The 133,748-nt window shown below is 44.9% G+C and overlaps 8 protein-coding genes across 24 annotated transcripts in view; 6 read left to right on the forward strand and 2 right to left on the reverse strand.

The window, feature by feature from the left end:
* LOC107513519 (granzyme H) overlaps positions 1 to 1,508 on the forward strand; it is a 3,173-nt gene extending 1,665 nt beyond the window's left edge. The window contains exons 3-6 of one of the 2 annotated variants that reach the window (XM_016150293.2): positions 223 to 358; positions 559 to 624; positions 700 to 816; positions 1,239 to 1,508. In XM_016150293.2, coding sequence (XP_016005779.2) covers positions 223 to 358; positions 559 to 624; positions 700 to 816; positions 1,239 to 1,382 — 463 coding nt within the window. In that variant the 3' untranslated portion in view covers positions 1,383 to 1,508. Of the gene's footprint in view, positions 1 to 222; positions 359 to 558; positions 817 to 1,238 lie in introns of both variants that reach the window. The other variant, XM_016150292.2, reaches the window with a different exon arrangement.
* Positions 1,509 to 12,227: 10,719 nt separating this feature from the next.
* On the forward strand, positions 12,228 to 15,422 carry LOC107513515 (cathepsin G). 3 transcript variants are annotated; one of them, XM_016150288.2, is made up of 6 exons: positions 12,228 to 12,360; positions 12,700 to 12,815; positions 13,571 to 13,712; positions 14,142 to 14,277; positions 14,454 to 14,708; positions 15,174 to 15,422. In XM_016150288.2, exons 2-6 carry the CDS (start codon positions 12,761 to 12,763, stop codon positions 15,321 to 15,323), a joined length of 738 nt encoding a protein of 245 aa, XP_016005774.2. In that variant the 5' UTR covers positions 12,228 to 12,360; positions 12,700 to 12,760; the 3' UTR covers positions 15,324 to 15,422. The 3 variants fall into 3 exon arrangements, with proteins under 3 accessions (XP_016005774.2, XP_016005775.2, XP_016005773.2); XM_016150289.2 differs by having other exon boundaries at positions 12,245 to 12,356; XM_016150287.2 differs by lacking the exon at positions 12,228 to 12,360 and having other exon boundaries at positions 12,601 to 12,815.
* Positions 15,423 to 25,954: 10,532 nt separating this feature from the next.
* On the forward strand, positions 25,955 to 36,634 carry LOC107513514 (cathepsin G). The gene is made up of 7 exons (XM_016150285.2): positions 25,955 to 26,078; positions 33,472 to 33,586; positions 33,926 to 34,041; positions 34,803 to 34,950; positions 35,386 to 35,521; positions 35,698 to 35,952; positions 36,386 to 36,634. The coding sequence occupies exons 1-7, from the start codon at positions 25,976 to 25,978 to the stop codon at positions 36,545 to 36,547; spliced, it is 1,035 nt and encodes a 344-aa protein (XP_016005771.2). The 5' UTR covers positions 25,955 to 25,975; the 3' UTR covers positions 36,548 to 36,634.
* A 23,663-nt stretch (positions 36,635 to 60,297) lies between these two features.
* Positions 60,298 to 63,310, forward strand: CMA1 (chymase 1). The gene is given in 6 exon segments (XM_036239530.1): positions 60,298 to 60,554; positions 61,227 to 61,377; positions 62,101 to 62,120; positions 62,123 to 62,235; positions 62,469 to 62,725; positions 63,175 to 63,310. Coding segments are annotated over 6 exon segments (735 nt in total). The 5' UTR covers positions 60,298 to 60,496.
* Positions 63,311 to 77,031: 13,721 nt separating this feature from the next.
* Positions 77,032 to 80,132, forward strand: SDR39U1 (short chain dehydrogenase/reductase family 39U member 1). 9 transcript variants are annotated; one of them, XM_036238918.1, is made up of 6 exons: positions 77,032 to 77,158; positions 77,458 to 77,560; positions 77,648 to 77,730; positions 78,090 to 78,211; positions 78,958 to 79,101; positions 79,382 to 80,132. In XM_036238918.1, the coding sequence occupies exons 4-6, from the start codon at positions 78,145 to 78,147 to the stop codon at positions 79,792 to 79,794; spliced, it is 624 nt and encodes a 207-aa protein (XP_036094811.1). In that variant the 5' UTR covers positions 77,032 to 77,158; positions 77,458 to 77,560; positions 77,648 to 77,730; positions 78,090 to 78,144; the 3' UTR covers positions 79,795 to 80,132. The 9 variants fall into 9 exon arrangements, with proteins under 9 accessions (XP_036094811.1, XP_036094806.1, XP_016005765.1 ...); XM_016150279.2 differs by having other exon boundaries at positions 77,074 to 77,158; positions 77,458 to 77,564; XM_016150283.2 differs by lacking the exon at positions 77,032 to 77,158 and adding an exon at positions 77,327 to 77,367.
* A 1,290-nt stretch (positions 80,133 to 81,422) lies between these two features.
* Positions 81,423 to 98,507, reverse strand: KHNYN (KH and NYN domain containing). Of its 4 annotated transcripts, none has more exons than XM_016150277.2 (8): positions 90,417 to 90,502; positions 89,423 to 89,643; positions 86,842 to 87,953; positions 86,560 to 86,690; positions 86,377 to 86,473; positions 83,698 to 83,805; positions 83,390 to 83,491; positions 81,423 to 82,844 (listed from the first exon to the last, which is right to left on the reverse strand). In XM_016150277.2, exons 2-8 carry the CDS (start codon positions 89,621 to 89,623, stop codon positions 82,592 to 82,594), a joined length of 2,004 nt encoding a protein of 667 aa, XP_016005763.1. In that variant the 5' UTR covers positions 89,624 to 89,643; positions 90,417 to 90,502; the 3' UTR covers positions 81,423 to 82,591. The 4 variants fall into 4 exon arrangements, with proteins under 4 accessions (XP_016005763.1, XP_016005762.1, XP_016005764.1 ...); XM_016150276.2 differs by having other exon boundaries at positions 90,282 to 90,486; XM_016150278.2 differs by lacking the exon at positions 90,417 to 90,502 and adding an exon at positions 90,002 to 90,101.
* Positions 90,594 to 93,720, forward strand: CBLN3 (cerebellin 3 precursor). Of its 2 annotated transcripts, XM_016150284.2 has the most exons (3): positions 90,594 to 91,623; positions 91,921 to 92,040; positions 92,390 to 93,720. In XM_016150284.2, the coding sequence occupies exons 1-3, from the start codon at positions 91,324 to 91,326 to the stop codon at positions 92,585 to 92,587; spliced, it is 618 nt and encodes a 205-aa protein (XP_016005770.1). In that variant the 5' UTR covers positions 90,594 to 91,323; the 3' UTR covers positions 92,588 to 93,720. The 2 variants fall into 2 exon arrangements, with proteins under 2 accessions (XP_016005770.1, XP_036094812.1); XM_036238919.1 differs by lacking the exon at positions 91,921 to 92,040.
* A 2,573-nt stretch (positions 98,508 to 101,080) lies between the features above and the next one.
* Positions 101,081 to 121,644, reverse strand: NYNRIN (NYN domain and retroviral integrase containing). Of its 2 annotated transcripts, XM_036217786.1 has the most exons (9): positions 121,084 to 121,644; positions 120,725 to 120,939; positions 112,730 to 113,376; positions 111,049 to 112,611; positions 110,007 to 110,137; positions 109,775 to 109,871; positions 108,081 to 108,182; positions 107,757 to 107,858; positions 101,081 to 106,559 (listed from the first exon to the last, which is right to left on the reverse strand). In XM_036217786.1, the coding sequence occupies exons 1-9, from the start codon at positions 121,502 to 121,504 to the stop codon at positions 103,685 to 103,687; spliced, it is 6,153 nt and encodes a 2,050-aa protein (XP_036073679.1). In that variant the 5' UTR covers positions 121,505 to 121,644; the 3' UTR covers positions 101,081 to 103,684. The 2 variants fall into 2 exon arrangements, with proteins under 2 accessions (XP_036073679.1, XP_016005760.2); XM_016150274.2 differs by lacking the exon at positions 121,084 to 121,644 and having other exon boundaries at positions 120,725 to 121,050.
* Between the last annotated feature and the right edge of the window lie 12,104 nt (positions 121,645 to 133,748).

A 133,748-nucleotide genomic window follows, 5' to 3' on the forward strand; every position in this document is an offset into this window, starting at 1 on the left:
TGATATTGCCTGAGGGTAAGAGAGCTCCCAGAAGCCATCTACACAGTATCGTTGAGAAGTAGAGAGCACAGTGTCACTTAGCTCCCTGGTCCTCCTGTGGCCTCGATTTCCCCTAGCTGCAGCCCTGCCCTGCCCCGCTGCCATCTGCCCTTCACAGCTCCTGCGTTGTATTTCCTGTGATTCCACCCCCCTACACACACACACACCCTGTTCTCTGTACAGCTCAATCAGAGTCACCCTGGGGGCCCATAACATCAAGAAGCAGGAGAAGACCCAGCAAGTCTTCCGTGTGATGAAAGCCATCCCCCACCCAGACTATAATCCTAAGAACTTCTCCAATGACATCATGTTACTGCAGGTAAGGAGAGAATCTCCTGCTATTCTTACTACTGAGTTCTCAGTGTTTCCTCCCACTGTGACCTGTCCCTTTCCTCTTTCCCAACCCGGCCTCCTGACCAGTCCCACTGACTCGGTGGGGAGGGCAGGCACTGCAGCCTCCTGGTGTCCAGGCCCAGAGGTCGCTGGCTGATCTGGGCTCTCTTGCCTCTTCCTCATCAGCTGAAGAGAAATATCAAGCTGACGAAAGCTGTGAAGCCCCTCAGCCTGCCTAGGGCTGAGGACCAGGTGAGGCCGGGACAGAGATGCAGTGTGGCCGGCTGGGGGCGAGTCGCCATGGGCACCTTAGCAACCACTCTACAGGAGGTGGAGCTCACCACTCAGAAGGATCGAGAATGCAAATCCTGCTTCCCCCACTACTACAGCAAGGACAGCCAGATCTGTGTAGGAGACCCAAAGAAGAAGAAGACCGGCTTCAAGGTCAGGTTTCTAGCATTTACCTAGACAGGTCCTGGGAAAGAGGAAACTGGGGAGTGCTGGGTTGTGGGAGTGATTATATCATAATACCTCAACCTGAGAGTTCAGATAGTCTGGGCCCACAAATCCAGACTTTAGTGTTTTCCCCTCAGTGGATCGAGGTATAGGGGCGGGGGCGGGGGGGGCGGGAAGGGTGAGGAAGGATCAATCATCCCACAGCAGCGTCATCATCGGAGTGAAAGGCTGGGTATGGGCCAAGCTGGAAAGAACAGTCACACACGGGCTGGAGCCCTGCACCCAAGGGAGAAGACAAGGCCTGTCTTGGCCCTCATCTCCCACCCTGTTCCCTAACAGAGATGACCAACCCCTGAGGCAGGCAGGACCACAAGAAAGCCCAGCTCAGTCTTTCCTCTTTCTGCCCACAGGGGGACTCTGGGGGACCCCTCGTGTGTAACAACACAGTCCAGGGTATTTTCTCCTATGCAAGAATGGACAAGGAACCTCCAGGAGTCTTCATGAATGTCTCATACTTCCTCGCCTGGATAAAGAGAACAATGAAGTGCCCCTAACATCAGGAGTGAGCCTGATCTTCTACTTGGTCTGACCATCTTCCCTGGGGCAAAGGCAAGAATTCCATGGGGGCGGGCAGTGAGGAGCACAGGGCCATAATAAACAAATCTCCAGAGCAAATACCACTGAAGTCTTGTTCCTTGAACCACTTTCAATAGGCAGCACCGCTGCTGCAGGCGGCCTCTGCTGGCAGTCCCGGGTTTTACTTCCTTCTTTCCCTCACAGCCCTCTGTCCTTCCTAAGCCTCATGCAGTTTAGTTCTTGATTCATTTTGCAAACACAACTCTTTGGTGCTTAGCCCTGAGTAAGGACTGAGTCTAAACTCCATTATTAAAGGATAATCCTCTCTCCCCAGAAATGGTCCTCAATGGGCCTGAGAAAGTCCTTTCCTTCTCTAAGCCAAACACCATCGCCAAACCCCCAGCAATGTGGCAGAGACAGAAGCAGGCCAATCGAATGGGAATAACTCCAGGGACCCAGAGGCCAGGGGACCATGCCGTGGGCACTCAGTTTTCTGTTTCTAGGGCCTCTCTCTCCAGCAGGGGGCAGGCTTCTCCCACAGTAACAACTCTGCAGCTTTGGAGGCCGAAATGCTCCTATAGTGGTCCTCACCTCACTTATGTCCCATTTCCCTGCCCTGGGCTCCGCACTGAGTCAGTCAATCTTCTTCCTCCCTGGCTGATCTTCTCTCACCAACCCCTGTTTTCCATTCAAGTTGCCTGGCCACCAGCTCCTTCCCTCCCAGCCCACACTGAGTTAGCTTCTCTCTCATCTCCCAAACAGACACCTCAGTGTCCCACGTTGATTCTCCTCTATTGCTTCCTCACCAGACCTGAACTGCCAGCCCACTTGATACATATCAGAGGGGCCAGAACCGACCTCCCACCTGGGCAGGGTCGGCTCAGGCCCTCCTTCCAGCCTATCATTCCCCAGGGGTTCAGCCACCCCTGCCTGTGGAGTCACTCAGCAGCCTCATCCCTTTTCAGCCTGGCTTGGCCTCAGGCCTGACTCCCCCTGCTGGCAACCTGGGTTATGGCAGCTTTGTGCACCATAGGCTCCATGCTGAAAGGCTGGAAAGTATCACTGTTATCCATCGGTACATCAAATGTTGATCTCTCTCTCTCTTTCTCTGTGCCAAGCACATAACATGCTCTGTCCCTGCCATTGGGAAACTTACAGTGGTGAGAAATTTTCTCTCAGTTTTCCTGGTTCCTCTCTTCAACCGGGCAGATCAGTTTCGCACAGATAGATCTATAGTTGGAATCCGCGAGAAAACTTGTCATGAACATAATTAAATTCTCATTATTTTATGAGTAGTGCACAATTGCAGTTTCACATGCATGATCTTGTTTGATTTCACAACAGCAGTGTGAAATTGAAGGAGACTTGGAGACCAGCAGGTCTTGAGGTTTGCAATCTATACTCAGCGAAGTTCATGCCCGGAGGTGAGAGAAGAGGGAGGAGGCAACCAGGGCAGCCTTATCTTTACTTACATTACACGTAGAAGGAATAAGCCTCGGTCCACAACCCACCAAGTGCCACATTCCAACTGCAAGACAGGTCATTGTCACCCAGATTCCATTATTTTAGAGTCCCTTACCCTTCAAACAGCACCAGCAGTGAGTTGGATGTGACATATACAACCAACAACTCACAAGAACTGAACAAGGACTCAGGTAGAACCTGCATTGAAAGGGAAGCAATTTCACATACACACACACACACACACACACACACAAATAAATAAATAAACAAATAATAATAATAATAGTAACAAATAAATCACATGGATGCGAGAAGCAAAATCCAGCACATTTAAACATAAGGTGAAGAGCTAATAAAAGTTTCACTCAAGACTGTCCCTACATCCGCCTGCCAAGTCTTTCCTGGGGTTCCCAGCCCTGCCAGAGCACAGGTGACAGAAGAGCTGAATGCGTGTGCGGAGAGGAGCAGGCGAACGGTAGAACGCGAACGAGCCAAAGGACAACTTCAGGTTACAGCAGTAAAACTACACGATGCTCTTAGGAGAAGCCATCACACAGAAGAAATGGAGACCCCGGAGTTGTGTCAGCCACGAGGAGCTCATGGAACATCAGGATGGAAGCCAGAGCCAACAGCAGAATGGCCAAGGACATCTGCCACCAGGGACAAAGGTGTAGCCTCGAAGGACAGCACCCGAGGGACCAGTCTTCCCCCTTGCACCTGACAGGAGCACTTGACACAACATGGCTTGTGTTAGGAAGAAAAACCATGACTTATAGTGACCGCAGCATCACGAAGATCGGGCTGCTCTTGACGGTATTTGTTTCCTTAAAATTATTTCTAAGTACATTCACAATGATTTCTCTCTCTTGATTAGTGATTCTTATTTCTAGGACCTTTATCCTATGTCAGACTGAAAGTGTGTGTGTGCATGTGTACATGTGTGTGTGTATACGTGCGTGCTTACGTGTGTGCCCGCAGGGGTTTATTCATAAAGATGTTCATCAGACTGAAGCCATATCAATGTTAAAAATAGGGAAACAGTCAAGTATGACACATCACATTATGTATTACACAAGCCATTCACACCTACATATCCACTGCTCTACAAATCTAGGGTAAGGAAACGAAAGAAAGAAAACTAAGCTAAAAACATTAATACACAATTTTCAGGAAACTCTAATAAACATTTGGAAAAGGTAAAAGCACACTAACTAATCAATGCAAATTAAAAGTCATAATTTTTTTTCTTATCTGAATAGAAAGGATTTACAAAAATAGTAACACTCAGAGATTCAGTACGGACATTGAGAAAATGGCATTTCATACCTTGTACAGAAAGGTCCTTTAAAAATAGTGGGAAAAAGTAGTTTTTTACCTAGCCATCAACCACACCGAGAAATTTGAACAGGTTATTTCTTAAATATTTGTGACACAACTGATCTTAGAAACAATCACTATGTCTAGCACAAATTTGGGGTTAGCTTTTAAAATGCTACGTACCATTGAAAACTAAGGAACCATTAAAATTAGGACATGAGATACATTTTGCCACGTGAAAGAATGTTCACCAGATATGCCGAAGTCAAAAGCAGGTTAGAGAGCAGAATACAGTCACGCATCGTTTAACTACGGGGATATGTTCTGACAAATGGATCATTAGGTGAATTTGTCATTTTGAGAACACCATAGAGAGTGTATTTATACAAACCTAAATAGTATAGCCCACACCTAACAAAACAACACAAGATTAAATCAAGCCCAAAAGAAAATGTGGTAAACATGTATAAGGCTGCTGTAGGCCTGACATGCATGCAGTTTTATAGAAAAAAAAATTTGTTCAATGGGTAGGAGGAGCACACTCTCAAATAATGATAAAAAAAAGCATACTATAGTAAATACATAAACAAATAACATAGCCGTTTATAATTATTATCAAGCATTCTGTACTATGCGTAACTGCATGTGGTATACTTTTATATGACAGGCAGTAGGTTTGTTTGCACAAGCATCACCACAAACACCCAAGTAATGAATTCCTCTATGACATCATGAGGCAATAAGAACTTTTCAGCTCCACTATAATTTTATATGGGACCACCTTTGTATATGCAGACTGTCTTTGGTCGAAACATGGTTATGGCATGCATGAATGTGTACACCAATCATATTTTCTCTTATATATATTTCCCCTTAAGGCTATTTTTTCTTCCAACATCTCTTGTTTCCTAATTTTTCTACAAATGTCATATATTGTTTGGATAATAAAACCCTGTTTATTAAATATGATGAGACTCTAAAATGATACTTACTATTAGATTTTAAAAATTAAGGAAATGTTTACACAGAGTAATTTAAACTATAGGATTCACAACTAAATATCTTATAATCATGCCTACATAAAAATACACCTAGAAAAATGTAACATGGAACTGTCTGTTAACAGTAGTTATTTGGACTGTGGGATTTAGACTGACATTATCTTCTATGCTTTAATTTTTTCAATATTTTTTATAATTATTAAAATAATTTAATTTCTTAAAATGTGCCATGTCAGAAAAAGTTAGGCTTGATAGATGTGTTAGTTAGGATAACTCTAACAATTCTAACACATAAAATTTAGCAGTCTTTTTCTTACTCACACACAGTTCAAAAAAGAGTTTTCATGGCAAGTAAGTGCCCCTTTTTGCTCTCAAGTGTCCCGTTTGGGCAATAAATTACATGCTCATATTAAGAGACCAAGGCTCAGTGCCATAAACTGGCTTTCAAGTTCTCTGGGTTCACCTGCATCAAACCCTGGAAGGCGAAGAACCCAGATGGTCAGGCAGGAGAGTGTTATGGGCCAGGTCTGGAAGACACCCAGGTCATATCCACTTACATTCCATTCGCTACGACATACCTGACTTTAAGGGATGCTGGATAACGTAGTTCATCTATGTCTCCTGGAAGAAAAGGAAATTGTTTTGCCAAACTGCTACCTCTGCATGACCGTGATATTTAATATTGTTTGCTGTTTATAAGACTCACGAGACCTAAATATTTTTCTGCCCATTAAACTCTTACATTTCCATTATTTAAAAATTTGGATAATATAAAGGTGAAAATGAGAGTCACATGAAATAGTTGTTCTGGTCGTTGCCCTTTTTTAACAGGATTAGTATCAACGTGTATACACCATTTTACATTCTACTTTTTCCACTTAATATTAGATGGTACAAACTGCTCCGGGCCACTCGAGCAGTCCTCTAAACATGAGGCTTTTTCGTAGCTGGAAGCATTGCATCCCATGAATATATCATGATTTATATTACCTCTCCTATGGTTGACTATTTGGATTTTGTCAAAGTATTTTTGGGAAGAGGCTCTCGGGGAATACGTTCACCTCCACCTCTTTCTCACATTGACCCAGGGCCTGAGACTCGGTCTCAGAAGCAAACTCCTCGACCTGGAACACTGAGGGCCTTGAACATTTTATCAAATCTTTCTCTGCCACATCCAGGGGGTCCGGGTCCTTCTTTCCCCATAACAACTCTGATGGGGAGATTTTATGCAAATCCCATTGAATTTCCTTTAATAACCATGCTTCCTCACCAGGAGGACAGCACAGGCCAGTTCTTGGCCAGAAAGCATGTCCACGGGGCTGGCACAGCCTTCTCCCAGCACCAACACTCCATGCGACAATCACAAGCTCAGCAGTGGAGACTTCCCAAGAAGCCGCCAAAATGTCCCTCTGAGAGTCCTATGAAGGCAGCCCTGAGAATGTCCGGGATGCCTAAGCAGTACACAATCTCCAACACAGCCATCGGCACCTGGAGTGCTGACTGACACAAAGGGAGGGAGGGGAAGTGAGCAGCAGCAGCAGCTGGAAACTGCCTGCCCAGAAGAAGTGCATTGCTGGCGGCATGTGGGGCCCAGGGAGGAGCTGGAAAACGCACTACTTTAATGTCCCAACATCCCAGAGGAGAAAAACACTGTAACTGACGGAAATGTAATCAAACAGTCCAAGTAGATGTAACCAGTTCAGAGATTGTGAAACATCTCACGGTCTTATTAGTAAATACCACAATTTTTATTAAAACACATTAAAAACATACATGTTTGTATCTACTCTCACATATTCCCCTCTCCGGCCAAATATTCTCTCTAACCCACACCACCTGACAGACTTTTTTTAAATTACAATACCAAATATACAGACACGAAACATGCACAAAACATAAATGTACGGTTAAAGAATTAGAATTTGTGCACTACAATCTATGTCAAGAAATAGAGCATGCGCCACATTCCAGAAATCCCCCGTATGTCACTACCTGGTCAAAGTGCCCTCTCTGCTCTCCAACCCCAGAATTCATTTCTGTTGTGACTTTTGTGGTAACCAGTTCCTTGCCTTTCATCACATTTTTACCAACTATGGATGCATTTCTAGCCAATATAGTTTCATTTTTCCTAGCTTCCAACCGATGTAAACAGAATCATACTGCATGTATTCTTTTGCGGTTCTTCCCTCAGCATCATTTCTGTGAGACTCATCTGTATAGCCACATGTGGCAATAGTCATTCATTTTTATTGCTGTGTAAGAGTCCATTATACGAATTTGCCACACTTGATTGTCCGTGCTGCTGCTCATGGACCTTCGGAGTGTTTCCATTTGCGGGTTATCACCAATAATGCCGCTGTGACCTCCTTCAACATGTCTCTGGTGGAAATTTGCACATGTTTCTCTAGCATATCTACCTAGGAGAGGGGAAATGACCCACCCGGTGACTATAGCTGTGAAATAAATGGGTGGTTCTAGCAACTGATAAGAACACCTTTGCATATGTCCGTTGGCCACTTGGAGTTCCTCTTTTGAAGTGAGGCTGGTTCCAGTCTTTTGCCCATTGTTCTTTTGAGTTCTCTTTCTCATAGTGATTTATAGACGTCCTTTCTATAATTTGAATCTAAGTCCTTGGTTACTTATGTGTGTTACAAGCATCTTGGCCTCCTCTTCAAGTCATCTTTTCTTTCTCTCAGTGTTAATGTATCAAATTCATCATTTTGCTCTTTATGAGCAATGCTTTTATGTATAGGATTTAACATCTTTACCTCTTATGAAGATATTCTCACATTGTATTTTCAAATCTTTATTAACACTTGGATCCATAATCCACCAAAAAATTGGATCATTGGATATGGTGTGAGATAAAGGTCAAGTTTTCTTTTTCCACATAGAATATATATGTCCCCACAGGACATCAAAAGACACCTATTGTCCTAGCACCATTAATTGGGGAGAAAAAAGGAAACTAGTCTTTTCCCATCTCTCTGCCATGAAACCTCCATCATAAATCAAGGGTTTACGTACATGTGTGTCAGTGTCCGAATGGGCGTGGAATCTCTATTTCTGATCCATTAGTCTGTGTCTCCCTGCCCTCATCAACACCACACTGAAGCAAGACGTCTCATATTATTCTCAATCCTCAAGAGAATGGCTATTGCTGGACATTTGTTTTCCACATATATTTAGAATCAATTAAGTTCTGTAAAATACCTCATGGGTGCAATGACTCTATACAGCACTTTGGGGAGATGTGACATTTTTAAAAATTTTGTTCTCAAATTCGTGGACATGGAATATCTCTATATTTGTCTTCTGAATTGTCTCCAATACAATTTATCTCCTTAAATTTCTTTTTTGTTATTTGATAATGATCATGGTGACTTTTTTCAATTACATAATTAACTTTTTCAAATTTCTAACGATATTTCTACGTTGACTTTGTGCCTAGCAAATTTATTAAAATAGCTTATTAACTGTAATAATTTATCTGTGGATTCCTTAGCATTCTCTATATATATATATCATAGCTTCAATTCTTGTCCTTATAATCCTTCACTTCTATTCCCTGCCTAAATGACTCACAAAAATCTCTAGCATAGTGTTAAGAGAAATGATGATTATACCTATCCAGGTGTCTTTGTATTGTTTTCCTCTCAAACAAAAGGCATTCAGCGTTTCACCAGTAAGTATAATGATTGCTGTGGCATTTTTGTGGATACCTTTGAACTCATTAAGGACATTCTTTTCTATTCCCAGATTGCTAAGAATTTTGTTCATGAATAAGGATATATTTTAGCAAATGCTTTTCGGTTTGGTTTTGCTTTGCTTCAATCAAATAATCATACAGTATTTCTTCTTTCATCAGTCAATATGATATGTTACGGCAATTGAGTGTCAAATGAAAAGCCACCTCTTCCTGGGATGAACTTAAATTAGTCATGATATGATATCTTCCTGCTTATGGATTGTTTGGTTTGCATCAATATTTAAGTGCTACTGGCCGGTAAACTTCCTTTCCCATATTGTCTTCATTGGGTTTGTCACTGAGGTTTTGCTAGTCTCATAAAAACAGCGGGTAGCATCTACTCTCCAGAAGCAATTGTTCGGCATTCTTTAACTATTTTGTAGAGAGGCGTTAGGAGCCTGTGGCTGTCCTCGATGGATCACTTGATTTAATCTTTACAAGGAAATTCAAACTTCTTGAGTATGTTTCATTAAGTTAATTTTTCTAAAGATTTGTCAATTTCAGGTAGATTTTCAAAATTATTGGCTTTCCTATAACTTAATCAGATAGCATATATATTGATATCTTGAAATATATATACATGTATCTCCCAGAAACAAACCCTTTCTCGGTTGTTACAAATACCTTCTCCCACTCTACAGCTTTATTTTTCACTATCTTAAGTGTGTTTACTAATTAGAATTGCTAAATTTTTACATAGATTAATTTATCCGTTTTTCCTTGACAATTATTAAAGAGGTAGTGCTTTTCACGCCTGACTTTAAAGATTTTTCCTCCCTTATGTTTACAATAAAATTCTATCTGATGTTCTAAAAAGTTTGTCTTCTCCTTTAAATTAATTAATTGGAGGTATAGTGTTAAACAATCAAGTTTTACCTTTACCTATATACGCCCCACAACTTTTGCTATAAATTATATTCACTGTTATTAATCATTTTGAACTTACATTTTATTTCCATTATGGTTTTGATTTTGACTCATGATTTATTTCACAGTCTATTTCTTTAGTTTTAAAAACATAGAGAATTTCTACTCGTATTCCTGTTATGATCTCCAGCTTCAATTCACAGAGGCCTGCAACATTTTTTAATCATTTCAACATTATTTACGCCTAATCTATGGCTTAATCTTTGGTAAATTGTTTGTAAATATGCTATATATGCTTGTTAGTGAGTAATCTGCATTCGTTGAGCAAGGTACACTATATGTCATTTTTCATTCCTTATTCGACTTCTATATTACTACTAATAAATTTATATGATGTGTTTTCCTTCTGACATTGACTTTTAGGTATAAATTACATTTTATTTATCAACCTGGATTTTTTAAAATCTTTTTTAACCCTAAATTGGATGTTTTACAGCACTTTAAAAAAAATCTCAGCCATTATCTCATCATTTCTTTTCCTATTTTCTCTTTCTTCCAGCACTCCAGTTAAACATGTGGTCATCCCTCTAATTCTACTATTTTCTCTGTTTTTATATTTATGCCTCTCTGTGGTTCGTTCCTGAAAGCTTTTTTCTAAGCTACTTCATATTTAAAAATCTCTTTTCATCTTTCCCTAAACTGTTATTAATTTTATCCACTGTGACTTTAATTTTGGTTATTATTGTTCCCTTTTGGAGGTCGTATTTCATTCCTTTTCAAATGGCATGTCACTTTTTCTTGGTTTCATGTTCCCTGCAGCTCCTAGAAAGCTTGTTTTCATGTCAGCACAATTGTTTTATAATCGGTATTAGATTATTCTAATAATATTAACTCAATTATTTAAGTGTTCTTTCTCTGTTCTTAGTGTCTATTGTTTCTTAGTGTGAGTCTTATTTCTTTGGTTGCTTGTTGATCTAGTTTATATTTGACTATATGCTGGTCATTCTACTTCTAAAGTAAGTTTCAGGTATGATTCAGATCTTGAATAAAGTGAATTTCCATTAGATTTGCATTTCATTCTGTCAACTACTTTGGACACATCCATAACCACATTAGCGCAAATTCGAGGTTGGAGGTTCCTTGAAAAGTCCAAGGAATTCTGACCTTTCATGAATTACGTACAAAGACTAGCTCCTTACTGTTCTTTGTTGCATTGAGGGTATAGATTTTTCAAATCCCAGCTTCCCATGAAAAGGAGCTCTGACTGCACCTGCTTGGGTGGGTCTTTGATTTCTACTTCCCTAACTATATCTGGTCTTCAACCAGAGGTTAAAATTGGTAGGTTCAGACAATTTCCACAGAAAAATAGGAGCTACCTAATGAAGTCTTGTTACTCCTTTAGTTTTTGAGTCATAATCACTCCTGCATTGGCCGTTCTTCAAGGCTTTGTAGGTTTTTAGACATTCTAAACAGCTTTGTTTGGGTTACTTGAAGTGAGAAGGTTGGCATGAAATTCTAGGTTCCATTGGTGAAATCACCTCCTCTCATTGCTACTCAGGTCTTTAGGTGTGTACGTTATACCTCCCTTCTGTTTTTAAATTAGACAAAGATTTTAAAAACAAAATGAAGTGTTGAAAAACTTTAAGTAACAAACTGTTAAAAATACCCAAATGTTATGGCACTGCTAAAGCTATTATACTATTTTCTCTTTTTTGTTTTTTCCATTTTAGATATAAACTGCTTTTCAGATGTATGGAAAACAGTTCATGAGGTTGCAATCATAGAGCATGTATTAAAAGGGTACAAACTTCTTTACATTTCTGCACATAAGTGAAAACCTGTGTATATTTCCATATAAGGAGAGATTTTCATGTTCTTTAAAAGTTTAAAGGCCTATCACAGTCCTTAAAAGTTTAGGAATTGTATTACTTCAATTCCGATACAGTTTTTGCAAAAACTACACTGGGTTATAATGTTTTTCTGAGCATCCACAGAAGCTTCTAAGGAGGATTAAGTTGTCTCACAACCTGCTGTGCTAGTCTTCAGTACTCTGCCGGGCCTTACTCTCAACATTAAGTGTGTGGGTCCACTCCTTTGGACTCTATATTACAGGTAGCACAGCAAGGATGTACCTCCTTTTTAGTAGCTACCACCCCTGGGCAGAGAAAGGGGCTTTGGCTGATTGCTCTCATATCCTGGATGAAATAGGATCTTACGTTTTCCAGCCATGGCCTGACAGCTCTCAACAAAGTCAAGTCACTAGGCCTTTTCTGTGTGCATGGAACTTTCTGGGACACAAAGGCCTTCACCTTGAGTAGGAAGCAAGCAAATAGAAGTCTTCAACTGTGTCACAACTTTCACTGACGGTTTCTCCCGGCTCAAGTGACCTAAGAAAATTATCATCAGTGGCAGAGCCTTGTTCCCCCTTTTTCTCTCTCTGGCAGTTCCCACCACCCACTCAGGAGAAAGAGCTACTCGATCTGCCTTGACAATTTCTAGAAGGACTTGGGAGCAGCCAGAGTCTCAGCAAAGAAGCCAGGGGCCAAAATGTGAAGGCAGGTAGGCTTCCATCTCCGAGGGATAAGGAGATGGAGGAAGTAGGCAGTTAGCGGCTTGCTTGCCTTGTTGGAATCTTATTGAACCAGGGGATTTGGGGTTCTGAGACACCATGCCCAAAGCCCCTCTCCTTGTGGCCTGGTTCCCATTTCTGCTGCCAGCACTGACTCAGCGCCTATGGAATTGACCGTGTTGGCGTAGATTACGCTCGCTTCCCCCAGGTCACTGGCAGTTGGTGGGCAAACCTCCTGGGCAGCCGAGGGTGATGAAACCCATCAAACCAGCAGGAGAACGGGACTGCGAACCCCCAAGCCCCCACCTCAGCCTTCCTTCCTCTCTTAGGGCTAAAAGTCTGGCACGAGAAATCACCAGCAACAACAGACTGCAGAGCCTTCCCAGGAAGATGCAGCTGCTCCTGCTCCTGGCGGCCTTTCTCCTACCCCACAGGGCTGGGGCAGGTAAGTGACCATCCTCATCCTCAGAGGCTCATCCCCATCCCATATTCTCTGGAGCCACATTGCCTGGGCACTCCTCAACTCTGTGTCATTGGGCACATATTTGGAATCCTAGTTCCAGATTTCTCGGTTATAAAATAGGAATAACAGCAATAGCTACACCGCAAAGTTGCTATGAAAGTTTAATTACTTAGTGTACAGGAAACTCTTGGAATTGCTCCTTGTTGTCCATAGGGAGAGCTCTATAACTGTGCTCTCTGAAGTCATTCTGTAGCCCATTTGTCACAGCCTAGGAGACAAGGATCCAGCAATAACAGTCCCATCAGCTCATATCTAGATTTGTAAAATCCAGCCCCATGCTGGTCATGAGCTGGCCATGAGCAGGACTCAGAGAGATCAGGGACACTCCCTGAGGGAACTTCAGGGAGAAGCCACTCCAGAGGGCTCCAGACCAGAAAAGCAGAGATCTCTCCACATTGTGAGAGTCTTGAGCGGGTCTTGCCTGGAGCAAGGGTTGTCCTTTCTCTGACTCCCCACCCCAAGGTCTGGGGTGGGGAGTCAGAAGTATTTCCTGCAGAACCCTGGAGCCCTCGCTCATAATATGGTATCCTACAGATCGCAAGTGTCACCACCCAATCCTCTTTCCCCTGCATCACCTCTCCAGCCCCCCATCTTCTAGCCTTTCTGCAGACCCCAAGCTGGTGTCCGCATTGCTGGTTCAGTCAGCACAGAGATAAGTGCTAAATACTTTCTTCCAGGGGAAATCATCGGAGGCCAAGAGGCAAGGCCCCATTCCCACCCCTACATGGCATTTCTTCAAATCCAATCAGAGGGAGCCGTTTGTGGGGGGTTCCTGGTACGAGAAGACTTTGTGATGACAGCAGCTCACTGCTGGGGAAGGTAAGCAACTAAAGAGCTTCCAGGTGACAAGTAAGACTGGCCCATAAAATTCATGAGAACAAACACCTGAAAGCAGAGTTCTAGCAATGAAGGTATGAAAAGATCGGGTATGTCTTGGGGGGTAGGGAACAGGCCAGTGTAAATGAGGATAAAAGGAGGAGACAGAAAACATGCATTGGGGTTCAAAATACAAGCTGTTCTCAACTTATTCTAGAGGAGGCAAATCTTACGGTCACTGTGTCCCCCACCATGCGTGGCTCAGGGCTTTGGCGAGCAGACAACACAGAGAGCTCAGTGCCAGAGCCCTCCTGTCCCCTCATTTCCCTCAGCTACAGTCTTGATGTCCTGGGCTGTCTGCCCGCCCTGCAGAGCTGGTGGACCTTAGCCCCCAAGGATCACACCTACCACTAGGCCACCATTTTTTTGCAGCCGTATACGCGTCATTCTGGGGGCCCACAACATCAGGAGGGAGGAAAGGACTCAGCAGCGCATCTCTGTGCGCAGAGCCATCCGCCATCCTCGATATGATTCGCAGAACAATCTGAATGACATCATGTTACTGCAGGTATCACTTGCCTGACCCTCTGGTTCTCCAACTGCGCTGGCTCCCTCTCAGCTTGGGGATTTCACTTTGTCCCTGGGACCATGGAGGAGGAAGCCGGGGCAGAGTCCCAAGGGGTTGTGGGGGTGTGGTTGAGTGCTGCGCAGACAGTCCCTGAGTGCCAGCTCTCTTTATGCCAGCTGGAAAATAGAGCCCGACAGAATCAATTTGTGAGGCCAGTGGCCCTGCCTCGAACGCAGGCCAGGCTGAGTCCCGGGGCCTTGTGCACTGTGGCCGGCTGGGGCCTCATTAGCCGGAACAGAAGTACAGACACACTCCGTGACGTGCGCCTGAGAGTGCAGAGGGATCGGGAGTGCAGCAGACGCTTCAGGAACTACACTGGCCAAACACAGATCTGTGTGGGGGACCGGAGAGAGAGGAAATCTGCTTTCTCGGTAAGGCCACAGGCATCTGCCAACACTGCCCCAGACATAGGAGCCTGGGTAAAACTGGACAGTGGGAACAGCCTACATCCTACGTCCTCAGTCTGGGGGCCTGACCAGAGTATGGTGGGGGCTTCTTCCCATCAATCCAGTCTCTGGAAGGATGAGAAGAGCACCAGAAACACAATGCACACATATGCAGTGTTTTCCCCTGAAAGATTAAGGTGTCTGGATTGGGTGGGGCTAGAGACAGTAACCATAGCCAAGTTAAAAGCTGAATAATGGAAAGATCCAGAAGCTGACTTCTGCACCACAACCACCCTCTCATCTCATACCCAAAAGGCAATTGATGAATCGCACCCAGCCTGCAGTCTCTGAAGGCTGAACCTTTAGGCAGCACGAATGGGAGGCATGGAGCAGGGAGGCATGGAGCAGGGAGGCATGACTTAGTGTCTTTCCTTCTCTCATCACCCACAGGGGGACTCCGGAGGCCCCCTGGTATGTAGCAATGTGGCCCAAGGCATTGTCTCCTATGGAGATGCTATGGGGACTCCTCCGGCAGTCTTCACCAGAGTTGCACACTTCCTGCCTTGGATAAATAGAACAATGAGACGTTTCCAAATGTGAGGAATCAAACTGAGATCCCCTGTGAATGACTCTTGTTCTTTGGAATTGAAAAGGGATTGTAGGAAGCCTTAATAAAAGTACTTGTCTAGAGGGGAAACACCAGTTTCTCATTTGTTCATGAAACATCGTTCTGCACCCAACAAGTGTATCCAGGACCGAGTCTGACCTCCTCCAGGAAAATGAGGTTTTTTCCCCAGGACAACTGAAACCTCCCCACACGCCATCCCGAGGTACAGGATGAGCTATTTCTTTCCTCCAAGACATCCATTCCCCCTCCCCCACACACAACCCCCCACAGCCTCAGGGACTGATGGGAGGACAGATGTCTCCCCAGGGCAAGCTTCTTTACTCCCTGCCCTACCAGAGGCTCCCCTACCAGATACGAAAGTACACTCTGAAACTATGTGCCACTGGTGTGTATAGAACAGGCAGAGCAAGGGGACAGAATTGAAATGCCATACAAGGTTCAATTTCACATGTGGCAAAGGTTGTGTCTCAAGTCACTGGGAAACAAATGTTTCATGTATGGTGTTAAAACAACTGGATAGTTGGGCAGGGGGGGATTAAATGGATCTGCTCTTCACACCATAATCCACAATAACTCTCAAATAGATCAGAGAGCTAAATGTAAATAATTAAACCACACAAGTCCTAGAAGAAAGAAAAGCTCTGCTAACTAATGAACATCAATGTTCAGAGCAGCACTATTCACAACGGCCAAGACATGGAAGCAATACAAGTGTTCATTTATAACCTGAGTCCTTCTCCCAAACCCTCATACCACCCAAACCCCACTATACTGTAGACCAATGTCCACATTTTCAACGTGACAAGGGTCTGCTTCCTGTTTGCATACTCTAAAGTTATACAAAACACCACCCGAAATATTGACTAAATTAATAACACTCCTACCCTAAAGATTAGCCCGTGACTCTCTACATCAATGTTATATTCAAATAAAAGATTACTGAAGCCACATATTTTAAAGTCATGGTTTAAACAACTTCTTAACGTGGAGGTTCTTCTATGTCCATCGAATGTTAATTATTCCTTGCAGTGCGACATTTACCATCTGAACTTTTGCAATTTCCATACTCTAAATGGATTAATCACTGAACACATATCAAATCCAACTGGCCATATACAAAAATGCATTGGGAAGTTAGATCTTTATTTTATGGGTATTTCTTTCAGAAAGTCATTTGCCTAACAATCAGTCTAAGCCATTTTCAACAAAATTTTCATCAAAAATGCATCTTTGACAATATTCACTCATTCTCTCTATATTTGCTGCCACTTGCCCACAGGAATTATCTGCTACTTGCATGTCCTGGAAGATAACAGTCTCATTAGTAAACGTTACAGTCTCATTAGCAAACATTTGCATTCACAAATGGAAAGAATACTCGGTGGTGGGGTGGGGGAGGAGAGAAGGTGCATGAGTCCACATCCAGCCCTTCCTCCCTGTGACATGTACTTAGAGTCCCAGTGCACCGCCCGGTCTCAGGACTCAGTCCCCAGGAAACATCCAAAGCAGAGCCATCTCATGTCTATGTCTTTCCTTGCCAGTCCGCACCGCCAAGGCAGCTCTCTGCCTCAGCTGCCCAACTGGAAAGGTTTCTACAGACCTCACAGTGCTTACCACCAGAACATAATTCATTCCATGACCATCCCAGAGACAGTCTCACCACCACCTCTCACAAGACTCCTGAATTCATCCTCTGCTCTCCATCACCGGGATGAAGCCGAGGTTCCATCTACCTCTTCCTGAATGTGTTCATATGGGACACATTCTCTTCTGCACTTTCTATAAAATTCACGGTCCTGAGAAGAGTGGTGGATGCAGTGGAAACATAAGCAGCATTGGTGATGGTTGCAAAACAATGGATATGTGCTTAATGCCACCAAACTGTACACTTAAAATAGTTCATAAGGAAATTTTATGTTATGTATATTTAACCATAATTTCAAAAGTAATTTTTTAAACATCTCCTGTGATTTAAAAAAAAAAAAAAAAGAACAGATCTCTAAAGATAGTAGATGTTACCTAAAGGAAATGGGCAGCAGCCCCCTCTGCCCATCTCCCGCATCGTTGGAGCTACATTTCCCTTTTGCGCATTCAAGTTTCTGGTCGAAGAGAAGAGACACTACATCTGGCTAATGCCACAGACTCCAGAAGGAGTCCCATTCTAGCATGTCCTTCCCGTGAACATGACACTGAAAGAGATAACAAATTGTGACTTACAAATAACAAATCACAACCTCACAAGAGCAGCCAAGCTTCTGTCCCAGCACCACGGCCACGCCCAGGCAGACATGCCTTCTGCCCTTGGTCAGAGCAGCAAAGTCATGATCAGTGAGGTGTGGGTCAGGAGAGATGGGGCAGAGGTGGGACAGAAGGAGAGCTGAGACAGGCAACTGCCTTCGAACACTGTCTGCATCCATGGAGAACCCTGAGACAAGGGGGAGCTGAGCTATGTGCGGGGTGAAAGTGTAGCCCAAGGTAGCGTCCCAATAGCTCAGAAGAAAATGATCTGTCAGAAAAATGTGACAGCTCTGTCAAATGTACAAGAAATCAGCTACAGAAATTGTGAGCACTCTCTTGCATCTATGTGACAGTATGCACTAAAATGATAAACACTTGCTTTGGGTCAAAGTTATATTCTCTCATCTTTGATTCTCTATGCTTCCAACACTTATTGAATAGGTACTTAATAATCCAACTTGTTGACACATTTATTTAATAAGCCACCACAATATTGCTGAACATACTTGTGGATCCCAAACTGAGGGTGGGGAAGGAGCGTAAATCATTAAGGGAAAGAAGGCAATGACAACCCCTATAAGGAACAGTCGCACCTGGGGCAGAGAACAAAAATGAAAAAACACTTCACACGTTCCACCTTCTGGATGACTGGCCAACAGAGGCGGGAGCAGCGTAAACATGTCCAGTTGAAGATAAGATTTCAGAAGTCTTCTCATATCCATATTAAATCATAAAACAACGAAGAGAAGTCATCTAAACTGTCAGCCCGATTGCTTGTCTTCTAAGTAGAATTATGCCTTGAAACTTTGTCTTCCAAAATTGACAGCCCTCAAGTACCTGTGTGAGGACAACAGGGTTCTCTGGACACTGGACCAGCAAAATAAGTGTCACCCTCTGTGCTAACAATATCATAAAAAAAAAGAAAGAAAGAGAGAGAGAGAGAGAGAGAGAGAGAAGGAAAGAAAGAAAGAAAGAAAGAAAGAAAGAAAGAAAGAAAGAAAGAAAGAAAGAAAGAAAGAAAGAAAGAAAAGAAAAGAAAACACACAGCAGGTCATTTCTGTGCTCAAAGCCTCCCCTTACAAGGATTATAATTAAAGTCAAAGGGCAGTGACATCATGCTACTGAAGGTCCCATCTTGCTGACCTTCAGGTGCACTAGCACAGGACCAAAGAACTTCTCCAATGGCATCATCTTACTGCGAGTAAGGAAAAGTCCTGCTGCTCTTGCTCTCCTGGGTCCTTGTGTTTCCACTTTCACTGAGACCTGGCCACCTGACTAGTCCCAATGGCTCAGAAGAAAGGGAAGACAGAGCAACCCCACCACGGTGTCCAGGCCCAGATGTCACTGACTGACTTGGGTTCTTACCCCTTTTCCATCAGCAGTTGAAATATTCCACACAGACCAAAGCTGTGAAGCCTCACTGCCTGCCCAGGACAATAGTGTGACATGGCCTGCTGAGCTGGGTCACGATGAGCATGTCAGCAAAACCCTGCAGTAGACAGAGGTGACCGTGCGGGAGGACTCTGAGTTTGAATGCTGGTTTCCTGGCTACTATAGATTTGTGTAGGAGACACAAAGAAAATGAAGATCAGCTTCAAGGTCAGGTTTCCAGCTTTTTTCAGACAGGTCCCAAGAGAGAGGAACTTGGGGGCTCTAAGTTATGAGAGTGGCCATATCTTCATCCTCAGCCTAAAAGCTTGTACAGCTTAGGTTCACAAATCCAGTTTGCAGTGATTTCCCCTGGCTGGGAAAGAGGGATCAGTTATCCCATGGCAGAGGGAAATTGGAAGAGACTTAAAGACCAGCAAGTCCTGAGGTTTGCAATCTATGCTCAGAGACCTCTATGGCCAGAAGAGAGGGAGGTGGGGAGGAGGCGACCAGGGCAGCCTTATCTTTACTTATATCACACATAGAAGGAATACGCCTCGGTCCACAACCCACCAAGTGCCACATTCCAAATGCGAAACAGTTCATTGTCACCCAGACCCCATTATTTTAGAGTTTTTTATCCTTCAAACAGTCCCACCAGTAAGTTGGATGTGACATATACAACCAACAACTCACAAGAACTGAACAATGACTCAGGTAGAACCTGCATCAAAAGGGAAGCAATTTCACACACACACACACACACACACACACACACACGCACACAAATATATAAACAAGTAATAATAATAAAAATAATAACAACAACAAATAAATCACATGGATGTGAGAAGCAAAATCCAGCACATTTAAACATAAGGTGAAGAGCTAATAAAAGTTTCACTCAAGACTGTCCCTACATCCGCCTGCCAAGTCTTTCCTGGGGTTTCCAGCCCTGCCAGAGCACAGGTGACAGAAGAGCTGAATGCGAGTGCGGAGAGGAGCAGGCGAACAGTAGAACGCGAACGAGCCAAAGGACAACTTCAGGTTACAGCAGTAAAACTACACGATGCTCTTAGGAGAAGCCATCACACAGAAGAAATGGAGACCCCGGAGTTGTGTCAGCCACGAGGAGCTCATGGAACATCAGGATGGAAGCCAGAGCCAGCAGCAGAATGGCCAAGGACATCTGCCACCAGGGACAAAGGTGTAGCCTCGAAGGACAGCACCCGAGGGACCAGTCTTCCCCCTTGCACCTGACAGGAGCACTTGACACCACATGGCATATGTTAGGAAGAAAAACCATGACTTATAGTGACCGCAGCATCACGAAGATCAGGCTGCTCTGGACAGTACATGTTTCCTTAAAATTATTTCTAAGTACACTCACAATGATTTCTCTCTCTTAATTAGTGATTTTTATTTCTAGGACTTTTATCCTATGTAAGGCCGAAAGTGTGTGTGTGTGCATGTGTGTGTGCGTAGGTGCATGCGTACGTGTGTACACTCAGGGAGTTATTCATAAAGATGTTCATCAGACTGAAGCCATATCAATGTTCAAAATAGGGAAATAGTCAAGTATGACCCATCATGTTACATATTATGCAAGCCATTCACACCTACATATCCACCGCTTCAGAAATCTAAGGTAAGGAAATGAAAGAAAGAAAACTAAGCTAAAAACATTAATACACATGTTTTCAGGAAAATCTAATAAACATTTGGAAAAATGCTCACTAACTGATCAATGCAAATGAAAATAGTCATAATTTTTTCTTATCCGAATCGGAAGGATTTACAAAAATAGTAACACTCAGAGATTCAGTACAGACAGTGAGAAAATGGCATTTCATACCTTGTACACAAACGTCCTTTAAAAATAGAGGAAAAAAGTAGTTTTTTACCTAGCCATCAACCACACTGAGAAATTTGAACAAGGTTATTTCTTAAATATTTGTGACACAACTTATCTTAGAAACAATCACTATGTCTAGCACAAATTTGGGATTAGCTTTTAAAATGCTACGTACCATTGAACACTAAGGAACCATTAACGTTATGAAATGAATTACATTTTGCCACATGAAAGAATGTTTGCCAGGTATGCCGAAGTCAAAAGCAGGTTAGAGAGCAGAATACAGTCATGCACCGTTTAACTACGGGGAGATGTTCTGAGAAATGGGTCATCAGGTGATTAAGCATTAGTATCATTGTGCAAACATCACAGAGTGTACTTAAACAAACCTCGATGGTCACACCTAGACTACATGGGGTAGCCTATTGCTCCTAGGCCATAGCCTGCACAACATGGTACTGTGCAAAACAACACGAGACTGAATCAACCACAAGAGAAAACGATGCAATCAAAAGACGCAGTAAACGCAAGACGTGCGAGGCTGCTGCCTGCGTAACACGTGTACTGTTTTACAGCAATTTTTTTCATAAATAGAAGTAGTACACTCTAAAACAAGGACAAAAGTATAGTATAGTAAATACATTAACCAGGAACATTGTCGTTTTTTATCATTATCAAGTATTACATACTGTGAGTAATATGTGCTATACTTTCATACACTGGCAGTGTAGCAGGTTTATTTACACCAGCATCACCACAAACATGTGAGTAATGCACTAAGCAATGACGTCACTAGGTGACAGGAACTTTTCAACTCCATCATAATCTTATGTGACCATTACTGTTGCTGACCAAAATATTTTAAGGCTCATGACTGTATACATCAATCAAATTTCTACTTTTATACATATTTGTCTCCTTCCTATATACCCATTTTCTTCATTTTTCTACAACTTTTATGTACTATTTAGACAAAGGCCTGTCTTTTAAATATGAATGAGATGCTGAAATGGTATTCACTAGTAGATATCAATAAAATGAGGCAAAGGTTTATGTTCAGTGATTTAAATTATAGGATTCAAACTAAATATATTGTAATCACATCTATAGAAAAATATAGAGAGAAAAATCCTGAATGGAAATACATCTTTTAACAGAGGTCACTTGGGTGATGGGATTAAGGCTAATGTTTTCTATTTTAACTTATTTGATATTTAAAATTGTATCATTATAAAAATAATTTTATTTTAAAAAACATTTCCATGTAAGTAAAAGGTAAGCTTAAGTAATTTGGTACACATGCTGGTTAAGATAACCCTGACAATTCTTTTTGTTTGTTTGTTTGCATTTCTCAAACATTTAATGAGATATTCAGGTTTTAAATAGTCTTTGTTTTAATTTGTTTTTCATTATAGTTGACGTACAATATTGTATTTCTTTCAGTTGTACAACGTAGTGATTCAACATGTGCATACCTTGCAAAGTGATCACCACATTTAGTCTGGAAAACATCTGTCACCAGACATGGTTATTACCATATTGTTGACTATATTCCCTATGCTGTATGTTACATCCTCATGACCTATTTTATAAGTGGAAGTTTGTACTTCTTAATCCCCTTCCTGTTTTCCACCCATCCTTTCTCCTCCCTCTGAAAATTCTTGGAGTCTTATTTTCCAACAACTAGCATATGAATGCATAATCTACTGCACATGGAAAATAAACTGCTTATCACTTGATTGTTTTCATAGACATATCTCTTTCATTGCAGGCCTATTAGCAAAAGAGCTGTCACAGAACTAATATCTCAATGACCTGGATACAACATCATCTCCCTAGAGATCATAACCTTCCTAATAAGGCAACTTTATAAGGTTTGGGGAAATAAAGAGATTGTGATGCTTGGGCCATCCAGTAAAGTGGCTGTGGCCGTCTGCACTTTATTGAGCTTACTGGGGTCCCTCCCTGAAGGCAGTTATATTTTCTTTCGTGGTCACAGAAGATGCTTGATATGATTTCAATTTTCTTAAATATATGAGACTGGTTTTGTGGCCTCATGTGTAGTCTATCTTGGAAATTGTTCCACGTGCAGTTGAAAAAAAAAAACTGTATTCTGCTGCTTTGGGTGAAATCCTCTAAAAATATCAATTATCAATTAAATCCATCTTGTCTAATATGCCATTTAAGGCTGCTGTTTCCTCGTTGATTTTCTGTCTGGAAAAATCTATTCATTGATGTCAATGGGTGTTAAAGCCCACTACTCTTGACTCTATTTCTGTTGATCTCTCCCTTTATTCCCATCAATATTTGTTTCATATATTTAAGCACGCCTATGTTGGGTGCATAAATGTTTACTAGGGTTATATCCTCTTGTTGAATAGATTCCTTTATCATTATGAAATGTCCTTCTTGGTCTCTTATGCCTTTGTTTTAAAGTCCATTTGACTGGTATACTCTTGCTACCCCAGCCTTTTTTTCTATTTTCATTTACATGAATTATCTTTTTCCATCCCTTTACTTTCAGTCTGTGTGTGTCTTCTGATCTGAAGTGGATCTCTTGTAGGAAGCATACATATGGATTCTATTTTCTTATCCATTCAGCTACCCTATGTCTCTTGATTGGAACATTTAACCTTTTACATTTAAAGTGATTATTGATGGGTACGTAGTTCTTGACATTTTATTTGTCATTTTATGTTCATTTTTTCTCTCTTCTTCTTAAAGAGTCCCTTTAACACTTCTTGTAATACTAGTTTGGTGGTAATGAACTCCTTTTGTTTGTCTGGGAAGCTCTTTATCTCTCCTTCAGTTTTAAATAATAGCCTTACTGAATAGAGTAGTCTTCATTGTAGGTCCTTGCTTTTCATCACTGAATATTTCATACCAACTCCTTCTGACCTGCAAAGTTTCTGTTGAGAAATCAGCTGACAAACTTATGGGAGCTCTCTTGAAGGTAACTAACTGCCTTTCCCTTGCTACTTTTAAGATTCTTTGTCTTCAAACTTAGCTGTTTGAATTGTGATATGCCTTGGTGTAAGCGTCTTTGGGTTTATCTGGTTAGGGACTCTCTGTGCTTCCTGGACTTGTATGTCTATTTCTTTTGCCAGGTTGGGTGCCGGAAGCCAGCCGGCTAAAGTCGATCAGTACCTGAAAGAGGGGGGAGAAGCCTAAGAAAAAAGAAGATAGGAAAGCGCTTTGGGAGGGCATACAGTCACTGCTGCAGCCCCGTCTTTATTTAGCACAGCCTTTATATAAGTTTTTGGATACAATAGCAAAGCACAGGGTACAATACAGTAAAGCACAGGGAACAATAGTAAGGTACAGAGTACAATGGCAAAGCACAATGTACATTACCATAGGAATGCTGACACTTACATAAGATCATATAACATCCTTGTTATCTGGGTTGTAAAACATCCCCTTATCTTAAGAAGATTTATTTAGGAGGCAAACCTCCCCTCCAGGGTCAGTGATGTTTAACTTAACCATTTGCTTCCTTAACCATTGATAACACAGTCTCAGAAGTTGCTTTATGGCTCCCAAACTATGTGACACCTTCAGTGCCTAGTAATGGCTCCCGACAGTTGGGGAAGTTTTCAGTCGTTATTTCTTCAATAGATTCTCAATCTCTTGCTTTCTCTTTTCTCTTTCTGGTACCCTTGTAATGAGAATGTTGTCACACTTGATGTTGTCCCAGATATCCCTCATTTTTTAAACGATCCTCATTTTTTAAATTCCCTTTTTACTTTTCGCTGTTCTGATTTGGGTGTTTTCTGCTACCTTGCCTTCTAAATCACTCATTCGGTCCTCTGCTTCGTCTAATCTGTTGTCGATTATTTCTAGTGTATTTCTTATTTCAGTTACTGTATTCTTTTTTTCCGGTTTCTATGCTTCCTTATGCCTATTATCTCTTTGTTGTAGTTCCCTCTTAGTTTCTTGAGCATCCTTATAACCAGTGTTTTGAACTCTGTGTCTGGTAGTTTGCTTGCTTTCATTTCATTTAGTTCTTTTTCTGGAGTTTTCTACTGTTCTTTCATTTGGAACATAGTCTTCTCCTCATTTGGGTTTCCTCTCTGTGTTTGTTTCTATGTATTATGTTGATATGCTAGGTTTCCAGGTCTTGGCAGGGTGGCCTTATGTAGTAGGTGTCCTATACGGCCAAGGCTCACAGCCTTACTGATCACCTGCACTGTGTGCTCCAGGAGTGACCAGACATTAATTTGGACAATAAATTCAATGATCAGTCTATGTGTGGGCACTCTCCTGCTGTATGTAGTAGAGCCTTGATTGCTGTTGGCACATCAGTGAGTGGGAATGGCCCTCAGGCTGATTGACTGACTCTAAGGATTGGCCATGCCCATAGCATATGAGTAGCTGGGCAGGTGCTGACCCCACAGAGCAAGATTCCCCCCAGTGGGTCTGGTGCCTGTCTGTGCCACTTCTAGAGCTAACTGGGTGGTGCTCTATTGGGAGCCAAAGCTGGCCACTGGGTGTGTTGGTTCTGGGGCCCCTCAGAAGGAGCTCTGCGGTAGGCCAAGGGCACTTGCTGCCTGTTTCCATCACAGGGTTACCCAGCAGGAGCTACCAAACGATCCAAGGTTGGTGACTGCCTGTACTGGACCTGGAGGTGTGTGGGAGAGGCCACGCTGAGAACCAAGTCCAGCTGCTCCTGACCTGGAGCAGCCCAGCAAAGACACAGTGCTCCATGAGGCCTGCCGTCACCTGCCACAACCAGTAAGGCTCAGCCACTAAAAAAGCCTCCAGCACTACTCAAGTTGGGTGAGGCAGGGTCTCAGAGAGTCACCAGGGTGGGGAGATTGGTGTTCACCAAGTTAATACAGATTCAGATTTGGTGCCAGTGCTGAGCCTGGAGCCACTCAGCAAGGGGAACAAGACACATCAAGACCAGCTACTGCCGCCAGGGGCCTGCGGACCTTTGAGAGTTAGATCTAAGAAAGGCTGCAGCACAGACCAAGCTGACTGCCTGCCAGCTCAAGTGCCTCTCGCTTGGGTGGGGTGGGGTTTCAGAGAGTCATCAAGTTGGGGTGGGTGGTGTTCACCAGGCTAATGCAGGTTCAGATTTTTTCATGTGGTGGAGGGCTCAACAGAGGAAAGATGGTGCCTGCCTCCTGGCTGTGTGGGAGGAAAGATCAAGACAGGACAATGGCAGCTGCCATTCCAGCTCTCGCCCTGAAGCCACAGAACTCGGTTTCTCCTTGGATGTCTCTGGCACCTTCCGAACCCTGTCTCTTCACCACCGCACAAGGTGAGTGTGTGAGTGAGTCAGTGAGGCTGTGTCCTGCCCTTTAAGAGAACACAGGGTTTCTAGCAGCCTTTCCTTTCTCCTAGATGGTTGAAATCCCTGTTGATTTTCATAACCAGATGTTGTGGGGGATCCTCTTCCTGGCACTGGTGCTCTTGACCAGGGAGCCAATTTGGGTCTGGGGCCCCTCACTCCTTAAGAAGGACATCAGCCTCTGAGGTGAACCTCCAGATTACAACCCCCTCACATGGGTATGGGGCGGTCCTGTTTTGTGATTCCGCCCTTTATGCCCATCTCCACATGCCTCCTTATTTATATCCTTAGTTACAGGACATCTGTTCAGCTAGTCTTCACATGGTTCTCCTGATTAATTGTTGTATAATTTAGTAGTAATTTGGATGTAGTCATGGAAGGAGATGAGCACAGTGTTTACCTACTCTGCCATCTTGACCAGAACTCCAATCCTAACAATTCTAACACATCAACTTTAGCGATTCAGTGACTCATACAGTAGCAGTCTATTTCTTGCTCACGCAGAGTCCAAAAAGAGTTTTCATGGCAACTAAGTACCTGCATTTACTCTCAAGTGTCCAGTTTGGGCAATAAATTACATGGTCAGCCCATATTAAGAAACCAAGACTCAGTTCTCTAAACTGGCTTCCAAATTCTCCAGGTTCACTTGGATCAAACCCTGAAAGGCGAAGAACCCAGATGGTCAGGCACAAGAGTGTTACGGGCCAGGTCTAGAAGACACCCAGGTCATCTCCACTTACATTCCATTCATTACGACAGTCAAATAGCCATACCTGACCTTAAGTGATGCGGGATAACGTAGTTCATCTATGTCTCCTGGAAGAAAAGGAAATTGTTTTGCCAAACTGCTACCTCTGCTCGACCACGACACTTAATACTGTTTGCTGTTTGTAAGGATCGCGAGACATAAATATTTTTTTGCGCATTAAACTCATACATTTCCATTATTTAAAAATTTGGATAATATAAAGGTGAAAATGAGAGTCACATAAAATAGTTGTTCTGGTCGTTGCCCTTTTTTAACAGGATTAGTATCAACGTGTATACACCATTTTACATTCTACTTTTTCCACTTAATATTAGATGGTACAAACTGCTCCGGGCCACTCCGAGCAGTCCTCTAAACATGAGGCTTTTTCGTAGCTGGAAGCATCGCATCCCATGAATATATCATGATTTATATTACCTCTCCTATGGTTGACTATTTAGATTTTGTCAAAGTATTTTTGGGAAGAGGCTCCCGGGAATACGTCCACCTCTACCTCTTTCTCACGTTGACCCAGGGCCTGAGACTCAGTCTCAGAAGCAAACTCCTCGACCCGGAACACTGAGGGCCTTGAACATTTTGTCAAATCTTTCTCTGCCACATCCAGGGGGTCCGGGTCCTTCTTTCCCCATAACAACTCTGATGGGGAGATTTTATGCAAATCCCATTGAATTTCCTTTAATAACCATGCTTCCTCACCAGGAGGACAGCACAGGCCAGTTCTTGGCCAGAAAGCATGTCCACGGGGCTGGCACAGCCTTCTCCCAGCACCGACACGCCATGCGACAATCACAAGCTCAGCAGTGGAGACTTCCCAAGAAGCCACCAAAATGTCCCTCTGAGAGTCCTATGAAGGCAGCCCTGAGAATGTCCGGGATGCCTAAGCAGTACACAATCTCCAACACAGCCATCGGCACCTGGAGTGCTGACTGACACAAAGGGAGGGAGGGGAAGTGAGCGGCAGCAGCAGCTGGCAACTGTCTGCCCAGAAGAAGTGCATTGCTGGCGGCATGTGGGGCCCAGGCAGGAGCTGGGAAACGCACTACTTTAATGTCCCAACATCCCAGAGGAGAAAAACACTGTAACTGACGGAAATGTAATCAAACAGTCCAAGTAGATGTAACCAGTGCAGAGATTGTGAAACATCTCACGGTCTGATTAGTAAATATCTCAATTTTTATTAAAACAAAGACATTAAAAACATACATGCTTGTATCTACTCTCACATATTCCCCTCTCCAGCCAAATATTCTCTCTAACCCACACCACCTGACAGACTTTTTTTAAATTACAATACCAAATATACAGACACGAAACATGCACAGAACATAAATGTACGGTTAAAGAATTAGAATTTGTGCACTACAATCTATGTCAAGAAATAGAGCATGCGCCACATTCCAGAAATCTCCCTTATGTCACTACCTGGTCAAAGTACCCTCTCTGCTCTCCAACCCCAGAATTCATTTCCGTTGTGACTTTTGTGGTAACCAGTTCCTTGCCTTTCATCACATTTTTACCAACTATGGATGCATTTCTAACCAATATAGTTTCATTTTTCCTAGTTTCCAACTTGATGTAAACAGAATCATACTACATGTATTCTTTTGGAGTTCTTTTGTTGGCATCATGTTTGTGAGACTCATCTGTGTAGCTGTATGTGGCAATAGTCATTCATTTTTACTGAATGACTATTGTGCAATAGTCTATTATACAAATATGCCACAATTCGAGTGTCCGTGCTGCTGCTCATTGACCTTCCAAGTGTTTCCATTTGCGGGTTATCACCAATAATGCCACTGTGACCTTCATTGACATGTCTCTGGTTGCAATGTTTCTCTAGCATATCTACCTAGGAGAGGGGAAATGACCCACCCGGTGACTGTAGCTGGCATCTCACTGTGATTTAAATGGGTGGTTCTAGCAACTGATAAGAACACCTTTGCATATGTCCGTTGGCCACTTGGAGTTCCTCTTTCGAAGTGAGGCCGGTTCCAGTCTTCCGCCCATTGTTCTTTTGAGTTCTCTTTCTCATAGTGATTTATAGACGTCCTTTCTATAATTTGAATCTAAGTCCTTGGTTACTTATGTGTGTTACAAGCATCTCGGCCCCCTCTACAAGTCATCTTTTCTTTCTCTCAGTGTTAATGTATCAAATTCATCATTTTGCTCTTTATGAGTAGTGCTTTTATGTATAGGATTTAACATCTTTACCTCTTACGAAGATATTCTCACATCGTATTTTCAAATCTTTATTAACACTTGGATCCATAATCCACCGAAAAATTGGATTATTGGATACGGTGTGAGATAAAGATCAAGTTTTCTTTTTCCACATAGAATATATACGTCCCCACAGGACATCAAAAGACACCTATTGTCCTAGCACCATTAATTGGGGAGAAAAAAGGAAACTAGTCTTTTCCCATCTCTCTGCCATGAAACCTCCATCATAAATCAAGGGTTTATGTACATGTGTGTCAGTGTTCGAATGGGGGTGGAATCTCTATTTCTGATCCATTAGTCTGTGTCTCCCTGCCCTCATCAACACCACACTGAAGCAAGACGTCTCATATTATTCTCATTCCTCAAGAGAATGGCTATTGCTGGACATTCGTTTTCCACATATATTTAGAATCAATTAAGTTCTGTAAAATACCTCATGGGTGCAATGACTCTATACAGCACTTTGGGGAGATGTGACTTTTTTTTTAAAATTGTCCTTGAATCCGTGGACATGGAATATCTCATATTTATCTTCTGAATTGTCTCCAATACAATTTTATAATTTTCACCGAAGAGGTCTTCCACATCTCCTTAAATTTCTTTTTTGTTATTTGATAATGATCATGGTTACTTTTTAAATTACATAATTAACTCTTTCAAATTTCTGACAATATTCCTCTATATATAAACATGATAATTCTTTATATTGACTTTGTGTCTAGCAAATTTGTTAAACTAGCTTATTAATTGTAATAATTGATCTGTGGATTCCTTAGCATTCTCTATATATATATCATAGCTTCAATTCTTGTCCTTATAATCCTTCACTTCTATTCCCTGCCTAAATGCACTCACGAAAATCTCTGGCATAGTGTTAAGAGAAATGATGATTATACCTATTCAGGTGTCTTTGTATTGTTTTCCTCTCAAATAAAAGGCATTCAGCGTTTCACCAGTAAGTATAACGATTGTCGTGGCGTTTTTGTGGATACCTTTGAACTCATTAAGGACATTCTTTTCTATTCCCAGATTGCTAAGAATTTTGTTCATGAATAAGGATATATTTTAGCAAATGCTTTTCGGTTTGGTTTTGCTTTGCTTCAATCAAATAATCATACAGTATTTCTTCTTTCATCAGTCAATATGATATGTTACAGCAATTGAGTGTCGAATAAAAAGCCACCTCTTTCTGGGATGAACCTAAATTAGTCATGATATGATATCTTCCTGCTTATGGATTGTTTGGTTTGCATCAATATTTAAGTGCTACTGGCCGGTAAACTTCCTTTCCCATATTGTCTTCATTGGGTTTGTCACTGAGGTTTTGCTAGTCTCATAAAAACAGCGGGTAGCATCTACTCTCCAGGAGCAATTGTTCGGCATTCTTTAACTATTTTGTAGAGAGGCGTTAGGAGCCTGTGGCTGTCTCCGATGGATCACTTGATTTAATCTTTAACTTCTTGAGTATGTTTCATAAAGTTAATTTTTCTAAAGATTTGTCAATTTCAGGTAGATTTTCAAAATCATTTTCTTTCCTATAATTTAATCAGATAGCATATATATTGATATCTTGAAATATATATACATGTATCTCCCAGAAACAAACCCTTTCTCGGTTGTTGCAAATACCTTCTCCCACTCTACAGCTTTATTTTTCACTATATTAAGTGTGTTTACTAATTAAAATTGCTAAATTTTTACATAGATTAATTTATCCGTTTTTCCTTGACAATTATTAAAGAGGTAGTGCTTTTCACGCCTGACTTTAAAGATTTTTCCTTCCTTATGTTTACAATAAAATTCTATCTGATGTTCTAAAAAGTTTGTCTTCTCCTTTAAATTAATTAATTGGAGGTATAGTGTTAAACAATCAATTTCATCTTTCCATATATATATATATATGCCCTACAACTTTTGCTATAAATTATATTCACCGTTATTAATCATTTTGAACTTACATTTTATTTCCATTATTGATTTGATTTTGACTCATGATTTTGATTTTGATTTTGACTCATGATTTATTTCATAGTCTATTTCTTTAGTTTTAAAAATATAGAGAATTTCTGCTTGTATTCCTGTTATGATCTCCAGCTTCAATTCACAAAGGCCTGCAACATTTTTTAATCCTTTCAACATTATTTACACCTAATCTGTGGCTTAATCTTTGGTAAATTGTTTGTAAATATGCTATATATGCTTGTTAGTGAGTAATCTACATTCGTTGAGCAAGGTACACTATATGTCATTTTTCATTCCTTATTCGACTTCTATATCACTACTAATAAATTTATATGATGTGTTTTCCTTCTGACATTGACTTTTAGGTATAAATTACATTTTATTGATCTACTTGGATTTTATTTATCTTTTTAACCCTTAATTGGTTTTTTCCCAGCACTTTTGAAAAAAACTCAGCCATTATCTCATCATTTCTTTTCTATTTTCTCTTTCTTCCAGAACTCCAGTTAAACATGTGGTCATCCCTCTAATTCTACTATTTTCTCTGTTTTTATATTTATGCCTCTCTGTGGTTCGTTCCTGAAAGCTTTTTTCTAAGCTACTTCATATTAAAATTTCTCTTTTCTTCTTCCTCTAACCTGTTATTAATTTTATCCACTGTGACTTTAATTTTGGTTATTATTGTTCATTTTTGGAGGTCGTATTTCATTCCTTTTCAAATGGCATGTCACTTTTTCTTGGTTTCATGTTCCCTGCAGCTCCTAGAAAGCTTGTTTTCATGTCAGCACAATTGTTTTATAATCAGTATTAGATTATCCTAATAATATTAACTCAATTATTTAAGTATTCTTTCTCTGTTCTTAGTGTCTATTGTTTCTTAGTGTGAGTCTTATTTCTTTGGTTGCTTGTTGATCTAGTTTATATTTGACTATATGCTGGTCATTCTACTTCTAAAGTAAGTTTCAGGTGTGATTCAGATCTTGAATAAAGTGAATTTCCATTAGATTTGCATTTCATTCTGTCAGCTACTTTGGACACATCCATAACCACATCAGCGCAAATTCAAGGTTGGAGGTTCCTTGAAAAGTCCAAGGAATTCTGACTTTTCATGAATTACGTACAAAGGCTAGCTTCTTGCTGTTCTTTGTTGCATTGAGGGTATAGATTTTTCAAATCCCAGCTTCCCGTGAAAACGAGCTCTGACTGCACCTGCTTGAGTGGGTCTTTGATTTCCACTTCCCTACCTATATCTGGTCATTAAACCAGAGGTTAAAATTTGGTAGGTTCAGACAATTTCCGTAGAAAAATAGTAGCTACCTAACTGGAGTCCTGCTACCCCCTTAGTTTTTGAGTCATAATCACTCCTGCATTGGCCGTTCTCCAAAGCCTTGAAGGTTTTTAGACATTCTAAACAGCTTTGTTTGGGTTACTTGAAGTGAGAAGATTGGCATGAAATTCTAGGTTCCATTGGTGAAATCACCTCCCCTCATTGCCACTCAGCTCTTTAGGTGAGTACGTTATACTTCCCTTTTTTACAGGTGCAAGCTGTTATTTATCTTTCTGTTTTTAAATTAGACTGATGATTTTAAAAACAAAATTAAGTATTGAAAAACTTAAGTAACAATCTGTTAAAAATACCCGAATGTTATGGCACTGATAAATCTATTACACTATTTTCTCTTTTTTTTTTTCCATTTTCTATATATCGCTTTTCAGATGTTGAAAAAAGTTCACAAGGTTGCAATCATAGAGCATGTATTAAAAGGGCACAAACTTTTAATATCTCTGCACGTAAGTGAAAACCTGTGTATATTTCTATATAAGGAGAGATTTTCATGATCTTTAAAAGTTTAAAGGCCTATCGCAGTCCTTAAAAGTTTAGGAATTGTATTACTTCAATTCTGATACAATTCTTACAAAAACTACACTGGGTTATAATGTTTTTCTGAGCATCCACAGAAGCTTCTAAGGAGGATTAAGTTGTCTCACAACCTGCTGTACTAGTCTTCAGTACTCTGCCGGGCCTTACTCTCAACATTAAGTGTGTGGGTCCACTCCTTTGGACTCTGTATTACAGGTAGCACAGCAAGGATGTACCTCCTTTTTAGTAGCTACCACCCCTGGGCAGAGAAAGGGGCTTTGGCTGATTGCTCTCATATCCTGGATGAAATAGGATCTTATGTTTTCCAGCCATGGTCTGACAGCTCTCAACAAAGTCAAGTCACTAGGCCTTTTCTGTGTGCATGGAACCTTCTGGGACACAAAGGCCTTCACCTTGAGTAGGAAGCAAGCAAATAGAAATCTTCGACTGTGTCACAACTTTCACTGACAGTTTCTCCCAGCTCAAGTGACCTAAGAAAATTATCATCAGTGGCAGAGCCTTGTTCCCCCTTTTTCTCTCTCTGGCAGTTCCCACCACCCACTCAGGAGAAAGAGCTACTCGATCTGCCTTGACAATTTCTAGAAGGACTTGGGAGCAGCCAGAGTCTCAGCAGAGGAGCCAGGGGCCGAAATGTGAAGGCAGGTAGGCTTCCATCCCCGAGGGATAAGGAGATGGAGGAAGTAGGCAGTTAGCGGCTTGCTTGCCTTGTTGGAATCTTATTGAACCAGGGGATTTGGGGTTCTGAGACACCATGCCCAAAGCCCCTCTCCTTGTGGCCTGGTTCCCATTTCTGCTGCCAGCACTGACTCAGCGCCTATGGAATTGACCATGTTGGCGTAGATTACGCTCGCTTCCTCCAGGTCACTGGCAGTTGGTGGGCAAACCTCCTGGGCAGCCGAGGGTGATGAAACCCATCAAACCAGCAGGAGAACGGGACTGCGAACCCCCAAGCCCCCACCTCAGCCTTCCTTCCTCTCTTAGGGCTAAAAGTCTGGCACGAGAAATCACCAGCAACAACAGACTGCAGAGCCTTCCCAGGAAGATGCAGCTGCTCCTGCTCCTGGTGGCCTTTCTCCTACCCCACAGGGCTGGGGCAGGTAAGTGACCATCCTCACCCTCAGAGGCTCATCCCCATCCCATATTCTCTGGAGCCACATTGCCTGGGCACTCCCCAACTCTGTGTCATTGGGCACATATTTGAATTCCCAGTTCCAGATTTCTCGGTTATAAAATAGGAATAACAGCAATAGCTACACCACAAAGTTGCTATGAAAGTTTAATTACTTAGTGTACAGGAAACTCTTGGAATTGCTCCTTGTTGTCCATAGGGAGAGCTCTATAACTGTGCTCTCTGAAGTCATTCTGTAGCCCATTTGTCACAGCCTAGGAGATAAGGATCCAGCAATAACAGTCCCATCAGCTCATATCTAGATTTGTAAAATCCAGCCCCATGCTGGTCATGAGCTGGCCATGAGCAGGACTCAGAGAGATCAGGGACACTCCCTGAGGGAACTTCAGGGAGAAGCCACTCCAGAGGGCTCCAGACCAGGAAAGCAGAGATCTCTCCACATTGTGAGAGTCTTGAGCGGGTCTTGCCTGGAGCAAGGGTTGTCCTTTCTCTGAGGAGGTGGGAGGGACCCAAGGTCTGGGGTGGGGAGTCAGAAGTATTTCCTGCAGAACCCTGGAGCCCTCGCTCATAATATGGTATCCTACAGATCGCAAGTGTCACCACCCAATCCTCTTTCCCCTGCATCACCTCTCCAGCCCCCCATCTTCTAGCCTTTCTGCAGACCCCAAGCTGGTGCCCATATTGCTGGTTCAGTCAGCACAGAGATAAGTGCTAAATACTTTCTTCCAGGGGAAATCATCGGAGGTCAAGAGGCAAGGCCCCATTCCCACCCCTACATGGCATATATTCTGACTCAAACTCAAGCTGGTCGGAGCTATTGTGGGGGGTTCCTGGTGCGAGAAGACTTTGTGATGACAGCAGCTCACTGCAAGGGAAGGTGAGCAACTAAAGAGCTTCCAGGTGACCAGTAAGACTGGCCCATAAAATTCATGAGAACAAACACCTGAAAGCAGAGTTCTAGCAATGAAGGTATGAAAATATCGGGTGTGTCCTGGGGGGCAGGGAACAGGCCAGTGTAAATGAGGACAAAAAGAGGAGACGGAAAACATGCATTGGGGTTCAAAATACAAGCTGTTCTCAATTTATCATAGGGGAGGCAAATCTTAAGGTCACTGTGTCCCCCACCATGCATGGTTCAGGGCTTTGGCGAGCAGACAACACAGAGAGCTCAGTCCCAGAGCCCTCCTGTCCCCTCATTTCCCTCAGCTACAGTCTTGATGTCCTGGGCTGTCTACCTGCCCTGCAGAGCTGGTGGACCTTAGCTCCCAAGGATCACAGCTACCACTAGGCCACTATTTTTTTTTTTTTGCAGCCGTATGCGCGTCATTCTGGGGGCCCACAACATCAGGAGGGAGGAAAGGACCCAGCAGCGACTCTTTGTGCTCAGAGCCATTCAGCACCCTGGATTTAATGAGCAGAACAATCTGAATGACATCATGTTACTGCAGGTATCACCTTCCTGACCCTCTAGTTCTCCAACTGAGCTGACTCCCTCCCAGCTTGGGTACTTCCCTTTGTCCCTGGGACCATGGAAGAGGAAGCCAGGGCGGAGTCCCAAGGGGTTGTGGGGGTGTGATTGAGTGCTGCGCAGACAGTCCCTGAGTGCCAGCTCTCTTTATGCCAGCTGGAAAATAATGCCAGACAGAATCAATTCGTGAGGCCAGTGGCCCTGCCTCGGACACAGGCCAGGCTGAATCCTGGGGCCTTGTGCACTGTGGCTGGCTGGGGCCTGGTCGGCCTGCACAGGAGAACACACAGGCTCCAGGATGTGCGACTGAGAGTGGAGAGGGATGAGGAGTGCATCGAGCGCTTTGGTGCCTACAACGGCCAAAGAGAGATTTGTGTGGGGGACCGAAGTGAGAGGAAGATCACCTTCCTGGTAAGGCCACCAGCATCTGCCAACACTGCCCAGAACAGAGAGGCTGGGGCAGAATGGGGCAATGGGGAAAGCCTGCATCCTGTGGCCTCAGTCTGGGGGCCTGACCAGAGTATGGTGGGGGCTTTTTCACATCAATCCAGCCTCTAGTGGAATGAGAGGAGCACCAGACACACAATGCACACATATGCAGTGTTTTCATGGGAAAGGTAAAGGTACCTTTACTTGAGTTGAGCTGGAGACAGTAACTATAGCCAGGGCTGAAGCCCAAGCATTTAAGTTCTAGAAGCTTCCCTCCTGCACCCCACCACTTTCGCATCTCACACGCACCCAGCAATTGAAGGAGCCCACCTACGCTGCCTATCTGGGGGCCGGGCTTTAGGGAAGCAGGAGTGAGGAAGCCTGGCTTAGTGTCCCTTCCTCTGGTTGCCTACAGGGGGACGCTGGAGGCCCCTTGGTGTGTAATGATGTGGCCCAGGGTGTCGTCTCCCATGGAAGAAGTAATGGGACTCCTCCAGCAGTCTTCACCAGAGTCGCGCGCTTCCTGCCTTGGATAAATAATACAATGGCCCAATTTAAACAGCAGGAGGCAAACTGAGACCCCTTAGGACTGACTGTTCTGGGATGGAGGCCAGTCCAGCGGAGTTGCCAGAGCCTTAATAAATGTCCTTGTCTAGAATGGAAATACTAGTTTCTCATTTGTTCGTGAAACATCGTTCTGCACCCAACAAGTGTATCCAGGACTGAGTCTGACCTCCTCCAGGAAAATGAGGTTTTTTCCCCAGGACAACTGAAACCTCCCCACATGCCATCCCGTGGTACAGGATGAGCTATTTCTTTCCTCCAAGACATCCATTCCCCCTCCCCCACACACAACCCCCCACAGCCTCAGGGACTGATGGGAGGACAGATGTCTCCCCAGGGCAAGCTTCTTTACTCCCTGCCCTACCAGAGGCTCCCCTACCAGATACGAAAGTACACTCTGAAACTATGTGCCGCTGGTGTGTATAGAACAGGCAGAGCAAGGGGACAGAATTGAAATGCCATACAAGGTTCAATTTCACATGTGGCAAAGGTCGTGTCTCAAGTCACTGGGAAACAAACGTTTCATGCACGGTGTTAAAACAACTGGATAGTTGGGCAGAGGGGATTAAATGGATCTGCTCTTCACACCATAATCCACAATAACTCTCAAATAGATCAGAGAGCTAAATGTAAATAATTAAACCACACAAGACCTAGAAGAAAGAAAAGATCTGCTAACTAATGAACATCAATGTTCACAGCAGCACTGTTCACAACGGCCAAGACATGGAAGCAACACAAGTGTTCATTTATAACCTGAGTCCTTCTCCCAAACCCTCATACCACCCAAACCCCACTATACTGTAGACCAATGTCCACATTTTCAATGTGACAAGGGTCTGCTTCCTGTTTGCATACTCTAAAGTTATACAAAACTCCACCCGAAATATTGACTAAATTAATAACACTCCTACTCTAAAGATTAGCCCATGACTCTCTATATCAATGTTATATTCAAATAAAAGATTACTGAAGCCACATATTTTAAAATCTTGTTTTAAACAGCTTCTTAATGTGGAGGTTCTTCTATGTCCATCGAATGTTCATTATTCCTTGCAGTGCAACATTTACCATCTGAACTTTTGCAATTTCCATACTCTAAATGGATTAATCACTGAACACATATCAGATCCAACTGGCTATATACAAAAATGCATTGGGAAGTTAGATCTTTATTTTATGGGTATCTCTTTCAGAAAGTCATTTGCCTAACAATCAGTCTAAGCCATTTTCAACAAAATTTTCATCAAAAATGCATCTTTGACAATATTCACTCATTCTCTCTATATTTGCTGCCACTTGCCCACAGGAATTATCTGCTACTTGCATGTCCTGGAAGATAACAGTCTCATTAGTAAACGTTACAGTCTCATTAGTAAACGTTTGCATTCACAAATGGAAAGAATACTTGGTGGTGGGGCGGGGGAGGAGAGAGGGTGCATGAGTCCACAGCCAGCCCTTCCTCCCTGTGACATGTACTTAGAGTCCAAGAGCACCGCCCAGTCTCAGGACTCAGTCCCCAGGAAACATCCAAGGCAGAGCCATCTCATATCCATGTCTTTCCCTGCCAGTCCGCACCACCAAGGCAGCTCTCTGCCTCAGCTGCCCAACTGGAAAGGTTTCTACAGACTCAAGGTGCCTACCACCCAAAGAAAAATCCCATCATGACCAAACCAGAGTCAGCCCCCTACCACCCACAGCTCCGCACTCCTCCCTACTAAGTAAACTTCAGCAGCACAGCTTTGGCACGAAAGTGTTTTAAAGGCACACTGAAACTAGGGCAAAAGGACACAATTCTTCCCACTTTTTTCTCGAGGTGCACACTCTGTGCATTACAGGCCCTACTGACTTGGCTGGAAAGTCATAAAACCATAACAAGCTCATGTGCAGTAACCTCATGGATAACCTGTCTCTCAACCCAGTAGCTAAGGCAAATTCCAGTCTACAGAGGCTGATGTCTCTGCCCCGGCACAAAGCATCAAGGTCAGGAGAAACTAGACACTGGCCATTCATCATAACTATAGAAGAATTGCAGAGGTGATTTATGGTGACCTTGACTTTGTCTGGGAAAAAAAGTGGGTGCCCCAGGAAAAAGCCATCAGAACCTTAGGTAGAACAGCAGGAGGCAGCACCGGCCAGACTCAGTAGCTCACAGAAAACGTCTCTAATATAGAAATGTGGGGGAAAAAATTAGAAATGCATAAAATCTGCTAAATAAATTATAAATGATTTCAAGAATTTACACAGCATGCCCCCCAAAAGAATTAAGAACTTCATTAGCCTAAGACCCTATTACAATTGTTTTTTCAGGAATATAGTTTTCCAGAGCTACATTATGATCCATTGCATTGATGTACAGCAAATTATTTAATCCCTTCCACAATTTAGAAATCTTACAGAGTTTGTTTTGGGAGCTGCTGCTACAACTGCAACAATGAGAATGGGTTTCAGCGGTAACCAGCCTCAGAATGGCCCGAATGACTCCCACCTCCTAGTTTTCATTTACACTGAAAAGGGAAGGCTTTGTTGGCATGATAGTTGTCACTCGGACCCCAAATTTCCAGGCAAGGAGAGACCAGAATAACTGAGGATTGTCAGGATGAGCTGCATCTTCACCTTTTGTACCACAAAGACATTGCCCATAGTGCCCACAACATCACTGAGAGGGAAACCACCCAGCATCAAATCCCTGTGCAAAGAGCCATTCCACATCCTGATGAAGGCAAAAGACAAGGACCAAATACAACTTAAGTGCCTCATGCCTGCCTTTCTAGATCAGCACCTGATCAGGCCCCCGCTCTGCCTTCTCCTCTAACCAAACTCATCTTCTGGGTCCCAGGTCACTCAGAGGCTGATACAGTACAGGTTCTGCCTGGCTCTAGTCCCCAACAGAGAGCAAGAGATCATTTGCCATCTCTTGCCCCTTCCAGACATCTGAACATGAGTCTGAACAACTTCTGCTTTGAGGTTCTTTGTCTTGCACCAGGGTTAGGACTAGGTGGTATAGGGGATGATGTGCGGAGAGCTGGCTGGGTATAGTTGTATGATGGCAACTATCCAAACACACTCCAGGAAGTGGAAATACAGGTACAGCAGGAGGACAGACCATCATGACTACAACAACTCTGACCAGTAGTGTGTGGGAAGTTAGATGTGGGAAATCTAAAAGAAAATGTTTGGTAGCTAGTCAGACATTAGCGACAGGAAGGACAAAGGAATAGGGACCCAGCCCAGAGATCACTAAAAGAACACCTGTTCGGTAGTTAGGGAATTCCTCCTGCATCCCCAGAGACAAAGGACAGGAAGGTCACAGTCTTGGCTGGCCTAATCTGACTACAGACACCTGTGTAGAAGGTACTACCCTAATCTGCCTACAATCTAAGCTTCATTATAATACTATGTTTATGCCTGGAAATTCATGAATCTAATTATAACAGACTGAATTCTGGGTAAGCACATGCATACTAAGTACATGCAGCCAAGTGTCAATCAAAATAACTTCACTTGCCAATCACCTAAGAACGCCTTTGTAACCACCCATCATGGCCCCAAATATAATGCAGACCTCTCCCTCCTCTTCCTCTCTATCCCCAGCCCAGGGTTATAGCTCTACATCTTCCCTGGCTGTAACCCGTACCTCCCCCAGGGGTACATAACCTTGTTTCCATGTGGCTAGCCAGTTTTAGGCTTGACCTGCCTTCTACCTCATAATGTGTTTTTAATAAATGAATATTTCTCATATTCACTGAGTTGAAATTCATTTATTTGGCAGTGAAAAGGACCTAGAGGTAGGTGTGTTACTTGAACTCGGATCACTCCAATGGTAACAAGAAGAAGGCTATTGCAAGGGTACAGTGACAGATGTGACCCAGTGGCAGAAGTCACCTAGGGGCATCTGGGAAGATTATGCCCACAGTCCTGTTTACCAGAGTCCACAGTGTCCCCCATCTAGTCTGTGCAATGTAGGACAGGACAAATTTCCCCGAGTTGGTGGGGGGAGACAAAGCCCTGCACTGAGAAGAAGAGGATCCGTTAGCAGAGAGTGTGGAAAGAACTCAACATACACGCCAAAGTTAGAGTCCAAAGGAAAGTTTATTAGAAAAAGGGTAACACCCTGCAGACAGAGTGTGGTCTCCTCTCAAAGGCAGAGAGTGAGGTAGACAGTGAGAAAGACCCTGAATGTTCAAGGAATCCAGTTTATATATCATTCTATAGTTTCCATGAGTTATAGTTTAAAGAATTTGTTAACCCATTTCCTTTCATATGGTCATACAGTGAGGAAGGGGAAGAGTATGTAGTGTGAAAAGGTAAGAATATGTAGAGTGAAAGGCCTGCTGGCAGCTCCCAGCCTTTAGTCCATAGGTTCTCCATGGTTTTAGCCATAGGGAATGACTCATGGTTCCTGTTTCCCCTTCACAGGTGTGGGGAATGGGTTGTTAGCAATCCCCCAGAAATCTTCCTTTGTTCTACAGGTGTCCTCCTGGCCTGGTTGCAGGGATGATCAGCATAGTGCAGTCTCTGAATGTAGCTTTATTCACATTTTTAATTCTCTTGTCTCCTCCCTATATTATATGGGCCTGTTCCTGACACTCTAGGAGTGCCCCTCTCTCTCTTTCTCTGTCTCACACACTAAGAATTTCCTTTTCAGACAACAAAGAGCCAGAGCGGATGATATGAATTTCTGTATATAAAACCCTAAAGACTCCACAAGAAGACTCCATGAGAAAGAATAAGCAAATACAGTAAAGTTTCTGGATACAAAATCAACAATCAAAAATCCATAGTTTCCCTATACTCTAATAATGAAGTGTCATAAAAAGAAGTGGAAATAATAATTCCTTTTGCAATTGCAACAAAAAGAATAAAATACTTAGCAATAAATCTCACAAAACATGTAAAGGACCTATATAATGAAAACTATAAGACCCTATTTAAAAAAATCAAAGAAAATACAAAGAAATAGAAAGATATTCCATGTTCTTGGATTGGAAGAATTGACATAGTTAAAATGACCACATTACCTAAAGCATTAAACAAATTTAATGCAATCCCCATCAAAATCCCATCAGCATTTTTTTTAAGAAATAGAACAAAAAAGCATCAGATTTGTATGGAAACACAAAAGACCCAGAATTTCCAAAGCCATATTGAGAAAAAAGAATGAGGCTGGAGGAATCACTCTGCCAAACTTCAAATTATACTACAAAGTGACAATAGTCAAAACAGCATGGTATTGGCAGCGAAACAGACACACGAACCAGTGGGACAGAATCAAGAGTCTGGAAGTAAACCTATATCTATTTGGGTAAATAATTTTTGAAAAAAAAGCCAAAAACATACAGCAGAGGAAAAAAAAACTCTTCAATAAATGGTTCTGGGAAAACTGGAAAGCCACCTGCAAAAGAACGAACCTAGAGTGTTGTCTATCACTGCACACCAAAATCAACTTAAAATGGATTAAAGACATGAATATAAGACCTAAAACAATAAAATATATTTTAAAAAAACATAGAAACTAAACTCAAGGACCTTGGTCTTAAAGAGGATTTTATGAATTTGACCTTAAAAGAAGCAAGGGAACTAAAAGCTAAAATAAATGAATGGGAACTACATCAAACTAAAAAGCTTCTGCTCAGCAAAAGAAATCGTCAACAAAGTAAAGAGACAATCATCCAAAGGGGAAAATATATTTGCAAGCAATGCCTCCGATAAGGGCCTAAAATCAAAATATACGAAGAACTCATACAACTCAATAACAACAAAAGAACAAATGATCCAATCAAAAGATGGGCAGAGGACCTGAACAGGCACTTCTCCCTAAAGGACATACAACGGCCAACAAATATTTGAAAATATGCTCAACACATTGCTAACGATTAGTGAAATGCAAATCGAAACCACGATATCATCTCACACCTGTTAGAATAGCTATAATCAACAGGGCAAGTAATAACAAACGTTGGAGAGGATGCGGAGAAAAAGGAACCTTCATAACTGCTGGTGGGACTACAAATTGGTACAGCCATTATGGAAAACAGTATGGAGGTTCCTCAAAAAATTAAGAATTGATCTACCATATGATCCAGCAATCCCTCTGCTGTGTATTTACCCCAAAGACTTGAAAACTCATATCTGAAAAGATATTTGCACACCAATGTTCATAGCAGCATTATTCACAGTGGCCAGGACGTGGAAGCAACTGAAGTGTCCTACAATAAATGATTAGATAAAGAAGCTGTGGTACACATAAACAATGGAATATTACTCAGCCATAAGAATAGATGAAATGCTGCCATTTCCGACAACACGAACGGACCTCGAGATAATCATGCTAAGCGAAATAAGCCAGACAGAAAAAGTTAAAAATCACATGATAGTACTTATATGTGGAATACAAACCTAGAAGCAATAAATGAACAGGACAAACAAACAGAGACTTATAGACATGGACTATAGACTAGTGGTTACCAGAAGGTAGGGGGCGTGTGATGGGGGAGGTAGATGGGGTAAAGGGGGTCAAATATGTGGTGACAGAAAGAAATTTAACTATGGGAGGTGAAAACACAGTGTAAATATATATATATACCTTACTGTTAAAGTGTATAGCTGAAATTTATTGGATTTCATTAACCAATGTCACCATTAAAAAAAAAAATTTTTTTTAAAAAGATTATCTTTCCCCTAAATAAAAATACACTTGTTACCTCCCATCCATAAGCAGTCTCTGACTGCTCCTTTGTCTACCCTCTTTTTGGATCCTCAGGCAGCCCACTCCCTGCGCCCCCCACTCAAACATGTGCTCTGGGGTCATGCACTTTCCTCTCTCTATCACCCAGGGCCATGACCCTCTGATATGAGTGAGTTGGGAGTCCACAGAAAATCTCCCTCTGAACCGAAAGCAACTGAAAGGCCAGGCAAGTGGCATGAGGAAGCTCATCTGAACAGGGGCAGTGAGCTGGGCTAAAGAACACCTGAGGGCCCAAGAGACCACTCATCCCACCAAGAACCCTTTTCCTTAGGGAATCACCCAAATATTCCTGGCTCAGTTTCTAGGAGCTACCTGTTGCATACCCTGTGGGTAACAACTGGGTTCCTCCTTATGGTGCCAAAACTCCTGGCAGGTGGACACTCAGCTGGGATCTGAGCTGGATCCTAGAGGACAAGGTGGCAGCATTTGCCACAACTTCAGGGTCTGTCCACGTCTCACCACTCAGCAGCCCATCCCTTTGGTCACAGCTGGCAGCTTGGCTTGGCTCCTGCCATCCATCAATACATAAATGGTTAGTGAGGATCATACAACTGCTGGGCATGAGGCAGGCCCTGGAGATACAATGATAAGAATGACAAATGCCTAATGACCTAGTATCAGAGTGACCTCAGTCTGCAGTCTGTCTATCTCTGTGCTTTGTTCTCAGAGTCCTCAGTGACCCAAACCTGGGTAAAACCCAATAAGAATGGAAGAGTATCCAGTTCAATCATAAATACCACAACTTACACTGTTTATCACACTACACTCTGCTGGCATCATTTCCCAAGGTCTTGGAAAATAAGTCGAGTGCGGCAAAAGAAAGCTTGTATATCGTTGTATCCCATGATTTTAAATCCTGGAGCATCCTAGAAGAAGACAAGAGAGAAAGGATCAAGGTGCCCACTCTACCATGTTAAATCAGAGTTGTCCATCTGTTTTAAATATTGGACATGGGTACAATTATTTCCTGTGAGAAAAATATCCCAATACTAAAAAGGGAAAACATAAACACACAGTGATATAGACTGTCTTGTTCCTTTGAGATATAAAACCCAAAAAGCGACGTAACCAGCATAGCCATTCAGGGAGCACTCCATAGGAACAGGCTGCCCGGTGTCTCCACTACCAGCCCAGGGCTCCTCCAAACAGATTTTACTGCTCACATTCTCCTCCCTCCAAAATCTCTGGCCACACGGCCATACAGGCTGCTCTGACATCTACTACTAGAGAGGGTGTCCCATGTAGGACCATGAGGTCTATCTATCTCATCTCCTGCCTATAAGCTCGAATCAACCCCTCTGGAACTTCCAGATATCTGCATTACTCAAGTAAGTCATAGACTCTAAGTTACCTGAGTATCTTCTGGAGTCCCTCTATTAGTGTAATTCACCAAGTCATTCAACCACCCAGTTATGGAACCACAAAGAGAAAATCTCACCCAGGACCACCTGACAGTCCTTAATTTAGGGCATCTATCATGCATACCATCCTTTTAGCCTAATTATACTCTCTTCCAAGCTAAATACCTACAGTTCCTTATCCTATCTCCTAAGAAAGTGAGAGCCCATTCAACTCCCAGGATCCTCTCTTGTGGAAATTCTCCTCAGAGGCCAAAGAGGTGACCTTCAATGGCTAGATTCTCTTGGTTTCTGTCTAAGGCAGTGAGTTCACCTCTCAGGTAATGAAGGCAACTAGCCAACTTGGAGAATAGTCCATCCTCAACCCTAGTGACCTGCTCCACTGAGGCTCAGGCCCAGAAAGTGGTTTTTAGGAGGGAAAGTGGCCAATATTCCCACCACACCCACCATTCCTCTCAGGACACCAAGGGTTGGTCAGGACATTGAGTGGGAAGAAAGGTAGAAAACAACACTGAGGTCAGGCAGTCTCCCATAACTGGGATTATTTCATCCTTCCTTGGAAATAAAAGCAAACACTCTCAACCAGGGATGAAGAGTGATGATGTGCAGAAATTGTACCTACGCGACAGGCTTCAATGGGGCCCCATGACCCAGGCCATGGGACCGGAGGGGTCAGGGACAGGGGTAATTAGTGATAAAGTCTGGTTTCACTTCTTTATAGTTCTACTTTCATGTCCCAAATACATAGATACTAGAAACTGTGATCCCCTTTAAAATATCAAAATGCTGAGAGCAACACTGGCTTTGCCAGGGTGACCTGGGACCTCACAGTGAACTCAAGCACATTTGTCTGCCAGCTCTCCTTTGAGAAGTCCTGGCCTCTTCTTATCTTCCTAGTAGTCTCTTCACCATCTTGCCCCCACTTCCTCCTCAATTTCCACACTGCACCTGCAACCCTAGGATTCTGCAGTTGACTAAAACTACCAAGAAGTTGGATGACAGAGCTTATAGCTAGCATGTTTCAGGTGAGACCAGTGCTTAGCACTTCGGTATGTATATGAAAAAGTGCTCAGGCTCTCAAACAGTAAGAGAATAAACAGGAAAGGACTGGGTTGGGCGATGATATTTTTAGGAAGTAGATGGGTGCTAATCATAAATGCAAGGCAATTTGGGGTGATATTCAGGCTCTTTGATCACCCAGAATTCAACCAAGGTAGGGAACACCACTTCTAGCTCATGCTGAAGTTTCCAAAAGTTCCATTCATCTCTTTTGAGAGCCCAGGATTTCCTCCCAGTGAATATGGTCATGCTGATTCAGCAACTGCCGAAGAATGCAGTGCTTCAAACACCTTCATCACTTCCAGAGAACCGCAGCGAAGCTATCTCTATGATTTATCCTTGCCTCAATCCTACCCAGGAATTTGCTAAACCCAGCTTTATTGTTGAAAACAGTTCATTGAAAAGACAGAAATGAAAGCTTCTCCCAAAGGGCAATGACGAGCCCACTCACCTGTCACCAGGGTGACTAACACTGGAGGGGGAATGATTTAAAGGGAGGATATAACTGCCCATTCTCTATAGGGAAGAATGGTTGTATATTCCAGGAGCTATCACCTACATCGAGAATGGAAGAGCTAGTTAATACTATATAAAACGTTACAGCCAAACATGCAGAATCTACATTCTATTCAAGTGCAAGTGGAACACTGATCAGTATTGAATATTTGCAAAGCCAAAGAACAAGCTGCAATACTTGATTCATGCAATGTATTGCTCCGACCCCAATGAATAAATTAGAAATAAAAAAGGATAACTAAAAACTAACCGATGTGTTAGAAACAAATTTTAAATAATAATTAGGTCAAAGACAAAAATCAACAAAAATTTAGAAAAATTTTGACATTAATAATGAAAGCATCCCATCTCAAAACCAAACAGATAAAGCTGTACCTAGAGGGAAATTTACATTTGTAAATTTCATTTTAGAAAAGAGGAAAAGTTGAAAAGTCAACATGATCTCATGACCTCTACCTAAAATGTAAAAAAATAGTACACTATTTTAACCAAAAAAAAAGGAGAAAGATCAAAACAATAAAGGCAAAAGCAAAGTCTATTGAAATAGAAAACAAATACATCAACAAAGCAAAAAGTTAGGTAACTGAAAAGACTAATAAAGCATATAAACCTATAGGGTTGCCAGGTTTGGTAAATAAAAATACAGGATTCCAGTTAAATTTTAAGTTCAGATTAAAATTTTTTAGTATAAGTATGTACCATGCAATATTTGGACGTATTTATGCTTTAAAATTATTCATTGTTTATCTGAAATTCATATTGAACTAGGCATCTTATAGTTTGACAACCTTTAAAAATATTAGGAAAAAGAGAAGGCAAAAATACCAAAATCAACAATGGAAAAGGGAACATCACAGCACATATTACAAACATAGAAAAAATTATTTATTAAATTATAAGAATCTTTTGGTAATTAACTTTAAATTCTAGATTAGAAAAATTAATTTTTTAATTAATTTATTTAAATTAGTTTCAAATATACTGTACATTGGTTAGACATCTGTATAGATCATAAAACAATCCTCCCAATTGCTCCCTCCCTCTCTTGGCTCTCCACCTAGCCATCATATTAATGCTAACTGCATTCCCTATGCCGTACTCCCCATCCCCACCACCAACTATCAACTACTAATTTGTACTTCTTTAACTTTTCACCCCATTCTTCCAGCTCCCAAACCCCCTTCCCCTCTGTCCATCACCAAATTGTCCACTATATTTGTCTGTTTTAATTAGTTTGTTCTGAAAAATTAATTCTTAAAAAAACTCATCAAAACTGACACAAGAAAATTTGAAAATATGAGTAGCCCAATATCTGTAAAGAGATTGAATCTGCAATTTAGAACCCTCTCTGAAGAAAACTACAAAAGCTAACATAGAAAACTATCTTCATGACCTTCAGGTATATAAGAATTTTCTTAAGGCACAAAAACCACTAACCATAAAAAAGTCTTAAACTTAAGAATGTTTGTTCATCAAAAGACAAGAAAGTGAGAAGACAAACCACAAAATGAGAGAAAACATTTGCAATGAATGTATTTGACAAAGGACTCATATCCAGAATATATAAAGGACTTCTACAAACCATTAAGATAAACACAGGCAATGTAATTTTGTAAATGAGCAAAATCTTAAACATACCCTTTGCAAACCAGGATATTAAAATGACTAACAACCATTTAAATCATTTTTCAACAGGATTAGTTCAGGGAAATGCAATAAGATACAACTACACAGACATGGGAGTGGCTAAACTGAAGTTCTCACAATAGCAGGCTGTGACAAGGTATATCAATAACATCAACATTTTCGTACGCTACTGATGGAAGTGGTACAATCACTTTGGGAAGAAATGTTTATCTCAACATCTGCTTATATTGAGCACAACAATGCCATTTTTAGATGTACATTCAACAGAAATGCAAACATACATGTACCAAAGGTATGAATACAAAGGTTCTTAGCAGATCTATTCACAACAGCAAAAACAATGGAAATAACACAAATGCCAATATCCAGTAGAATGGATACAGATATTGTAGAATAATCACAATGGAACACTAATCATAAATAAGAATGAAGGAACACCATTCCACATAGCCACATGGATGAGTTTTTAAAAACATAACTTGATTAGAAGAAACCAGACACAAAAGAGTACGTGCATACTGACTGATTTTATTTATATAAAGTTTTAAAACAAATAGGTAACATTAATCTAAGGTGATAGAACTTAGGATAGAGGGTACCTTTAGGCAAAAGAAAGGTAGTGACTGGGAGGGGCACAAAAGAACTTCTGGGGTGCTGGTGACAGGCAATGTTCATGCCAGGACCATACAGTTTCAATTACCATAGTTTTGTACTATAGTTTTAAAGCAGAAATTGTGGTGCCTCTAACTTTGTTCTTTCTCAGACATTTTTTAAAGGGTTTTTCAGGTTCTTTCGTGGTTCCCTACAAAATTTAGGATTCTTTGTTCTATTTCTGTTAAAAACGCCATTGGAATTTTGATTGGGATTGCACTGAATCTATAGATGGCTTTGAGTACATGGCCATTTTAACAATATTAAACCTTCCAATCCATGAGCATGAAAGAACTTTCCCTTTGTTTGTGTCTTTTTCAGTTTCTTTCATTTAAGTCTTGTAGTTTTAATTGTAACTATATTTCAATTACCTGTTAAATTTATTCCTGAGTATTTTATTGTTTTTGATGCTCTTGTGACTGAATAGTTTTCCTTCTTTTTCAGATATTTTGTTGTTAGTGTGCAGAAATTTCTGCATGTTGATTTCTACATCCTACAAATTTACTGAATTCATTGATTGGTCCTAACAGGTTTTGGTTGAATCTTAATGGTTTTCTATATATAAGTATCTATCATCTGCAAATATATCTCTGATTTGGATGCCTTTTACTTCTTTGTCTTGCTAATTGCTCTAGCTAGGACTTCCAGTACAAGATCTGTATATTTTGGTATGTTTCTGTCATTCTTCCATAAAAAAATTTACTTTAAAAATGTCTTGGCTCTCGATTCTGTTCCACTGGTCCGTGTGTCTGTTTTGCTGCCAATACCATGCCATTTTGATTACTGTCACTTTGTAGTATAATTTGAAGTCAAGCAAAGTGATGCCTCCAGCCTTGTTCTTTTTTCTCAGGATGGCTTTGGTAATTCGGGGTCCTTTATGTTTCCATACAAATCTGATGATTTTTTGTTCTATTTCTTTAAAAAATGTCAATAGGATTTTGATGGGGATTGCATTAAATCTGTATAATGCTTTGTGTAATATGGTCATTTTCACTATGTTGATTCTTCCAATCCAAGAACACAGAATATCTTTCCATTTCTTTGTATCTTCTTCGATTTCTTTTATAGTGCACACCAATGTTCATAGCAGCATTATTCACAGTGGCCAAGACATGGAAGCAACCAAAGTGTCCTATAATAGATGATTGGCTAAAGAAGCTGTGGTACATATATACAATGGAATATTACTCAGCCATAAGAAAAGATGAAATACTGCCATTTGCAACAACATGGATAGACCTCGAGATAATCATGCTAAGCAAAAAGTCGAAAATCACATGATATCACTTATATCTAGTATATAAACCTAAAAGCAACAAATGAACAGAGACTCATGGACATGGACTATAGAGTGGTTAGCAGAGGGTAGGGGATGGGGGATGAGGGGAAAGATAGACACAGTAAAGGGGGGTCAAATATAGGAGAGTAGGGGGAGGGTGGAGTGGATAAAGGGGATCAAATATATGGTAGCTGAAAGAAACTGGACTTTGGGTGGTAAACACACAATAGAATATACAGATGTCAAATTATAATGTACACCTGAAAATTATATAATTGTATTAACCAATGTTACCCAATAAACTTAATTTTTATTTTTAAAAAATGTCTGAAAACATCACATGTTTGTGCAGGTATGGAGCAAAGAGAAGTCTTGTAAGCTCCTGGTGAGAGCCTAAATTGGTACAATAAGGCTGGAAACAGTTGAGCATATCTTACTAAAGTTGAAGGTATGCATGTGCTTTCACTAATAATTGTACTCTTAGTTACAGATCTTAAAGAAATTCATACAAATGTGCACCAGGATACGCGCTCAAGAATGCTTTTCCTTTCTTAGAGTCCGCATATTAGTGAAATCATATCATATTTGTCTTCCTCTGTCTGACTTACTTCACATAGCATAATACCCTCTAGGTCTATCTATAGTGTTGCAAATAGCAAGGTTCCATTCTTTTTATGGTGAGTAATATTCCACTGTATGTATGTACCACATCTTCTTTATCCATTCATCTATCAATGATAGCAAGGTTCCATTCTTTTTATGGCTGAGTAATATTCCACTGTATGTATGTACCACATCTTCTTTATCCATTCATCTATCAATGAACACCTAGATTGCTTCCATATCTTGGCTTTTGTAAATAATGTTGCAATGAACATAGGGATCCATATGTCTTTTCAAATTAATATTTTGGGTTTCTTCAGATAAATATCCAAAAGTGGGATTGCTGGGTCCTTCTTTGTCTCTTGTTATTATAGCCTTTGTTTAAAAGGCTATTTTGTCTGATTTAAGCATTACTACCCCAGCTTTTTTCGTTTCCATTGGCATACATCTTTTTCCATCCTTTTATTTTCAGTCTGTGTGTGTTTTGATCTGAAGTGAGTCTCTCGTAAGCAACATATATATGCAGAATCTAAAGGAAAAAAAAAAACAGAAACAAACTAATACAGAAACATTTTGATGGTTGTCAAATGAAAGGGAAGTTGGGGGGATGGGTGAAAAGGGCAAAGGATTAAGACCTGCAAATTACCGGTTACAACAACCTTCCTGAGGATCTAAAATACAGCATACAGAATATAGCCAAGAATATTGTAATAACTATGTGTGGTGTCAGATGAGTATTAGGCTTCTTGGAGTGATAGCTTCGTAAGTTATATAAATGCCTAATCATTATGCTGTACACTGAAAACTAATATAATATTGTATATCAACTTTAACTGAAAAATTAAAAATTATTTTTTTTTAATTAAAAAATATGAAATAAGGGGGAAATGAATGCTTTCACTGGCATTGTCGGTAATAATCAAAAACTAAAGAAGAAAAATAAATGTCTTCATCTGTAAAATGGATAAATTATGGTATATTCATATAATAGAGACAACTACCTCAGTTATACAAATGTATAAATCCCACAAACATAATTTTAAGTAAAATATGCAACTTACAAAAGAATACACACCTATCCCATTTATGTAAAATTCAAAAATAGACTAAATTATATTGTCCAGAGTTACATCTACAGGCAGTAAAAATACATTTACTCTTATTCGAACTTGGAAACAAAACAGATGCAGACAAATAAAGGAATGAGTATTACAGAAGTCAGGTTAGTGGTTACCTCTACTAGGGGGAAAGGGATGTAATCAGGAAGCACATGGAGCTTCTTGGAACTTCTGGGCGTAGCTGTGTTCTATTTCTTAACCTGGGTCACAGGTACATAAGCATCTGTTCCATATAAGCTTTTCCTATATAAGTGATCTATTTCACAAGTTAAAGAAAACAAACAAACAAACAAACAAACCATGAAAGAGGGAAGGAACCTAAATGCTCATTGAGAAATGAATGGATTAAGAAAATGTGATACATACATACAATAAAATATAATTTAGCCCTAAAAAAAGGATATCTTATCATATACTACCACATGGATGAAATTTGAGGACATTATGGTAAGTGAAATAAGCCCGTCACAAAAATACAAATACTGCATAATTCAACTTATATGAAGTATCTAAAGCAGGGGAAAATGGGGAGTAGTCAGTTGTTCAATGAATTTCAATTTTGCAAGATGAAAAATTTCGAGATTGTTGCACAATGATGTGCATATAGTTAACACTACTGTACTGTATACTTAAAAATGGTTAAGATGATAAGTTTTTAATTGCGTTTTTAGTACAATTTAAAAAAACCTCACTGATCCATAGGACAAACTTCACACTTTTATAACACACAAGCCCTTCCTAAACTGGTTCCCATCTAGCCTCATCTTCCACCATTCCTGCCCTTTTCCCCTTAACTTTATGCTTCAGTGATACTGAAAGACTTATAGTTCCCCAAATAGCCATCTTTTCTCTTACCCTTTTTGTAAATGTTGCTACTTTTCTCCCCAGAAAACCTTATCTTAATTTGTCCAGTGACAGAGTATAAACTGTCCTTGAGCTCTCAGATCACATGAAGTTGTCACCGCCTTCCTGGGACAGATTTGAGAGAATCTTCTACCATCCCACAGCACTTACAACTCTCCATTGTGGCACTTTGTATCAGCTGGCAGAGTGTGATCTCCTTTGCATCACTACTGTCTCACATCTAGTAACTGCCATCAAACTATTTTTTGACTGATAAAGTGAGTGAGTGGCACTTTATCCAGAAACCCAGAGCCTGAGAGGAATGGAGAATTTCGAGATCCAAACTGACACTACCATTGTCATTGAAAGAACTCATGATAGTAGAATAAAAGGAATAGAAGGTTGAGACTGGGCAAGATAGTGCCAATCATGCTTCATGTGAATATGAAGGGACTCAGACTAGATAAAAAAAGGCCATGAAATCAGGGAAGAGTTGAGCAACTAAAAGAATATACAAAAATAATGGCACATGAGGTCCCAGAACACAAAATGAGGATGCGATTAATCATTCCAGCCCTCGGCTTCCTGAGCATAACACAAACAAAAGGACGGCATCTTCATAAAGCTGGGAAACCACAGGGCTCAGAGCCACAGGCTCCTCTGGAAACAGAGTGGGGGGCCCCAGAATCCCTCAGATATTGTAATGGGATTGGGGCAGGTGGGAGACTGTTCCAGGTGCCGAAAGATGCTCTTTATTTCTTTTGGCTTTTTAGAGTCCTAGCACAACTTAAAGGAAGACAATTCTGGTTCACAAACTCTTGAATAAAGTAAGTGGTCTCAGGGACCAATAATGCTCATATTAACTAACCTTGAGTATTTACTATGCCCGATATTTTACCAAAAAAAAAACAAAATTTATGTACTCCTCATGACCGTTATGCCCATTTTACAGATGAATTGGGAGAGGGCTAAGAGAAATGAAGAAACTGGCCCAAAATCACAGAGCTAATAAGGGATAGTACCAGGATTCCAATGCTCTCTGATGCCAGAGAGCTTAACTACATACTTAATCTACCTAGCTCACAAATGCATGGTCTGAACTGTAAGGAAAAAATAACCCTTTCCCATGCCTTGACAATGTGATCTTTTCATTTAACTCAGAGATATTTGCCCCAAGAGATCCACTCCCTCTACTCTTTATGACATTCCTCTTACAAGCACTAAAAAAAATCCTTTGCAAGAGACCTTGGTGCTTAGATCCCTCTGCCACAGCAGCAACAATAGACCAGCCAAACGTTCAAAATTATGTCAATCATATTCAGCATCTAGGAGGAGAAAGTTATTCGTGGATGGTTGTCTTAAGATATAAGGAAATGCAGGAGCGAGGAGCAACTAATAGGAAGAATCATTACTTGGGAAAACTTTGATTTCAGATCCTGGAGGGCTAATGAAGAGACTTGTGTGGCACCCCCTCAATTAATGGAAACCACAGATGGGAGAATATAAAAGATACTGTGAGTCTGGCCCTCTGACTCTTGCCGCACTACCTCAGAGCAGCTGCCCAACTCCATTCCTGGCAGTAACCACAAATCAAACAAGTTTCATGTAAGTACGTGAAAAAAAAAAAAAAAAAGGTGCAATACAGTCCTCTCACAACAGCCCAGCAGATATGAGAAGATCACTGTTGATAGATTTGATGCTACAATGAACAGAACTATCTGTTGCTGGCCTGGATCATAAAGAGACTGGCTGCATCACAAGGTTTATGAGAGAAGCATCCCAGATTTAAAAAACTTTCCCCAAATCGATGGGAAAAGGACAGCTTGAGCACTGCTTAGCATGAGTACTGGATAAATGGAGAGGCTGGTGAAAAGAGATGAGACAGAACAGGGAACAATACAAAGCCAGCTGTTGTCAGATCTACAATGAGCCTACAACAGAAGCGAGAAAGCAAAACAAAAAGCTATTCCTGTCACCTTTCACCCCTGAGACACTGGAATCCACCTCCCCTCAATCTTTTACTTCCCTGGCTACTTTATTCACTGTTACCTTCAAGCAAAAGAATAAGTAAAACAAAAACGACAAAAAGCCAAGATATCCGCAGGCATAAGGGAGAGATCCCAAAAGTTCTATAACTAAAGATGGAAGTATAATGAAGATCAGAAGCCCCTTCACAGATCCTACCATGGTCCCTAAGAGATCTAAGAAGATAAGCCTGGCCCCATGTAAGAAAGAGGTGCTACCGTTAATCCAAGATCAGGGACCTAGCACCTCCACCCTCCTCATTGCCTGCCAGTCTACAGATCTGAGTTTCCAACTTTGCTACTGATCAGTACAACTGTCAAATAAAAAAGGCATAATATATAAGACTGATTGTAAATTCTGACACTATGCAAAAAAACAAGCATGTATGCAAAAAAAGAAATCTGGAAGATCTCCAAAATGTGAGAACATATGCTGGAATGATCATAAAAGGAATATTTTGTCCTCTTCTTTTATATTTGTATAATTAAAGAAGAATTTTAAAATGTGAGATACAAGAGGCAGAGACTCTATGTACGATGTGTGCTTAGGAAGCCACAGCACACGCTGAGTTGCAGCTAAAGCCCCACTCACTCTTGACCCCCGGACCCTAAGAACAGCATATCCACTGGGTGGTAGCCTTTCTTCCCCAGAAGCTGGGCAACTGGAGATGTGGGGAGAGTAGTCAGCCTGTCCTGCCAGCCTGGCCTCCAAGAAGTGACAGGGCCGGTAAAGACTGCGAAGAACTGGGCTGAGCCCGCAGGCTGAATTGGACTGCAAGGGTTGACAGGCACTGACTCCAGCTTGGCCACCACTGAAGAACAAACAATCATCACATGGCCCCCTGACGTGGAAAAAGCAGTTGGTGGCCCAGCCTCTCTGAAAAGATAAGCGTATCATCATCACTCCAGTGTTAGTTCACCCATGTAAAGGCTTGGGCCCATGGTGTGGGTCCGCCTGACCGACACAAAGAGTGACAAGAAAGTCTCAGCATCTCACAGGGTCAGCAGGAGAAACCGTGCAGATAAGAGAGCTTTGCCTGAATTCATACAAAGAGGGCCTCTGGACAGCTGAGGGCAGTGCACAGGGAAATAAATGCTGAAGAGTCCATTCCTCCTGGGGCCATGGTTGTTGGGTCCTAGGCGCAAAAGTCCACCAGGATTATATCTGCTCCTCCCACCCCACCACAATGTTAGGCCCTCCTCTGGCAATCTTGGGATCGTCTCTCCCCGGCAACTTTTACCCTTGCATAGTCCTTACAATCCACTGTTACCTGCCCCTGAGCCTACCCCATGGGCTGCTCCATCTCCTAGGCCTTTCCCTGCAGGCAACTTGCCTCACTCTAGTGTGGTAAGAGAGATGCCCGAGTGCAAGACTTAAGAAGAGAGTCACTTAAGGAGTTACTTGCACAGCCCTGCGAGTACGCATCTCCTCAACCACGGGCCCTGGGTGCTTCTTTTGCCTCATCCTGGTCCTGCACAGTTGTGAGTAGTCATGCCTCACAGCTGAGCTGGCCTCTACTTGGCCTGTAGATAGTTTGAATGAATTTTTACTCAAAGTCACCATCATAAAGGACACTTCTATTACTCAACACCAAGGTAAGTGAGAGCCAAGTAGACTTACAGAGGAAAGAAAATTGAGGTCTGACGTTGCTATCTGGCTGTGGACATATAATTCATGCAGGAGGTGCAAAATAAATGTAAGGTGAGCTGTATCTCTGCCTTTGCAGGTCCATAGTCTCAATGAGCCAGCACCATATCCACGAAGCAGGTCATTCAAGGCAACCACACAAATTTAAGAGAAAAAACTTACTTTTATTGAGGACCCACTTGGTCCTGCTTTGCTACATTGCCTCATTTAATTGTAATGACACCATATGCAAAAAGAAAAAGAAAAAGAAAAAAAAGAAGAAATGAAAAGAAAAAGATCCTCAAATCTCACACCTTATATAAAAATTCACTCAAAATGGATCATAAAACTATAAAACACTTAGAAAAAAATAGAAGAAAATCTCCATGACCTACAGTTAGACCAACAGTTCTTAGACATGACACCAAATGCACAATCCATGAAGAAAAAAATGATAAGTTGAACTTATTGAAATTTAAAAACCTTAAAAAAAAAAAACTCTGTGAAAGATACCTGTCAAGAGAATGAAATGACAGGCTACAGACCAAAAGAAAATATTTGCAAATCATAAAGCTGACAAATGACTGTATATCTAAGGTACTAGCAAAACTCGACACTAAGAAAACAAAAACTGAATTAAAATATGGGCCAAAGACAGGAACAGGCACTTCACGAAAGAGGATTTATCGGTGGCAAATAAATATACAAAAAGATGTTTAACTTCATGAGTCATTAGGAACATGCAAATTAAAAATGCAATGAAATACCACTACACGCACAAGAGAATGGCAAAAAATTTAAACTCGAAAAATGTTTTGCATAGATGTGGACCAACTGGACTCTCAAATATTGCTGGGGGAATGCAAAATGGTACAGCCACATTAGAAAACAGTTTAGGAGTTTCTTATAAAATTAAACATATACTTCTATGTGACCCAGAATCCTACTCCTGGATGTTTACCTTACAGAAATGAAAACTTAAGCTCACACAAAAACCTCTACACAAATACTTACAGAGGTTCAATTCACAGTGACCAAAACCTCAAAATAACATAAATGTATTACAATAGATATTTGGGTAGATAAACTGTGCTGCATTCATGCAAAGGAATTCTCCTCAAAAAAAAAAGAGAGAAGAACACAAAGAAAGAAGAAAGAAGAGAGAAGAAAGAAGAAAGAAGAAAGAAGGAGGAGGAGGAGGAGGAAAAGGAGGAGGAGGAGGAGGAGGAGCAGCAGCAGCAGCAGCAACTTGGATGAGCCTCAAGGGCATGATGCTGAGTAAAAGTCAGCCTCAGTAAGTTACACATCATACGATTCCATTTACATGGTGTCATTCTCAAAAAACAACACTGCATAACCGAAGCTTGTAAATTGACCTATAATGTTTTAGGGGAATTTAGACAAAGTATAATATTCTTTGCACAAACAAATGCATAGCCTTGAGGACACATCCATCATTCACCCATCAAATGGTTATATGGCAGCACAAGGTATAACGTGATTAAAGGAATAAAATCAACATTTATTTAGGACCAGCCATGTGGCATTTTATATTTAGCACCATATTTAATTCTCCAGAAACTCTGTTTCACATCATTCTTTGTATTTTATAGATGCAGTAACTAACTCTGAGAACTTAAGAAACTGTCCTAAGTCAGACAGATAGTAAAGTGGTAGTAGCAGGATTTAAGCTTACCCCACCTAACTGCAAAGCCCAGTTGCATGCCTCAAATGTCAAAGTGAATAATGGCGTGAATAATAAATGTTTCAGGAACTCAGAGAAGGGATGATCCCTCTGCATTATAGCAGCTAAGAAATCACTGCCATCATTAAAATGTCAGTGCCTTCACATCAATCTCGACCCTTTCTTTCCCACTAAATGTGAATCATAAATGAGACTCCATCCAACCTCTGCTTCAAGTATCTCCAGCAATGGGGAAATTACCTCCTCTGACCACACATTCACGTTATAACAATCTGATAATTGGCAAATTCCTCTTCATACAGAGTCTACATCTGTTTGCCACAATGCCATAATCCAATCCGGGAGCTACTTCACCAGAAACAATGTCTGAACTACAGCACCGTTCAGCAAAGTTTTCACTGCCTGTCAGCTTGGCCTGGGCACTGTAGGCACCACCTGAACCAAAACTAATTCCTCCCACAAAAGCCACATCCCTCTGCTCCTCACCCTCACCAGAAATATTAATTCCACATGATGTCTACTCCCTCAAGTCATCCCTTCTAAATCAAATTTTATACTCATTCATGTGATTGGCCAAGTCTCAGTCACATGGCCCTCAATGCAAGAGAATCCGGGAGAGGAAGACTGTGAACTCTACCTTAGGAAGGCAAGAGTCATAAGAAGTGGGAATTCCCTTAACACGCAGGGCACTCAAAAGATACCAAGGATCCACCACGTACATGGCAAATGTCCACTACAATCCATCACTGACTGCCCACTATCTTTTGTAAAAGGAAGATGAGGCTTAACTCTCCCCAGAACTGAAATAACCCAATCTCATCTGTTACTGCTTTCAACTCCGAGAATGGGATGCCTAGGTGATGCCCACTCCACCTCTAAGTTAGTCACATTCCCAAACAGATATTTTGTAAACTGTAGACTAAACTGTAAACTTCACCACCAACCACATACCACATATAAAATAGCAGAAGAAAGGCAGAAAAGAGAGAAACAGGAAATCTGTTAAAATATGCAAATACACACATCACAGAGCAAGGAAGGAAATATAAGCAGATAGCTCAGTCATTTCTGAATTGGTCACCTGACTGGAGCTGGAGCTATCCCTACTCCATCCTCTTGCCCTTGGGCAGTGCAGGTGAAACAAAACTTGAGACTTGGTGGATGTGAACCTTAATGATGTTGTGGAACTATTATCCTTGCCCTGGACTACCTACCTCTTCACTTCTCCTATATGAGTGAAAATGGATGTCCTTCATTTGTTTACACCTCTGCTTTTTGGTCCAGCTGGTGCAGCGCTACAGGACAGGCCCTCACCAGCTGTAGATTCTCCTCTATTCTGCTGATGGTAGAATGCAGAGTATGGTTGCCAGCTTTAGCAAATAAAAAGACAGAACTCCCAGTTAAATTTGAATTTCAGATAGACAATTTATTTTAATATGTCTCATTCAGTATTGGAATATACTTATATTAAAAAATGACTTGTCGTTCAATTAAAACACAAATTTAACTAGGCATTCTGTTTTTTAAACTGGCAACTCCAGAGAGTGAAAGAATTAGCGCAAGGCTCCTCAGACATCAGGAATATGCGTAAATGTTCTATTCAGAGAGGATAAGAGCTGAAGGCAACAGAGGACCCAGCCAATATATACTAATGAATGGGTCACCCCATTTACAAGCCTAAGCTGAAACTAAGGGCATGGTAGAATGGTTTGAAGAAGGTATCTGTTCCCTGCGCTTCCCCATCTCCAAACTAAATGCCTTATAAATCCCCCAGAGAAATGACACTCCACCATGTCACCTCTACTCTTCCCTGGACTCCCTGCTTCTCTAAGTCTGTGTGAAACAACAGATATGTGCTTAAAACTCAGTTATCATAGTTATGAGTTGTGTGATCTTGGTCAGATTAATGTGTCTGAGTCTCAACTCTACATTTGTAAAGTGACAGTAATGGTATTTCCCAAGGTTGTTATGGCGGGGAGGGGAACCTCAGATACTAACAACTGTGTGCACGTACTCTACCTCAGCAAAATGAGCTTGATTCCTAACGTGAGAGCGGGAAACCTCAGCACCCCAAGAGAAACCATCCTTCCACATCTACATCCCCATCGGCAGGTCTCGGTCTCCTTTTGGTGGTAGAGCAGAAAGGGCTCTTGATTTAGGCCTGCTCTTAAGTGGGTTGCTGCTCACATTTTAACATGGAGTGGAATGGAATGGAATGGAATGGAATGGAATGGAATGGAATGGAATGGAATGGAATGGAATGGAAACTACCAGAGAACACTGTATCTCATAAGGATAAACATTGTTTCCTCAAACTTTTGAGTCATTTGTATGTGTGCATGTTTGCGCTCACATACTCACACATATATGTGTATGTGCATTTCCTCCTGTGGTCTAAAGCCATAAAGGAGCATATGCTCAGTGAATGCTCAGTGTAATAAATCTCCCCCACTCATGTTCCTGATAGGCCTTTAACAAATTGTCCTAACTGGAACAGACAGTCACCCCCCCCCACCCCCAACTCCAGACAAGGCACCCTGGTGGAGTGTTCATCCTGAAAGCCGGGACTTCAGAGTTCAGGCCTCAGCTTCACCTCTAGCAAAACAGAGGGCACCTCTGGGGGAACTTCTCATCAAAAGACAGCCAGCTTAGAATGAGAGGAAAAAACATGATCACCCCATTCCTGTGGTCACTGGCCCTGCCCTTTCCTCATGTGCTGGGAGTTATAAAGCCCACGACTGGAGAACAGAAGCAGCACCTGCCACGGGCAGCCCCTCCGAGAAGATGCATGGTCTTCCTCCCCCACTGCTCTTCTTTCTCTTGTGCTCCAGAGCTGAAGCTGGTGAGTCTCGGGGTCCTTCTTCCAGAAGCTGTAGGATCAGCTCCTAAAACAAAATGAGTCTGCATATAGCTGACTCTTAAACAGGAGCACGGTATCTTTCTTCTCTCAAGAGTCCAGCATGAAGTTTCCACTTGGGATGTGCCCACCCATTCTCCGCAGCCTGGGGAATTCCCAGAAACATGGAACCTCATACTGACTGGGGAGAAGCCCAGAGGAGTTGGGAGAAAAAGGGGTATCTCTTCCAATATGTGTGTGCATATATAAAGTCCTATGTCCTCTTCATCTTCTGAGCTGTGGGCTACACATTACCTTGTATTTTGGCTGTTTTGGGACATAGTCCATGGGCTGTGGAGAAGGTCAAGCCAGGAACCTAGAGAGCTTGTCTCGCATGGTGACAGAGGAGGGTTGAGGCAGGGGCAGAAGGGGAGTGGGGGAAATCTGAGGTGAAAAACACCTGAATGGCATCTGAGGCCAGTTGGCTACTGTGCCTGAAAGAAGCGATGAGAATTTATAGGAGATGCTGTGGCTAGAGAAAGCAAATAACAGGGACACCTGAGGGAAGATGGCAGAATACAGGATGAGGATGCGATTCAAGAGAAGCCTCTCTCAACTTTGACCCAGCTCGTGAGTTCTCTGGAGAGACTGCTGATGCCCTGGGGTTGTCTGTTCCAGGGGAGATCATCAAGGGCACAGAGTGCAAGCCTCACTCCCACCCCTACATGGCCCACCTGGATGTTGTCACTTCCCAGAACGACCTGCAGAGTTGTGGAGGTTTCCTGATAAGACGGAATTTTGTGCTGACGGCTGCTCACTGCAAGGGAAGGTGAGACAACAGGGGCCCGTTTGTCTCCAGATGGGAGGTAAATATCCAGGATAGCAACCAGGACACAAATGAAGGGCGGCCTGAGTAGGGGCTTCTGGGCCTGGGTCGCCTTAAGGAGAAGCAAGACTTGGGCTTAACGAAATTGTTCTCATAATTGAATCCTACAGAAGAACAGGAGGCCCAATCCAAGCACGCCTCCTCTATGAGTAGGTCCTTCTCCCCAAACACAACACAAAATGCGTGACTCACTCTCCAGGACCCCACCCAGGTCTCTAGGTCCCTTCCTTTATCCCCTATTCAAGAACCAGGCCCCTAGTCGTCAGGATCCTGAACCTGTCCTTCCCATGGGAGGCAGAGAATAGAGTCCATCTGGGACCCTATCACTTTCCCCTTCTCTCTGATATCTCTTGCTGCAGAGAGCTGGCCCTCACATAGGGCTCCTTGAATTAGAAAGTGCTAACCCTGTCCCCTGGGTCCTCCATAGTTTGCTCAGGCCCTAGCCATTTTCAAGGGTCTTTGAAATTGTCTCTGTTCCTTGGGAAAACTTCCTTGAGTAAAATCTAAGCCCCCCGCAAATGCCACAGAGGCCCAAGAAAAGGGGAATGGGCAGGGTCCTGTGACCTAGTGAGAGACTCCAGTCCACTTTTCTCAGAATGGGCACATCGCGGGAGAAACCCCAAACTGTCACTGTTTCTCCTTGACCTTCCTTCTCCCTCACAACAGGTCTATCATTGTCACCCTTGGGCCCACAACATTATAGAGAAAGAAGACACATGGCAGAAGCTTGAGGTCATAAAACAATTCTCTCATCCAAAATTCAATTACACTCTTACTCATCATGACATCATGTTACTAAAGGTGACAACCTCTTTCTTCCCCCGCTTCACTACCTGTTCTCTTAGGCTTTTCATTCAGGTCCCCATTGCCCTGAAATTTCCCCGACCTACCTCTGGACTGTAACCCCCTCCAATTCACCCCTCTGGACATGGCTCTAATGTGAAGCGATTTGTGTTGTCCCTCCCTGATTGCCTCCAACTGCATCATAATCCATTTCTAGCACTGATAACCCCTCATTCCCTTCATGGTTGAAGGAGAAAGCCAACCTGACCCTGGCTGTGGGGACACTCCCCCTTCCATCACAATTCAACTTCATCCTACCTGGGAGAATGTGCCGGGTGGCTGGCTGGGGAATAACAGAAATAAACAAACCATACTCCGACACTCTGCAAGAGGTGAAGCTGAAACTTATGGATCCCCAGGCCTGCAGACACTTCAAAATGTTTGACCATAATCTCCAGCTGTGTGTGGGCAATCCTAGGAAGACAAACTCTGCATCTAGGGGTTCTTCTCCACAAATCACTGTTCAGGATCCAGACATCCCTTGGAAGAAGATGGGGTCAGAAAATTGTCAGTCAATGCCAAGGTGTAAAGTCATAGGACTGAGGAAACTGGAATAGTCTTCTGAGGATCTATTCTCCCTTAGCCCTGTGCAGTCTCTGACCATCCCTCTCAGTCTGCTAAATAGGATACAAGGGGTGACAAGAAGGAAAGGAAGAAGAGGCATCAGACTAAGATGTATAACCCCATGAGGAGCCAGAACTCCTGGGTCTGACCCTAGGGGTCAGACTGTGATTCAGAGTTGGGACCCACAGGCAGGAGTGATCGACTTCCCTGGCTCACCTTCTGTTCTCTCTCCCTCTTTCTCTTTCTCTCTCTCTCTCTCTCTCTCTCTCTCTCTCTCTCTCTCTCTCTCTCTCTCCCCGCCCCCCATACACACACAGACTCGGGGGCGGGGGGCGGGGGGCCTCTTCTGTGTGCTGGGGTGGCCCATGGCATTGTCTCCTACGGATGGAAGGATGTAAAACCCCCTGCTATCTACACTCGAATCTCCCACTACCGGTCCTAGATCAACGAGGTTCTGAAGGAGAACTAACCCCAGAGCCTGGGCCAGCCTGAAAGGAAATCTAAATCTGGGCCTGAGTAGGTTCTCTGTGCCATGTGCTCTGGAGCTGTCTGTGGTTCCTGCTGAAGTCCTGCCACATCCCTGGACTTCAAAAAGTTTCCTACAGGTCACGAAACTCTCAGTAAACCTCAATAAAGACTCAGGTTCCAGACAGGAGTGTGTGTCTCCTCCCTCTGCTGCTTTCTTCTCCTAGCACACAGCAAACTGACGCCCCGCCCAGGGAGCCTATAAGCTTTGAAAGAGGTGGGTCTATGGGTGTGTGTGACAGACAGACAGGGGTGGGGGCGGGGGGTGGGGGGGTGGGGCGGAGGGTGTGGGGGAGGGGCGGGGATTAATGAAGAAAAAATAAGGAAAGAAAGAAGAGAAAGGAATTCATTCCCTGGAGAGGCAGAATCCATATTTCCAACTTGTTTAAGAAATTACACCTTGCCTTAATTATCAACCCTATACCAATTCAGATTCATATTTAGTAATATTCAGAATCACTAAGAACATTTTGAATTGCAAACAAGACATACAATGATTACAGCATCCCTGACCTCTCCTCAGCTGATTTCTGTAGCAACACCCCCTCTCCACAGCAAAAGTGTGACAACCAAAAACATGTCCAGGAATTGCTGGATGTCCTCCAGGTGGGGCAAGAATCACTCTTAGTTGAGGGCCGAGGGTTAGATAGATATAGAAAAGGGTTATACGGGATCTAGAAAAGGCAGTTAGTACCATACAGGGCCCTCCTTGCAGTCCACCAAGATAAGAAAAGATCTACCATCTGTGGAGCTTTAATCTGAGATGCAGATTTCCTCTCACTCATTGCTGCAAAACAGATACCTGGAGCAGATAAAAGGAGGATTGCATTACAAGTTCTGCACAAGCAACACTCCACCACAAAGGGCTGCACCCAAACCAGCAGGAAGTTGAAAGCCTAGAGCCTGCTCAGCACAAACACTTGCCAATTGAGGGACTGGCTGGAGGAGCAAAAAGAGGGCAGGACAGGGACAGACACACAAGAGCCTGCAGCTGATAGCACTCCTCGTTCTGAGGGTATGGTGAATCCCTTCCATCAAGTGAACTCTTTCTAGGAAGCCATCTTTGAGAAATAATCAGAGATACACACAAAGATTCATGAATAAAGATTTTAGCCTCAGCATTTTTAATAAAAAAAAAAAAAAACTGAAATCTTAGCGATGGAATAAAGTTTAATAATAAATTCATCTGATTGAAAATTCTGAATTCAAAGTTTATTTTCAAAAACATTTAATGGTATGGGAAAATTCCATATAATGTAATGCTTTTTAAAACAATAAGTGTTGGTGTAGATATGGAGAAAAGGGAACTCTCATACACTGTTGGTGGGATTACAAATTGGTACAGCCACTATGGAAAACGGTCTGGAGGTTTCTCGAAAAATTAAAAATGGATCTACCTTTTGACCCAGCAATTGCACTTCTGGGTGTTTATCCAAAGAAAACCAAAACAATAATTTGTAAACATCTATGCACCGCTATATTCATGGCAGCAAAATTTATAATAGCCAAGACATGGAAGCAACCTAAACAGCCATCAACAGATAACTGGACAAAGAAGTTATTGTTCATACATACAATGGAATATTACTCAGCTGTAAAAAAATGAAATCCTACCATTTGCAACAATATGGATAGACCTAGAGATTATTATGCTGAGTGAAATTAGTCGGACAGAGAAAGAAAAATACCATAGGATTTCACTTATATGCGGAAACTAAGGAACAACAACAACAAAAAACTAATCAAAAACAGACTCACAAACCTAAAGGACCATCTGGTGATGGCAAGGTGGGAGGGGAGTTGAGGGACTGGGAGAAAGGGGTGAAGGGTTAAAGAAGTATAAATTAGTAGTTGATAGATGGTCACAGGGATGGGGAGCACGGCATAGGGAATGTAGTTAGCATTAATGTAATGGCTAGGTGGAGAGCCAGAGGAGAGTAGAAGCAATTAGGGTGATAGTTTTATAAGCTATATAAATGTCTGACCAATGTACTGTATACTTGAAACTGATAACAAAATGAAATTTAAAAATAATCTCTATATAACAGAATCTCAATTTTGTAAATATATATTTTATGTCTGCACAGGGAAAAAAACCAGAGAGCACATAAACCAGAAAGACTTTCCCAGAAGGCTGTGGAACCAGAGCACATAGGACCCAGATCCCCAGGACGGAAAGTACAGGAGAGACCCATGACCCTTCAGACCCAGGGCTGGGAGAACCACTCACGGAAGCCGCTGTAAGGAGATCCCCAAACTGGACACTGCCAAGCCCTGCCACTCAGGGCCCAATGCCCTGATTCAGCCCGCGGCAGTGACCCCATCAAACAAGCTCCATGTGGACCGATAGTCAGGAAAGACATAGGCATCCAGTGGTAGAGATTTGATTCTGAAGTCGTGGGGTTGTTGCCTGTTGCTTGCTCCTGCCCAGCTGGTATTATTCAGTAAAAGCAGGGACTCGCGTGACGTTCATCTCTCAGTACCACAGGCTTCACCCAATCCATTGGAAGGGCACATCCCAGGTCTGCCCAGTACATGCACTGACCTAGCTGAGTCCCCTAAGCTAAGAGAAAGAGAAAGAAGCTAACGCTGCTCAAATCAAACCACATTGTCTGAGTGCTGACTATGTACCAAGACAGAGTCATGCGTGTAATGCAAGGGGAGGGATCTATTTCCTTATGAGGGCTCTAAGGTAGGATTCTTTTCCCTAGGAAGACTCTGGACTTTTCCTCTTCTCACTATGACTGCATGTCTCATCTCAGTCCCCTAGGCCAGAGAGAGATGCAGTAGAAGCTAACATCTCTGATTTGTGCCCGGATTATGTGATTTGTGGAAAAGGTCATTATTTTCTAAGTCTATGTTTTTTATTAAATGATGAAAGGCTTTTGTCCCTACTCAATCTTTCAGTACTTTCAAGTTTTTTGGAGAGTTTGAGTACTTGGAGTTTTTTGGTTTGGCTTTGTTATATTGCTTTAGGGTACCAAATCAAACACGATGGCGACCCAGAAGAGTTGGCTGCAGTACTTTGGGTTCATTTCCTCATCAATATTTTCATCATTAGGCAGGGGTAACCAGGGAGCTAATATCTTTGCTCATTTTCATGATGTTTTTCCTGATGAAAATCTTCTGATTTTCATCTCACACATGAGCTTATCTTTGCTGCACCTGCTGGCTCTCAAAAGCGCACCACAACCAACTGCAAGTTTTCCATTGCCAACCCCACCTCCAGACTGTGAAGGAATCTTGTCAACCTGTTCTCTGGGCATTCATCCTCCAAGAGTCTGTCTGTCAGGTCCCAGTAATGAGAGATGGCACAATCACACAGGAGGATTTAGGTAAGCTCAATGGAGCATTTGTTTGCAAAGGGGACAGGGTTACAGGAAACCAATAGGGGATAGTGACACACCCCAAGAGTGAGAAGCTACCACTGTCCCTCCGGCATGAAGGGGCCTGGTGAAGGAGTGGTTATTAGAACCCAGAAAACGGGTTGAAGTTCTGCCCCCACTAGCTCTAGCTGTGGCTGCAGGACACAGCAGCTGTGGGCTATGATAGAGGAAGGACCCACAGGCAACCTGTGGTCTGTCACAGAGGGATTGTTTGAATAAATTCCACTATCCCACTCTTCCCTTGCTCCACAACTCCCACCAGTGCTCCTCTGGCCGACCCCCACTGAAAGCCAGAAGATGTGGAGGGGCTTTTAAGCAGCCCAGAACAGGGCCCCAGAACAGGATGGAGGGTGGATCTGCCTACATTCAACCCCCCAGAGAACCGTCCATAGAATCCTGTGGCCTGTTGTCCCTCTCGTGTCTTTATTTCAAAGTTCTAAAGTCACATGCCATTCTATTCACAGCAGGATCCTCAACTCTTCCTCTTCAAGGACAGAAGGAAAAGGAAGAGGTCATATCACTGAGGCTTAGATAGTCTCAGCCTGTGCTAAAATAGGTTTCAGTACAGGAGAGGTAACAGTGCCAGGAAGGCTATTACTGTGATTGACTTCTACATGGGAGGCAGGAAGGGCTACTTTTTTAAGGCAAACCTCTCAAGAGACAGAATTCTTAACCTAAGTGACAGATGCCACCAAGGGGTTCGGAGCCAGAAAAAAAATCTAACAACTAACTCCTAACATTCCCACCATTCCATCACAGAGGGAGTACCCACTCCCATGCCAGGAACTATAGGGTGACACTAATCAAAGTTCATCCAACAGCTTTGGGAGAAAAACGTGTTTGACATCTCTTCTGCCTTGTGTTTTGCCTCGTGTCTCTCGTTGTCCAGCAGTTTCTCTACTCCCTCACTGCCTCATCTGCATGAGAGAACTGCTTACCTCAGGTCTTCCCACTACACTTGCTCTAACCTTCAGGAAATATTATTCCAATCATCTGCCAAAGGAACCTACAAAATGCCCAGCACTTTTGGGGGCTTTTGTGTACAGGATATGAGTGGCTACTAATATTTGGGGGCCCAAAATTCAATAGTGGCCCATTTGTTAGAGTTGGGACTTAGCAGATGCCAAGTGACAGAGTCTTTGCCTACATCCATCTCACAGTGAGTCATTTGAGTCCTTGACCCCCATCCTGAGGTCAGTTTCTTGATCCCTGCATGCATACTTGGAATATATATACAGTGCTCAGAAGCTGACAGGCTCTCATAATGATTCTCCGATTTCTAAAGTAAGGTCCGTTTTGGTAGAAAAGCCTGTGTAGCTGCCTCCCCACCCCTAGTTAAAATGGTAACTCAGAAACAATGCAACATCCTAGGTGAAATGGCTTAGTTTAGTGGCACCCTCAAAGACATAAAGCATGCAGGGATGGTGCCCTGGAAAGCCAGATCTACCATGACAGCTGACAGTGGACTACCATAAACTAGCCCAATCGCTACTGCTGTTTTGCATGTCATATCTTTGCAACCTAATAGGACAGTAACCTAAACCAGCAGGCATGCTTGCCAAGGAGTAGAGCAGGAGGGTAGAACAGGTGCTAGAGGAGAAAGATAACTAATAATGACCCCAGGACCAATTGCAACAATAGGGATTATAGCTGTCTCTATAAAGGCTTTTTTAAAATATGATTAACATTTAAATCAGTAGACTTTGAGTAATGCAAGTAGGCCTCATCCAATCAGTCGAAGGCCTTAAGATCAAAGACTGAGGTTTCCTGAAACAGAAGAAATTATCAAGACTGCAACATAGTAACCCTGCCTGAGTTTCCAGCCTGCTGCCCTGTGGAATTCAGATTCAAGACTACAGCATTACTCCTACCTGAACTCCGGCCTGCCAGCTTCTCTATATATCTATATATCTATATCTATGTATATATATACACGTTGTTGTTGTTGTTGTTGTTGTTGTTGTTGTTATAATCAGAAATGACCACTACCTTGAAGAATCAGCAACCAGATGAAATTAACTGACTGCAGGGCATGAGTGGATCGGATTGGATCATTTCAGAGGGAGGAGGGTAGCTGATACTGTTACTATCCTGTCCATATTCCATCAGGGCCCACTGAAGTGAGCCTCTCCAGAAGGCTTCTTACTCCAATCATCCACAACTCTCTCCCTAAGAGCTTTCTCTAGTCGTAGGAGCATGCTCAACCAGTGTACACAGCAGACCAGGAATGCCCCTTAAAGTGGCTTCAACTCATGATGAATGGGAACTGGTTGATAATATTGTTCTGGAGGGACAACTCTGAGACATGTCTAGCACCATCTCCCAAGCATCCCAGGTGAGTTGAGGCTCCACTTACCCAAGGTGGGCAATCTGCTCATTAACACATCCTGTATTCTCTTTCCTCCTTCCTTTCTGTTTCACTTCTCCACTTCTCTGTTGATGTTTCCAGGAATCGCATCACAGATAAACTACTTGCACTCAAACCTTCGTATCAAGGTCTGTTTCTGGTGGAATCCAATCTAAGCTACTCTCAGACCTCAGGATTTATTTAAAACTGCTATAATTAGTACAATGTGATGTTGATACAATCAATTAGAGCAATGAAAGGTAATAGCGTCCAGAAACAGACATTCATCCACGGACACTTGGTTTATGGTGAAAAAAGAACTATAGAGCAGTGGGAAAGAACAGTCATCTCAGTACACATTGCTGGGCCAAGTGAATATCCACAGAAAAAGATGAAATTGGACCCCTATCTCACAAATACAAAAATCAATTCCAGGTGATTCATATATGAGAAGTAAAACAATAAAACTTCTAGGTGATGTGACAGGAAAATATCGTTATTACTTTGGGGTTTAGAAAGATTTCTTCAAGGCACAGAAAAATCACTAATCGTAAAGCAAGTTTCTCAACCTTGCACTATTGACATTTTGAGCCTGATAAACTTTTGTGGTGGAAGACTGTCCTGGGCATTGTAGGATATTTAACAGCATCCCTGGCCTCTACCCACTAGATGCCAGGAGCACAACCACCACCACCCTAGTTATGACAACCAAAAATCTCTCTAAGACATTGACGAATGTTCCCTGGGGGTATGACTGCCAGAATTAGGGGAAAAAAACAGAATATGACTCTCAGATAAACAACAACAAAAATGGTCTAAGTATGTCCCAAATATTACCTGGAAAATACTTATATTAATGTTTTTATTGTTTATCTGGTATTTGTACTTAACTAGGTACCATGTATGTTATCTCATAACCCTACCTAGGGAGCAAAATCACCCCAGTTGAGAGCTATCGTCTTAAAGGAAAAATGATTTGATAAATTGGACTACAAGAAGGACGTCTAGTCATCAAAAGACATCTCTAAAGAGTGAAAAGGCAAGCCACAGAGTGAAGGATGATCCTTGTATCACGTATACCAACAAAGGTTCATATGCAGAATTTATAAATGATGCCTATCCCTCAATAAGAAAAAAATCAGACAACTCAATAAAAACACAGACAAGAGACTTCAACAGGAAATTCACAAAATAAGATATCCAAATTGCTAATAAACATATGAAGGCTACCCACCCTCATTAGTAATAAGAAAAAATAAAACTAAAACCACAATACAATACTACTATGCACTCACCAGAATGGCTTTAAAAAACAATTGATAATATCAAGTATTGGCCAGGAGGGTGACAGGAACTCTAAAACATGGCAGGAGGGACTGTAAATTGACTCAACCACTTTAAGAAACAAAAAACGCACATGTCCTGTGACCTATGAATTTCACTCCTAGGAATACATCAAAAGAAATATCTGTATCATAAAGCATAAACAAGAACACTCATAACAATCTGATATTTGGAAACAACACAAAAGTCCATCAAGAGTAGAATAAATAAATAAACATATTTGTGGTATGGTAACACCACATGGGCTACTACCCTCAATAAAAGTTGACCACTGTTACATTCGATAACATCAATGAATCTCACAAGCATAATGTTGAGAAGAGAGAAAAAAAGCCAGACTTAAAAGACCTATTGTGTCAGTCCATTTACATAGAGTTCAGAAGCAGACAAAACTAATCTATGGTGTTAAAAGTCAAGATAGCAGTTACCTTTGGTGAGGATGGAGGAGGAATGAATGAAGACAAGGCTTGTGGCTGGGCAATAGGGGGCTTCTGAAAGACTGATACATTCCGTTTCTGGCTAGGGTCATGCTAACATGGATATATTCACTCTATGATAACTCAGCGAGTTACATTAGTGTTACACTGCAATTAAAAGTTTAGGGTTTGTTAAGTTGATTTTTAGTCCCCCTAAGTTTTTTGGTTATCTCTTTTCCATCTAAACCTTGCTATCCAGTCATTTTTCTTTTTTAACTCACCCAGCCAATTTTATTATACTTTAAAAAGGCATATTTTTACCTGTAGCGCCTCTTTGATTATGCTGATTAATCACCAAGAAGAATTTATTTTAAGTGCCTGAAATTTTATCCCTTCATTTACAAAGTTCTTATGGGTTCTTGCCTTTTAATATCCAATTTTTTCAATTTTTAAATAACTAATTTTCCTATTTTATCTCAGTTATCTCCCTTCTTCCATAAGAATGTTAGATTTAATTGGGTGTGAATGCTATTACTGAAGGAATTACAGCTAACACCTGGCCTAGTTTATGTTGCAGTTTATTTCCACATCCCAAAATCTTAAAACATCACCTCTAATTTCCACCCTAATAAGGCATTTTTCCACCCCTTGTTTCCTCAAGTAGTATAGTTCGTATTAAATTAACAGCTTCTCTAACCTCACTTTTTACTCTTCAGACAAGTCAGGTGATCCACAATAGCGAGTGCTCCAGTTTTTATATGTATGTTTCATTCTCTCATCCATTCAACCTTGAGTAATAAAACTATACTTTACTTCTCACAACCTCATCCCCTCACTCAAGAATTCTCAAAAGGGATGTCCAATAGTTCTAGAAGGCCAATGAATAAATAAGTTTCATTTACTTGGAGATGATCTGTCCTCTGAAGCAACTTCCAAGAGTATGCTGTGTCATAAAATCAGTGAACATTTTATTAAATGTGAAAGTGATTCTTAAAATCACACAAGAATGTTATTTCCCCCCACAGACATGATGTAAGTTTTTACTTTAAGATTATTTATGTCTTCCTCACATACAGGGCCACTTCATTCTCATCTGCTTAACCTATCCTTCTTTTACTGTGGAATTATGTCACATCGATCATCTTCCCATTAAGTCTCTGCTGATCAGATAAGAACTCATAAGCTGCTCATATGCCACTAAGGGTTGCAAATTCCCTGTTTAATCATTCATGACCCAGCAATGAAATAAAACCATCTCTGACCTGGCTTGGCTTGGCTTTTCCTGCATCTATTCGCTACGCCGTTGGCTAGGGGGAAAATGAACACAGGAAAAGCTGCCTGGTGGCCATTTTTACAGCCCGGAGCCAGAACACTGGCAACCATCTGCAGCCTGCAGCTCTCCTGTTGAGTGGGTAGGAGATGGAATTTCTGAGCTAGTAAGGCCTCTGGTGGTGAAAAAAGTGCTGCTCAAGCTGAACATTCCTCTTCTTCCTGACCAAAGACTAATCCATCGATCTCTCACTCTCTCTCTCTCTCTTTCTCTCTCTCTATCTCTATCTCCCTCAAGAACAGAAAAAAATGGGACTGATGCCAGAGGTGAGAAAGTATCAACTCCTGAGTAAGGGCCTACTGGGAATAGATGTCTGGATAGGGGTCTGATTGGAGACGGTGGCATCTAGAAGTCTTCACAGAGCAGAAAGAAGAGAAAGTGTGGCCCCGGGACAAGAGCTGGCATCTCCACAGAGGGCAAGTCTCGGGGAACACTGCTTTTATTGCCACAAACCCCAGGTTCAGAGGAAATGATCTTAAAAAGGAGTGGCAGGGGGTTCTAGGATCCTTTATCTGTTGTGTCTCCATATTCAAATTCTGGTTGGTTCGTTGGTCGGTTGGTTCTACCACATTTTAATCAGAAACCATGTGAAATTATACTGTGAATAACATTTGGCAAGTAACATTTCAGAGCCTGAGAGAAGTTACAAAAATCTGCCCGAACAAAATGAAGCATGGGGCATTCACACAGTTAAAGATAGCATGGGGGAAGGGCAGAGGCTCCCGTCACCAGCAAACCCTGCATCTTGCCCTGCATCAGTCCATGCTAAGGTGAGATCCCTCTGGGATCCCTCCCAGAGTTCTGCCTTCCTGAACTGCCCAGCGATGATGGCCTGACCACCCAGATGGACTGTGCTCAGCCATTTTACTGTTTCAGGAAGCAGCTGTGGGAAAACAGTCCCATTTCAATGAATGAAGTCTTTGCAATTGCTGCAGACTCAGGAAGGGCCCTTTACTTCCTGAAGGGCAAATCAGCTACACCTGCCTCTACACCCAGATGTGCAGACAGAAATTTCTCATGTCTTATTGTCTGGCTCAGATTTGAATGTTTTAACTGCTAAAGTGTCAGATGGACTGTGAGAGCTACAAATAGTTTAACTAGTTCAACTGTTAAAGGAGAGGCTGTAGAGGAAGAATTTGACCCACCCACCTCAAGAACCCAGTAGAAGAAAGGCTTTAAGGCATTTGAGGGGAAGCTGAGTACATTTGGGCAGAGCCTGCTCTCTACCAGCCTCCCTTCATTTTCTTTGCAGTATAAAGGAAAAACTAGACAAGCCTTAGCTTTGAATCTCAAAATAAAGTTCTTTAATTCTATATCTAAATAATAGCTTGGAAAGTAGGAATTCACTTGCAAAAGCAAGGTTTTATTGAGATAAGAAAGTATTTAAGTGATCCAACAAGATGGATCTTGAAAGACTGAGCATAGAATTTGTTCCATAATCGAGAAGTAAGAAAATATAGGCTATAACAGCAGAGCAGGTGCCCATCATACAGCATTTCCTGGGCTTGGGGAAAGAGTTAAAAGAGATTTGGAAAGAACAAAACTAGATTATAAATGCTGCCTGTGTTCTATGAGAAGGAACCCAGCTCGGGAGGTAGGGATTGTTGCTCAACCCAGAGAAGCTGAAGGGGTGTCTGAAAATAGCAGGACTGTGCCACAATTCCCAGGCATAGCCAAGAGACAGAAGTTTCTCAGAGAAGCCATAATCGCCCCCAATAGAGCTTGTAGTGTTTTTAAAATATGCCCACAAATTCTTTGACACTCCTCCCTTCTAAAGTTAGAACTAAATTCCCCTCCCCTTGGACTTAGTGAGTCACTCTAACAAATAGGTTATAGTAAAAGTGACTCCGTGTAACTTCTGAGACTGAGTTGGTCATTAAGAGCACTGAGGCTTCCTCCTCATTCTCACTTTCTTAAATCACTCACTCCAAGGAAATCAGCTGCCACGTCATAAGGACACTCAAGAAGCCCTATGAAGAGTTCCACATGGCAAGAAATTGAGGTTTTCTACCAACAACCAGCAAGAAATGAGCTCCCCTACCAACAGCCATGTAAGCAAGCCATCTTGGAAAAGGATCCTCCAGATCTTCAGATGACTGCAGCCCTAACTGTAATCTTGACCTCATGAGGGACCATAAGTCATAACCACCACCTAAGCTGCTCCCAGATTCCTAACCCACAGAAATCGTATAAGAAATATTGTTGTTTCAGTCCACTAAGTTTTGAAATAATTTGTTAATAGCAACATAAAATTAACAGTGCTAGACTGCAGCAAGGTGCCTGGGGAGTAGACTGTGGCAGATAACCAAGAGACGAATATGAGGGGAGACTAACCATAGCCCATGAATTCCATAATATTGGCCAGAAGACAATCCAAGTGCTCCTTGGTGCCCTAGGGAACACACTGTCTTCTTTAGTACCTCTTCTTTATCATTGTTTTTAGTTTTATTATGTGGCTAAATACGGATTTTTTTTATTTATTCTACTTGAGATTTACTTTGCTTATTGAATCTGAGTATTCCTATCTTTCATTAATTTGGGAAAATAATCAGCTATTATCTCTTCAAATATTTTCTCTGTCCCCTTCTCTGTCTCTTCTAGGGATGCGAAACAGAAATCTCCCACTTTATCTCCCTCGTCTTTTACCATCTTTCATATTTTCTACCTCTTTTCCTCTGTGCTGCATTCTGGGAAATTTCTTCACATCTAGTTAATCCTCTCTTAACCAATAATAAATCTATTTCCTGCTGCTTTAACTCGATGAATTTTTAAATTCAGTCATTATATTTTTAATTTTTAGAGTTCAAATTGGTTATCAATTCTGCTGGAATGTTTTTGATAGTATCTTGTCTCTTTTTCATGTTTTTAGAGCCTCGTCCTTTAAACATTTTAGAGTTGGTAGTTTTATATTCTATATCTCATAATTTTAATACCTGAAATTCCTTTTGGTCACACACTGCTGCATATTGTTTCTACTGACTCCTCCTCAGAGTGGCTTGTTTCCTTGTGTGCTCATGTTTGGCAGGAGTTTATCTATTGGGATCCTGTGAAATCTAGGGAGAATTTATGCTTGCTCCTATCTGGATCACTTAACTTAAATTCTTGGCTTAGGGGTTCCTAGACCAAGCAGGTAACAATGAATTCAACTCCAAAATTTCATGAGGGCAAGACAATATACACAAAAAAAAAAATCATAAAAGTGATTTTTTTTTTTTTACGATCAATCCTAGCTGAGAGCCAAGCCTATAGAAACAGGTTTCCTAGTCACGTTCTTTGATATTAAATGGGCTTTTTTAAGTTCACTTTTTCCCTGATGACATAGCCCATCAAAGACTTTCTGCAGGCATATCAGTCCCAAGCTTGCTTAGGTCCCAAGCATCAACTCTTGTCACCCAGGGCTCTAGGATACTGAGACTGACAAATAACCACGAAGTAACCTTAGTCTTATGGCACACTTTTTCTGTCTCTGGGGATTTTCTTTATTTTCTAGGTACCTTGGCAATGCATTTAAGTGAAGATGTGTTAAATTTTATACAGCATCTCCAGAAACTTTGCAATAGTTTTATTAGAATATATACACCACCATAGTGTTCCTCCCACATGTTCTTAAGAGATCATTCAGCTTGCAATATGTGAAACAATTTGGAAAGGAGAAACAATCAGAAGCAGGAAAACCTAAGAGGAAACTACTGCAGAAATTTAGACAAGAATTTAGATAATAGCTGGAAGGATAGTGGTGGTGGCAGAGATAGAAAGAAAAAGATAGAACTGGATGATATTTAGTAAGTAAAAACAGGGTTTCAGACATTCAAAAATCGACATGTAGTGGAACATTTTTATAAGAGCCAGGAGCTCAAAGGAAAGATTCCAGTCGCCCAGAAGATTTAGGAAGTCTTTAAAAAAACTGGTAACTGAATTCACTGACACGGGTGCTTGGGAGAAAGTGAAGCGGGAAGAGATGAAAATCTTGGAACCCAGCTTTGAGGAATACCAACAATCTAACACCTTAGAGGAGGCGGAGAGTGTGGCTTTCACTGAGGCCAAGAGATGAGAATTTACAAAGGGAAGGAGGAGTCAGCAAGTGTCCAAGGATACATACAGAGGTAAAGAAAAATGAAACTAGGCATTCATTTTGGTGGCACATGGGAAACTGGATCTTGGCGAAAAAGAGTGAATGATGAAGGCAGAGCCGACCTAAGTGAATTGGGACTAGAAAGTGGACACCACTTTTTTCAGAAGACAGAGGACAGTAGCAGAGGAAAAAGTGGGCTGGAGAAGGGTTATTTTAAGACGAGGGAAATTTTAGAATATTTAAATGGTGCTAAGGAAGGGACGGAACAGGAAGTAAAAAAAAAAAAACCTACGAGGTAAAAAGAAATCCATAGTACCGATGGACGGATTCTTTTGGTTTACTGACCCATTGAGCTGAATACACCTGCAGAATTCGGGAGTCTGAATAGCTGCTGGTTTGATGTGTGTTTCTACACTAAAGCCTTCCCTCCGCCCCTTCTTTCCCGCCCCCTGGGTCTACTCCGCCACCCCTACTCCAATCCCCCAACACACACACACACACACACACACACACACACACACACACACACACACACACACACACACACAAACACACACACACACACACACACACACACACACACACACACACACACACACACACACACACACACACACACACACACACACACACACACACACGTCCCTCCCTCCCTTCCCGCCCCCCCCCCCCGGCCAGCCTCGCGATGAAAGGCGTATACGCACCGCTTTTGTTATGAATTCTTCCGGGTCGCCAGACGGGGCCACGCCCAGCCTCATTCCTGTCGGCCCCCCAATTGGAGCGCGCTTCCCGCAAGACGCAGGCCTTGAAAGGTCGTAGTTGCTTGAGCGGGAGGGGGTGGACCTCTAAATCTCGCGCAGGCGCATTAGGTCCTGGTTGCTATGCGGGTGCTTGTGGGTGAGAGCCCAAGGGGAGAATGGGTGGGGGTGCGGGTTGAAGGAAGTACTGAGCCAGAGACTGAGGACTGGGTGGCCCGCGAGGGATGGGGTCACTGTCTTGTGCACAGGCAACCTGGCTTTGGCCCCCTAACCCGAAGCCGAATCTCACTAAACCATGTGACCTGTGTCTCGTGTGCATCACCGAGAGAGAGCAAGAGAAGTTTTGAGGTCAGATGAGATAGCTTCAGAAGAGGGGCGTCACAACAGGGGACTGAAGGCGCCCCCGGGGAAGATAAACACCTGGTATTTTCTCATCAGGTGGCGGAACGGGCTTCATTGGGACAGCCCTAACCCAGTTCCTGAAAGCCAGGGGCCACGAAGTGACATTGGTCTCCCGAAAACCCGGGCCAAGTCGGATCACGTGGGTATGGCCACCCTCAGGAAGCTGGTGGGGAAAGGTCTGGTTTAGCCACGTAAGGCCAGGTGGGCACTGTACTTTCTCTGACAGGATGAGCTCGCTGCGTCGGGGCTGCCCCGCTGCGATGCAGTCGTCAACCTGGCGGGAGAGAACGCCCTCAACCCTCTCCGAAGGTCAGTCTGGGCCCTAAAACTAATATCCTTCAAAGCAGGGGCAGGAGAGGAAGTGGCTTTGAGATAAAAATGGAGCTGGTAGATCGAGAACTAAACCCATTTCCAGGATTACTCATCCCGCCCACTCCTCGATGCCCACCCTCCCTTCTACCCACTCAGTTGATGGTTCCTCTTCACTTATAACTCAGGATGCCCCAAAAGGATATGCCTTGTCCCTCTACAGGAGAGATGGCCCATTTCTCTAAGCCACACTGCAGGTTTTTTCTGGAAATGGATATGGGCAGGCCCCAGGGAAAGAGAAAAGAAGGGATATGTGTATGTATATATTTAATAGCTTATTTCACCTGTTCTTCATGCAGGTGGAATGAAGCCTTCCAAAAAGAGGTTCTCAGCAGCCGCTTGGAGACCACCCACATGCTGGCTAGAGCCATCAGGGAGGCCCCACATCCCCCCCAGGCCTGGGTGTTAGTCACAGGCGTAGGTATGCCCCAAATCACCAACCTCTTACATTAGCCCGGGAAAGGGAGTACCCCCTGAGGGTGTACCTTGGGCCTTTCTAGCTATATGTGTGCAGAGTGCTGGTCTCTTAGGCCTTTGATTCATGCATATTTCTCCTGACGTTTGTGTCCTTTCACTGAGAAACTGGGACTGTGAGAGAAAGGGGGTGTTCGCACTGCTCCCCCAGTACCAGGAGAAATTCCACCTTGTCCCAAGTCCCGTGCTTCTCACAGCACCATTCTTTAGGAACGGAATATCTGATTCTTATATTTCACTTTTGGGACCAAATAATTGCAAATAATTTTGGCAAATGTACCAGCCACTGAGTGTTTTACACATATTACAGTATTTAATCCTCATAAGACCTCCGTGAGGAAGGTACAAGTCCCGTTTTAAAGATGGAAAAATTCTGCACAGAGTTAATATAACTTGCCTAAAGTCATGATTAATAGATGATGGAGCCAGTATTAAAACTCACTCTACCTGCCACCTACACTTTTATTCTTAACCACGATACTCTTGTCAACCTCTCAACTTAGCCATGCAGCTAAAGAGTTATTCCAGGGCAGTAACAGGTCAGCACATGGGGCTCAAAGGGAAATACCCACGGCTGTGTTCCACAGAGAGATCCCAAGAGCCAAGGAGGGTTAAGCCAAAAGGGCCCTTGACTGCAAAGGAACAGTCAGGACCAAGGACAGCCAAGGCAAATGAGTGCTGTTCTACCCGCAGCTTACTACCAGCCCAGCCTGACTGCTGAGTATGACGAGGACAGCCCAGGAGGGGATTTCGACTTTTTCGCCAACCTCGTAACCAAATGGGAAGCTGCAGCCAAGCTTCCTGGAGATTCTACACGCCAGGTGGTGGTGCGCTCGGGTGAGAATCAGGGGCCTGTGTATCAGGCAGGGTTGGAATGTCTTCTCTCATCTGGGAGAATGGGATGATAAGGGGAGCTGAGCTTACAGAGAGAGGATGCCATCACTTATGGCCAACCTGCAGATGGGAGGGTGGGATGTCCCAAAGAAAACCACACCCCTAAACTGCTATAGAGCTAAACCAGCATGGGGAAAGAGCCAGTAAGAGATAATGGGGAAGAACAGTGAGACTGCCTGGAGACTGAGGGACCTCCCAGTACCATCCTTCTTTCCTGTTTTAGGGATTGTGCTGGGCCGTGGGGGCGGAGCCATTGGTCGCATGCTGCTGCCTTTCCGCCTGGGCCTGGGAGGCCCCATCGGCTCAGGCCGCCAGTTCTTACCCTGGATTCACATCCGGGACCTGGTGGGAATCTTGGCCCATGCCCTTGAAGCAAGCCACGTGCAGGGGGTCCTGAATGGAGTGGCTCCAGCCTCCACCACTACAAATGCTGAGTTTGCTCAAGCCTTGGGTGCAGCCCTGGGCCGCCCAGCCTTCATCCCTCTACCCAGCATCATTGTGCAAGCTATCTTTGGGCAAGAACGTGCCATCATGCTGCTGGAGGGCCAGAAAGTGGTCCCACGACGGACATTGGCTGCTGGCTACCAGTATTCCTTCCCAGAGCTGGGGGCTGCCTTGAAGGAAATCATAGCCTAAGTGGGGAGGGTCATGGCAGGGCCAAGGCCTGTCCCTCAACATAGGCTTCCCAGTTAGACTGAATAGACTCAGATACTCCACCACTTGAGACCTAAAATTGGTCCTTAAGAGATTCCTCTCCCTATCCTTTCTCATCGTTCTGTTGTTCCACCTTATTTAACTGACTGTCTCATTTAAACGTTGCTGTCTCATCAAGTTTGGCCCTTAACCTCTTCAAGTCCTTATGAAAGAATTTCCAAGTTCAGTTTCACCACGTGTCCTGTTCCTGTCTCATTTCTCCTTTTTCCTGTGTAATTGCTCTAAATTAGGCAATAAATTATCTCACTAGCTTCGACTCATCTCTTTGGCCTAGATTCTCCTGGAATTTATTTCAAGGAATGTCACCCTAAGCTAACTGTATCCTCTATATGGGGTTTTGAAAGTTATAATGGGCAGCATCTCCCTTCTTGGTCCTTCCATTGCCAAAAGAGCTGGTAACAAATTCAGGGCATGAGGTTATGACAAAGGTAGAGACTAGACAATAGAAGCAATGACCTATTTCCATTGGGTTCTGTGGTCACCCTGCATACTTGTTCACACAGTACCATTAAGATGCCAGCAGAGGAAGAAATGAGGCCCGAGTCTAGGACAGCATTCAGTCTGTCACCAAATAGCAGTGAATTAATAAAGCAACAATATGCTGGCCCCAGTTTAAGGGGAAAAGCCAACATCCCTATCTGTAAGTAGCTTAGGACTTGCCTCTCATCTGATTGAGGCCACTTCAGTCAACCAGGGTTCTCAGCACAAAGGACAGAAGATACCTCTGGACCACTGCACACCCACCATCACTGAAAGTGAAAGGGGCAAGGAACATATCAAAAACTACAAATAAGGAAAAAAAGTCCCAAGTGTTCATCTAGGACCTTCTCCCTTTTTATCTACCCTGGTAGATACAAATTTGCTACAAATTGACCAGTAGTTCCCCTAGCCCTAAATCAGGCCTTACTAACCAATCTTTCTTCCAAAGGGACTTTGAGTCATTGTCACCTGACTACCTTGTTTCCGACACACCTGCCCCCAGCCCAAGTCAATATGGTCTAGTGATATATATCACCAACAGGGAAGAGCAAAGACACCGAGACCCAGGGACCCTCTCCATCATCACTCAGCTCCTACACTAATTGTCGGAATTAACTAGAGTGGCAATAGGTAGACAAGACACACCAGTGCTGCTCAGGGAGCGGCAGCCAGAGCCTGAAAAGGATCACGTCCAGAAACTTGCTACAGGGCCCAGACAGCATAGAACACTGCGACAGCTGTCTGCCTTCTTCATCTGGTCTTGGACCCTAGGCAGTTGACTGACCAGCCTCAAAGGCAGAAGAGCATATTGGGAGCTACACTAAAGGAAAGTGCTAATAGTGTCCCCGGAGGGGATGGGCTACCTTGGAGGTAGTAAGTTCCCTGGCACAGGAGGACTTCAAGCAGATACAGGACGATGATCTGTAGAAATCAGGTTGGAGAGAATGTCCTGATGGAACAGCAGTTGGTCCGATTCTTCGGTTTTCATTTCCCAAATTAAGCAGTTCATCTAGATAACAATCTCTATAAACCACCCCCCCCCATCCCCATATACACACACACACACGAAGCAGAAGTGGACCTCGCTTTATGCAACACGTGTTCTGTAGAGAAAATGCTAGGGTCAGGTCACATTGTCATTGTCATTGCAGAACATGGCTTCATCAGTTTGGTGAATGCGTAACACCTCAGCAAGTGCATTGAACCAGGGACTTTCTGACACGTTACTGAATCTGTAAACAAACACTTGAATGCAACAGGAGAGCTGCCATTTAGAGGAACCCTGAGAGTATTTTGGTAATGCAAACAGTCCCCTTACTGTTTTATAAATGTGGATTTGGGGGTTGCCCAAAAGGGATGCAGCCATTATAGGGCACATCATAATGAGGGTGCAGTGTTAAAATCTAGGGCACAGGCCCTGGGGACAGAGGACTCTCAGTTCTCTGAAAAGTGAGGTTTCGGTTCAGAAGCCTGTGTAGCCAGACACACACCTGAGACTTGGTCCAAGTACCTTTCCTCCAAGGAGCCCTCCTCCATGTTCTCGTTCCTCCTCTCAACTGGCATTTTCACATCTGATTTATAGGCAGAAGTAAAAGCCAAGCAGCTCAATCAAGGTCAAAGACAGGCACAGCTGAGACCAGAAGCCAAGTCTCCCTCTGCCTTTCCCACCAGCTCCCTGCTGCCACACTGTGACCCAGACCCCAATCACACTTGCTTTTCCAGGGCCCAGCATTCCCTTCAAGGCTCTCAGGAGCCCAGACAGGCCTGGAAAGCATCCTGTCCTCTGGCCATTTAGAACAGCAGCCAAGGTAGGAAATGCTCAGCTTTCTTACCATCGTTCTTCATTCCACTCCCGCTTACCTTAGCCTCCATCCACCACTCAGCTTCGAGGACAAGCCAGCAGTCCCAATGTCCAGGACCTACCCTTTTCAGCCCCCACTCACTACAGATACCCTGTGCTAAGGCAAGGTTGAGAAATTAAAACTGAGCAGAACCTCTTGAGAGCTGGTTGAGGTCCTGACTCAAGAGGAGATCAGGTCACTTGATGGACCTGTCCCCAAAGTGCCTCAGGCAGGAACATTTCTCACACTCAAATGCTCTTCCTCAGTGCTCCCTTGACCCAACGCACTAACTCAGAGTGGGTCTGGGTCAGGATCTGAGCAGCACAGGGACCCTCACAGAAGGGGCTGAGCCGAGCGAGGCCGGAGCGGATGGTGGCAGCCACTCAGGCAGGTGAGGCTCAAAAGTTGAGACTGAGCAGGGCCTCAGAGAGCTGGTTGATGTCCCGGCAGTAAGGCTCCCGCTGCAGAATGAAGTCCACCTTGTGATCCTGGCCCCAAAACACCTCCAGCAGCTGGCGCCGGAGCCGCTCGGTCTCCCGGGTCTTCCGAATGCCACCACTGCCTTTTTCCTCCTCTTCTCTGCCCTGCTGCTGGTTACTGTGCTCTACCAAGCCCCTGGAAGGATGCTGAGTCTTAGAAGATGCCTGTGCCCTGGGAAGAAACAGAGAGAAGAGAAGAGCCGGTGCGCATCCTGGAGAGAAGTTAGAGCTCACTGGGCCTCCCAGCACTCCACTGCCCTTAAACGAACTTCAGAGCCAGGCTCTGAAGTTCCCCAAGCTGACCACTGAGTGGCAGTATCAACCCACTTCTGAAGGGAAGAGAGACAGTTTCTTTGAAAACAGGAAGGTGAACCCAGCCACTATTATGATCAAGTCTAATAAATTAATCACTTACTTAATGGTCCAGCAGAGGGCGTGCTGAATACAAGTGTCTATAAGTAAAGCAACCACATTCCAAAAAATTCCAACAAACACACTGATTAGGGGAAACAGGAAGCAGGTGCTTCCTTCCCGGCCTGGAGGGTCTGTGTCTGGATTTCCAGGGAAGTAGTTAAAGGCCAAGCCAAGGCAACCTAAACCAGTATGGAATTAAGGTGGCCCAGATGGAAGTCACACTTTCCCCAAATCTAGAGGCCTGCAAGGCCCCTGCAGAGAGGGGGCCAGGGCTGGGGGCTGCCTAAGAGTCAGGGGCATTACCTGACTGGCTTCTTCAAGAACTCATCCAGCATGGGGCCATTTCGCCCCAGTGGGTCATCGGGGACCATGAAGAGGTTTCCCACAAAGGTGAAGGGCAGAAGGCTGGATGGGGACAGAGAATGTATGGTCAATGAGGGGCCCCTGCCCACCTCCCAGACAGCTGAGACCAACTCCAACAAAAGCTGTCAGCTACCATCCTTCAAGCCAATGTCAAGCCCCTTCATAGAGTCCTCACCCTGTGGCAGAGCAGAACTGGTTTTAGAGAAAGGTCTGAATCCAAGCCCTTTTCTCAGGGGAGGCCCTCTCACCGCTCTCTGATGATTGCCATCCACTTCTCGGACTCCTCCGCCAGGTCCCGGAACTGATCGTTGGAAACAATGATCCCGTCAGTCTCTTCAGCCAGCTTCACCATGAACCTGTCTCAAAAACCACGGCAACATTCTAGGATTCTCCACAGCTCCAACCCCAAAAAGTGCTATCGACTCCCATGGCCCACTTCTAGTGATAGATATCTTCCCGCCCACACGCACATCTTGACCCAGCCACCAGGGGACTGACTGGATACAGATGCCATGGATTAGAGAGGAAACAAAGATGGATCCAATGAAAAACAACCCCTCCACTCACCACAATCCTCCACCCAACACTTTGTGCCTCGTTAGTGAGACAGTAAGCTCTGGCCATGGCTCTGTCTTCTTCCGCCCTACCCCAGCAGTCACAAATCCGTCACATTTTTCCTCTGAAAAGTCTGCCACTCGGCCCCCTTCATTTCCAGTCCCACTATTACCATCTTAGCTATTTGGACATTGCAAATGATACTGCATAGCTTCCTGATAAGAGGGTTCCCCACCCCCTGCCACTTACCACCCTCAGTCTCCCCCGCTTTCCCCTGAGAGAACATGATCTTCCCCTACCCAAAACTTTCCACACTTGCCCTTTACCTACCGAATAAAGTCCACATGCCCAGGCCTGGCATGGCAGCTAAGCCCCTCTAGAACCCAGCTCCAGCCACTCCTATGGCCTTATCTCTCCTGGTACTCTCAACTTGTGCCAGAATCAATAAACAGATTGCATCCTGTTCTCCAAACATGCCCTGTGTTCTCTGACTTCCATGTTTCTCACAATTTTCCCTCCATCTGGAAGGTACTTCCCAAACCTCACTGATCAACAGAATCACCAGGGGAACTTTTAAAAGAGATGCCTGGGCCCTACTGGAGTAATCCTGATTCCATAGAACTGTGGTAGGACTCATGAAGAGGTATGTGGGGGTCTTTTTCAACAGGTTTAGAAACCAAGAGAGCCAGCCCATGGTATGTCCTTCTCTATCAAAACTCACAAATCTCTCCCCACAAAATCCCGGCCAGAGGAAAGCTTCCTTTCCTCAGTTCCGGTAATGTTTGATTTATAGTTTCTTTTGGCTCCTTAAAATCAAATTCCCAGCAATCCCACCTCCTTCAGGCCACACACCTAAGTGGGCAGTCAGTATTTGAAAGGCAGTGTGGTATAGAGGGCACCAGTATTGGTACCATGTATATGAGATGTCTGGTTTGGAGTTTCTGTCTGGGAAACAAATTAAGGACATACAAATTGTACATATGATATACAAATGGTATTTTCAGGTTAAGTAGACTTTACCATTATGTTACATCATATGTTGTTCAGCAGTGTGCATGCAGGAGGCCTGCGCTGTGCACCACTTGTTTGTCACCGTAACTAGGCAAAATTCCAAACTCCTATTGTACTGTCTGCCTACTGAGACCTACGCCAACTGTACAGACACGTGCCTTTAAAATGCATTACAACTGACTCAATCTTCACTTTCAATTCTGTCCCAATGCTGGTATGGAAAGAAGGTTCCATCTCTTGGATAATCTGTGAAATTTGGACATAAAACAATAGCACTGGGAGAAAGTGAGCTACCCTTTTGCAGAATACCATTTACTTATTAAGGAACAAAAGTTAAGTATTTGAGAAGACAAAGTATATAATCACTATGGTTTAGAAACTAGTTTTTTATTTAAAACTGAAAAATCCTAGAAAATAAAGGACTAGTAGTTGTAAAAATATTTGATTAGCTTTTAAAATCTGCCCATTTCCCACACGGTGTGTGTACACCGAGGGAATATGTCCTGTGTTTTTCATATAAACCATCTGGAAGCTTTAAGTTCTCATTTTTCCTTTGCCACTTGGTAGCCTTCGCCAAGACAGTTAACTACTCTTAGCCTCTGCTCCATTTCTGTACCATAGAGATAAGACCCTCTGCCACACTTGCTTGGGTCCATGAACAGTTAAGGAATATCACTGTACTCTTGCCTAGTACCTTGAGTGAGGCAAGCACATACCTTATCTTCTTTTGATATTCACGAGGAACATGAATGAACAGAAGAGGACCCTGAGACGAGAGGCTAACTCACTAAGAGACTGGCCCATAGTCAAAGTCGATGAGTAGTGTAACTTGGGGCTCTAATTCAGATCTTCAAATTCTAAGTCCAGTGATCTATTAGATTATGTTTTATTTGTGGGATTTTTTATGATATTATGCATGGATTTCGTTTCTTCATTTGGCTCGTTACTTTGAACATTTACTCTGGTTTTTCCAAAATATTGAGGGAATTCCTCTACATGTTTGGAAATTTAGGTTGTAAGAAGGCATTTGTCATCTGGCTATTCATGTCATCAGCTTTCCCATCTTTCCATTAAACCATATCTTCTAGGCAGCAGGGCACTATATAAATACAAAGCATCATTAAGTTTAATGAATGAAATATGAATGATGAATGGGCAAACACAGTTGTCTACCATCCATCTCATCTCACCTGTGGGCAGACTTACCGACCCAGTCATACGGGCACACGGAGGAATAACTGGCCCTTTGCCCACTACCCAGGCTTAGAGACAGTGCAAAAGGTCAGGAGTTTCTGTCTCTCCCTTGATCTCCCACTGGGCACCTTGAATATCAAGCCTGGGTCCAGGAGAGAAACAAGCACCTGTCATCATAAGAGGAGATCCTCTTGCCATCCATGACTCGGGAGGGAGTGAGGGAGAGGAGGCTGAGGGAGTAGAGCTTTTGCAGGAAGTGACCCTCTAGAGAAAAAGAAGAGCACAACGTGGTTATCCTCAAGGTGTAGGCAGGGCCTACGCCAGGACACAAAAAACCAGGCACAACTCACCTCTGACCTTGGCATCCTTACTGAAGCGCCACTGAGGTACAAAGACAGTTATGTCCCGGTGGCCACGGTCCCAGAAGTACTGCACAGCAATGGCAATGCCCCGGCTGGAGAAGTAGTGCTGGAGGCCGTGCCTGCAGTGGGAAGGGGTCGGCACTCTGGGGCCCCAGAGGAGGGCCTGGCAGCCAGTCTGGAGTGCTTGCCCCTCAGCATATGCCCCCAAGGTGAACAAAACTGCCCATCTCATTCCCCTCCCCAGGACCCTCAGCCCCACCGGGTACTCACACCATGGCCACGTTGCTGCCATCAATGACAATATGGCGGAGGTCTGGCTGGCCAGGTACATTTGCAAGGCACAGGGTGAAAGGGTCCTGGAGGGCCTCCTGGAAACGCTGTGTGCCAGTCACCAAATTGCCCCCCCGGGCACCTCTTTTCCATGGAGACCCCCGACCTCGAGCCACAGCCTGTTGCTTATCTCCCCTTTCTCCTCGGTCTCCACAGTGCCACGGGGGCTCAGGTGCAGGTGGGGGGCTAGGCACTCTGGGAGGTGAGGCCTCCCCATTGTGGAGCCGCTGGAGGAGAGAGGCTCCCCGGGACTGACCTGCCCTCTGACAGGGGCCCTGGGCACCAGGAGGCTCATCCTGGACACAGAACCGTCCTCTTTCCTGAGGCACCCCTTCCTTCCCCAGGGTCTTTCCCTTCAGAAGCCCTGCCTGCCCTGCCTCTCCTCCTCCTAACTGTGACTTAAAGGCCACCTCTCTCTCCCAGGCCTCTTCCCCAGGAAGCTCCTTCCAACCCAAATCCATCTCCCTGGGACCACCCTGCTTCCCTCCCTCCTTCTCCATAGCATGTTTCTCTCCCCTTGGCTCTCGCCACCCCGTAGGTCCAGTGTCCAGTGACTCCCTGCCTTCACTCAGGGGAGCTCTGACTCCCTGGTGCTGAGCACCCAGCAGGCCTGGGCTCCCCCTGTCCCAGGAGGAAAGTGCTTGGGGACCCTGCCCCCTGGATGCTTCCTGCACCAGGCTCAGCAGTTCCTCCTGGACGGCCAGGGGCAGCTGTAGCAGGGCCTCTCTGTGGGCATCCTCCCAGGGCTGCAGCAGGGCACAGAAGTCTCTCAGCACTCCGGCACACTGAGAGGCTCCAGGCGACGGCCCTAGCCGAAAGTCCCAGCTCAGCCGCTCCACCAGCTCCTCCACTCGACTCTGAGCCATGACGAAGGCCTCGGTCAGGCCACTGACCATCAGCGAGCCAGGTGCCCCAGGCACCAGATGGGCGGATGTGCTCCAGGCCAGGCAATCAAGAAAGAAGCCCTGGGCCCCCAGGAAGATGCAGTGCAGTTTGGGTGGATAGTGGATTTCATCCTGCAGCTCCGGGCTGCAGAGACCCTTCAGGTACTCCTGGGGGAGAACAAAGGGGGAGGGGATAGGAAAAAAGGAGACTGCTGGAATCCTAAGTGGCCCAGTGGCCCTTCAGGCTCATTGTTCTCCCCTGAGCTCCAGGATGCCTGGGCAGAGCAAAGGAGCCCCCCCCAGATCCTGACAAAGTTGGAGTTTAAATGCGATCAACAATCTCACTCATTTCCCTTTCCAGCTGACAGCCTGTGGCTAGTATTTCCATTTAGAACTTGCTTCACTTTAAGATACAATTATAGGAGGGCTTAGACACAGGAGGGATGGCCTCAGCCTCAGGATGATGGTGGCTTTCCCTCCAGCTGTTGCCCTGGGGCCACACAGCTCACACTCTCCCTGTGTGTCTCTGGCACCAACTAGGCCGCTGTCCCTCTGCCGGTACCCAGGCATTATTCACAGTGGCCAAGACATGGAAACAACCTGAGTATCCTTCAATAGAAGATTGGATAAAGAAGATGTGGTACATATATACAATGGAATACTACTCAGTCATGCTAACCAAAACAAGTCAGACAGAAAAAGTCAAGAAGCATATGATTTCAATCATGTGGGATATAAAACATAAATAAATGAAAAAACAAAACACTCATAGATACAAACAACAAAGGGAAGGGGCGAGGGAGGAGGGAGAAGAGGGTAAAGGGGGTCAAATACTTGTTGACAGAAAGATTGACAGAAAGAGACTTTGGGTAGTGAACACAGTGCAATATACAGATGATGTATCACTGAATTGTATACTTGAAACTTATATAATCTTATTAACTAATGTCACCCCAATAATTTTAATAAAAACTCTTTAAAAAACAACATGTAATAATATACAGCCAGAAACTAAATTAGCTGCCTGCCATTTTTAAATTAAATAAATTGAAAATACTAAAAAAAATAGTTATTAATTTGATCTTGAAAAAAGATACAATCAGCATCAATTGGTTACAAGCGTTCCTCTTTAAATTTTTGTATTTATATGTGTTGTATGTGTTCCATCATGACCACCAACGCTAACTTTTACTGAACTCATGCTCTACATGCTTTATCTCATTCACAGTAAGGTAGATACTATTATTCACATTTCATAGAAAAGGAAACTGACACTGAGGTCACAGGGCTGGCAGGCGGTGGAGCTGTACTGGAACCCAGGCCCGGCCTCCCACCCTACAGTAAATTCCTTGATGGGGCCTCCTTGCCCAACCGGATTTTCTCTGCTCTTCCAAAGAGCACAAACTGATTTGAACTGAATCATTTGTCTGCAAGCCCTGGCAGAGAAGCTGGGTCATCACAGCAGAAATGAAACCAAGACTCCAGACAAATACAAAGTTGAGTTTCTCAAAGCTCAGGATCAATGAGGTTGCCAATGAGACAAACAAGTAGTGGAGATCCTCCCCCGGCCCCTCCTCTCCCCTGACTCTGGGTGGGGGAAGTCATTGCATCCGGAAGGGTCAGGGAGGGGCGTTCACCTTGGCTCTGCTGGCGTTCTCCTTGGGGCCCTCCAGCTGCAGCCAGATGTGAGGGTTCTCAGGACAGTCCTTCGGGAGGACGCTCATCCCCACGCGGAAGATGCGCTCCACATGGGGCTGCTGCTCCCGCACCTTGTCCTCGGCCTCAGCAGACACGGCAAAGCGGTCAGGGGACGAGGAGCTAGTCCCCCAGGTAGGCATGGCTGCTTGGCCGCCCAGTCCTGTAAGCAGGAAAGGCAGCTCAGAGCCTCGCCGTTCCCTCAACCCAAATCTTGGTCTCCAGGCCTACACCAGCCATCGACAGGTCGCACTTAATTACTGGTCTGATAAACAACGCAGGAGATCTCGGGCCATTTGGGGGGTAAGAAGAGAATGTCAGATTAAAGGGGCACCGGCCTTCTCTCCAGGGAGGAAGTCGTGGATAAACAAGACTCTCTCTGGGATGGGCATCTGGCCTTTGGAAAAGGATGACCACAGCCCTGAGCAGGAAGGGGAGGGAGGTGCTCCAGCTCGGTGTGGAGCCAGAAGGAGTGGAGGGGTGACGAAAGAGTCCCTCTTCTCAGGGGACTCGGCAATCACCAGGTCCAAGACGGCCTCTTAAAGATGAATCTTCACCAAGGGTTGAACTGGGCTGTGCTCTGGGGTCCCTCGTCTGCCATTTCCAAGGTTCCAGCCACTCTCACCCTTCCCCCTCCCCTCCCCTCCCCTCCGCGGTCCGCTGCCATCCCCTCCACTGCGCCACACGCCCCACCCAGGGCCCAGGGGCTGGACCGAGTCCCGCCCACAGCCGCCTACGGCAGTCGCCCCCGGCCTCGCTCTGCACTGCAGCCTTCGGCTCCCGCGGCCTGGGCGCGCCTACCCGCCTCGGCCGCCCGCTGCGGCCTCTCCCGCCGATGCCTCTAGATGTCCGCCAGCCCCAGCTTCGCCCGCGCCCCCAACCCAGGAGAGAAAGGCGGGGGGCTCGAATCTGGGCGGGCCTTCCCGGATTTCTCACCCAACGGGGACCTCTCTTCTCCACATCGCGAACTGTTTTTTGAGTCACTTCCTGGCCGGAGGCGGAGTCAGCCGGGCCCCTCCCGGGACTGGGCCAGCACTGGGCCCCGGCGCGTCCCCGCCTCCGCCCCAACCCCGCCGGGCTCCTCCCAGCTCCCCGGCCTCGGCCCCGCCCACTCGCCCGCAGTTCTCGGTCTCCCTTCTTTCTGGGTTCCACCAGGTTCGCCTGTTCTCCACAGTTCTCAGCAAAGACGAGCCACTCATTTGAGAGTTGGAGTTTAAGAGAGGCTTAAAGAGACTAATCTAGTCCCTTCGGGTGAAGTTATGGAAGTCCAAGGAGGGAAAGAGACTGGCCCAGGGTCACAATACAGTGACACTGTTGGCCCAAGCGCTTTCCACCAAAACAATTGCGGGAAAACGACTAAGGAACTCCTTTTGAAGAATGGAAAAAAATGCCACTGAGAGTGCTGTGGGCCTGTGAGGGATTTCGAAGAGAGGACGGAAGTAGAGGAGGAAGGGGCTATAGGAGCTGGCTCTTGCACACGATCTCTGGGGTCCCAGTTCCAGCCTTCAGTGCTCTCCAGAGGGGCCTCCCTAGGGTTCTAGCTGTAGCCCTCCTGTCTGGCTGCTTCATCCCTCCTCTCCCTCCCAGAGCCCAACTGCTGTCATTTTGTGCCCTGCCAAGGAGGAGGGAACTACAGTGACAGCAGGAGTAAGAGGCAGGACAGAGTTGTGGGGCACGGAGAGGTATGGAGAGGGAGATGCTGAGACCAGGTGACAGTGAGACACAGAGAGAGGGCTGAGGAGCAGGGCAAGGGGTGTTGAGAGTCTGAAGGAGAGCGGGAACTGAAAGGAGCAGAAGGGGGCTAGAGGACAGGAGGACTTGGGGGTCACAGAGCCACTCAGCCATGCTAAGAGGAAAACGACACTGGCTACAAGGTCTCACACCCAAACCCAGGCTGTCCTTGGCCCTGATGCTTCTGGTCCTGGGGATTGGATGGGCCCAGGAGGCAGCAGAGCCCGTCCTTCTGGAGGGCGAGTGCCTGGTGGTTTGTGAGCCCAGCAGAGCTGCTGCAGGGGCGCCCGGGGGAGCAGCTCTGGGAGAAGCACCTCCCGGAAGAGTGGCGTTTGCTGCGGTCCGAAGCCACCACCATGAGCCAGCAGGGGAGATCGGCAACGGCACCAATGGGGCCATCTACTTTGACCAGGTAACCCCCTACCCTGCAAGGACCTGCAGTCAACTGTCCAAGCCCACTCTGTTGTTAAGGAAACAGCCCCCTGCTATGGCCATTTGCCTCTCTACCCTACTGCCTAGCTCCCTTACCTTCACTCTTGCCCATACCCCTCCTTGTCCGTTCTCATCATCTTTTGAATCCGTGCATTCCTCCTGTTGGCAGCTACTTGCCACCCCTTCTTTTCCTTACTCACTGCTCCATCGCCCAACCCAGTGGTTTTCCTGAGTCCCAGGTGTCCCCAGCCCACTCAGCAGGGTCTGCTTCCCCCAGGTCTTGGTGAATGAGGGCGGTGGCTTTGATCGGGCTTCAGGCTCCTTCGTAGCCCCTGTCCGGGGTGTCTACAGCTTCCGGTTCCACGTGGTGAAGGTGTATAACCGCCAAACTGTCCAGGTGACCTGAGCACGGGGCCCTCTCCCTGTCCCTGTCCCTATCCTTGTCCCGGCTTGGGAGGGGGAGGAATAAGTGAAGCCTAGCTGACCCCTGGGCAGTCCCTCCATTGACCTATGTGTCCTGAGGGACCAGGAGCAAGGGAGGAAAGCGCCTACCTAGCAGAGAGTGTGGAGAACCTGCAGAGTCCAACACTGGCCACCCATCGGCCCTCCTGGAAGAGTGCACCAAGCCCCAGGTTCCCAGGTTCCAGAGTGTCCCTCTCGGGATGGGGAAAAGAGGGACAGCCCTCAGAGAAGTGGGGTCCCGGAACAAGGGCTGGAGCAATACACTAACTGGGCTCCCTCCCCAGGTGAGCCTTATGCTGAACACATGGCCTGTCATCTCAGCCTTTGCCAACGACCCTGATGTGACTCGAGAGGCAGCCACCAGTTCTGTACTACTGCCCCTGGATCCTGGTGACCGGGTGTCCCTGCGCCTGCGTCGGGGGAACCTGCTGGGTGGCTGGAAATATTCGAGCTTCTCTGGCTTCCTCATCTTTCCACTCTAAAGACTCAAAGACAGAAGTCTAGCCCATGTCCTCTGCCTTCTGCCCTCTCCTGTCCCAGAAGCAGCATCTTTTTGGGGCAGGAGAAAGGCTCTCTCTGGCTGCCTGTATTCCGCCTCCTTGCATGGGACCCTGTGCCAAACACCCAAGGTGATGAGTAGAGCTGTGGCATCTCGGGACCTGGCCGCTCATACCCACCCCACACCCACCCACTGAAAAAAATGCCCTCACAACCTCCCACTGCATCTCTTTGTGTCTGCAGCCCTAGGATCAGGGGAAGGTTTGGCAAGTAGTGAGACTGAAACTATTGTATAGACTTTGCTCCTCTCTCTTCTGCACACCCCAGCCTCTCGCTTAGTGCTACTTGGGGACAGGTGGCATAGGTGAACCTAACAGGCCCCCAGAGGGGCCCAGATGGACCAGCTAGGCATACCCTGCAGGCTCCTTCCTGTGAGGAGAGCCAGCATCACAGATCTGTGCCAGCACAGTCAGGAACTGAGCCAGCACCATATGGGCTAGGGCGGGAGGCTCAGCCACCAGTAGAAGTGTGGAGAGGGCCACGGAGCAGCCCAGAGCCTGTGGCTAGTAGGGCAGGAAGGGGACCTGTGCCTAGCTTGAATAAGGTACACATTTTTCATGTACATTGGGGCAGCCAGCAATCAGTGAACCTAGGTGTTCTTCTGTGCTAGGCCACAAATGGACTCTGGCCCTCATCTCCCCACCTGGGACATGAGGTGTGTATGTTTGCTCTGACTGAGAGCAGCTCTAAGCTGGTTCCTTGGGCAGCTGTAGGTGAGAGAAGAAGGTCACCTGTAGGCAAGTGTAGATTTCCAGGCATGGAACACATCAGTGACCACAGCCACCTCCTAAAACTGCTCCACCTTTGTAGTCTGAACTTCAATCACTCCACACCCTGACCACCACCTCCTTCCTCCCAGCTCTTACCTTCACTGTCCCTGTTCCAGACTATCCTACAACCTCTCTTCTTTTTCCTGATCTGTGCTCTTACCCTCCTTCTTAAACTTCCTATTGCCCAGGATTCCATGATTCATCCTTTTACCCACTCTCCTGCCAGCATTATAAACTCTCTTACCTCGCTGTCTCATTGGCCCAGCATGGATGGCTCGATCAATAAAGTAACTAGAGAATGATGGTTAATGAGACACTATAGGATCGCTAAAGATAGAAGATGCCACTACAATTTGGATCGAGGGTTACAGGATATGAGCAGGTATGTCATAGAGAAAATAAATGTAAAACTGTATGTTAGAGTCAAATAAAAAAAGATTTAATAATGCTTGAGTTAAATAGGAAATACCAATGTGAATTTGTGGTTTTCAAAAGAAATAACTTTTCCAAATCCTGTCACTAAAGTAGCATAGAAACGACATTAGAAAAAATCTGATGTGCATTCTTAGCACCTGGATCTTTGCCTCAAATGTTATTCACCTTTAAAAGGACTCGGGTTCTATGGAGAAAAGCTCCAAATCTTAAAAAATTCTAGGCCTGGAACATGTTGTTGATGACAAAAAGTAAGGACACTTTTTAAAATGTTTAAGGTAGAGTTGAAAAAGCAAAGGAACCAATTTTAAAAGGCTGCCACCTGACTTTCTATGACAGTTTGATAATCAAAAGGAAAATAATATAGGTAATTGGAACAAGGTAATTTTTTTTAATTTATGACTATTAATATTCCAAAAGGAAAAAGTCATTATGAAGTGTGCAAAAAGGTAGTTAATATACTGAGTGAAGAAGAATGAAAATAACAGGATTTTTTTAGTTAATTTTGATAAGTAGAAAAGTATACATATAATAGGTGTTTTAACTATTCATAAAGTACTTTACTTTTCTTTATCTGTATACGTGAGGAGGGGTGGCTATAGAGAGCTGTGAATAATTCCAGAAAAGGCTGGAACTGTACCAAGAATGAAAGACTGATCAGCACCATCTGGTCATATATTACAACTAAGAAGAAAGAAAATCCAATAGCGTGTTACAAGATGATGAATTAGTCAAATGTCCAAAAGATAACTTCTCACTACTCAAACTTGATCCTTCATCCCTTGCTAATTATAATGAGATTATAGGACTAGTAAAACCTGAAATAAATGGCTTTAACAAAATAGGTTATTTCTGTCTCACATAGAAGAATCCATAAATAAAGAGTCCAGAGATAGATGGCAGTGCTTTTGGGTTCCTGGACTCAACTTCAACATTGGGGGCGGGTCAGGGGGTGGATTTGCTTCCCACACAACACCAAGCAATTCTTGGACACCAGCAGGATATCTTAAGAATGCAACTCAATTAAACATAATTCTGACACTGTCTACCTTGTGGGTATTGCATCAGATTTCCACAGGTTAAGGGATAACTCCTATAAGACTGTGCCCATACTCCACCCCCAACTGCAGATCCTAGCCAAAAGCCCAGGCTGTTAACTACTTCTGACAACCGCCTATAGGTCGGAGGTTCCAACGATCCCCTCCTTGGCAACTCAGTTTAGACACCAGTCTCAGGTCCAGGTTGTGCTTCTGATCGACTGGCTGGGTTCCAGTGCTAAACAAACAAACAAAAAAATTAACTTCCATGGCTGAAAGTCTTTTCAAAAGGAAGGGTTTGTTAGGCCACTGCTAGAAAAAAAAAAAAAAAAAAGATTAGTCTTGGGGCATGGAGTCTAAACCACTAGTAGCATGGCTAGATAGAAAAGATAACAGTCCAACATCCAGCAGTTTTGCAAGTGTTTTTATACATTGAGTAGGGAGGAGAAAACTGTAAGTCATTCTGAAGGAATTCACATTAGCTCTAGACAAAGGGGACGAGAGAAAATGAAGCAGGGCTGGTTCTAGGATGGGCGCAGCAGAGTCTGTAAAGCTCATGTACAAATAAGAAGTGGAGGATCCCGGGGTTCAGTGGTGCCCGGCTATCATTTCTTGGATAATCAAAAATAGCCACCTGGAAATTAATCCTAAATTGCAACAGATATACAGGAATGTGAGCAGTCTTTTTGTCAGAACTGGTCCACAGCTATTAACAGGTTAACTGTTCTTTCTCCAGCCGCTGTAATTTTAACATAGAGCATCTCCATTTTTTTTTTTCTTTTGTCACCAGCTACCCCCTCCTTGGGTTCAATTAATTTGCTAGAGAGTCTTACAAAATTCAGAGGAACATATTACTTACTAGATCACCAGTTTATTTCAAAAGGATATAATTCAGAAACAGCCAGATGAAAGAGACGCACAGGGCGAGGCATGGGGAAAAGGCTCGGAGCTTCCATGCCCTCTCCAGGAGCCACTCTCCCAGCACCTCCATGTGTTCACTAACTCTGAAGCTCTCTGAATCCTATCTGTTTGAATTTTTCATTACATAGGCGAGATTGGCCATGGGCAGTTGATTCAACCTTTGGTTCCTCTCCCCTCCCCAGAGGTGAGGGTGGTTGGAGGGTGGGCCTGAAAGTGCCAACCCTCCAGTCACATGACTGGCTCCCTTGGCAACCAGCCGCCATCCTTAGGTGCTTTCCAAATGTCACTTCATTAAATAACAAAAAACACGTTTTTTATTCTCAACACTCAGGAAATTCCAAGGGTTTCAGGAGCTGTGAGCCAAGAATTGTGGAAGAAGACCTAATATATATGACAAATATATTTTGGTCATCTGAATGACCAAATACATATTTCTTATAAATCACAATATTGCAGCAGTTTTGTGATCATCACAGCCCAGTTTCTCTTTTTACTATTCTACCATCTTTAGCATATTACCTCCTGACAAAATGACTCTTTGAGCTCCAGCCATTACGACAGTCTAACAGCCCCTCGGAAGGAGTGAGGAAGAAAGGGCACCCCTTTCCTTCAAAGAAGCTTTCTGTAAGGTGCCCCTAATATTTCTGATTGCATCTCATTGTCTGGAATTTAGTCATACCTGGCCAAATCAGGCCAGAGAGAGAGGTTAGGAATTAGTCTATTTCAGGTAGCCAGGCCCACCTCAAAGTCAGTTTCATAATAAGGAAGCAGAGATTTGATACTGGGAAAAACAACTAGAAGTTTTTTTTAATGCAAATGAGCTAGATAAGATTGTAAATAATGTTAGTAAAATTACTGTGTTAGTTTTCTATTGCCATGTAACAAATTGCCACAAAATCAAGTGGCTTAACACACACCCATCTACTATCTCAGGTTCTGTAGGTCAAAAGTCCAGCAGGGCCTGACTGGATTCTCTGCCTGGAGTTTCATAAGGTCAAAAGCAAGGTGTAGTCCGGACTCCCTTCCTCATTCAGAATTCATTTCCTTATGGTTGAAATGGAGCGGAGTTTGCCACCCAAAATGTGCCTCATCAGGGTATTATTTGGGTCTGTTAAAATACAGCAGACCTAGGAGAAGCTCTGAAAACCAAGTAGAAGTCACCCTCTGTAAAGGTTTGTAAGGGAAATCTTTTGTAAGGGTGTTTCCCTCACTGTACCAGGCCCACCTTCGCTACAGATGGAGAAGGCCCTGGACTGAAACTTTACCCTTGTTTACTGCGCTTCTCCTGGTAACCTCCCTCAACTGACTCTCTACCACCATTTTGGTCTTTAGCTGAAGGCAATAGATATTTAAGGCGGTGGCTTCTGCCATTTGTCAAGTTACTCAGTTCCTGGGTCTCTCCCAAGTATACAGGAGGTATACGTGTCATTAAACTTTAATTTGTTTTTCTCCTGCTAATCCATCTCATGTTAATTTGATGATTACTCTAGCCAAAAGAACCTTAAAGTAAAGGATAATTTTCCCTCCTGGACATGATTGTGAGAAACGAGGTCCCTGGCCCCTTCCATCTTTGAGCCAACAACATCAGGCCAAGCCTTTCTCACCTTCCATCTCTCTGACCTACTCTTCTGCCACATGTGTCTGACATCAGAGGAGAAAGTTCTCCAACTTTAAAAGCTCACGTGATTAGATTGGGCCCGCCCAGATAATCCAGGATAATCTCTGCTTTAAGGTCCATAACCTTAACTACATGTTAAAAAGTCCCTTTTGCTATAAAATAGAACATATTCAGAGGTTTCAGGGATTTGGACACAGACATCTTTGGGACATCTATGTATTATAGTCATTAAATTTAAAGATGCGGATATCACTTAAAGAAAAGGCATCCAGTTACAATACACTAAATGTGCAGAAAAGGTGTGGGCTTCAAAAGGTCCCTGATATACATTGGCTCAGGTTTTAATCATCTTAAAAGGTAAAACAGTTCCCAAGTCCCAACCAAGAATTCACTAGTTGATCATCAAAAAGTTGCTCTGCGCTGAAATAATATTCTTTTGGATAAACCAAATTTAAAACTGAGATAGTGTCCACAGTGTAAAATGTATAGACTTTAATTTGTTGGTTATATAAATCTCGTTTAAAGGTTTAGACAATTTTTTCTTACATAGGTTTGTGAAGTAAATAGATTAAACAAGCACAAATGGTACTTAGTGCTCCTCTCCAGGTACAAAAAGCTCTTCAGACTGTCCTGCCTTCCCTACACCCACGCCGCGGCAGCTGATCACTACAGAGAAAAGTCTCATTGCTGAAGGATTTTCTGTGGATCTCAATCCACGGTCTCCAGCCGCCCTAGTCCTCAATCCTCCCAGCATCCTTCTGCAGCTTCCTTCACCAGCTTCTTTCCTCACCCTCCCCAGAATCTAACTGAAGACTTCAGTTCTCTCCTTAAACTTTTTACCCCACCAACTCTGCCCCCACTGTCAGAGGCTTACCATCTACTTCACTGAAAAAGCAGAAACACCAGGCAGGAAGCCTTCCCATCACCACTTCTAGAAACTCACCGTCCTCCTCCTCTTGGCTTCTTCCTATCTGACTCAGGAGAAAACGTGTCCCTTCTCTTGTCAAGGCAGCTATCTTCATCCTCCAGCCACGGATCGCATCTCTTCCAAACATCCCCTCTTCTTTCCTTCTCCTCTCTCCCGTGTGTTCAGCTTCTCCCTCTCTACTTACTCCTTCCCTTCAGCAGTTAGATAGACTCTAGTCTCTTAAATCTAAAAAAGGAAAAATGGCTGTGGAAATGGTTATAGATATATAATTATCCTCAGCTCATATGTCCCCACAGCTAATTGACATCATTCTCCTCTTTAGAGTCAAATACCTATGCTCGGCAATTGTTCACCTCTTAAGTCAACTATAGCTTTAAGTCAACTATAGCTCCACCTAAACTTAGCTCAGCTGTTCACTCATAATTTCCATGTCACTGAAGTTAACGGACACTCCCTAGTCCTTCTGTTACCCAGGCTCCCCATAACATTTGACCCTGTTGGCCACACCCTTCTTCTAGAAGCACTCTCTGACTAGCCAGTTCCTGACTGTGTACTTTCTGGGCTTTCCCTATCTCTGCCCAGGACTCAGTTTCTTTTTCTGGCACCTCCTCCTCTGCCCATCTTTCAAATATTGGTTTTCCTCAGGGTTCTGCCCTAGGATGCCTTCTGTCTGGCACACTCTCAAAATCACAAATTACCATCCATGTGCTGACAACTTCCACATTTTTTGTCTCTGTCTAGAATCTCCCTCCTAAATCTCAGACTCACGCATAGGATGTCCCGCCTTAAAGTCAACTTGCTAAAATTATAGTCTTTCCTCCCTACATCTGTTCTCCTTCCCTGTTCTCTGTGTGTAGAGAACTTCCTGTTGCAGAGAACTGCCTCTCTACAGATGGAACTTCCCTGTTGCCCCAACCAAACACAAGCTCTTATCCTCAACTCTTCCCTCTCCCATAATCCCCATGTCCAATTTCTCATATCGCCTGTACCCACAGCTTGTGAATTATCCTTGGTTCCATCCATTATTTTCCATCTACCCTGGCTCAAACTACCAATCTCTCAGAATTCTACAAAAGCTTTCTAACTGGCTCCTCGGCCTCCAGTTTTGCCTCCCTTAGTCCATTCCCTGCACTGGGGATTCCAAAATGAGTCATCTAAGTGAACTTCACTGCCTAAAGCTCTTGTAAAATGGAGAGAGTAATTGTATCTACCCCACAGGGTTGGAAACCACTTAGAACAGTACCTGGCACAAAGCAAGTACTCAATACTCAATATATGAACGTTACTGTTACTGTATGAATTGGTAAACAAGTTGAAAGTTGTGCATGTCCCAAGGATTCTTGGACAATCATTAAAAAGCAGATAGGATTTTTGTTTTGTTTTATTCTGACCGTTTACCTGTTACAATGCTTCTTTCTTTCAGGCGTGTTCACTTGTATCCATGAACACAGGACTTAGTGAATGTTTGCTAGGAAAACATGGTAATAGCAAGGCTCAGGGGGTCCTAATGTCACCAGATAGCTTATGTACACTTTAACATGGGAATGGAATATAGTACGGGATGTTCTTTATCTTTATAGTTTGCTTATGTCATGGGACTATCTGCATACTGGTGACTTGGTAATTTCTCTGTTAGAGACTCAAGGAAACCCACCTGTCGAGAATGAGGGAAAATGGTGATGCGTATAAACAAGAGAAGTGGTGACTCATACTCTCTGGTGCCCATGATGCTTAGCTGTGAACGAACTTTTTTTATTCGCTTCTTCAAAAATAGGAGGAATCTCCAATCTCTGCTCAGACTTTATAAATTCTTCAACAGTGAAGAAGAGAAATCTTATCATCAGAGGGCTCAGAGGCCAATGTGGGTAAAATCTGATTGTTGCTTAAATTTATTTTGACTAAAAATAAAGAGATTTTGCTGAGCCATACCTTTGTGACCAAGCTTCCACCTAGGAGTTCTGAACCTTTCACTCGCTGACCTGTACCAATAGCATGTGAATTATCCTTGGTAAAAGGAGTCGGGGAAGACCAAGACCTCTCTGAATGAGTTGTGAACTGAGACCCCAAGCTCCTATGCCATGGGATCCTATACCATGCTCTTTCCCTTACCACCCTGAACTGTATTTGCTTCTTGAATGATCTCCCTCACCTGACTCTGTCAGTTCCAAAGGGACAGAGACTCATGTCACTCACGGTGCCTGCTATCTACCCTACACTTAGTCAGGGCCTGGCACAGTCAGAGGTCCCCAATTTTTTGGCACCAAGGACTGGTGCTCCTATGAGAGTCTAATGCCTGATCTGAGGTGGAGCTGAGGCGGTGATGCTAACACTGGGGAGCGGCTACAAATACAGAGGAAGCTTCTCTTGCTCGCCTGCCGCTCACCCCCCACTGTGCAGCCCAGTTCCTAACAGGCCATGGACTGGTACCAGTCTGCCACCCAGGAGCTGGGGACGCCTGCAGTAGGTGTTCTATCATATTGGACGGTAGTGTACACATGAGCTAGGGAGTTCTCAGGAAGGACAGGTCCTTCCTTCCGCTCCATACCCCTGCCGGTGCTGAAAGGCAGCAAGAAGCAAAGGCCTGAGTTGAGAAAGTTGACCAGGATTAGGAAGGTCTCTGAGCCTGAGGGGCAGTAACGCCAAGAGTTCCAGAGACAGAAAGGAGAGAAATGTTAGCTAGCATGTGATCTTCTTAGTTCGGGCTGCTATGACAAACACACCAGACTGGATGACTTAGATAACAGAAATTTATTTCTCACAGTTCTGGAGGCTGAATATTTAAGATCAAGTTGCCAGTAAATCGAATGTCTGCTGAGATCCCACTTCCCACTTGCAGATGGCCATCTTCTCATTGTATCCTCACGAGGTGGGTAGTGAGAGCAAGCTCTCCTTTCTTTCTCTTCTTATAAAGACAATAATCCCATCATGGGCTCCATTCTCATGACCTTATCTGAACCTAATTAACTCCCAAAAGCCATCCCACTAAGGGTTAGGGTTTCAACATGTGAATTTGGGGGAACACGAGTATGCAGTTCATTACAGTGACGGATGTTTACTCCATACTTGGCATCACAGTAGCCTCTTTGCACAGATTATGTCATACAGTCCTTGCACCATCCATAATTTAGGAATTCTTGCCCTGCATTTGTTAGACGGGGAAACCAAAGCTTGAGAAAACAGGCCACATAAGTAGCAGATATAGAGTCAGTATTCAAACCTAGCTTTAGCTTCTTTCCAAGACAACTAAGTTGGTTCAGCTCTGACACCACGCTCTTACGCCAGCCTTCTTTTACCTTCCCATCCTGCCCATTTTCAACACATAAACTGGAAAGGGCACTAGCATGGAAGCCATAGCCTGGGCTCTCCTTTCAGCCCCACCATGAACCAGCCATGGGGTCTTCAGATCGCTACCTGGTTGTTGTGGTCTCCTCATATGTAAAATAAGAGCTTAAAGAACTGGACATTGGCGCCATTTTGACCTGTTTATTGATAAATCAAATGAAAAATAGAAATGACATAAAAGGGTACAAGATCATAAATGTGGTCAACAGGGGAGAATGGGTATAGCTCTGGGAGGGAGAATGAGGTCGGCCATACCATTAGAGGAGAGAAAGGAGGAGGGGAGGAGCAGAGAGAGGAGGAGGAAGAAAGAAGGCATCTGCTAAAAATCCCACGGCTCACCTTTCAATTTCTCATGTCACCCAATCATTCTTTCCTGGACAGAGTTAACAGCTGGAAATGGTTTAAGGGCAACATCTAGTAGTTTGTCTATAACACATGGGAGACGGGGAATTAGAGGGAATATGGGCAGGATTTAGAGAGGTTCTCTCACTTGAACCTGTCACCAGAACCCTTTCTATGGTGAACAGTCTTGAAGCTTAATCCTGGTCTCAGTTCAACCATGAACTGTGTGACCTTCAGCAAGTCACTTCCCCTCTCTGGGCCTTTCCCTGGCTGGAACACAAGCAAATTCGACTCTATGGTAGGATCTGCTCTGGCTCCAGAAATGCTAAATATGTTAGCGACCTGAGCTAGGCCAGGAAACTGGCTCATTTTTGGAGAAATAAAACTACTCAGAGGCCCAGCCAGAGGGATACAGTGCTGGCCTTCACTGGAGCTCACTCTTTCAGTGGCAGCAGCAATTCAGAGGGTGAGTGTAAGCACACACACCTATGAGAACTCACTCTTATTCCAAGAGTGATCTTTGCAGTGCTCTGAGCCTGGGGTTTTGCTCTACATAGAAGGCAGGTCCAGGGGATAGGAGGTGATCCAACCACAGCAGTCACACACTATGTAGGAACTGGGGGTGTAGGGTACAGTGGAGGTAAGAGGAGAGGGCTGTGGGCTTTAGGGTGGGATTGGGAGATAGAGCCACGCCGGCACCTCACCGTGTGCCAGACTGCTCATTTCAGACACCCTCCCCCCTTGAAATAGAGGCCTGGGCCCCTTGGTCTAGTTGAAGCAGCTCTTCAGGTAGAGATGCCACACTTGGCATCAAGATCCTTGATTCCTGTGGGGTTGATACCATCGCAGCAGGGGTCAGGGTTGTCTCCATTGGCTGGAGTCAAATGAGGTAGGCTGACTCAGTCTCGCCCTTGCCTTTCCATGCTGACAAGCAGGACACTTGTCGGTGGCTGGCCGTCCTCCCACTCCAGCTCTGAGCCTTGGGGCCCAGAACTGCCAGGCCTTCCTTGCTAGCTGGACAGGCCTAGCATGGCCTGAGAAAGCTGACCACAAGACTGCAAACAGGCTGCCTCTCTACAACCTGCATGGATTTGGGTCAGCTGTGACAACTTCAAGGGCAAAGGGTCCCCAAATGAACAGGTCAGGGGAGAGGAGTCTACATCCGAGGTTTCTGTTTGAGAGGAGAGTGTGGTTCTGGTTCTGAAGTCCCGAGCCACACTGTTTCTTAGTTAGGTAGCCAGGAGTCAGATTCTAGGGCGGGGGGATGGGGGGTGCATGCATATTTGTGTGTGTACACCTGTACATGTATGACAGGGTAAAGGAGATACTTAGGGAAAGACATTGAGCCTGGCCTACCTCAGTAAGGGGACTTTGCACTCTCCAGGGTGAAACTGCCAGAGGCCCATATCTGACAGCCTTTGGCAGATTCTTCCAATACCATACCCTGAACATTTCCATAAGGATGCTGGTCCCCAGTTCAAGGCAATTCAGCAAAGCTTTATAAAGTAACTTCTCTACAAAAGGCACAACAGAGGCCCCGAGGGGGCTGTGAGAGCACGACTGGGGTTGAAGGGGAAGCCTAGCAGCAGCAGCCCAGGACCCTGGGGGTGTGGCTTCCCCACTGCTCCAGCTCACTGCTCTAAGACCTTGAAAGACAGCGGGGTACCACTCTTGGCAAAGGATTTCATCAGACTGCTAGGATAGATGCACCCAAGCTTCTCTGGGGTTGGGAAGCCCCAGACCCTATAGAGAGACAGGCTTAGCCGATCCCCAATATAGAAGGGACCTACCCACTTGGCACTGCTGCCATTCCTGGGGAGTGACAGCAAGAGGACCTGGTCACCCACGTTCCACTCCTTCTCCTGGCTCTCCCGCTTGAAACGCCTATTCTCCGCCTTTTCACTGGCCTTGTCAGCCACCCTCCAGTGGAGCTCCAGCAGCTCCCCCATCAGCTGGAGCAAGAAGATGTCCATCTTGAGCCCTTCGATATTTGCACTGCTCATCTCCCACCACAGGGGCTCAGTCAGTCTCACCTCGCCCCCTGTCAAGATCTGAAACGGCGAGGCCTGGGTGGAGGAGGCCCTGAAGGCCAGATGCAGCAAGGGCAGGGAAGCTGCCCACCTCTTGCCGTGAAGAAAGATGAACTCCTTGAGGGCCCTCTTGAATTCCCAGTAGGCCCCTGAGCTCGTCAGGCAGGGGAACTGCAGGTCCCTACTCAAGGAGGCCGTCTGGGCTCCCAGGGCCAGCCCACAGCTTACCAGGACATGCTGGGCAAACTGGGGACCCTGGGCAGCCTCCATCCTCACGGGAACACCCCACCTTGCAAACACATGCTGAAGCAGCAACTGGGCCACAGCCGTGTGCGTGTAGGGCTTCAGCGGGAACGCCTCCACCCACCTGGTGTTGGGGTCAGCCACAATCAGCACATGCTTGTGGCCCTCCTCACTTATGGTGACCGGGCCCACCACCTCGATCTGAAGGTTTGACCAGGGGGCGGTTGACCTGAGGGGCCACAGGGACTCAATAACCTTCAACTCACTGCCTAGGAGATTTCGGGGGATGCAGAACAAGCAGCTCCTGCAGTAATCTCTGACATGCTCCTGCATCCCAGGCCACCACCCTAGCAACCGCAGCTTCTTGTAGGTCTCCTCGGGCCTCTGATGGGCCCCCACAGGGAGATCATGCACAGAGAAAATCAAGTCCCTTCGTAGTTGCCTTGGGACTACCCAGACCTTAGGCTTCTTATCTCCCTTGAACAGAAGCAGGCCACTCTCCTGGTCCAGGCTGAGTGAGTTAAAGGCAGAACTGAAGGGTGAGGAGCCAGACAATTTCTGCCCGGCCTGCAGCTTGGCGATAATTTCCGCCAGGGTGCTATCACTGAGCTGTAATGCCAGCAAGTCTGGCCTCTTGCCCACGGTATGGGGAGACACTACGGGGACTGGCACATCCGTTGGCAAATTCCACCACTGCCCACCCCCCTGAGCGCCCTGCTTGGCCAGGGTGTCCACCGTCACGGCAAACAGGGAGCCGCGGTAGGAGGTTCGGTAGATAAACGGAAGGGATGAGAGGCCAGAGGTGAGGGATATGATGTAGGAAAGCAGGCTCGGGTGAGGTAGTGGGGATCCGTCAGAGGACAGGAAGCCCCGAGCCCTCCACAGGGGCAGGAGCTCCCAGAGGAGGCTGAAGACCCAGTTGCAGTGCGTGAGGAAAACCACAGGGAGGGGGGACTGGCCAAAGCGCTCCAAACCGCAAGCCACAGCAGCCAGGTGGGCATAGGTTGGTGTGTAAGGTGAACAAGAGAAGGAAAGGGAGACAGGGGGGCTGGTGGGAGACAGGACATAGAGACCAAAGCCAGCACACCACTCATCCTCACGGTAAAAGCAATAGCCCGACATGTGGATGCAGACAAAAGTGGACAGATCAGAAAAAGGAGGCAGAACCTGGAAGAAACGAGTCAGAGAGGACGCAGGCGTCAGCAGTCGGTTTTCCCCCAGCAGCCCCTGGAGAAGGGTCAATTCCAGAGCCCTCTTGCCTCTGTCCTGCACCAAGAGGGACCATCGGATCAACCACGCTTTGGAAACCCTTCGGCTCTCTGGAGCCTCAGGGTCCACAGTGGTCCGGGAGGCGTACGAAAGGTCCAGGACCACAGGGGTGTCCCCGATGCAGCGGGAAAAATGCTTGAGGGCCCAGGCCACAGCATAGGGGCTGTCTCCCCCCGACTGGGGGCCCTCACTCTCTTCATCAGGGAGGAGGGGTTTTGAGGTATAGGCAATAGGGTGCTTCCTTCCTGAGTGCTCCTGGTAGACAATGGCCGTCAGGGCCACTTGGCTCACCGTCACCTCCAAGCGGAAGGGCAGCTGGGAGTTGGGAGCCGTCAGGCAGAGAGCAGACACCAGGGCTCGCTTCAGGGACAAGAAGGCCTTCTCGTGCTCCTGGTCCCACTGCCAGTCTGGCTTCTGCTTGAGGAGGCTGTGCAAGGGGCCCACAAGGGCTTCGTAGTCAGGGATGACATCCCGGTGGGAGTCCATGAACCCCACGAAGAAGGAGAGTGCAGTAAAGTTGTTGGGGATGGTCATCTGGGCCAAGTGGGTAAGAACCTGCTGGCAGGGAGCCTTCCCATCCCAGGGGATGCCCAGGGAGGGGGAAGTCACCACTGGTAGGAGATCGATGTCAAGGGCCTCATCAGGGGGGTCCTGGAGGCTGAGGCACCGGAGAATTTCTTCCGAAAGGGATGGGCACTCAGCCCTGAACACCGACACCAGCGAAGAGTCCAGGTCCTCCTCCTCGGCCGGCCTCTGTGTGCCCTGCCCCTCCCCCTGCTCTTCATCCTGCCGCTCCCTCGGCTCCTCACCCTGCCTCTCCTCCTTCTCTTCCCTGACTTCTTCCACTTTCTGAGGACTCTCCAAAGGCCCCGTGTCGGTGGCGTCGCTCAGCTCAGAGATGCTGGCTGACCTGGGAGGAAGGGTCTTCCACACCTTCAGGAAGTTGCCAATGTCGGTGTCCAACCTGCATCGAAACAGCAGAGCAGAGGGTCCAACAAAGGAGGGAAGGGGACAGCCCACCCCAGAGGCCATCCATGGGGAAATCACACCTGTGGAAACCCTGCGGAGCCCCACCTCATTGCTCAGTGACCCTGAGGGTGGGCTGAGTGCCAGCCTCTGACACGGTCCCTGCCCACACAGATCCTCTACCTCTGCCATGTGCTGGGCCTCAATATCAGAGATTCCACTACGCTTTGAAGGTTTGTCCAATCAAAATTTCATTGACCAAGTGGCATTTTCAACAAGTTTTAAGCCAATGGTACGATAAGAATTAGATGACTGGTGCTTCCGACCTGACCCCAGGATGAGCAAGCCAGGTCGAGAGGGAACGAGGTCTGACAGGGACTTGAGAGGACACAGTAGACAAACCTCCTCCACATCACTTTTTTTCCAAACCAGGAAAATAGGACTGCGTGGGGGCCTGGCCCAGGAAGCAGTACCTTGCCCAGAGGGTCCACCACAGTCTCTGCTGGGCCCGGGAACTGGGAGATGGTAAGCAAGGTAGTTTGGGGACGGGGTGGTGCGGGGTAGAGGCCAGAGGATCTGAGTTACTGCAAACCAGTTCTGCCAGCACCAGCAAAGTGAACTTGGGAAAGTACTTGAATCTCAGATTCCTCATCTGTAAAATGAGGATAGTAGTCATGTATGTCTAACTCAGGTTGTAAAGAAAGACCAAGGGGATTAGAAATGTGGAAAAAATTCTACTTGGCACAGACTCTAGACACAGCTGCCCTTGAACACAATGAAATAGGAACGAGGCTGTTCACTGCAGCACTGGTTCCAACAGCATGACACAGAAACCATCAATGGCCCTCCACGAGAGACCCGATAACTGTTGGGTATTCATGTAATGGAATACCATACGGCCATTAAAGTGAGCCACACGAATTAACATCTGGGAAAAAAAAACAATAAAAAGCTGAGTACAAATGCCAGTTGTGGAAGGATACATATAGTATTAAAGCATGTGTGCAAAATTGTAAAACAGCAAAACCATACTGTAAGTGGTTTATGGACGCATAAAGAAGTGGTAGAAGTGTAAAGATGTGAAAACGTCGAATCACTCTGCTCACTATTAAGCACTGGAAAAATGCAGGCTAGCACTTAGGGGAAGTTTCTGGTCAGTCCCCGGAGGGGCTGGGAGGCAGGGGAGGCCCATTACCTGTTGGGCTTCCTCAGAAACTCATCCAAGGTGGGGCCATCGCGGCCCAGTGGGTCGTCAGGCACCATGAAGAGATTCCCCGCAAAGGTGAAGGGCAGCAGGCTGGACACGGGAGAGAGGAGGCACAGTTGCTGAGGAGCCCTCGACCCACCCACACCCCATTGCTGCCTGGACATCTCCCTGGGGGCCAACACCCACATCTCCCAGCAGATGCTGGTCGGCGCCACCCCAACCAAGGGCCCTCTCCTGGCTCTAACACCCCTGCCAGGGGCTACCTGACATCCAAGGAGAAGGAACAGCCCAACCCCCTCTAAGCCACCTCACCGATCTTTGACCATCAGTTTCTTGGAATTATTCATCAGGATGTGGAGCTGCTCGTTGGTGACAATGATGCCATCTGTCTCCTCTGCCAGCTTTACCATAAACCTGCAAGGAGAGTGGGGATCACTAACAACTCAGGAACCAGCCCCTCCATTCCCCAGTCCTCTGGGAAAATAAACTTGGAGCTTCAAATTGGAGCGCGTTGGACAAAAACTGCCCTTGGTGGTCGGGAAGCCGGGTGCCAGGAGCCCATCCCCTCATCCGTATAGCCATCTGGGATCACCACTACCACCTGGGAGGGTAAACTGGGATGGATGCCCTGCAACTGTACATACAAACACAGACGCCTGTTTTACACACAGGCATTCACATACAATGCATGGACACGCACACAAACCCACACACTTGTCCACATCCACAAGTGCATTTTTATTGCTTCAGTTTCCACATCTGTAAAACATAAAATATGTCCCTTAAATAGCTATGAGGATTAAACCGGATGACTGAAATATCTAGCTCAGTGTCTGCCATATAACATACACACAAATTTTCCATTATTCTTCTTTACCAATGAGCAACATTCATGTACATGCTGACACATGCACATACATACAAAACACATATAAAAACACACACACCCCTTAATAAACAAACCCATTTCCAAGGATCACTTCTCCTTGAAAGAAGGCTGTGACCAGGAAACAAAGCAAAGGGCACCTACTTCTTCAGCATTCCCTGAAGACTGCCACTCCGGTGGCCCCAAGTATGCTATTCCACTAGTGCCCAGTAGAGGGGCCTTCTGCAGAAAAGCCATCTTCCCTGGCACCCAGGCAGGAAATTAATTACAGGCACTTAAACACCTCACCCAGAGGGCTTGCTCTTTAAGGAGAGATGCCCGAGTTGCCCAGCCCAGTCGTTCCCAGGTCTGAAGGCTGAGAGGATGCCAGGTTTGGGGGAAAGTGGGGAGGCACAGAACTTGTCCCTGCCTCACACGAGAGGTGCCTAAGTGAAGCCAAGTCCTGTGTCTGCCCAGCATGAACTATAGCCCAAGACCTGCAACTACAGCAGGGTCTATCCCTTCCCCCAAAAGAGCCAGCATCACAGCCTCCTCCTGTGCACACTGGTTGTACAGTCATGTTGAGAAACGGATGCTTAGGATTGAGAAGTAGGAAGGCATTCGGGCGTTAGCTAGGAGATGGGGCCAGTTTAAGCATTTTCAGAGCCCAGCCAGAGCTCCATCCACATACAGCCATACACATTTCCAGTGCCAGGGCTGGGGAAGGGAAAGACTGAAGCGGTTCCTTGAGACATGAACTTCAACTGAAACTGGCACCCAAAATCAGATGCTTAGGGAAGCAGCTCACTCGAAGCACCACGAGTCACCTAGCCCAGTCCCGTTCAAGGCTGTGGGTCTCAGCCCATAGGTCGTGAGAGAAGAAAGTCTGTTAACTAAGGGAAATGCAGCTGCAGAATCCCAAAGTCAGAAATGCCTCATGGCCTTGGGTAGAGCCAGCCTTGGAGCTCTCTCCTTACTGTGTCCCTCCCTCTGCCCTGGAGCGCTATGCACCATCCTCTCTCACGCGACCCCTCAGATGTGTTTGCTTCCATCTCCCCAGAGCAGACGAGGCAGGACCCCACCTGACACACCAGCTTAGCCCCCAGAGTCCCACAGAGGGCAGGGCTGGGGACTGGCACACCTGTAATCATAGGTGGTAATCTTCTTGCCATTCTCAAGCTGGGAGGGGGTGATCGAAAGCATCTTGAGGGAATGTAACTTCGTCAGAAAGTGACTCTCTGGAGGCAAAAGGCAGAAGATGGAGATGGTCAGAGGAAGGGCTGAGTGGAAAAGGCCACTTAGGGGACAGAGAGAGGCAGGAAAAGAAAGAGCTTGGTGATGCTGGAGGGGCCGAGGCGCAGTAGATGGCTCACCTCTCACCCTCCGGTTCTTCTTCAGCTGCCAGGTGGGTACAAACACAGTGACCTCTCGGTGTCCTCGGTTCCAGAAATACTGCACTGCCATGGCAATGCCACGGCAGGAGAAAAAGTGCTGGAGGCCATGCCTGTGGGGGTGGTGGAAAGTAAGGAACACATTCCTGCCCAAGAAATGGCCCAGCCTCCCCACGCCTCCCTAGAGCCAGCCCGGGCAGCACAGAGGGCAACGCCAGGGAACCAGCGTCAGCACCACAAGCACTGACAATGCCCTTTTCCCTTCTCTCCATCATTGAACGTGCTGTGAGCACTTACTGGGTGACTGTGTGTGTGTGTGTGTGTGTGTGTGTGTGTGTGTCTGTGGGGGCCTCCAGGAGAAGAGGAAGAAGATGGCAACCTCTAAACCCAAAGAGCTCAAGTCAGAGCTGGAAGCAAGCAAACAGTCACTGACCATCTACTATATGCTAGGGGTGTGTTCAGCACAGATACCACTCTACCATGTGGGCAAATTAAGTGGTCCTGCATATATTTACGCTAAGGCATACACAGCAGTAAGTGCTGTGCGGGGAGGGCGATGTCAAAAGGTTGGTCAGGAAAAGCTTCATAGAGGAGATCTGTGCTGGGCCTTAAGGTTGGAGCCAAACACTTGGAAGCTGACGTGGGGTTGTCCGACGCCATGCTACGTAAGGCAGGCTGCAGTGGAAAGAGCGTGGGCCTTGACAGTGGACAGATCTGAACCCAATGGCCTCCTGGAACCCTTACTGGCTCTGCGACCTTGGGTACGATTCGTCACCTCTCTGAGCCTATTTCTGCTTTTGACAAAGAAGAACAGAAACCTACATTTGCAGGGCTGCTGTGACAAGTCCATGCACAGTGCCTAGCACTCAGTAGTCACTCAACGTGTGCCACTTCCCTCCCATATTTTCCTCATTTGAACCCATGTCACCCACAGAGGTCAAGGATGCCCACGCTATGTCCCCACAAGACACCCTGCCCCAGGTCCCCAGCATGCCCAATCTATCTTATGCCCATGACTACTCACACCATGGCCACACTGCTGCCATCAATGACCACTCGCCGCAACCCCTGGTTTCCAGGTTCCCCCGACAGGTTCAGCTCGAAGGGTGTATTCAGAGCCTCGTGGTACCTCTGGAAGCTGGTCACTGTGCTGTTCGCCTGTGGTTGTCGAGGCGCTTGCCTCAGGGCCCCCTCCCAAGCCCCCAGGAGCCCTCCCACCTGCGGATGGTGCTTACTACTGAGAGCCAAGGTGCTGTCAGGCTGGGGAGCCTGCCTCCTGGCCACCCCCTGGCCCTTCGGGAAGGAGGCAGTGCCCTTTGATGGAGGCTGAACCTCCCTCAGGAGCTTGGCTGCATCCAAGGCTGGCGCTGGAACTGTGGGCACTTTCTGAGCAACAGGCGTTTTCGACGCTCTGGAGGCTTTCGGAGCCGCAGGGCCTTTGGGGGTCGCAGGTGTTTTGGGAGCTGTGGACCCTGTTTTAGCCACAGGACCAGGTTGAGCTTTGGGTGTTTTGGGCCCTGCAGGCAATGTTTTAGCTGCAGGCGTCTTCTGAGCTGTGGGAGTTTGGGGAGTTGCAGGCACCACTTGAGCTGCTGCAGCCGGTTGACCCACATCTGCCTTTTGAGTTGTGGGCACCACTTGAGCTGCTGGCTTTGTGGGAGCCGAAGGCACTTTGGGAACTGCAGGTTCTGTGTGGACTGCTGGCATCACTTGGGCTGTAGGCACTTTGGAGGCTGCAGACAGCACTTGATTCGTGGGTGGGGTTTGAGCTGTGGGCACTGCTACAGCCATGGGCACTTCGAGAGTCTCAGGCACTGTTTGAGGATCAGGAACTGACTGAGCCGACAGCCCCCCTTGAGCCACAGGCCTCCCTTGAGTTGTATGCATTCCCTGTCCTGTGGGTGGTGCTGAAAAGGTCCCCTCTTTTGGCTCCTTATAATCCCATTGCATACTTCCTTGACCCCCTGGCTCACTTGCAGCTTGGAGTTGGGGTGTAGTAGTCAAAGGTGGCCCTATCTGTGGAAGTCCTAGGCTAGCCTTGTCCTTTACACCCGAGCCTCCTGACACCACCAATAAACTCATGACTTTTTGGGGGGTCTCTGGCCTCGGGCAATTCTGTAGGGTTGCCTCTCCTCCTGGCCCCCCGCCTGGTCTACAGTCCACACTGGGCAAAGGAACCAGCTCCTTCTGCTTCCACTCTAGGTTCAAGGGCAAAGGGCTCTGCCCTGGCAGTTTGAACTGAATGGGGCCCAGTGGCCTCTGCCAGAAGGGGAAACTGAAGCACGCCTGGGACAGGAGCCAGGCCAGGTGGAGAGACTGCAGTTCATTGATCCTCCAGAAGGTTGCGGCAATAGTCCCTGGCCACAAGGGCCCAAAGGCCGGCCCCGGGGCCCAGGCCTTCCAGGCTGGGCACACACCCAGGGCTGACACAGGAGGAGCGTGGAAGGGGAGTTTGTCTTCTACCCTCTGGACCTGCCTCTGCTGTGACAAAGCTTGTGAGTGGTTCGCAGAGTCCTGGCTGCTGGCGGATGGCGCTGCCCCTTCCTTTCGAGCACTGTCCGTACCACCTTGGTTGTTGGAACCAACGCTGGGGAAAGACCAAGTTTGTTGGAAAGACAGAGAGACCAGTTAGGTCCCAAACTCCTTCCTTCAAGTGGGGGAGCAGGGGTGGGGCAGAGAAGCTAGACGAATTCTCCAGAACTTACCGTACCAGCTGGTTTGCTGTCTCCTGCTGTGCGTTTTGGCCTGGAGAGGCTCCTAGGCTGGTTAATTTCTTTGAATTTTCTGTGCTCCCATTCTGGAGGGTCTTTATGTCCAGGAAGGACCCAGGACCATCTCCCACGGACATCACGGCTGAGCCTTCCTTCTGCTGGTGGGGAGGGCAGATCAGGACCTCTGGGTCGGAGCGGGTGTTGGAGGTGCCGATGCGGCTGAGCCACTCGATGATGTCCTCTTTGCCTGCAGCATCCCGCACCAGGCTCAGCAGCAGCTCCTGGACCGCTGGGGGTAGCTGCAGCAGGTCCCCTGCATACTGATCACCACGGATCCAGACCAAAGCTCCAAAGGCCCGGGTCACCTCAGCCTCCCAGATTCCCCGGGGGGTGAGCAGAGGGGCAGGGCCCCAGCGCAGCCGCCCCACCAGCTCCTCCAGCCAGTTCTGAGTCATGATGAAAGACTCGGTCAGCCCGCCCACCATCAGGGAGCCAGGGGGGCCGGGCACCAAGTAGGCCAGGGTGCTCCAGCAGAGGCAGTCCAGGAAGAGGCCCTGGGCCCCGAGGAAGGCACAGTGCAGGGCAGGCGGGTAGCGAACCTCCTTCCATAGCTCTGGGTTGCACAGGCCCTTCAGATACTCCTGAAGCCACAGTGGGGAGAACACAAAAGAAGTCATCCCTTAATAGGGTGGCCAGTGGCTAGCACTCCCCCACCCAGAAGGCCCACCCCTCGCCAAGAAAGTGTCCCCCCCATGTCTACCAGCAGCCAAGCCCCTAAGGCCAGCCTCTCTCTTCCTGGTCCTGCCCCTTCACACACTCATTTTTTCCAGAAGAGTCAGACAGAATGGGAGCGGTCTCGAGGGAAGAAGAGCACCTGGGTTTGGAGTCAAGGGACCTGGATCTACTTCCAATTAGACCTCAGCAGGTTAAGTTAATTGTGGGAAATTTATCATCTCAGAGCCTCATCCTCTTCACCAGTATGACAGGCTAAACGAGATAATCCTAAGGTCCAATCCTACTCTGGCATTCTAGAATTGTGAACTAGCTAGCGGGGAGGGGGACTGCCCCTTACTGAGCACCCTCCATGTGCCAGGAACGTATATGACCTGGGGAAAGTTATTTATCCTCCTTGTGCCTACATTTCCTCATCTGTAAAATGGGGAAAATAGTTCTGCCTCATTAGGCTATTATGGAACTTCGGCGAGTTAACACAAAGGAAGTGCCTAGCCTAGTGCGTGGCACAGTATATTTCCATTTTGCAGTCTCAGAAGAGCCATGCGGTTTGCCCAAGGACACACAGCTAGAGAGAGACTGGGTGAGGACCCACAACCCACCACCTGTCTGACCATGAAACCAGAGCTCTTCCACCTCCTCGGGCTGACTACACAGTGACTACAGGGTAATCCCGTGAGATTCTGGGTTAACATACCTCCAGAAGGTCTCTAGCACAATCTGGTAACTCTGTTGCTTAGAGGACACAGAGGAGGAGATAAGTCGCTGGGCCAGCATCTGGGGGAAACCCACAGATATGCACAACGGCCAAACCAGAAGGAAAGCCTCTGGCTCCCTGGGCAGACCATGTCCTCACGTTCACAGGGCTCACGCACCCAGTCTTATGAGGTCACTGGGATGGGAAAGGTTGGGTTCCTCCACTAGATGGCTGAGTTTCGCCAGCAGGACCCCATGAACTCCATGTGAGCATGAGTGCACACTCTTAATCAGCCAACACATGTTGACTGCATTCACCCTCATGTCCCTCCATATCCCTGTGTTGATCAAAGACATCCTCTTCCTGATCTCCCCTGACAGTCCCATTAGGAGCAAACGCTCCCTTTTGGATCTCTAGAAGCTATCCTGAGGACAACTCCAGGGCCTTTGCTCAGTACCCAGGCCATCCTTCCCTGCTCCAGCCTATGCTTACCTCTTTCGCCTGCCCAGGCCATAGACTGCCAGACCCTTCCCCAAAGGGCCTGAAATGCACCCAGGCACTTAGATCCAGGTCTTACCCATTTTCAAATCAGTCCCAAACCAGCTCAAAACCTGACAGAAAACCCAAGCCAACTCCTCACACCCAGAACCTCAGCTGGACCCACTGCCCACCAAGGGTGAATCTGACCAGGTGCAGGATCACTCTCACAGACTTTAACAAACTCCCCCACCCCACATACCTCACATCCTAACCACTTGAAAACAACATGTAAATATGAAGACATGTACTGGGAAAGAAGATTGTGGGTGGTTTCTTTCTCTTTGTGCAAAGAGCTTAAAATATTTATTGTACCATTAACTGTTAATATTTTTTAACTAAAAGATATATAGGAACTGAAATAATTTTCAAAATAATAAATCTGAATATTTATTGAACACTTACTATATGCCGGGCTCTTTAAGCACATTATCTCATTTATTCCTCTCTCAGTCCTATAAGGAAATTACTATCATCCCCATTTTAGAAGAGCATGGATAGGCACTTGTCCAAGGTCACACAGATAGTAGGCTGGGACACTCAGCCAGTCTGACTCCAAAGTCTGGGGTCTTAGTCATGACACTGTCTCTACTTTCAAGCAAAAAGAAAAAAAAGAAAAGAAAAAAGATAGGGAAACAACAGGCATTTTTAATCCAGAAACTATCTGGAGCAATGTTCCTGCTTAAAAGCCCACCCAAACCTTTTTCCTCTAAGAGGAGAAAAAGTAGAGAAGAAGTAAGAATAATATAAGTACAGAAAAAGAGTGGTGTGTTTGTGAAAACATATTGCCCAATGTCTCACGGGTCCTTTGTCAACCTGTAAGTTAAATAAAAACACCAAATAGGTTAACACTGCTCTACACTTGATCAAGGTGCTTTATTATTTAACACCTGACCTGGTATTCTCCTTTCTCTTAAGCCAGCTACCATTCATCGTCGGCCTTCCAGAAGCACCCAAAATTACACTAAAGAATACTAGAAAGGCTCAGAAAATGGCAGCACCAAGAAACTTTGGAATTAAGAGTGAAGGGGCAGACTGAGGTAAAGTTGTTTGAGGACCAGTTAGAGCCAGAAGCCAAAGCTCCCCACAACCCCCCAAACATACACACAGGCTGGGCAAGTACCTCTCTATCCACTGGAGATTTGTTCTCTAGAGAGCTGAAAACAGGTCCTAGAATTAGAGGTTTATCAGCATATTTGAGGGTGTGGGTACCATACAAAAAGCATGGAGGAACAAAGAAGGGCCAAGCAATGTGGTCTGAAATGAAAGCTGAGTGCAGAGAAATTCATTCTTCCCATTCACAGGTTCAGCAGCCAGACCCTGACTCTCTAAGACGAAGAATAGAAAAGTACATTTGAAAATCCAGCCAGCCTAAGCTCAAAGACCACCAGATAGGTTACCTAACAGACAGTCCCCCCAGATCTCTGCATAGCCAGCCTCAAAATCAATAAGCCTCAGCCTCAGCTCCCAATTGGCTCTTTGACTTTTATTCCTTAATCTTGCAAAGATTAAGTGATATATGAAGAAAGCTTCTAATGTGAGGTAAATATATAGAAAACACACAGAAAGGGGCGGGAGTAACTTGAAGGAAGAAAAAGTAGGCAGGGAGAAGAAAATTTCAAGCCATTTACTATCATTACTTTCCTCAGAGGGATAATAGAGAACATTGTACAGACTGAATAAGAATAGAATACTATTTTTAAAAAAGAGAATTCAGAGAGAACATAAATGACTTTTACACATTAAAAATATGATGGCAGAAATGAAAGACCCAAGAAAAAGCCTGGAAGATAAAGTTAAGGAAATCTCCAGAAAGCAAAGCAAAAAGTCAGAGCTGGAAAATAGGAGAAAAAAATAAGAAAAGTGGATTAGTCAGTCCAGAAAGCCCAATGTCTCAATAGGAGTTCCAGAAAGAGAGAACACAGAAAACACAGAGGAGAAAATCAGTGAAACATTTCCAGAAAATGCCCTAGATCTGAAGAACGTGAGTGTACAGATAGAAGGACCCACCGAACATGGATGAAGGCAGAGCCAAACAAAGGAGTCTTACTAGGAAATCTCAGAACAGGGGAAACTGCAAACTTCCAGAGAGAAAAAACTTCACATACGAAGGAGCAGGGATCGGAATAGCTTCAGACATCTAAAAAGCAAGACGTCAACGGAGTAATGCCTTTACACTTCTGAAGGAAAAGAATTTTCTATTTATAATTTGATACCAAACTATCAATCAAGTGACCTTCAGATAAGTAATCCCAACATTTTACCTCCTATAAAAACCTTTCTCAGAAAGCTACTGGAGAGTATTTTCCAGCAAATCAAGAAAGGAAACTAAAAAAGGAGACCAACATAGGAAAAAAACAAGGGCAATCTGCAGAATCATAATAAGGGAAAAATTTCAGAGTTTATTCATTTGTTGAACAAATCATTACTGAGCACCTAATATGTGTCATCCTAGGATGACAACAGTCAGCAGGCATAGAGGACAACTAGTTCAGACTGGAAAGGACTTGAGAGACAACACATTGAGAGCAGTCATCAGCATACTCTTTAGCAATGCACCATCTTTCTAACTTGATGAAACTACTAATGGATGTGCTCCACCAACCCAAGAAAAGAGAAAGACATTAGGTCCAGAAAACAAGACATCTAACAAAGAAAAAAGGCATAGGGAGGCCAAGAGTGACAGCGAATGGAAGTCTCAGGATGACAGCTGTATAGGTTGGACCAGACAGAAAGAAGGATGTCTCCAAGAAAAAATTTGGAACCGAAAGAATACCTTGCATCTATTGGACTGACCTTGTAGAAAATTGTAGTGAGAGGCCACTGAAAGTTGTAAGAATTAGCAATAGGTACAGAGAAAAACAAGCATATTGAAAGACAAGGAGTTCTTAACCTCAATAAAATAAAAAGTAAGAAAGACAACATAATCATTGTACATTTTAATGTTTACATGTTAGTGATATTTGCATAGACATAGTGATGCAAATACTAAATTTAAATTTAACAGAAGATTGAAAAATAGCTATATTGGGAATAAAGAGGGGAATGGCGATATGAGAAAGTTAAATCCTCACCTGCAATAAGATGAAGTAAAAAAACATTTTAAATTAATTAATCAAATGATAACAGTATCTAAAATTTTTTGGAAATGTGCAAATGTATAAATGCCAGAGCAAACATTATCTACAAGGAAGGGCACTGAAGAGAGTCGAGAACAAGGCAGGAGTCCTTGTGTTCTATTGTGTGCCTTTTCAAAGTTATTAGGCTTGCAAATTGTAAATTACTTTGAGAATAGAAAAATTAAGTTTTTTTAAAAAAGGAAAGGTTAGGTGCCTACAACACAATTAGGTATGCTGGTTAGTGTTTAACTATCAGCCGGTTGGGGAACAGCCCTGATCTGTAGCATTTGACAATTTCTGTGATGTAAATGCTCCCACCATGGCATATTTCAAACCACCAAGGGGACTCCACTGGCTTGCAAACTTATTGAAATTTTAACAATAGGTCAGTAGGAGGCACCTCCAGCATACCCCTGGCCACTACCAAGTTCCATGGTACTGCTCATAGTTAGTATGGAGCAGGAACAGATGAACCCTCCTTTCCACTTGCTGATTTCACCTCAGAAGCCAGACCTCTCCAAGTGTTTGTTTCTGCTGCCCAGGAATGTGATTCCAGCATTGCCTTCATTATTTTTCAAATCCTACCACAAGAAAACAATGGAAAGGTGCTCTCGAATTCTACAGATATTTTCCTGGAAAACCAGCCACATGTGATGTAGAAACACACCCAGGCCCTTCTTTCGATGAGCCTGTATCTTTCCTGACCCTTCCTCCCCTCAGCAATAAGAAACCCCTATCCTCACCCCTTCTCCACCCTGCAACCTCTAGTCTCACAGAGTCCTTGCAGCCAATTGGCTTATGTATAGTAGTAGGCTGTTATCAAAGTATCATGATTCTGTGTCCCTACAGCTGGGATTGGGGTCAGCCACAGCACCTCCATATTGAAACTTGGGAAATTTTCTCATATCAGATTCCGGGACCTTAGAGAGCAAGTAATCCAAGCTTCTCACTTTTCAAATGAGGAGCCTGACACTCAGAGAGGGAAAGGACTCACTCAAAGTTACACAGCTACTTAACAACAGTAATAACTGACATCTGTACTTGACAGCTCTCCACATTTTGCAAAAGTACTTAAGCATGCATTATTTCGGCTGGCTCTCGCAACCCTTCCATGAGGTGGGTATTATTATATCATTTTATAGATGAGAAAATAGGCTCAAGAGGGTAAATGATTTGACCGAGTTAGGAGGTAGCAAACCCCAATCTCAAACCCTCTCCACCATTCTCCTGTCTCAGTGTAACCTGATGACAGCGAATTGAGCCCAGGTCTCCTAACTCCTAGGACAAAGCCGTATACTCCCCACCTTCTTTGCCCTCTTGTTCCAAACCTCCAAGCATCTGTTCTTTCTGTTCATTCTGTGAAATAAGGGAGGGAGTTACCTAGAACATCCTTACACTATGTTTCCACCTTCAGCAGTGCCTTTCCCCAGGGGAAGACAAAGGGAAGGAGGTGACAGGGTGGTAGAATTGAGGGAGCCACTGACTACATTAGCATGGCCTGGGGTGTGAGGGAGGGATCCTTTAGGAGGCAGTGGGAACAGGACCACAGTCCCCAAGAAGCTGACCTAGGGTTTAAGCAGGGGGCAGGGGAGCTGAGCACCTCAGAAAACACCAGTCCCATAAAAGGGTGAGCTGTTGTACTTCAAATTAACAAAAAGATTAAGAATCCAAAACAACCCAAAAGCCTCCTCTTGTTAACCAACCCTATCTCAGCTACTGAAAATTTCAGGGGCTCTTGCACATCTATTCTCTGGGCAGGCACCCTTCCCCTCCCCCAGCATCTCTGTCAGAATTTGAGAAAATGCTGACGCAGCAGCTCAACATAGGGGCTGAGGGAGGAACTTTCCAGCCTGCCTGCCTGCCTGCCTGCTAGCCAGCATGTTCTGGGCCTCCCCCACCCATGGCCTTGGCCAATTACTATATCAGTACAGACCCAGCTGGGGAAGGGGTGTGTGTTGGGGTGGTTGGGGGCAGAGGGAGGCTGTAGCATTCCTACCAGGAAAAGATAAGATAAAAGAATCTGAGGGAAGAGGTAGACCTTGGCTATGACTGGGGGTCAGAGGGAACCTGAGAGGCCGAAGTAGAGGAGAAGCCTGTGAGAGAAGCCAGAGAGAACGCAAAAGAGACACACCGTGACCTGGCCTATCCAAATGTCCAGCCCCATACAGCAAGCTCTTTCATGTGAAAGCCCGCAGCCCTCCTTCCAAATTCCCACCCATCCCCAAGGGCTGGTGGCTTCCAGAGCAGCTGCGCCCGCACCCCTGAGCAAGAAGCTATCTAAAGCATCAAGAGTGTGGGGCAGGGAGCCCAGAGCTCTAGGTTCTGGTCCCAGCCCTGGTCACCCCCACCTACCTGACCCCCAGCACTCACTCAGGCAGGCCCCTCACTCTCTCCAGTGCCCAACACCTCCTCTGTAAAATGCCAGCATTGCTTTAGTAGCATTTCTAAGGGCCTCTCCAGTCCCAGCACCCTGATAGGGGACAGACCAAGTTTTAAGGAGACTTTAAAAGAGACAGAAGGGTCATCTTGGTGGAGAACAAAGAGATGTGTTGCAGAGGCCATTCGAATTGCGGACTTTAATGCAGGAGTGGAGTTGTGGATGCTGGGGCCCTGGCTCCTGGGGGTACACAGGCTGCAGACCCTCTCTCAGGGCACTTGAGGGGCAGAAATGACAAGCAAGAGAGAGGTGGAGCAAAAAAGAAAAAGAAGAAGAAGAAGAAGAAACCAGAGAGAAGTAACCGATATTGCAGATGTGGAAAGACAGGAGGATGGCCCAGTACCTGCCGGCCACACTGGCGAATCCAGGTCGGGGACTTCGGGGGATCTCTGTCTCCCCGGAAGGCAGGGAAACGGGAGAGGAGTCTGGTAGGAAGGGATGGGTGGGGGTAGGGAGAAGCTGTTTACCTTGGCTTTGCCCATGTTCTCCCTGGGCCCCTCGAGCTGCAGCCAGAAGTAGGGGTTGTCGGGGCGGCTCTGGAAGGCGTTCAGCTTGATCCTGAAGATGCGCTGCACTTGCAGCCGCTGCCGCTGCACCCGGGGCTTCGATTTGGTCTGCACCATGACCCATTCCTGCGCCGGAGGGTCGCCCCCAGACAGGAGCATGGCTGCCCCACCCGCCCCTGGAAGGAAAGAGCCCAAAGTGTCACCGGGATCCCAGGGCGAAAGGCGCCGCAGCCCCCGGCCCAGGGAGCCCAGGCCACGCCCCCGGCTCCCTGCGGCGCGCCCCCGGGCTGGGTCTTGGTCCCCGGGGCTCGCGGACCCACCCGCCACCGCTCGGGCGTCCGCCCTCCCGAGCTCCGTTTCTTTCGGCGGTGGCTCCCGCGACAATCTCTTCCTGCCAGGGGTGGAAGCTGGGGGTGGGACCGGTCCGGCTCCCACCGCCCTTCCCTCCGCCCCCAGCCTTCCCCCTTCACCGCTCCGCCAGTCTCTTCGGGATGAGCTCCTTCTCCGTCTTCTGGGCAGCTTAAAGGGAGGAGGAAGGCGGGGGAAGAAGAGAGGCGGTAGGAGGGTCCTGGAAACCTCTGCTTTCCACCCAAGTTTTGGGCCCAGACCCAGAATCCAGGGGTCAAAGTTAATTTCCTTCCACGTTCCTCTTTCCCCAGTGGAAGGAAAAGGAAGAAGAAGGAGGGGAATTTGGTTAGGGGAAAGGGGTCTTGGTTTCGGGGACCTGGTCTTTCTCCCCATTCCGCCCTCCCACCCCGCCGCCTCCCAGGCCTCGCTGGAGAACGGGGACCTGTGCCCCTCCTTCCCTGGAGGAAAGGGTTAAGGGAGAGCAGGGTGGGGAGCCCGGGAGGCCGGGGCCTGAGGAAACTCTGGGCTGGAAACAGAGCAGGAAGGAGAGTAAAAGCACCGCCTCCCCACCCCTCCCCCCAAGTCTGGGGACAGCCAGGAGCTGGCAGGCAGCCCAGACCCTCCTGAAGCCCCCAGGGCTGGAGGGGCCTCCCCGCCCGAGTTTTCAGTCTTGTGTTGTTTATGAAAGCCCTTTTTAGCAAGTTTGAGTTATACCCTGAAGAGAGGCTTTAGGATGGGAGTAAGGGTCTGCTGGGGAGCGCAGCCTCTGAGGGTTCCCTCAACCCATGACCCACAGCCAGCTGCTTGGCATCAGTGGTCAGGGACTAGCCCTAGGCTAGGGGCCACCTCCAACACCCGGCCCTGGAGGCGTCTCCAGCACAAAGAACACCTTATGCAGCCCTGTGGCTTGAACAGAACCTTGCTCTGTGGAGGGCACAGTCTGCATCCCAGGCCTCAGTGACCTTTATTTTCCAAACCAAAACCCAGAGCCACAGTCTAACAGGCACAAGTGTACCTATGGGGACAAAGAGCAGTGGACTTTAAATTCTGGATGGCCTGGAACACCTGGGCTGAGGGGCCATCTTTTGTGTGTGTGCAGGCAAGGGCCAGGAGTGCCCCACTGTAAGGTAGGGGCCCGACTGGGGGAGGGAAGATGGGCTCACACCACTCCTAGTCTGGACTGAACTCAGCCCAACCAGTCTTACCCCACTTCTGCCGCTTCTCCCTAGATTGGAATCCAGATAAGGAAAAAGGCGATCTTTGTCACCTCTCGCTCCAAGGCTATTCTGCCTGCCCTGTGTCATGTCCCTGACCTGCCCTCTCTAGCACCTTGAAGCAGAAGACTCTCAGGGTAAACTGTCTCTCTCCACTCTTCCTACCTCTAACTTCTCTCCCTTCATCAAAAGAAGCTCCTGCCCTATTGTGCTTCGGTTTCTCCTCTGAAGCAAGGTGAGGGACACATGTCCCTGCTCTTCACTAACAAATACTGACCTTTTGTTGCCTCTTCCAACTGACTGTGGACCTCAGCACAGTGGCATCTTCAATCCTGTGTTCAAAGAGATTATGGAGGGTGGGAAGAGGTCAAGCTTAGCAGTCAGGTACTTAATACATGGGTAAAAGAGAGTAATTCATTTAAACTCCTATGCCTTCATTTCCTTAGCTCATAGAAATGGGGACAATAATACCTACAGCACAAGTTGTAAATCAGACTACACAGGTACAGGTATCACACCTGGCACATTTCCTTTCAAGGAGTGGATACCCAATACATTTTAATTTTCCCTTCCCAGATCTTGTCTCTTTTCTGCCACCTCAGCTCTGGCCACTGTGTCTCCATACTTTCCAAGAGATTCTCCTCCTTCCTGTCCTTTCACATCTCACTGCCACAGAGATGCCACCAGCCTGGCTTCCAGATCAGGTTCTTCTTACCCTTCCTGAAAAGCTATGGCCCACCTGCTTTTCCACTTAGATGTAGTGGATTTGGTTCGATACCCTAGTTCTAGCCCCAGCTTTGCTGGTGATGAGTCATGCATTCTTAAGCAGGTAGTTAAGTGCCTTGACCTCTCTGGGCTTCTTCATCTAAATTCATTCATTGAGCCAAACTCATTCAACAAATTCAACTCATATTTATTGAGTGCTGCTATGAGCCAGCCAGGTCCTGGGAGTACAGCATCGACTGTAACAGGTGTCTTCCTACTCTCATGAAATAGGCAAAGAAAGACCCTGATTTCAGGGAATGATATATACTCTGCTAGAAATAAAACAAGGTGTAGTAATGGAGAGTGCCCTGATGGGGCCTCTCTGGTTGAGGTGATATTTCAGCCAGAGGGAGAGCAAGAACATGGGTACTGAGATGGCAACGCACTAAACTTAACAATATTTGATGCAAGTCTCTCCCCAGCTCGAATACATTTAGCGATTCCTTGCCTACAGTATTAGGTTAAAACTTGTTCCTCTCCGTAACCCAAATCTACCTTCCCAACCTTGTATAGAAGGATCCAAGTCTAAGTAGAAATAGATATGTCTAGGCATGTCTGGCAACCGGTTAGCTCATGCTGCCAGGAGCCTGTTTGCAGAAGGAATGAAAAGCCTCCAGGAGAAAGCTCATAGTGATTAGAGGAGGAGCTGGCCCTGTGAGCCTGAAGATAATAGATCTTATCCCTTCTAGGCTCGAAGGGAGAGGCAGTTCTGTCACTAGAAGACCTCTCCACCTAGCCCAGACCCTGCCTCGCCCAGTTCCTGAAGATGGGGGTAGGGAGCCCTGGGAGCCAGACAGCCTGCTTGGAACCTTTGTATAGTGTAACCCAGAGGGGAGATAGGCCTCTTCCTGACTTTGCCAGCATCCGTGAGAAGCTGTCCTTCCCAGAGGGCTGCCATCAGAGCCAAAGTGGCTTACCAAACACACATACAACGGTTAAGACTTAAGGTGATTCCAAATGAGCAGGTGGAGGCAAGACCCAAGGAAACTGGAGTTACTCTAGGGGAGAAGGAGGGAGTGGTGGCCCCTCCATGTAGGTGAGGAAACACATTGGTCCTCTCAAAAGGGATGGCTGACAGAAGTTTAAAGAATAGATCTTTGATGGGAATGTGGGCAGGTTTAAGGGAAAACAATGAGACTGATGCAGTACTCTAGGTCTCGAATGGAGGAAGCCGTTACCACCTGTAGGCCTGAAAGAGAAAAGGGAAGATGTGGTCACTGGAACCAAGCAATGAGCCCAAGCTGGAGCTGTGGATGGAACTGCGCCTTAGGTAAAGATGCACAGCCACTGACCATCTGTGGCCCAGCATGGAGGAGCCATCTTCCAATTTCCCACCAGTGCCTAGCATTGGCCGAACCCTATCAGAAGTCAAAGGGCAGGGAAGTGGGGTCGAGGCAGGCCACTGAGGCTAGCCTCATGCATACAGGGCAGAGTGGAGAAGAGTGAAGAGGAGAGCTGAAGAGACACAGAATAATCAACATACCACTTTGACCCTTAATATCTACAGGCTAATGAGGCCTAAGGAAATTGGCATTATACAAATTCCCCCTACTCCCCTACCCTCACCCCCAAACACTCTCAGGAACAAGGCTGACTATCTCTGTGCTCCCATTCAGAACACTATTCAGAACACAGGGCTTACAGTCAAAGGCTTAGGTTCAAATCCCAGCTATGTCATTCCATCAGTTTCCTACAGCTGCCCTTACAGCCTACCACGAACTGGGTGGCTTAAATAACAAGAAATGCATTCTCTCATGGTTCTAGAAGCTGAAAGTCCAAAAGTAAACTATATAAAGCTACTATAAGCAACTGGTGCATGAATGGACAAACTATTCAGTGGAACAGACCAAAAATTTAGAAAAGTGAACCAATTACATACTAGAATTTAGTATATGAAAACGGTGGCCTTTCAATCAGTGAAGATAAGATGCATTTTTTAACAAATGATCTTGTTAAATGGAGTAGCTTTCTGACATAAAATGAAATATCCGCATCTCAAGCCCCTACGACAAAACAAATTTCTGAAGGATCAAAATTTTAAATGTTAAAAATTAAATCATAAAAATACTACATAAAAACAGTAGGAGAACATTTTTTGTATTATTATATTGAGAGAGAAAGGCTTTTGAAGGATGACATCAGATCAGAAGTTATTGCTTAATACATTCAGTTACATAAATAAACATCTTAAACAAAGTCAACCGACAAACAAAAAACTGGCAAAATATTTCTGCCACTTATGTCCTAGACTAAGGACTAATTTCCTTAATATTCATACAGCTCTTACAAATTAATAGAAAAAGACTAACTCAATAGAAAAATGGGCAAGTGATATAAATAGTCCACAGAAAAGGAAATACAAGTGGTTCTTAAATATATGAAAAGATGCTCCCCTTCACCCTTAATAAGAAAATTGCAAACTAAAACTACAGCAGGATAGCATTTTTCACCTGAAGAGTGACAAGAATCAGCAATACTTGCTAACATAAATTGTTGACCACTCTCATACCCTGCTGGCATGCCCTTGAAGACAGCAATTGGCAATCTCCATCAAAATTTTAACTGGATGTACTCCGAGACTCAGCAATCGCACTCTAAGAATGTATTTTACAAACATATTCTCACATGCACTTTAAAAAAAAAAAATGAGTGGGAGCACTAGGATCTTGCTCCATGGCATATGTTGTCAGTGTGGCTCAAATACAAAAATTAAAAAAAAAAAAAAATCTTGAGCGACAATATGCTTTGCAGCCTTGTTTGTTTTGGCAGACTGAAATAATCTAAATGTGGGAGTCCGTACGATGGAATACTATCATTCAAAGAAAGTGGGGAGATAGAATTAAGCTTCTCTATTTGTCTTAATATGGAACTATATCCAATACGTACAAAGGTGAATTTTATAAGGCCAGTGCCAGCCAGGGAAGGAGAGCTGGGGGGACCCATCCAACTGCTGGTTCCCCCAGTGCATCTGCCAGCACCCATATCCAGAGGCATATTTATCACGTACCCTAAACAAGGTGAGGCTTTGGGGCCCTTCCCTCCCACAGGCCCCTGCCAAGGCCCTGGAGAGGCCCCAAGCCATGTATGTGATCACACAGTCCTGTGTTTTTGTAAGATATGTGGAAGATATTTTCACCCCAGTTGGTTAAGACCACCTGTCTTTCCCTGCAGGCTTTCCTGTCACACTTTCCCTTGTGTGAGGTGGCACTGGAGCAGCCAAGAGCATTTTGGGGATCTGGTTAAGGGGGTTTGGAGACACATTAATTGTAGGTTTAGTGAGATAGATTTATGTGGCTTGCAGTAACTTCCACACAGAGTTAAGTTGTTGCTTGCCATAGCTATGCCAAAATGGCTTCCAGAAATATTCCTACTACCCATTATACCATCTCATCTGGGTTGGTCACACAAAGGTTTGCACGTCAAACAGTCAGTAATAATTTTAAAAAATTGTGCTGTTTTCTAAATTTTAAAGTGTTCATGTTATTTATGTTTTTTTAATGTATAATTGAGTTTGATTTTTTAATTTTTCGTACCAAAAATTAAAAGCAAAATGCAGAACACCTTGCTAACCTCCGTCTTTAGGGGGAAAAAAAGAAAAAGAAGTCTACTATCAGGAGTGTCTCTCCTGTTGGCTTAGAACTCAGGAGTCCAGGTAGCCTGATATTACCCTGTTTGTACCCCCAAAAGGGAAACTTTTTTAGTGGGAAACACATGTCCTCTATTTGATAATGGTCCTTTGTTTTCCTACAGAGTCCCCAAAGCCAGAGCGTCTCATACCTAAGTGGTTTGCTTTCTGTCTCTCCTCAATTATATTACAAATTAACAGACTGTCTCCAGTGTTTCACTGTTGGCAAACATTCAGGTAATACAGTCTTTTACGCTGGTGCTGGCATTTCTGTAGGACAGATTCCTAGAAACAGAATTGCTACATTGAAGGCTGTGCATGCCTAAATTGTTCCCCAGAATTATGCTGCATTCACCATGTTAACAATTACGTGACCAATAAAAATAATGAGGTAGATGATGGATAAATTCCTTAAAATGGGGGATAGGGCACAGACTGCAAAATAAGACACAAGGCATGATTTTAAAATGAGAGTGGGAAGAGGTGGGTAGGGAATGCGGACGAGACTTCCACTTTCTGCTTCATGGTTTTATAGCTTTTAATATCTTAAAATACTTTTTAATAAGCAGGTACTGCCTTTACGATTTTTTAATGTTAGCAGTAGGAAGACGCACCTTATTATACAAATATATCAATACCTGAGGAGGACACTCTTCCCTCTTTATTAAGAATGTTCTAACTGACACGAAGAGCTATTCCCACCTCCCTCCTGAGCTCATTGCTGAAATAGAGTTCATCCCTAGGACGTTAGGATTACTGTTTATCTTAGCTTGAGCTGGTAAAAAGAGCCTCTGTCCTTGACATCATACCAGATACGGTGATTTCTGCCTTGTCTCAGTCTTGGCATATTTCCAGCCCTTCTTAGAATAAGCCTGGGGTGGGGCTCATGGGGACTTACTCCCTGGCTTCCCAGGGACACTGGAGAACACTGGTGGCTCCCAAGATTACCCCGTGTTTACTGCCATGAGATATTGGTGCATTTTGGGCAATCGTTGCAAAAAGCCAAGAGCAGCAATGTTTCAGAGTTCTCTGGATGTTGGGCTGGGCTTTGGGGCTGGGTGGAAAGATTTTTAGTGTGAGTGGCAGAGGGGAGGCTGGAGGTCTGGAGGGGAAGCTGAGTACAGTGTATGCTAGGTAACATGAAGAGACTTGCCTGAAAACCACTGAGGGGAGTTTGGGGGTGGGGACAAAGCCAGTCAAATGGAGTCTCTAGAGGTCAGAGGCCATCACAAGTCAAGCAAAACAGGGTAGGCTGTGGGGAGCTTTAGAGTTGGTGGGCGGGGCCTCTAGCAAGGGTATGACTAAAGCCACTCTCAAGCTACAGCCCTCTTCCTCCTGCTCCCTCACGTCCCTCATCCAATCAATTATCAAGTCTTACAAGACTTACAAGACTGATTTCTCTTTTCTTCATTTGATAAGTACCGAGTGCCTACCACGTGCCAAAATTTATTCTAGGTGCTGAAGATACATCAGGGATCATGGTCCTTGGTCTCACGGAGCGCATGTCTAGAGGTGAACAGATAATGGCATAATTATTTCATTGTAATTGTATACGTGTTTTATGAAGGAAAAGGAGTGTTGTAGGCCTGTACTTAAAAACAAATAACTTTATTTACCTGTATTCCTCATACTTACCTCAGATACCACTACCCCACTTCTGTTCGTTTGTTTGTTTGTTTGTACCTATAGACTTTATTTTAAGAGAAGTTTTAGGTTCTTAGCAAAGTTGAATGGAAAGTACAGAGTTCCCCTATGCCCTCTCCCCCCACACGAGCACAGCCTCCTTCACTATCAACACCTCACACCCATGTGGCACTTTTGTTACAATAGATGAACCAACATTGACACATCATTACCAACTAAAGTCCATAGTTCACATTAGGGCCATTGTTAAAAAATATATAACACTGTATTTAAACACTGAGAGTCACAGCTCCAGGCCAGTAGGGAACCTACAATTTCTAAGAAGGAAATGGCCGCTTGGATTAGTGTTTTACACAAGCAACCAACCCACTCACTGCTTCTCCTTATCTGACCCATGAATGTGTCCTTACCTTCTGAGATTTATTTGGTTCAGGTGCCACAGGTACCTCTCTTATCCAGGCTACTGAAATGACCCTCAAACTGATCTCCCACCCCCACCCACCCTCCCACCCCAGCTCATGATTTGACTCTGAGTCCTGATCCCCACTTAATTGAAGAACACCATTCTCTCTGTGGCATGAGCTTGCTTTTTAACAACTCCCCACCAGTTTTCCAATATTATTATCCATGGAACCCATTTGGAAATGGCCATTGAGTATAGTGATTAAAAGCATAGGGCCTGATATCTGATACTTGCAGCCCCAAGACTATATCCCAGCTTCCTTATCTTTTATTTATTTATTTATTTTGAGCACACTGGATTTATTTATTTATTTATTTATTTATTTATTTGATCTTTTAACATTTTATTTTTAATGTTTTCCTCTCCCCCTACCCCATCCTCCCCTCTGGTAACCACTAGTCCATTGTCCAAGTCCATGAGTCTCTGTTTGTTTGTTCTGTTCATTTGTTGCTTTTAGGTTTATATCCCACGTATAAGTGATATCATGTGATTTTCAATCTTTTCTGTCTGGCTTATTTCTCTTAATATGATTATCTCGAGGTCCATTCATGGTGTCGGAAATGGCAGTATTTCATCTCTTCTTATGGCTGAGTGATATTCCATTGTATAAATGTACCACAGCTTCTTTAGCCAATCATCTATCATAGGACACTTCAGTTGTTTCCATGTCCTGGCCACTGTGACTAATGCTGCTGTGAACATCGGTGTGCAAATATCTTTTCGGATATGAGTTTTTAAATCTTTGGGGTAAATACCCAGCAGAGGGATTGCTGGATCATATGGTAGATAAAGTCTTATTTTTTTGAGGAACCTCTGTACTGTTTTTCATAGTGGCTGTACTAATTTGCAGTCCCTTCCTCATCTTTAAAGAGAGGATGATGGTATTACCTAGTCAAGGAGGTGGAAGATTGGGAGGCATTAAATGAGATAAACTACATAAGTGCTTACTAGAGTGCATAATAAACTCTCGATAACCATTGGCTCTCAGTGTTATCATTCTTCCTATTATTATTATTATTATTATTATTATTATTATTCAAAGGAAATCTTAAAGGTAGTCCAAAATATAAGTTATAAAATAGATTGATGTGATTTAAACACTGTGGTTCTACCAGCTTACAGAACTATGTTTAACTTCTCAGCCCAGTCTGATACACCTCACCCCCAAATGCACTGTTCACCATACTGATCATTTACTTTGCATCAGTATGGCATGGAACCGCCATGCTTTTGTCCATGGTGTTCTTTCACTTCCTCTCTACCCATCTAAACCCTACTGCAGTCCAAGGTCACAATCAAACATTACTTTCCATTTCCTTCTGAAACTTCTCTTGGCCATTCCGACCAACCTCTTCTCTGACTAAGTAGTACTCACAATCTTTACCAGCTGTCCTCAACCTTTCCCTTCTTATTCCTCCTCCTCCTACGCTGGAGAATTCACATGCCAGATATACTTTCTGAGTGGGACCACAGTTGTGCAAATTCCTAGTTATAATGCTACTCAATAAAGCACTCAAAAAAGCATATTAGAATGCAAGTGTGAGTGACACTTCTATTGGTATAAACTTAAAGATGCTCTATTTCATCTAGAAGACTCATTCACTAATGTAGTTGGTTGAACAGTGTCCTTCCGCACCCCCCCAAAAAAAAAATTCATGTCCACCTGAAACCTCAGAATGTGACGTTATTTGGAAATAGAGTTTTTGCAGATGTAATTCATCCAGATCAGACCATACTGGATTAGAGTGGGCTCTGAAATCAATAATGACCAGTGTCTTTATAAGAAAAGGAGAACTAGAGACACAGAGGAGGAGAAGAACATCTGAAGATGGAGACAGAGACTTGAGTAATGCAGGAAAGGACCAAGCCAGGGGTGGCTGAGAGCCATCAAAAGCTGGAAGAGGCAAGGAAGGATTTTTCTCTAGAGCCTGCAGAGAAAGCATGGCCCTGCTGACACCTTGATATTAGACTTCTGGCCTCCAGAACCATGATAGAATAAATTTCTGTTGTTTTAAGTTACCTGTTTCGTGGTAATGTGTTATGGCAGCCCAAAGGAGCTAATACAATTAGCTTTAACCTTTAAACTACTTTTGGTAAAAAGTTACTTGTGTTCCACTTTATAGTGCCTCAAGTCATCCCACAGGGATAAGTGGTTGAGTGATCTGTAGAACACATTGGACCACATTACAGATTGTCTTCTGTGGTTATCACCAGAAATGCTAAAGGACAGAGGTGACAAACAGCAGTGAGACCTGCTGGGTGAGCAGAGTCTGGGATAAGCAGCAGAGAGTGACGAGAACTCTGATGAGCTAGAGATGAGATGCCCAATCTCAAAGGACCAATAGTTAGTTACTCAGCTCTAGCAGCTTATTGCCAAATCTCCCCATTTTCCAAGAAAAACTAGTAAACCTGATCTTCATGTGAAATAGAATTTTGTTTTTATGTTGGGAACTCTGGTAAACTGCAAAATGGCCTCAAATTCCTCTCCCCTTATATGCACAGCCTTTGTAATGTGACCTTGCTGCTCTTCCCATTAGAGGGTGAAGTCTAGTTTGGCTTTGTGTCTTGCATTGACCAATAGGATGCATTGGGGGCAACATTTGCAACATTGAGCTAAGACCTCAAGAGACCTTGGGGTTTGATTTTCACCCTCTTGGAATGTTCCGTCATCATGTAAAGGAGCCCAGGATCATCTGAAGGAGGATGAGACCCCACGTGGGGAGAGGGCATGTGGTCAGAGAGAAGTCAAGTCATCCCAGCCATTCTAGCCGTCTCAGACATGTGAGTGAGGCCATCTAGAACCACCCACTGAATGCAGCCACAGAAGTGTTCCCAGACCAGCAGAAGAACCACAAGGGTAAACCACAGAATCATGAGGAAAAGTAAATCACTATTGTCTTAAGCCACTAAGTTTGGGTGGTTTGTTACATAGCAATAGATAGCAGGTAGAAATTATTAGCGCACCATGCCAATCAAATACCGCGAGTCACCGGTTACTGATCAATTAACTGTGAACCCCTGAAGGATAGGAATTGTAACTTATTGATCCTGGTATCCCCAGTGCCTACCATGGGTTGGTATTTACTACTTCATAAATCCTTTGTGAACAAATAAATGTGGCTATATGACAAACTCCTGTACACCTGCAGCCTCCTTGAAGATAGGTCTTTGTCACACATGCTTTTTTCATCTCAGCAGAGACTAATAGTTTTTTCTACAGTTTTATATCCCTTTAAAAAAGAATGTTTGTTAAATAATGAATTAGTAGTGCAAACGGCATAATATGATAGCATTTTGGATGCCTGAGGACCAATTAAACCAATGAGAATCTTGGTGACAGTATGTTACATCTTGGGAGAGCAAGAGAAGGTCACCCTGACCAACGACAGTCTCAGAGGAACAAGAGTGGAGAGTCTCAATGGAGGCAGGAAATGGAGTAGAGCCAGATCCATCCAAAACTAGAGAACTCCAAAACGAGGCAAGACGACAGTCAGTAGCCAATGGGTTGCTCAGTTAGGAAGTGTTAGAATTTTCACCATGGAGAAAATAATACAAAACAACCCAAAACTGAATTAAAGTTTAATCTCCTCTACCTTGGAAAACCTTTTCTCTTCACATCATCACTCATGTTAGGGGTAATAAAGCGTTTCAGCACCTGGTTGAATCTATGTACTATGGCTGTGTTTGCACAGCCAAGGTAAAGGGGCTGGCCAGGTACCAGGTAGGCCAAGACCTTGGCCCGCCTTCTTCTCTGCCACCAGGGAGACAAGGAATGAAGAAGACTTCTCTCTGAGGCTGAGCAACTTCCTTAAAGAACCTAAAGAATGGAGGGGAACAGAGCTCAATTCACTCCCCATCTCCACATATACAAAGCCCTTTCACCCCTTTCCCACTCTGCCCTTTTAGTGGGGGATCAGAGAGAAGGGTTTCAGTATTTAGTCTAGCGACCCTGAATGGGAGGGTCACCTTCTACAGGCCCTTCTGCACACTGCTCTTTGTGACCCAAACTCCCAGAATGTTAGAACCAAAAGAGATCTCAGGCACAGTTTGAATCAGTCCAACCCCTGAATTTTACTACCTAAGAAGTGAACAATTTCCAAATGGAAACATGAATCCCAGGGCCTTTGATTAAAAGTCCTTCGGTTGTCTGGATGCCTCATTTGAAGGTAGCCCTGGATGTTTGCTTTTTGCCTTTTCTAAAAAAAATTTATTTTTCAATTACAGTTGGCATACAATATTACATTAGTTTCAGGCATACAACATAGCCATTAGATATTTGTATGACTTACAAAGTGATCACCCCGGTCTGACAACATAAAGGTATTATAATATTATTGCCTATATTCCCTATTCTGTATTTTACTAGATGTTTGCTTTTAATCTGATTTCAACCATATGATAAGGAATTGGTTGCAGTATTGTGAAAAAGATTGCTGGGAGATAGCCTTTGACTCTCAGTTCTGTCCCTAGGGAGCTGTGTGACTCTAGATATTACTTAAGCCCTCTGTGCCTCAGTTCTCTCCTTTACAAAATGGAGATAGTAATGGGAGCAACTTCCAGGATTGCTGGGAGAAGCATACATTAGATGAGCTTTGTAAAGGGCTTGGTGAGGCACTGGGAGCAGAATGAGCACTCCCTAAGTGTGATCTACTTCCCTTGCTGCGAACTTGTGGTTCAAACACATAAAGCACTCCTCTACCATGTGTCACAAAAACAACAGCTTTTATTGTTCATTATAACTCTTTGTATCTGTGCAAGGGACCCTACAACCTATTTGGGGAGACAGAGAAATCTCCCTAAAAATACAATTAACAAGGCAAATCAATGATTACTAAAGGCCAAATTACTGATGATTTTGAGAAGGGGAACCAGTTAAGGGGTGGTCTGAGCAAATCCAGAAGAGGATCTGGACGTGAAGTTCCAGCA

Source organism: Rousettus aegyptiacus, unplaced genomic scaffold (assembly GCF_014176215.1).
Source record: "Rousettus aegyptiacus isolate mRouAeg1 unplaced genomic scaffold, mRouAeg1.p scaffold_m13_p_3, whole genome shotgun sequence".
Classification (NCBI taxonomy): domain Eukaryota; kingdom Metazoa; phylum Chordata; class Mammalia; order Chiroptera; family Pteropodidae; genus Rousettus; species Rousettus aegyptiacus.

What these genes read in the sequence shown, in the direction of transcription:
- SDR39U1 (XM_016150279.2), top strand. An exon ending in GCCCTCAACCCTCTCCGAAG is followed by an intron (nt 77,731 to 78,089) that starts GTCAGTCTGGGC and finishes TTCTTCATGCAG; the next exon opens with GTGGAATGAAGCCTTCCAAA. An exon ending in GGTGTTAGTCACAGGCGTAG is followed by an intron (nt 78,212 to 78,957) that starts GTATGCCCCAAA and finishes TTCTACCCGCAG; the next exon opens with CTTACTACCAGCCCAGCCTG.
- LOC107513514 (XM_016150285.2), top strand. Translation starts at nt 25,976, where the DNA reads ATGGCAGCTGCCATTCCAGCTCTCGCCCTGAAGCCACAGAACTCGGTT. An exon ending in GGGCCGAAATGTGAAGGCAG is followed by an intron (nt 33,587 to 33,925) that starts GTAGGCTTCCAT and finishes TTCCTCTCTTAG; the next exon opens with GGCTAAAAGTCTGGCACGAG. An exon ending in ACCCCACAGGGCTGGGGCAG is followed by an intron (nt 34,042 to 34,802) that starts GTAAGTGACCAT and finishes ACTTTCTTCCAG; the next exon opens with GGGAAATCATCGGAGGTCAA.
- LOC107513515 (XM_016150287.2), top strand. Translation starts at nt 12,623, where the DNA reads ATGAAACCCATCAAACCAGCAGGAGAACGGGACTGCGAACCCCCAAGC. An exon ending in ACCCCACAGGGCTGGGGCAG is followed by an intron (nt 12,816 to 13,570) that starts GTAAGTGACCAT and finishes ACTTTCTTCCAG; the next exon opens with GGGAAATCATCGGAGGCCAA. An exon ending in ATGACATCATGTTACTGCAG is followed by an intron (nt 14,278 to 14,453) that starts GTATCACTTGCC and finishes TCTTTATGCCAG; the next exon opens with CTGGAAAATAGAGCCCGACA.
- CBLN3 (XM_016150284.2), top strand. Translation starts at nt 91,324, where the DNA reads ATGCTAAGAGGAAAACGACACTGGCTACAAGGTCTCACACCCAAACCC. An exon ending in GGGCCATCTACTTTGACCAG is followed by an intron (nt 91,624 to 91,920) that starts GTAACCCCCTAC and finishes TGCTTCCCCCAG; the next exon opens with GTCTTGGTGAATGAGGGCGG. An exon ending in ATAACCGCCAAACTGTCCAG is followed by an intron (nt 92,041 to 92,389) that starts GTGACCTGAGCA and finishes CTCCCTCCCCAG; the next exon opens with GTGAGCCTTATGCTGAACAC.
- KHNYN (XM_016150277.2), bottom strand. Translation starts at nt 89,623, where the DNA reads ATGCCTACCTGGGGGACTAGCTCCTCGTCCCCTGACCGCTTTGCCGTG. An exon ending in AGAACGCCAGCAGAGCCAAG is followed by an intron (nt 87,954 to 89,422) that starts GTGAACGCCCCT and finishes GTTCTCCCCCAG; the next exon opens with GAGTACCTGAAGGGTCTCTG. An exon ending in TTCTTGAAGAAGCCAGTCAG is followed by an intron (nt 82,845 to 83,389) that starts GTAATGCCCCTG and finishes GTTTCTTCCCAG; the next exon opens with GGCACAGGCATCTTCTAAGA.
- NYNRIN (XM_036217786.1), bottom strand. Translation starts at nt 121,504, where the DNA reads ATGGGGAGAAAGACCAGGTCCCCGAAACCAAGACCCCTTTCCCCTAAC. An exon ending in AGAACATGGGCAAAGCCAAG is followed by an intron (nt 113,377 to 120,724) that starts GTAAACAGCTTC and finishes CTGTGGCTTCAG; the next exon opens with GAGTATCTGAAGGGCCTGTG. An exon ending in ATTACCACCTATGATTACAG is followed by an intron (nt 108,183 to 109,774) that starts GTGTGCCAGTCC and finishes CTCTCCTTGCAG; the next exon opens with GTTTATGGTAAAGCTGGCAG.